General features: G+C 42.1%; 5 protein-coding genes across 5 annotated transcripts; 4 read left to right on the top strand and 1 right to left on the bottom strand.

The window, feature by feature from the left end:
• Positions 1-822: 822 nt before the first annotated feature.
• Positions 823-18,230, bottom strand: LOC148042445 (lysosomal acid lipase/cholesteryl ester hydrolase-like). Its single transcript, XM_087702392.1, has 7 exons — positions 18,129-18,230; positions 16,680-16,797; positions 11,844-12,042; positions 11,302-11,411; positions 8,154-8,290; positions 2,218-2,283; positions 823-1,059 (listed from the first exon to the last, which is right to left on the bottom strand). Exons 1-7 carry the CDS (start codon positions 18,228-18,230, stop codon positions 823-825), a joined length of 969 nt encoding a protein of 322 aa, XP_087558518.1.
• A 14,363-nt stretch (positions 18,231-32,593) lies between these two features.
• LOC148042444 (lysosomal acid lipase/cholesteryl ester hydrolase-like) lies at positions 32,594-48,104 on the top strand. The gene is made up of 9 exons (XM_087702355.1): positions 32,594-32,689; positions 34,475-34,592; positions 35,279-35,477; positions 37,572-37,681; positions 39,063-39,199; positions 41,030-41,176; positions 42,083-42,154; positions 45,034-45,099; positions 47,818-48,104. Exons 1-9 carry the CDS (start codon positions 32,594-32,596, stop codon positions 48,046-48,048), a joined length of 1,176 nt encoding a protein of 391 aa, XP_087558481.1. The 3' UTR covers positions 48,049-48,104.
• Positions 48,105-53,067: 4,963 nt separating this feature from the next.
• Positions 53,068-80,455, top strand: LOC106544758 (lipase member M-like). Its single transcript, XM_087701920.1, has 10 exons — positions 53,068-53,085; positions 58,852-58,962; positions 60,395-60,512; positions 66,044-66,242; positions 67,478-67,587; positions 69,656-69,792; positions 72,240-72,386; positions 73,045-73,116; positions 76,412-76,477; positions 80,222-80,455. The coding sequence occupies exons 2-10, from the start codon at positions 58,861-58,863 to the stop codon at positions 80,453-80,455; spliced, it is 1,185 nt and encodes a 394-aa protein (XP_087558046.1). The 5' UTR covers positions 53,068-53,085; positions 58,852-58,860.
• An 8,720-nt stretch (positions 80,456-89,175) lies between these two features.
• Positions 89,176-111,513, top strand: LOC148042443 (lipase member M-like). The gene is made up of 10 exons (XM_087701919.1): positions 89,176-89,221; positions 93,001-93,106; positions 94,480-94,597; positions 96,720-96,918; positions 97,871-97,980; positions 100,271-100,407; positions 105,863-106,009; positions 106,415-106,486; positions 107,749-107,814; positions 111,157-111,513. The coding sequence occupies exons 2-10, from the start codon at positions 93,008-93,010 to the stop codon at positions 111,388-111,390; spliced, it is 1,182 nt and encodes a 393-aa protein (XP_087558045.1). The 5' UTR covers positions 89,176-89,221; positions 93,001-93,007; the 3' UTR covers positions 111,391-111,513.
• A 10,088-nt stretch (positions 111,514-121,601) lies between these two features.
• LOC148042442 (lysosomal acid lipase/cholesteryl ester hydrolase-like) lies at positions 121,602-138,797 on the top strand. Its single transcript, XM_087702391.1, has 9 exons — positions 121,602-121,706; positions 124,510-124,627; positions 125,881-126,079; positions 127,269-127,378; positions 128,495-128,634; positions 130,126-130,272; positions 133,603-133,674; positions 136,896-136,961; positions 138,564-138,797. Exons 1-9 carry the CDS (start codon positions 121,602-121,604, stop codon positions 138,795-138,797), a joined length of 1,191 nt encoding a protein of 396 aa, XP_087558517.1.
• Positions 138,798-144,179: the final 5,382 nt, after the last annotated feature.

Raw genomic sequence — 144,179 nt, 5'->3', positions numbered from 1 at the left:
TTTCACTCTACGTTTGGTCATTATGATATCATTGCCAAAATTTTGGATGTCTAATTTTGATATTAATAATTTTTTAAAGTCCTACTTATATTTAAACATGGATAAATCAAGAATTTAAGGCAGTAATAATTCAGTTTTATATATTATTTAACACAAAGCCACGATGTTGCTGTTTCAATCTATAACATCTTCACTCCAACAAATGGATATATCAGAACAATACAGAAGAGGAAGACATTAAAAGGATTTATGACCAAGGTAAGTTATTTATTTGGATGTGCTTGGAGACAACACACTACATCCTTTCTACTCTGTTACCTTTCTTAGTAAAATACAGAAAAACAGACTAAAAGAATATCTTTATAGGTAATATAATTTATGTTTAAAGTGCCAGTTTAGCTAGAATAATGAAATAAAAGAAACCTAGTCTGTAAAACTATTTTCCTACAACAAAAGTTTTTGTTCAGCCACATTGAGTACAGCAGAGTAGAACATTTGAGGGGGGGGGCGGAATCAGATACACATACTGTGGAACAACTACCTACATATACACAGAGAACATTAATAATATATCAGCTAATCTTCTCAGGAAACTTTGATTTACATGAATTTCTGTAAAATAAGCGATCAAGCGAAGTAATGAACTAAAGTATAAAAGCAGTGAACTAGAAAAAAAAACTAGAAAACCTGAAATGTTTACTTTAATCTTGGAAATTATGTAAAGGGTATACATAATTTTTTAAATTTTATTTAGGAAGCTACATGCTAGGAAACAGGCGAGCGGCTGAGATATTGTTTTCTCCAGAGATTCCAACACTGATATTAATGTTGGTGTTTCTGCATCAATTCAATAATATCAGGATAACAGCGTCGTACGCCATCCAAACCCAAGATAGGATCAAAATGTTGCCAGTCAGGAATATCTGTATAGAAAGCTAAATAAGTGATTCGGGTAAGTAATGATTCGATATTTCTTCTTTTTGTAGCAATATCTTTTCCTCCACTCCACACAGCTACTGGCACACGGACGTCTTCTATCTTATAAAATGGAGGTCTTGTCTACGGATTAAAAAAGAAGAAGAACGTGAATTGAGAATCATACTCTCTGCAGAGACGTTGTCTGATGGATTCATGGAATGTTGATAACTGGTTCAGCTCATAGTGAAGTCATCTGTCAGAATTATCTGCCAATCCCAGCAAAGCTATGATTGAGTAAGTGACTAATTGCTAACATGTGGCATCAGAAACCAAGAGGACAACAATATCAAGATATGTCACTAATAGCTTTGCTTACTTTACTCCTCAGTTATTCTTACTAGGTATATGTACTGGCTTTACAGTGGTAGAGACTAACTTGATTCTGCACCTAATAACGGCATCAAGACTGTTGGTGGCGCAATACTGGAAGAAGGAAGACTTGCCTACAACTCAAGAATGGACATTGAAAGTTACAAACTTAGCCGAGATGGCTAAAATATCGGCATATCTTAAAGATCACTCAAATGAGAGATATAAACGAGACTGGAAAAAATGGATTGACTATATACAAAATAAATACGGGACCAAGAAATTCCAGTTAGCCTATGCTTAAGATCAGAAATGATTTAAATTGTTTAAAGTTAGCTCAGCAAGAAGAAGCTAAGATCAATGTAGAGATGTCATTATTTTCTTTATTTCTTTTTTCTCAATAGATTTTAGACTGTGTTTGTTAAAAACCTATACCATGTATGGGTTCTGTGAAGTCGGGGGGGGGGAGGAGGGGGGGTTGGGGGAGGGCGGAGGGAGGGAGGGGTATACATTAGGCTAGACAAGAATTTGGTGGTAAACTTGAACTATTTTGACACACAAAAAATTGTACTCCGATGTCTCACTGATTGAGGAATGATGAAATGTTTGTTTTAAAAGAAATAAAACTTTTGAACCCTCCCCCCTCCCAAATAGCTTTGCTTACAAGGTATTAACTATTAATAGTTAATACCTTGTATTAACTCTGTGAGAAGATTATATTTTCAGAAAGATGCATAGTCAGCCCTCCCCCATACAAAATATAGAAGGATACAAAGATCTATTGCTACATGTTTATATATATAAAGTTGCATAACCCACATTTCAACTAATTGTTTATTAGTTTGGAAGTATTCACAGCTGTTAAATAAATTATAGGAAGTCAATAATATTTCATTAGAATTATTTTTAAAAAATCATACTTTTTCTTACCGTGTTGTATACTTCCCTGTTCTTAAGCCCATAGTCATAATATTTAAATTCCCCAGAACGTATAATCTAAAAGGAAATTAAACGATTATCTACAATTTAAAAATTCATCATGAAATCTTAATGTTAAGAAATATTAACATGATAGATATATAGATGCATGCACAACATTTTTATCTGGAATATTATAAAAAATATACAAAGTTCTTCAAAAGAGTAAAAAACAGTAAAGAGTGAAAAATAATATTTACTAATTTTATTATGTTTTATTTTACTAGGTATGTAAGGTAATAGCATAAAGAATAAATATTAAAATATTAAACATGCACCACTAATAAAAGGAACTAACTCAAATGTAATGTGAAATGTGAAATCAAAAATAAAACTTCTTGGGGAGATAAGGAATATTTTATATTAGTGCTGAACAGACTTTCACGTAGGAACTAACTATAGTGAAAAAAGGGTTGTCGGAAATAATTTCCTCCTAGATTTTGGCAATGTACTTTTATGGTCAAAATGACAAGAAGTATGTAAACATATCCTAGATTTTATCACATTTATTTATCCAATTTATATAGCCACCTATCTCAAAAATGAGACTCTAAGCAGCTGTACAATAAAAACAAAAGCAATAAAAACATTTTAAAATAAAAACAAAAATATGCTTTTAAGTTAAACTCAGATACAAAAGAGCCACCTTTGTTAGTTTTTACCTGAGAGACCGCCTCCTGCCAGTCGCCTCCCAAAGACCTATTAGATCCCACAGACTAGGCCTCCTCCAGATTCCATCTGCCAGCCAATGTCGGCTGGCGACTCCCCGGGGGAGGGCCTTCTCTGTGGCTGCTCCGGCCCTCTGGAACGATCTCCCCATTGAGATCCGGACCCTTACTACCCTTCCGGCCTTCCGCAAAGCAACTAAGACCTGGCTGTTCCGGCAGGCCTGGGGCTGTTGAATTATCCAGCCCCACCCGATGTTACGACTGTTGTTGAATTTTTAATTGTTGTTTTTATTTTTGTACCCCCTTCCCTTCTTATTGTTAGCTGCCCCGAGTCTCCCGGGAGTAGGGCGGCATCAGGGGTGGGTTTCTCGCCCCGTTCCAACTGGTTCGGTTGGAACGGGGCCGGCGGCGTCCTCGTGCACGCGCGCAGTGCACGCATGCGTACTATCGTCTGTGCAATGCTTCAGCTGCTCCCGGAGGATCGCGCAGGCGCTGTATGCGTCCTGCGCATGCGTGGAAGCGCAGAACTCGTCAAAACCGGGTAAGAAACGCGGGCGGATGGGTGGACCCTTCGGCGTTCCCGGAAGTTACTTACTTCCGGGTTCGCCGACCAACCGGTTCGCGGGGACCGCCGTGAACCGCCTGAAACCCACCCCTGGGCGGCATACAAGCTAAATAAGCCTAAACCTAAACCTTATAACTTAGCTTACAGTACAGTACAGTAGCATATGGATTTCCACCTTTTTAGTACATATTAATTACTGCCACTTAATACTAACTTTTGATTGCATTATTATTGCAGCCCAAAAAAGTGAAATGACAGCTAAGATATAACTTGCCAGAGTCTCCTCTTAGTGGCCTTTCTATTTGGTAATGATGAGAGAGAGAGTTCCTTGATGTCAGTATAGAAATCATCTGTTTTGTGCAAAAATCATTTGTAAAGCACTAACAATAAAAAAACACTTTCATGGTAATGAGGCGGTTGCATTATATTAATTGGATTTCTCAGGAAAGTACTAGAATTTATTTATTTATTTATTTATTTATTTATTTATTTATTTATTTATTTATTTATTTATTTATTTATTTATTTATTTATTTGTCTTGTATGCCGCCCACTCCCGGAGGACTCCGGGCGGCTCACAAAAGACAAGGGAGAGGGGGGAACAAGACAAAGACAACATATTAAAAACAAAACCAACATTCACAATTTCTATGGAGGTAGATGCGTCTCAGCTCCCCCCAGCCTGCTGGAACAGCCAGGACTTGGTGGCTTTGCGGAAGGCCGGGAGGGTAGTAAGGGTCCGGATCTCAACAGGGAGCTCGTTCCAGAACTGGAGACCTTGCACCGGAACGAATTTTATTTTATTTTTAAAATCAAGTATCAAAAAATTTGTTATTAGGCTTGGAAGCTGCAAGGAGCAGATGGATAGTCAACATCTGGAATACTCTACTTGAGTTCGTTGTTACATTTTTTAACCCACACAGCTTCAACCTTAAATTGTCAACCGTGGACCTTACCCCATTCCTAAGAGGTGCCTAAAGGGGGGGGCGCATAAACGCACCAGCACGTCTACCATCCCTGTCCTACTGTCCCCATTTATTTCTACTCATTTTCCTTGTTCATGTCCATGTTTATACTTATACCTGTTATCTTGTACATGTTCAACAAACTAAATAAATGAAAATGAAATGAAAATATCGTTCTCCTTGACCAAGGAACCCCACAATGTGGCAAGGGGGGACTCTCTATCAAAAAACATTTTATTAAAAAAAATGTAAGCAAGTAAAAAAATGTTAAAACTACATAACCAATAAACAAACAAATAACCCTATTTATCACGTCTTTTATACTCATACAAACCATCTAGTTAAGTATACTTTGACATATCAATTTTGATTTGCCTTGGAAATTAGCTTAATCCATACTCTACCTGACTCCAGTGATTAATGTTTTTTACTGATGTGAAATCAGGAAAGATGCCAGCAAATACATCTGCCCGACTCTGAAAAATCAAAAATAATTTACATTTTCACCCCAAGGGAATATATAAAAATATTAGTTATTGTTATATAGTTGAAAATACAAAGAAATTGGGAAAATAACTGTTACTTCCCATACTTCAATTTTCAAAAAATAAATTGCACACAACCACAGACAATAGGAAAACACTATTGGAGCAATATGTGAATAAGTGATATATAATAATATATCTATATATATATCTATATAATGTCAACATTTCTCAATAAACCACCCCTCTAAACATTTACCCAATTTTGCTATTGTAGACACAAACACAGGGTAGATTTAAGAATGGGGTTTTCCTCCATCTTTGCTTAGTGTGTAACCTTGTGCCCATTGAGGCAATATAAGACTTTCTCAGAGGGGCCCCCCAAATTAAGAGTCAAGCTAGATGAGGAAGGAAGCAGGACAGGCAGAGATTAGGGAAAACACAGGGCAACTTCTAAAATTCTGCTAAAGGAATCTTTTTCAATTTTGATTTCTGGGAGTTCAAGTCCACATAAAGTTGAGAAACATTGCTTAAAGTCTAATTGTAATCTTCCAGTGAACTGTGGTTTCCTGATATGCTCTACTACATTTGGCTAAAAGTACCTTCTTTGTAGAAAGCATAAATAAAAATAAAGCTTACTTACTACGTTTAGATTTTTCTGGTTATTCCCTCCCGCAAGGAAAATGTTTTGTAGGCACAGACGATCAATCCTTGGATAGCTGCATGCATAGATCATTTTGGTTTTAACTTTCTCACTAAAAATGGAAAATTCTTTAGTGCCCCATATAAGCTGCAAAATAAAAATGGCCCATCAATATTATAATGCCAAGCACTTTCTTCCTTTCCTAACATGAATGATACTTTCCCCGTATTAAATTTACCTTCTCTAGATTTCCCCCATCTGATCTTTTTCACACCTTTCGACAAATTCACATTGTAGCATTTGCAAATTCTATAGAGTTCAATCAGAACAATTCTGCCCTTGATTGCAACACAACTGGGAAAAAAACTTCTAAACAGGAACAAAAAAATATATATTATTTTTGTTGTTTTTAATCCTGCTTGCTTTTTATTGTTTCCTTCTGTTTCAATTGTAAGCCGCTCAAAGCCATGTGCAGGTAATTCTCACTTAATGTTTCGAGTTCGAGTTTCGAGTTTCATTTTATTTATATGCCGCCCTATTCCCGGCGGGACTCAGGGCGGCACACAAACTCAAGGAGGGGAAGGGAAAAACACAAAAACTACAAAGTACAGGGCATTTAAAAACAACCAACAGCCACACGATTCGAGAGGGGAAGGGAACTCATCGACCCCAGGCCTGCCGAAACAGACAGCTTTTAACGGCTTTTCGGAAGGCCTGGAGAGAGGTGAGGGTCCAAATCTCTGCGGGGAGCTCGTTCCAAAGGGCCGGAGCCGCCACAGAGAAGGCCCTCCCCCGGGTAATAGCCAGGTGGCATTGATGACCCTGATTGGGACAGGCAACTCCACTATTAAGTGAAATAGCCACGAAGTGGAAAGTTGTGTGGCTGAGACTATGCTTTCCAGTTGGAAACCGACAACCCTACACAATTTCACACCATTGCTTTTGACTCCTGACAAGTTCCCTGTCCTTTGGAATGCTGGAGTGCCTACTTGTACAAGCTAAAAGAAATATGGTCATGCTGGCAATCTAAGATGATGAGACAGTCACCTCCACTCAACCAATTAGATCCAATTAGATCCAATCACCTCCATTCGACCAATTAGTTCCCATAGATTAGGCCTCCTCCGAGTTCCATCTGCCGGTCAATGTCGACTGGCAACCACGCGGAGGAGAGCCTTCTCGGTGGCAGCTCCGACCCTATGGAACGATCTCCCCGTGGAGATTCGTACCCTCACCACCCTCCAGACCTTCCGCACAGCCCTTAAAATCTGGCTATCCCGTCAGGCCTGGGGTTAAAGACCGTAACCCACCCGAATTGTATGAATGTTGTGCTTTTAATGATGTACTGTCTTATTTGTTAATCTGATGTTTTCCCCTCCTTTCGAATTGTAAGCCGCCCTGAGTCCCCCCAGGGAAAAGGGCGGCATATAAATAAACTACTCCAAACTCCAAACTCCAAACTCCAGTTTCTGGCTCCGCATCATGAAGGGCTTTAAAGATATTAACTAATAGCTTGAATCATAGGGACGCAGTGTCTCGGTGTCTAAGACACTGAGCTTGTCGATCAGAAGGGTTGGCAGTTCAGTGGTTCAAATCCCTAGCACCGCGTAACAGAGTGAGCTCCCGTGACTTGTCCCAGCTTCTGCCAACCTAGCAGTTCGAAAGCAGGTAAAAATGCAAGTAGAAAAATAGGAACCACTTTTTGGTGGGAAGGTAACAGTGTTCCATGCGCCTTTGGTGTAGCCATGCCAGCCACATAACCACAGAGACGTCTTTGGACAGCACTGGCTCTTCGACTTTGAAACGAAGATAAGCACTGCCCCCTAGAGTCGGGAACAACTAGCACATATGTGCGAGGGGAACCTTCACCTTTACCTTAATTGCTTGAATTAGACTCACAAACCAGCAACCAATGCCGTTTGCGAAATAGTGGTGTTACATGTGCTACCCTAGGGGGTCTCCAGAATTCTCAGCTTGCCAATGAACTATGGGGAGAGGAAGGGGGAAGATGCAATATGGGCTCCTGACATCAAGAAAACAGCCTTGAGAAAAAAGGAGGATCCAACGTCGCAACGATACGGACGTGTGGTCTCGATGCTCCGAGACTGCTGCCGATACTTTTGCCGCTGGGTGGTCCAATTGGACCTAAACCGTCCCATTGAGACAATGAACAGAAAGAATATCTCTTGCTGATCTCAGGGACACCGCAAAGTCCCTGATAGATCCAAGAGAAGTTCTTCAAGCCGGCGACAAAAAGTCCAGCCCCAGGCTGATGAAGTTGGGATGGCTTCCGGAACAGAAGGGACTTACTACCCGTGACGCTCCGTGATGCTCCAGCTGCTCAGTGGAGTATCGCGCAGGCACCCTACACTCCATGCATTTGTCCAGCTGCGTTTATCTTAAATACTGGTAAGGAGGATGGGTGGGTGGGTGGGCCCTCTGGAGCACCATACCGGAACAATACCTGGTGCTCCCAGCAAGCATCAGTACGCCCGTATCGGGACATACTGGTCATATCCCACCACTGATACAAGTAGAACAACTGAATAGGTAAATACTTACTTCTCTAAATCTGTTTGGAATTCTTCCAAGTACACCAAGTGTCCCAGTAATACCTTTCAAGGAATAAGTAGGTGTAAGGCTTATAAAGAGTTTCACTCTATTGGTGAGGCAGGGCAGGATCGCAAAAGCCACAAAACCTGCAAAAAAGAAAGGATTAAAACTGCAGGATTGCACGATTCCTCTATTTACTTTTAGTGATGGCCTGAATCTGATCTCTCTATTTTGAGAAAATCTCTCCCTCCCCCCACCCCCACAAGAACAGAGGAGGTATTCAGCAGATTTTGACCAATTCTGGAGAGCCAGTAGTGGAAATTTTGAGTGGTTTGGAGAACTGGTAAATACCACTTCTGACTGGACCTGCCCCTATGTATTCTCTGCCTCCAAAGCAAAGATTTTTTTAGAAGTAGGTTATAATGGATGCAAAAATTCTAATAAGTATTCAACTTCTAAATACGAAGTCTCAATAGAAGATCGTGCAGATGATGTTATCTAATTTGTTAATGAAATGTCTACAAGAAAACCACCAAGATGAGAGAGTGTGAGGGTCCCACAAGGTGGCGCAGTGGTTAGGGTGCAGTACTGCGGGCCACTTCAGCCGACTGTTATCTGCAGTTCGGCGGTTCAAATCTCACCGGCTCAAGGTTGACTCAGCCTTCCATCTTTCCGAGGTGGGTGAAATGAGGACCCAGACTGTGGGGGCGATATGCTGACTCTGTAAACCGCTTAGAGAGGGCTGAAAGCCCTATGAAGCGGTATATAAGTCTAACTGCTATTGCTATTGCTATTGCTAAATAAGAAGTCTAATTATAAATACATTTGGGGAGCAATATTATGATACTCCCTTCTTTTTAATCTAAGGGAGGTCATTCATAATTATTTTGAGAAGAGCACCACTTATTACAAAAAAAAAGTATTTTGGAACAGGTGTACCAGTTCTAGAAATTTGCCATACTTTTGCACACCCGTTCCATGGAGGCATGGCCATGCCCCCATACCGCTACGCTCCCCTGCCCCTGCAGCCTATTTGCAAGGCGCTTCTCAAAGAGAAGGAAGTGAGGGCGGGGCTTCTTCAGAGGACCCAAGGCAAGAGCAGCGTTGAAGCCCTCTCTGAAGCAGCTGGAAAAGGTACGTGTGGGTTGGAGGGAGGGGGAGGAATTCAAACTTCATCCTCCTGGTGCTGTGCGGGGCTTTGGCCAAAGGCTGGAGAGAAGGACCCTGGCTCGCTTGTACTCTCCCTCCCCAAGTATAGTTTGGTTGCAGGTGGAGCCACGTTGTCTTTTCAAATCTGTAACCAGTGAAGCTGGGCTGGATTTTTCGTAGCGGATCTGAGCCTTCTGGGTCTGGGGGGAAAGTGTGTGTGCTACAGCATGGCTCTTTGCCTGGCTTCCTGACTCCTCCTGTGGTCTCCTCAGTGCTCATTCGTGCTCTCCCTTCCCAAGTGTAGTGACTTCCTCCCCAGGCCCCTATTCATCTCTCTCTCTCTCTCTGTCTCTCTCTCTCTCTGTGTGTGTGTCTCTCTCTCTCTCTGTCTCTCTGTCTCTCTCTGTCTCTCTCTCTCTCTCTCTCTCTCTCTCTCACACACACACACACACCTGGATAAAGCTATGTAAAAAATCCAGCCCAGCTTCACTGATTATAAGTTTGAAAAGACAACGTGGCTCTGCCTGCAATCAAACTACACTTGGGGAGGGAGAGCACAAGTGAGCATTGAGGAGACCACAGGAGGAGGCAGGAAGCCAGGAAAAGAGCCATGCTGTAGCACACACACTTCCCCCAGCCCCTTTCTTTTGGAAGGCTCGGATGGGCTCCCACCAGCTTCTCTGCCTCTCCTCTCACCCCAGCCTACCAGCAGGAGGTGAGTCAATGGGCTTTATTGCATTCCAGGCATTTCCCACCCAGACAGCAGGCTGCATTTGCAATGGGGGAGGTGTTTGGGGAAGGCCGTGGGGGAATGGGGGGGATGGCAGAGGAGCTGCTTTCAAGCCATTGGAAAAGATATCCAATCCAACTTGTAATCAGTGAAGCTGTGTGTTTGTGTGTGCGCGTGTTTGAGAGAGAGAGTGAGAGAGGGAAGGGGGTAGGAGAGATAATCCAATCCAACTTCTCTCTGTGTGTGTGTGTTTAAGAGGGGGAAGGGAGGGAGAGAGGGAGGAAGGAGGGGAAGGGAGAAGAAAAAGAAAGAAGGAAACTTCTTTCGCAAAGGAGAAAAACAAACGCTGTCGCTTTAAATCGGAACTGAGCATGCCTGGCTGTGGAATTCTGGGAGTTGAAGTCCACAAGTTTTAATAACTTTAAATTGAAAAGATGCAGGAAAGAACAAATTGGTTATATGGTTATATGTTATATGGTTTTATGTTTTTGAAGTTTTGGGGTTTGTGCAATATGAGCATTGTGTTTCTAAAAGGGTTTGGATGATTCCCTGCTTGTGAATGGAGCCAAACTTTCTCTAGGGTCATTATCTCATTATCGCTATCTAGCAGGCATGTGGAATGAGCCTCAGGCAGGTTTCTTTGTTAGCAGAAAGAAAGAAAAACAGCACAGCAATTTAGGGCTAGAAGGCTACTCGGAGGTCATCTAGTTCAGCCCCCTGCTGCAGCAGGAAATCTTAAATTGTATGGATTATTTTGGTGCCTCTAATAGAGAGGAAAATTGCCAGAAAGGAGAAGGAGTTTACTAGGACAAGGCTGCCTTGCAGAGGAAGGCAGAGATAGTCCTTGACTTACAATTGAGCCCAAAATTTTGGTTGCTAAACAAGAGCATTGTTAAGTGAGCTTCACCACATTTTACCCAATCCATGACATCTCCTGGTGAGTGACATCAAGTTGGCCACTCCCACCCTGTCTCATGACTGCCAAGCCACTCCCACAAAACAGGCCACACCTATAGAATAGGTTCTAAAAAAAATTGAAACCCACCACTGTTATAGAGGATATCTATCAATAGTCCTTAATCAGGATAGATTTTGAAAACTTCATAGCAGAGACAAAGAATGCTGGGGATAAACTGATGTGAAAAAAAACAACAACAAATTTACATCGATATTTTCTTGCAGTTGTTCAACCCAATTGAAAAAGAAGTGCTGAATCCTTCTTTGGTAGACAGAGAAAAATAGAAAAAAAGTAATACCAAGACTATATTCTTAACTTACCTATTCCTGCTCCTTGGGAATGGCCAACATAATATAAAGAGTCTTGTCCTGTTTTATGTAGAATGAAATTTATTGTTGCTGGTATATCATAAACTGCCATTTCATGAAAACTGTAACACAAAAATACATAAAAATACACAACGGTAACTTTATTTGCTTCTTACTGGATCTTAACGTCGAGGTATCTGATCATGGCCTCAACCAGACACATGCTGTAATTGTTCCCATTTAAAAAAAATATAATTAAAAGTAGATTTGTCCAGAACAATATCTATCTGGTATTGGTAATAGTGGTTTAGTTGGGCCCTTGCTAAACACTGAAGGGACTTATATTATTGTACTGTATTGTATTATTTATATTATATTGTACTATACTTTGCTGTGCTATGCTACACTACAGTATATTATATTATTCCGTGACCCGACAAAAGGGCGAACGACAAAACTGCGCCGACTAAACTGCGTCGCTAAAACCACGACGTCAATTCTAAATTTATAGAATTGACCAAATATTTTCATTATCAATTTTCCTTGAAATTTACCTGAAATCCCAAAATTTTTGCTGGTAAATTGAAAACTCCTTGTGTCTTCTAGACCAAGTGGTCCCTCTAAGATTTATTATCCAGACATCATAGCCAGCATCTGCTAGGAAAAATCCCAAGCTGTTGCTAGGAAGATTTGCGATCCAACATCTCCCTTCCCACAGAAAGCCATGTACCAATAAAACGATTGGTCTGGGCCCTGCAAAAGAATCCAAGAACGCGTGATTTATTGTATGTTATCTACAAGTACAGTGCTCCTCAAGAAGCAATATATTCGAAGAAATATATTCTGCCTAGTTTAAATGCCTTTACAACACTTACTTTATGGTTTTGTAGAGACCTGGCTTAAAAGGTCAAAATATAACTTGGACCCTTGCCCATTTGTTGAGGGTCCCGTAAACCAAATGCTTATGTTTGCAGGATAATGAGCCATCTGCAAAGACAGCCACAAGAGCCAAGGTGGCGCAGTGGTAAAATGCAGCACTGCAGGCTACTTCAATGTCTAAATATTTTTATTTCATTTTCATTTTCATTTTATACAATCACTTATATACTGTGCAAAGAAAAAAGAAAAAAAAAAAAAACCCCCAACATAACACTTCATTCCCCCATACACCCTCTCTTCTCCCCCTCCAACTTTCCTTTCACCTACTTCAGCTGACTGCAGTTCTGCAGTTCGGCTGTTCAAATCTCACCGGCTCAAGGTTGACTCAGCCTTCCATCCTTCCGAGGTGGGTGAAATGAGGACCTAGACTGTGGGGGCAATATGCTGACTCTGTAAACCGCTTAGAGAGGGCTGAAAGCCCTATGAAGCCGTATATAAGTCTAACTGCTATTGCTATTGCTAAACTCGGAAAAGATGCCGCTGGTGTAATGTATTCTGAATAGATGCTACATATATTGCTACACACACTGTCGGCCGCAGTTTGCCCTTCAAAGTCAGATGTCTACAAAATCTTAAATCTTAATCCTACACTAATCCACCACTGATATTTCTTTCAGAATATCTGCAAACTGACCAACTAAAAGAACTCAGGTGAAATAGAACAATTAGCAATAAAATTGCATAACAATTAAGCTGATATTTCTTTCAGAATATCTGCAAACTGACCAACTAAAAGAACTCAGGTGAAATAGAACAATTAGCAATAAAATTGCATAACAATTAAGCCTATTAAATATATAATAACATTAGATGATCGATAGAGCTATAGATTACTTATGTAATTCCCTAATATCATTCCTGGAGCCAAAATCATTCTGGTAACCTGTGCAACAAGCATATCGTCAGTATCATATTTACAGTAGCAGTCTGGCTAACATATTGTGCACCAGCTGTAGCTTCCAAGCTGTCCTCAGAGACAATCCAATGTACACCATATGGCATTCAGTTTATCAGGTCCACATGGTTCTTGTCACATAGGTTTCCCGGTCCATGGAAGAGCACTTTTGGCCAAGACTCAGAACTGGTTTTTCTTTCTGTCAATGTGAAGTAGAAGTAGGAAGATGCACAAGTCATGGGCCAGCTCTTTGGGGTGAGCCTGACCCCACCAAGACCAAGTGTCAGGACCAAAGTTAATGGATACCCATAAAGTAGCAATTCGAATTGTCAGTAGGAATTTTATCTGAGCTTACTTCAGCCCAACTAGTTCCCTGAAGTCTCCAGTACAAATTCAAAATTTTACTAACTCTTAAGTCTTGTAATATTCCCTACTGGAATCAAGGAATAGAATAGAATTCTTTATTGGCCAAGTGTGACTGGACACACAAGGAATATGCCTTTGGTGCATATAAGGAGCCGAGGTGGCGCAGTGGTTAAATGCAGCACTGCAGGCTACCTCAGCTGACTGCAGTTCTGCAGTTGGGCTATTCAAATCTCACCGGCTCAAGGTTGACTCAGCCTTCCGTCCTTCCGAGGTGGGTGAAATGAGGACCCGGATTGTTGTTGGGGGCGATATGCTGACTCTGTAAACCGCTTAGAGAGGGCTGAAAGCCCTATGAAGCGGTATATAAGTCTAACTGCTATTGCTATTGCTATTGCTACCTGTCGATCTCCGGGTGCACTTCAAGGTGCTACTCACCACCTATAAAGCGCTCCATGGTAGTGGATCTGGCTATTTGAGAGACCGCCTTCTGCCAATTACCTCCCTGCGTCCCATCAGATCGCATAGAGTTGGCCTCCTCCGTATTCCATCCGCCAGTCAGTGCCGACTGGCGACTACTCGGAGGAGAGCCTTCTCTGTTGCGGCTCCGACACTATGGAACAATCTCCCTGTGGAGATTCGTACCCTCACCACCGTCCAGGCCTTCCGCACAGCCCTCAAGAACTGGCTAGCCCGTCAGGCCTGGGGATAAGTCTACTTTCGCCCCTCCCGAATGCTGAGTGAACGTTGAGTTTTACTGTTTAATTTATTTTTCTCTTTTGTTCTCTTTCTTTTGTAGACTTATATACCGCTTCATAGGCCTTTCAGGCCTCTCTAAGCGGTTTACAGAGAGTCAGCATATTGCCCCCAACAATCTGGGTCCTCATTTTACCCACCTCGGAAGGATGGAAGGCTGAGTCAACCCTGAGCCGGTGAGATTTGAACCGCTGACCTGCTGATCTAGCAGTAGCCTGCAGTGCTGCATTTAACCACTGCGCCACCTTGGCTCCTAAAAATTTTTGTTCACATTTCTTTTGTATTGTCCTACACTCCCTTTCCTTTTTGATTGTAAGCCGCCCTGAGTCCCCTCAGGGAAAAGGGCGGCCTATAAATGTCCAATAAATACAAATACAAAAATAATGCTATTGCTATTGCTCTCAGTGTAATTAAAAAGACATGAAAAAATACATTTGACAAGAATCATAAGATACAACCCTTAATGATAGTCATAGCAATCAGGAAACAATATCAATATAAATTGTAAGGATACAAGCAATAGGTTACAGACCTATAAGTGGGAGGAGATGGGTGATAGGAATGATGAGAAAACTAATAGTAATAGTAATACAGCCTTAGTGAATAGTTTGTCTGGTGAGGGAATTATTTGTTTAGCAAAATGATGCTATTCGGGGAAAAAACTGTTCTTGTGTCTAGTTGTCTTGGTGTGCAGTGCTCTATAGCATCATTTTGAGGGTAGGAATTGAAACAATTTATGTCTAGGATGCCAGGGGTTTGTGAATATTTTCATGGCCCTCTTGACTGCTCTCCCTTCATGATTACCAATAGGGACTACAAACTCAGGTGGGAATTATTTATGAATAACCACATAGTAATGCTCACTACTTCCAGTTCTTGATGCTAGTTTACAGACATATGATAGTTCAGGGGTGTCAAACATGTGGCCCGTGGGCCAGATAGGCCCAGTGTTGTCCCACGGGGCATCCCAAAAATGGTGAGGGGCCAGGCCATGTCTACCCTGGCCTCCTAAGGGAAAACAAAATCCTGATATGGCTGATGATGGGCTTGAGTTTGAATGCTACCAAGGAGTCTAACAGGATCAGGAGAATTGCATTACTACCATCTTCATTCAAATGAACAAGGCAGTTCTGTCCCATAACCTGGTGCACCAGTTGTGTCCCTACCTGAACCGGGAGGCCCTCACAACAGTCACTCGTGCCCTTGTGACCTCTAGGCTGGAGTACTGCAACGTGCTCTACATGGGGCAGCCCTTGAAGAGTATTCGGCGACTTCAGCTGGTCCAGAATGCGGCCGCGCGAGCGATCGTGGGTGCACCTCGTTTCACCCACGTAACACCTATCCTCCGCGAGCTGCACTGGCTGCCTGTTGATCTCCGGGTGCGCTTCAAGGTGCTACTTGTCACCTACAAAGCCCTTCATGGTATTGGATCTGGGTACTTGAGAGACCGCCTACTGCCAATTACCTCCACTAGACCGATAAGATTGCATAGATTAGGCCTCCTCCGAATTCCATCCGCCAGCCAGTGTAGACTGGCAACTACCCGGAGGAGAGCCTTCTCGGTGGCTGCTCCGACCCTCTGGAACGAACTCCCCGTGGAGATTCGTACCCTCACCACCCTCCAGACCTTCCGCATAGCCCTTAAAAGCTGGCTGTTCCAACAGGCCTGGGGCTAACGACTTGTAACCCCACTCGAATGGTGTGACTGTTGTGTTTTTAACGGTGTATGACTCTATGTTTTGTAACTTGTCTGTCTTCCCCCCCCCCTTCAATTGTGAGCCGCCCTGAGTCCCCTCAGGGAAAAGGGCGGCATACAAATAAAGTATAAATGAAAATGAAATGAAATAACCAAGGTTCAAAGTAATGAAGATAAGTCCCTTCTCCTGGAATCCTCTGTAACAGGGACATTTTCTTAACAACGTTTCCTAATGTTGGAGATTAACGTAAGGTTGGAGATGAAGTGAAAGTCTCAAGTACAGCTGGAATAAGGAACGTTCCCTTTAAAAGAGAGATCACCATGTTCCTTTCATGATAGGACAAATGGCATAATTCCCCCTCAGAGAAGCCTTAACTATCTCCTGAATCCAGCCACATGTGATCCACCTGTAGAAGCCAGAAGGGCCCCTGGATCCAGATCACCAGAGGCAGAGATTTCACTACAAAGAAACCTATCATTTCTTTGGTTCCACAAGTTCAAAGGAATCTTGGAATGAACCATCCATCATAATATACCGCTAACACCTGCCCATTGTAGAATGGTAATATAATAGTCAAGCCAGATATCCATGGCTTGAAAAGAAGCTATTTTCCAAAGTTGAAAATAGAAGCAGATTTGTACTCTCCCCCCCCCCGCCCCCAAAAGGCAGAGTGAAATTTTTGATGATCACTTGAAATATATATGCAATCCAAATGTGGAAATGCTACATTTCAGACTTACCTTCATGCTGGGGACAATGTTTTCCACAAGGAATTCTGTTTAGCTGAAGATAATAGCCATCATCAGTCAGAACCTGGTACTCTTCACCGGTATACCCCCAATATTTGATGATTTTAGACTGTAAATGAAACAAATTCTTACTCAATATCTAAGGTGAACAGCTATTTCCGTGATGGTGCAGTGGTTAGAGTGCAGTACTGCAGGCTACTTCTGCTGATCACCAGCTGCCTGCAATTTGGCAGATCGAATCTCACCAGGCTCAAGGTTGACTCAGCCTTCCATCCTTCCAAGGTCAGTAAAATGAGGACCCAGATTGTTGGGGGCAAGAGGCTGATTCTATAAACCACTTAGAGAGGGCTGGAAAGCACTGTGAAGTGGTTTATAAGTCTAAGTGCCATTGCTATTGCTATTTTACATAAGTTGAATAGACTTCTGCTCCATATATATTTGTGGGTTTATCTTCAAATTTTTCTGAACAAATGGATGTCTACTTCAGAGGTTGTCTCAAAGTTGCTTTTTCCCAAAAGGAAATGAGACTTTCTTAACTTTTTCTTTGAAACATTTCCTTTCTCGTTTCTCATAAAAACAACAACAACAACAAAATAGTCCAGTTGCCTTTTGGAAAAAGCAGTTGTGATGACCCAGGGTGTCGTAGAAATGCAACACAGCCAGATAACTGGTATGAGTCCCTTTATTAACACCAACTGTGCCCTCAACGTCTCTTTCAACTCTCTGATCTGGAGAAAAGCTCTTTCACAAACCTGTAACAGTCTTTGGCTGAAAATACTCCAGTCCAGAAAACTTCCAAGTATAAGTCCAATAAGGCAAGATAATGTAATTAATCTGGCAGGGCAAGCAAGATAAGGAGTTCCAGAAGTGAAGTAGCACAGCAGTAAATCAAACCAGTTGGGAAGATGCCAGTAACTCAGATAAGCAGTTAACAACAGATGAACTCAGTGTTTGTTCCCGACAACCACCTCTCCCATTTGCCTCTCCTTTAAACTCCATCCCCCAGGTGTGCCTTGTGAAGGGAATCGAAGCCCTTTCCTCCTTCATAAGTCACGGAACCCACATTGCTCTCTTCTCTGTGTGCCCAAGGATGGAGAGGGGAGTGGGCCTTGGTCTCCATCTGAACCTCCTCTCCCTTGTTCTACCTCTTCCCTGCTCTGCCCAGCCTGACTTTGCCCTTCCCCAGTTTCCTCCATAGCCAAAGGAACCACTCTCCCACTCTCTGTCAGCTGTTCATCTTCCCCTTCAGATGATGGGGGCATGACAGCATTTTTGGAACAACCATGACCTGGATTACTCAGAATCTCTATAGATACTTCAGAGGTTCTTCCTAACTAAAGACTTAAGATGCTCTTGGCATGCCAAGGACAGAAGCAATGAACACAATCACACACACACAAAAAAAGAAAAAGATATACTTGTTTCATGTAAACAACTTACGATTGTCAAGAATCCTTCAGGGTTCAAATGTCTTCTACTGAAAGGGTATTCTGAATTTGCAGCCTGCTGGATTAAGCATACCAATACCAGAAACGCCCACATCCCACCTGTGGGTGAAATAGTCATGTTTTAAGATTATAATTTTAATGTCTGAAATTTTTCAGGAATCTTTTGGGGTAGGTATTAGATTACATTTTCCAAAAGCCTAGCTGTATTGTCTTCACAACTAAAATAATTTGGCAACGTTTATTAGTTGGCATTTCCTAGATTTATGCTTTTCAGATGGTCAACTATTCTCACCATAGAAATAATAATAATAATGATACTAATAAAAACAATCTGTTCTTTACCAAAAAAAAACCCCTCTATTTATAGTCCAAAAATAATTTAAATTTATTTAAAAACATATTATTAAAATGCAACTTTTTAAAAAGGCAAAGAAGATCTTGATTTTGATAACTATAAAATCTGTTTTTCTACACTATAAATGTATGTGTGGATTGAAGTATGTGATATGTTTTCCTCATTCTCATGTACTGAAAATGAAAATGAGGTACATGAGAATGAGGGAAACATATCACACACTTCAATCCACACATACATTTAAATCACAGAGAGATATTTTGGCTGCCCTATTTTTTGGAAGTATTGGGTAATTCTGAAACCTGACCCTTTAAATGATTCAAATTCCATAATCCCCAGCTAGAATTATCAATCAGTTCTGTCACTGTAAGAAAATTAAATTAGGTTGTAAAAGTCCAATGCTTGCTTACCTGTTAAGCTTATTGTCCCGGAGATCATGAATACTGAACAGATGCTGTATAAAGTTTAACAGAATATAATAGAGTACAAGTAAGTTGATGACTGTACCAATTTATGTGATTATTAACGATGATGTAAGAGCTACAAATTTTCTAAGACATTTTGAATCCCCCTAGGTAAAATCTGCATCAAGTTTAACTTTTAAATTGGCTGACTCAGGGAAACAAAAGATGGGATCCAGGAAAACAAAAGGTGTTGTACAATCACCTGAGGCTGCTCATTACAGGTATGTCTCATTATGCCCAGGGATGCTTATTATTTATGGGTAGAAAAGGATTTGGACATGAAACAGCTTGGGCAAGAAATCCTAGATGGTGCCTCTTTATGAGATTGAAAAAGTAGGTTGGCAAAAGCTTTAAAGACTCCTTTTTAAATTCCAAAGAGCAAAGAAAGATTAAATCCTGGCAGTGCCACAAGGAAGATTTAAAGGTCAGAGCAAAAAGAAGGAATATAAAGTTGGGCTTTTTGACCAGCAATGAAATATTTGTTCGATGTTTCTGTAATTCCTAATGGTCCTTTTGCTGAACTAAGATGGAACGGATGATGATAATGAAAATTTGGGTGCTTGGCAACTAGCATGTACTTCTGATTATTGCAACATTTATAAGATTATTGCAACAAATAAGATTTTATTTATTATATCTATTTAAAATATTTATGTAGCCACCCATCTTATATTGAACTGTGGGCAGCTACCAATCATCAATTAAAATAATATAAATAATAAAATATAATACATAAATAGATTAATACCACAAACAATAAAAGCCTGGTACAGATGAAAGTTATATCAAAGTTAGGCTCTGGGCAAAAGAGTGTTTTCTGTTTTTAACTTTAAAAGAAGGTGACAATTTAGTACACCTAATCATTGACTTACAACCAGAATTGGAAGTTCCATTGCTAAGCAAGAAGGTTGATTTTAATGTTTCACTGGATCTAGAAAAGGTTGTAAAATTTAAAAAGCAAATACAAATAATAAACCAAGGAATTAATCTAGATATTTTTTTTCCCATTGGATGTACAAAAGAATCTCATTAAAGCCCTGTAAAACTTTGATGGGGAAAAGTGAACAGGAATCAAATCTTAAATCAATATTTGAAGGAACTTTAGTATTGTAACAATCTTTATGAAAGTACTCACAAACCAATTGAGGGCAACACATCCTTTCTCAATGCACCCATAAGCCATGGTGAGACCAGTTGCATCCCTACCTGAACCGGGAGGCTCTCACAACAGTCACTCGTGCCCTTGTGACCTCTAGGCTGGAGTACTGCAATGTGCTCTACATGGGGCTGCCCTTGAAGAGTATTTGGCGACTTCAGCTTGTCCAGAATGCAGCCGCGCAAGCGATCGTGGGTGCGCCTCGATTCACCCACGTAACACCTATCCTCCGCGAGCTGCACTGGCTGCCTGTTGATCTCCGGGTACGCTTCAAGGTGCTAGTTGTCACCTACAAAGCCCTTCATGGTATTGGATCTGGGTACTTGAGAAACCCCTACTGCCAATTACCTCCACTAGACCAATAAGATCCCACAGACTAGGCCTCCTCCGAATTCCATCAGCCGGCCAGTGTCGACTGGCGACTATCCGGAGGAGGGCCTTCTCTGTGGCTGCTCCGACCCTCTGGAACGAACTCCCCGTAGAGATTCGTACCCTCACCACCCTCCAGGCCTTCCGCACAGCCCTTAAAACCTGGCTGTTCCGACAGGCCTGGGGCTAAAGACTTGCAGCCCCACTTCGAATGGTATGATTGTTGTGCTTTTTAATTGTGTATGGTTTTTTATGTTTTGTAACTTGTCTGTTTTTCCCCTCCCTTGAGTTGTGAGCCACCCTGAGTCCCTTTCAGGGAAAAGGGCGGCATACAAATAAAGCAAAATGAAAAAAATGAAATGAAATGAAATGAGAAGAAATAGTGTAAAACTTTCTGATTCCTAATGGTGCTATATATGCTGTCAGTGTCTTAGGGATTGAGAAGTCAAGAAAGAGACTAGCACAGTGATTGCCAACCTTTTTGTTATTGAGTGCCAAAAATGTGTGTGTGCGCGCGTGCTGGCACCCATAATGCAAATGCGTCCCCACATGTCAGGGGTGGGTTTCAACTGGTTCGCGGCGGTCCACGCGGACCGGTTAGTCGGTGAACCCGGACGTAAGTAACTTCTGGGAACGCCGAAGGGCCCACCCGCCCGCCCGCACTCCTTACCGGTCTTTGAAGGCTTCTGCAGTTCCACGCAGGCGCATGGCACATACAGCACCTGCGCAATTCTCCGCGAGTAGCTGGAGCATCGCGCAGGCGCTAAGACGCATGCGTGAACTGCGCGCGTGCACGAGGATGCTGCCAGCCCCGTTCCAACTGTACCAGTTGGAACGGGATGAGCAACCCACCACTACCACATGTGCATGTGTGCACAATCCCTCCAAGCTCCCCCCACATGTGCACCGCACTGCTCTCTTCCAAGGTGAGCCTGGTATTTCCTCTGGGGCAGGGGAGGCTGTTTTCACCCTCCCCAGATTCCAGGAAAGCCTCCGGAGCCTGGGGAGGGCGAAAAACGAGCCCAACAGGCCAGCTGGAAGTTCGGAAACAATCCATTTCCAGCTTCTGGGGGACTGGGGGAGGACGTTTTCATCCTTCCCAGGTTTCCGGAAAGCCTTCAGTTTTCAAACTTCCGGTTGCCCCATTGGGGTCATTTTTTGCTCTCCCCAGACTCTGGAGACTTTCCTGAAGCCTGGGGAGGGTGAAAATGCTCTCCCCTGAGACTCTGGAAGGCTGAAAATCAGCCCCCTGGAGGCCCTCCAGAAGCCGGGAAATGGATCATTTCTGAACTGCCGGTTGGCCCGTTGGACCCGTTTTTTTGCCCTCCCAAGGCTCCAGAGGCTTTCCTGAAGCCTGGGGAGGGTGGAAACGCTGTCCCCTGACCCTCTGGAAGGCTGAAAATCAGCTGGCCGGTGCACACATATTCGCTGGAGCTGATGGCTCGCATGCCCACAGATATGGCTCCATGTGCCATCACGGGCCTAGCGCATTGTCCATTTTTTTTTTTTAAAAAAAGCTTATTCCCCAATTAGACAGACCCAAAAGCACTGGACCCTGAGCAATAGCAATAGCAGTTAGACTTATGTACCGCTTCATAGGGCTTTCAGCCCTCTCTAAGCGGTTTACAGAGTCAGCATATCGCCCCCACAGTCTGGGTCCTCATTTTAACCACCTCGGAAGGATGGAAGGCTGAGTCAACCTTGAGCCGGTGAGATTTGAACCGCCGAACTGCAGATAGCAGTCAGCTGAAGTGGCCTGCAGTGCTGCACCCTAACCACTGCGCCACCGCGGCTCTATAGCATATGGCCTCTTTATATCTTCCTATAAATGTTTATAAATAACTGCACCCTGGACTGTTGGCCTTCTGCTAAAGGCCAACTTATAAAGTGTTTGCACCTTTTTTTACATTGTGCTTTGTCTCCCTGTGCAGCTCTACTTCCTTTTCATCTCTTTTGGGTGCCTTCAAAAGGATGTTTGGCTACTGTACTCTGTTTGCTAGCGGCTAAGAAACCTCCAAGACACCTGTCTCCTACAACACCTGTGCCAGCTTTATTGGCAACTCTGCTGTGCTGATGATGGGGAAAGACTCAAATGGTAGGGAAACAGGGCAATCCAAACGCCTGTAATATTGCTAAGCAGAGCTTAGTGCTAATCTGCTCTTCCATACACTTGAGACCAGAGGTGGGTTCCTACCAGTTCGCACCTAATCGGTAGAACCGGTTCGTCAAATCTACCGAACCGGTTAGAAGAGGTTCCACCAGTGGACCCGGAAAGCAGGCCACACCTACAGAAGAGGCTCCAAATTTTTTTTTGAAACCCACCACTGGTCCTTGGATATGATTATTCTACACTATCATGCTCCTATTTATAAAACTCAGTGCCTCTGTGAAAGGTAAGGATGACTACTGCGTTTGTGGTGCAATCAGAACATTGCGTGTGTTGAAGTTGTTTTAACGCAAACCAAAGAGGCCTTTTAAAAAACAAGTTTACATCCTATTCTTATGCATGCCAGTGCTGTGTGTGAGGTCATTTAAGGTGGTTCTGACAAGTGTCGTCGGCATCTTCATATCTGGTCACATGGGCGGCAAGCCACCCCCATCTGGTCACATGCGCAGCAAGCCACTCCCGCAAAGGAGGCCACACCCACAGAGTAGGTTCGAACAATTTTTGAAACCCAACACTGCTTGAGACACAAAGTCAGCTGAAATCCAGGAGCCCTGAATGATTGTCTCTATATTTGTTTCCTGTCCAGGAATAGAAAAGATGAATGAAGAAGAAAAAAAAGTAATTTGTGAATGGTATCAGTTATGTGAATGAGAGAATGAAAAAGATTTCACTGCATAGCAAGAAGAGACAGTACTTAATCCACCCTCTGAGTGATATGTGGGTTTATTGACATTTCTTACAAAGGAAACAACTAGGCAAGTATTAAAAAAATAAGCCATTCTATGAAGTGATGGTTTCTCACAGGAAGGCATACATCTAAGAGACGTAAAATGGAGTAGCAAATCCTATATTTACCAGTTAATATTCACTCGGGGACAAAAGGAAGGAACAGGTGTGCAAATTGGAACTGCAAATCCACCTCCATCCCCAACAAGGTGTGGTCAATGAAAGCAATGATAATCTGCTGCTGGATCCATTAACATTTTATAGAAAACCATTTTTCAGAAATAACCAAGAGAAATATAATTTTACCGATGAATGAAACATATTTTTAATTTAATCAAAATATATAATGACATTAACTCTTTTCACTTAAAATTATATATATATATATATATATATATATATATATATATATATATATATATATATATATATGTGTGTGTGTGTGTGTGTGTGTGTGTGTGTGTGTGTGTGTGTGTGTGTGTGTGTGTGTGTGTTTGTGTGTGTGTGTGTGTGTGTGTGTGTGTGTGTGTGTTTAGTGTCACAACCCCTGGTATGCCCAAATATGGGAGGAAGCCTACTGCTTCCTTTCTCTGTCTATCGGCTCGTCACAAGAGACCATCCAGACAGAAACCCAATATTTTTACTGTTGCCTTTGTTACATTTGTGTTGTATTTGTGCTGATAAATAAATAAAGGGAGACTAGTATAGATTTATTTCAAGCTATTTAGCTCTCATCAGCTAGCCATAATCCCAAATCCCAATAAGGGTATGGCTAGCTGATGAGAGCTAAATAGCTTGAAATAGCTCTATACTAGTTTCCCTTTATTTATTTATCAGCACAAATACAACACACACGTGTGTGTGTCTGTGTGTGTGTCTGTGTGTTTGTTGCATTTGTGCTGATAAATAAATAAAGGGAGAGGGGTTTATTTATCATCACAAATGCAACACAAATGTAACAAAAAGGCAACAGTAAAAATATTGGCTTTCTGTCTGGATGGTCTCTTGAAATGAGCCGATAGACAGAGAAAGGAAAGCAGTATGCTTCCTCCCATATTTAGGCATACCAGGGGTTGTGACACAAAATTACACACACACATACACATATATCTGTGTGTGTGTGTGTGTCTGTGTGTCTCTGTGCGTGTTCCAGCATAACTCTGGAATGCCTTGAACAATTTCAACCAAACTTGGTACACAAATGATTTACTCTCTAGAAACAAATACTGGGGGAGGGAGACACCCCCCAACACCCCTGTGTGTGTCTGTGTCTGTGTTCCAGCATAACTCTGGAACGCCTGGGTTGCTGAACCAAAAAGGAATGAATTATATCTATAGTATCAAAACACAGTACTTTTGAGAGTGATAATGTGCATTAGTGTGATAGTGTTAGGAGACAGCCTGTTGTACCTTAAGATGGCATCTACTGTACAGCACAATGATAACGGCTTCACAGTACTCCACAAGTGGGCTCCAACCTAATACAGAATTAGGATAAATAAATACCGCAACAAATACCCTGGGTTATCAGCTAGTTGGAAATAATATTGATGAAGGTTACAAAGTAAGATGGTCGTCTCAAAATGACTTTTCTGGGAGATCATTAAGGATTAGGTTTGAGAGGTCTCTTCCAATGAGGAAGGGGGGGAATCTTTATATGGTGTCATCTAGTAGCCTGCTATCTGCTTCCAGCAGGCTACTTAGCCAAATTGGAATGATAACTATGTGACCTGGTCTTCAGAAGCATTGAAGATCCCATAACTCCTATGTTTGCTATCTAATATCTTGTTCTTCTAGAACCAGCAAGCTTTCTCTCCGGAGCTCAATTGCTCGCCTTCAACATTGCTGGAAGGGAGATTCAACAACACAGAGCAACAGTTCAGGAGCTTACTGACTGACAGATGTTCTCACAGACAGGGCTCATGTGTGTTATTATAATCCCCGTTCTTGTTAAGCAGGTTTTCATCTGCTGTTGGGTCTGTACTTCTGACAGATGAGAAGCACCCATTTTCCCCTTGGGCAACAAGAATGCCAACATCTCTACACAGTAGCTACATACTGTTGCTAGTGCCTCATGGAGAGATAGCAATTTAGAGGCCTCACAATCCCAAATACACCCACCCCTTTCTCAATTCATTGAGCATTTATCGTATTTGTGAATGTTTTCCTCTTTTAGTCTTTGCATGTTTTACATTATAGAATAGAATAGAATTCTTTATTGGCCAACTGTGATTGGAATTTGTCTTTTGTACATATGCTCTCAGTGTACATAAGGAAAAATAAAATAGAATACATTCATGAAAGATCATAAGATACAACACTTAGTGATAGTCATAGGTTGCTAATAAGCAATCAAATCATATTAGGAAACAAATGAAATAATATAAATTGTAAAGATAGCAATAGCAGTTAGACTTATATACCACTTCATAAGGCTTTCAGCCCTCTCTAAGCGGTTTACAGAGTCAGCATATTGCCCCCAACAATCCGGGTCCTCATTTTACCCACCTTGGAAGGATGGAAGGCTGAGTCAACCTTGAGCCGGTGAGATTTGAACCGCCGAACTGCAGATAGCAGTCAGCTGAAGTGGCCTGCAGTACTGCACTCTAACCACTGCGCCACCTCGGCTCGAGATACAAGCAACATGGTTATAGTCATAAGTGGGAAGGGATAGGTACTAGGAAGGATGAGACGAATAATAGTAATACAGCCTTAGTAAATAATTTGACAGTGTTGTGGGAATTAGTTGTTTAGCAGAGTGATGGCATTTGGGGAAAAAACTGTCCTTGTGTCTAGTTGTTCTGGTGTGCAGTGCCCTATAGCGTCATTTTGAGGGTAGATGTTGAAACAATTTATGTCCAGGATGTGAGGGGTCTGTAGTTATTTTTACAGCCCTCTTTTTGACTCGTGCAGTATACAGGTCTTCGATGAAAGGCAAGTTGGTAGCAATTGACATTTCTGCATTTCTAATTATCCGTTGAAGTCTGTGTCCGTCTTGATTGGTTGCAGAGCCAAACCAGACAGTTACAGAAGTGTGTGTGCATACTCATTTTGGATAAGGGTATTCATTGTATGATGATTATCTGGGATGGTAGTAAACTTCAATTGACTAACAGACTCAACATTTTTTGAAGATGTCTCTGATTTGAGAGGTCAGACTTTTTGACATATCGGAGAAGGCCATTCCAGTATAGCACCCCAAGTTATGGAACAAAGTCCCAGAAACATTCCATTGCTTTTGCTATGTTTCAATTAATTTCAATGATTTCATTACTGATTTAAATTGTTACAAATTTTATTTTTCAATTTTTACACATCCATATTTTACTACTAGAGCCGAGGTGGCGCAGTGGTTAGGGTGCATTACTGCAGGCCACTTCAGCTGACTGTTATCTGCAGTTCAGCGGTTCTAATCTCACCAGGCTCAAGGTTGACTCAGCCTTCCATCCTTCCGAGGTGGGTGAAATGAGGACCCAGACTGTGGGGGCGATATGCTGACTCTGTAAACCGCTTAGAGAGGGCTGAAAGCCCTATGAAGCGGTATATAAGTCTAACTGCTATTGCTATTGCTATTGCTAATGCTATATTTTACTACTGTTTTGTGCTTTGTAAGGGTTTTCGCCCTTTGTAGCAATATTTATCCTCACATTGCATAATACAGTAGAATTGAATATATTCTGCATTTATCAAGTACGTAATACGACCCACTGAAGCTTTTCTACAATTAAGAGCTAGACAAGGATCAACTCTGCTAAGTGGATGAATGCAAAGCAACAAGGATAAACTGAAGAGGGAAAACAAAACCATTTTTTTTTAAAGTGAGAAAATTAAAATAAACCAATGAAAGACGTCCTCACTACACATCACCGTGTACGTGGCTCGACAGAACAGTGAAACAGCAATGCTATGTATGAGATATAGATTTTTGTCTTCAAAAGAACATGTGTCAGAGACTAAGATGGATTCTTCTAGATCAGTGTTTCTCAACCTTGGTGACTTTAAGTCCTGTGAAGTTCAACTCCCAGAATCCTGGCTGGGGGATTCTGGGAGTTGAGGTCCACAGGACTTAAAGTCGCCAAGGTTGAGAATAGCAATAGTTAGACTTATATACCGCTTCATAGGGCTTTCAGCCCTCTCTAAGCGGTTTACAGAGTCAGCATATTGCCCTCAACAACAATCCGGGTCCTCATTTTACCCACCTCGGAAGGATGGAAGGCTAAGTCAACCTTGAGCCTAGTGGGATTTGAACAGCTGAACTGCTGAACTGCAGTCAGCTGAAGTAGCCTGCAGTGCTGCATTTAACCACTGCGCCACCTCTAGAACACTGTTCTAGATGTTTCTATTACCCTGGAATGTTACAAAATAGATTCTGCTTTTTCAGGATGTAAAGGCCAAATATCCTAGGAAAAACAATGTTCTAAACAATGAAAGTTTTGTCCCTGGCCATTAGATGGAGCTCAACACTTGCTGGAGAACAACAACAGTACATACCGTGTGTGTGTGTGTGTGTGTGTGTGTGTGTGTGTGTGTGTGTATAACACAAACTCCATGCTGAAGGCATGGCAAAGTCCATTTCTCAATGTATGCCGTGTGTGTGTGTGTGTGTGTGTGTGTGTGTGTGTGTGTGTGTGTGTGTGTATAACACAAACTCCATGCTGAAGGCATGGCAAAGTCCATTTCTCAATGTATGCTTCCCTAATGGTTCCCAGGGGCTTGAATTGAAGACTGTTTCACATTTGCATTCCATTATTAGCATTTCAAAAACAGCTCTGAACATTTAATAGCATAGGAAAATAAATGGTGCTAAGACTATTGTCCCCCCCCCCCCCGAAAAAGAAGAAGGCATTTTTCTCTTACTCCACAAAGCCCGAAAACCACATTGCAGAATTTTCTCCGGATATTTTATTTTCCCCTCACCATTTTGTCTATAAACTGTCCTCTCCAAAACGTCTCCCCTTAATATTAGTGCTGCGTACTGAAGCCTCTCTGAGACACCCACACATGTTCTGAGTATTGAACAATTGGGATTTGGGGCCGATGTGCATTCATCAGAGCCGAGGTGGTGCAGTGGTTAAATGCAGCACTGCAGGCTACTTCAGCTGACTGTAGTTCTGCAGTTCGGCGGTTCAAATCTCACCGGCTCAGGGTTGACTCAGCCTTCCATCCTTCCGAGGTGGGTGAAATGAGGACCCAGACTGTGGGGGCAATATGCTGACTCTGTAAACCGCTTAGAGAGGGCTGAAAGCCCTATGAAGCGGTATATAAGTCTAACTGCTATTGCTATTGCTATAATCCCCAAATCACCAAGCTGTATCATTCAAAGTCGATTCTATAGAGAAGAATCCTATTTCCCATCTCTGTTTCGCTGCCCTTATTTAGATAAAAACGGGAACAACCAATATATCTAGTATATTTCATCTATCTAGTCTAGTATATTTCATATATCTAGATTAGTATATTTCATATATCTAGACTAGTATATTTCACATATATATAATCGAGTATATTTCATATATCTAGACTAGTATATTTCATATATCTAGACTAGCATATTTCATATATCTAGTCTAGTATATTTCATATATCTAGTCTAGTATATTTCACATATATATATAGTCTAATATATTTCATATATCTAGACTAGTATATTTCATATATCTAGACTAGTATATTTCATCTATCTAGTCTAGTATATTTCATATATCTAGATTAGTATATTTCATATATCTAGACTAGTATATTTCACATATATATAATTGAGTATATTTCATATATCTAGACTAGTATATTTCATCTATCTAGTCTAGTATATTTCATATATCTAGATTAGTATATTTCATATATCTAGACTAGTATATTTCACATATATATAATTGAGTATATTTCATATATCTAGTCTAGTATATTTCACATATATATATATAGTCTAATATATTTCAAATATCTAGACTAGTATATTTCATATATCTAGGCTAGCATATTTCATATATCTAGTCTAGTATATTTCATATATCTAGTCTAGTATATTTCACATATATATATAGTCTAATATATTTCATATATCTAGACTAGTATATTTCATATATCTAGACTAGTATATTTCATCTATCTAGTCTAGTATATTTCATATATCTAGATTAGTATATTTCATATATCTAGACTAGTATATTTCACATATATATAATCGAGTATATTTCATATATCTAGACTAGTATATTTCATATATCTAGACTAGCTTATTCATATATCTAGTCTAGTATATTTCATATATCTAGTCTAGTATATTTCACACACACATATATATATATTTCACATATATATATAGTCTAATATATTTCATATATCTAGACTAGTATATTTCATATATCTAGACTAGTATATTTCATATATCTAGTCTAGTATATTTCACACACACATATATATATTTCACATATATATATAGTCTAATATATTTCAAATATCTAGACTATTATATTTCATATATCTAGTCTAGTATATTTCACATATATATAGTTGAGTATATTTCATATATCTAGACTAGTCTATTTCATCTATCTAGACTAGTGAGGCCCACAGATGTGTAAAATATTGCAGTAATCACTTGAGGGATGTTAGCTATCCACAATTTGGGCCAAGCCTTTTCTTAAAAATCAAAATGTACAGTACATTTCAGCTGAGGCTGTAAAAAAAAAACAAAAAAACCACACCTTTGTGAGTGGTTTTGTAAATCTGGTGTAATATTGCCAGGAATTTTAATTACTTAATGATAGGATCAGTGGGTAATGTACAGTCAATCGTTCCTGCCGTTTGTGAAAGCATTTTGAATAATTATAAGCCAGAATAATGATGCTGGCGAGAGATTAAGGCGTTTGAAGCACATGAAGTAAATGTGTATTGCCAAACAGAAGCTTCCTTCTCTAGTTAAAACTGTTTTCATGTCTTTTGGGGAGAAACATTAACACACACACACACCCTTCAGTTATTTTGTGTTAAATCGGCGGTAGAAAATACGAGGAGGCGTCTGAGGTAACCTTGAACCGTTTATTCAAACAAGAACGAATAGAACATCAACTGTGAGTAGACCGGCCCCTCTCCTTCGTCTGACAGCCTTTTATACTCGGCTGTCAAATAGTTCAACCAATAGACTCGCGTATGACAGCCCGGCAACCGGCAGGCGCGTCTGATTGGCTAAGACGCGCCTGGCTGCCGCTGAGCTGTCATTCGTAAGTCCGAGGACTTACAAGGCTACAACACTTTGAAGAACTTCTAAAGAAAGGGGGTTATTCCCTCGGTCTTCTTTCCATTTCTCCTTCTTTAAACAAATATTACCATTGGTTTTTTTTTTTTTGTTGGTAAGTATGACATGTCTCCCACTTCCATGAAATTACACTTACATTATATATTTATGCAGTAGGTTATTTATTGGAATTGGGCAGATACGGTTATTAATGCTGGCTGGGGATGATGGGGCTTGTGATTCAATACATATGGAAGGCCAGCGGTGTTCTCAGGAGGGGATTAAAGAAATAAGTCAAGATGGCAGCTCTGGGTACTCAGTTGAAACCTTGTCTTTTTATTCTGTGCCAAAGTGGCCTGAGGCGGTGTTGATCCAGGTGTTAAAATTTGTTCCAGGCTGAGGATTTTTCTTTGGGAGGTGAGGGTGGTGATAAAATAATACGAAAATAAAAAATAAAAGTAGAAACTGCAGAAAAAATAATACAATAAAAATCTGAAAAGAAAGAACTATAGTAAAGGGATGGGGGAGAGGAATTAACGGTCTTTATCTGTATACCACTCCTTGCAAAGGGCCCGATAGGAGATTGTTTCCTCAGATAATCTGGGGGCAGTTTTGTCCTTTCAGAGGAAATATGTAAAATGTCAGGCTGATTGGTGGTGTATTTGTGCTGTGAGGACTGGCAACATTGTAGGAAATCAAGGAAGAGGTTTTTTTTAATTTTTTTATTTTTATTACATAGACAACACATACACACAACAATGAAAACACACACACACAGACACAAAAAACCCCATCATCACATACAGCATGTCGTTTGGTTACAGGTGTTTTAACGTTTATCATTCTTATACATTTATTATTTCATTTAATAGGTTATAATATACAGTTTGGGTTGCTTTGTTTACCATCCCTTCCTCCTGTTGTAACACCACCTTATTTTCCCTTTCTTTTCTCCCTCCCCCCCTTCTCTACTTTCTTCCTCCTCTCCTTTCCCTTCCTTCTTCCTGTACCTTTCTCCTGCTCTTCCTCTTCCCCTTCCTACCCTCTCTCCTCCTCTTTCTCTCCTTTCCATCCTCCTCTCCTTACCTCTTTCTTTCCAGCCTCTCTCCCTTCTCTACTTTCTTCCTTCCTCCTCTCCTTCCCCTTCCTTCTCCCCATACCTCTCCTTTGCTCCTGCTCTTCCTCTTTCCCTTCCTACCCTCTCTCCTTCCTTTTCTCTCTCTTCCATCTTCCTTTCCTTTCCCTTTCCTTTCTCCCTCCCTCCCTTCTCTACTTTCCTCCTTCCTCCTCTCCTTCCCCTTCCTTCTTCCCTTACCTCTCCTTTGTTCCTGCTCTTCCTCTTTCCTACCCCCTCTCCTTAGAATCAAGGAAGAATTTTAATGGAGCTTTGGAAGAAGATGGTTAGGATCCCACCAAGGAGCTAGTAAAATCAGAAAAAGTGATCTGGCTGGTGGAAAAGACTGAAATGTTTGGGAAGGAGAGAGCAGAAGTAAAGCTTAACTAAAATGTGGAAGGAAGGAAGGAAGGAAGGAAGGAAGGAAGGAAGGAAGGAAGGAAGGAAGTTTTCTCTTTCATTCTTCTTTTCTGGGTTATAAAAGCAAACCCTGAATTAAACTTCTGTTCAGCTTAAGGGAGTGAGTATAAAAAACACCCAAGAGGATAAAAAGGGGATGAAAAAGGGAACAAACAAAAAAACAGTGTACAAAAATATGCTTCTAAATGTACAATAATAATTTGTTCAGTTAGGATATGGTATGTAACAGAAATCAATTATTTACTTCAAAAGCACACTACAACAATTACAATAATTATAGTTTGGGAAACAACATGTGCATATCTAGCTTCTTCCTCCCCATGCCAAATTACTGTCAATTGTCCACCGTGGCGGGCTCAAATGAATGGGAACCAACTACTCATTCTAAAAAATATATTTTTGAAGAGTTTCAATGTTTTTTTTCTGCTATTAATCTATACAGAGCAAAGATGTGGCTGTTTCTTATAATGATATGCTTAATGCAGCAGGCTGAACATTCAGAAGGATCTGTAAGCCATTTGAATCCTCAAGAATTCATGACGATTGTAAGTTGCTTATCTGGATGCCTTTGAAAACAAAACATTGAATCCACACACTAAAATCATGCTTACAATTTCACTTATTTAGTTAGTTATATTTCATATTTCTAAACTGCCCGTCTCCCTCAAAGAGGTGCTCTGGGTAGTGTACAATATAATATAAGCGAGAAATAAAACCGTATAAAGATAACATTAGAAATTAAACATGAAATTAGGGTTAAACATTTCGGATTTATAGAATAATGACAATTAAACATCAAAAGGGGGGCAAAATCCTAAAATTACCATTTAGTGTTCAATTATTACAGGTGGGATGGAGACTTCAAAGGACTAGCCAGCCTCACAATTGCCGAGGTGGTGCAGTGGTTAGGGTGCAGTACTGCAGGCCACTTCAGCTGACTGCTATCTGCAGTTCAGCGGTTCAAATCTCACCGGCTCAAGGTTGACTCAGCCTTCCATCCTTCCGAGGTGGGTAAAATGAGGACCCGGATTGTTGTTGGGGGCAATATGCTGACTCTGTAAATCGCTTAGAGAGGGCTGAAAGCCCTATGAAGCGGTATATAAGTCTAACTGCTATTGCTATTGCTAATTGCAAGGGCTCCAGTGGTGGGTTCCGGATCCCGTTGCAACTGGGGCCCAGCGTCCTCCACGTGAACGGGCACAGTGCATGCACACACATGTGGCATGCATGCATGTGTTATTACCTTCCAGCAACACCTCCGTAAGCCTCCGCAACACTCCAGCTGCTTGGTGGAGCATTGCACAGGTGCTGTATGTGCCATGCACATGCGCAGAAGCGCCAAAGGCTTTAAAGGGCAGGTAAGGAGCGCAGGCAAGTGGGTGGGCCCTCTGGAGCACCGGAATGGAACGGTACTCAGTGCTCCGGGCAGGCTCCAGTACACCCGTACCGAGGCGTACTGCCTGCAGCCCACCACTGAAGAGCTCGGAGCCAATTTGTGATCCCTTTACCGAAGGCCAAAAAATTAGAGGTTTTCTTCAATTCTGCGACCAAGATGTTCCACAAAAAGGGATCAGCAGCAGAGAAGGCTAACCCTTTATTGAAAAGACCTATATGAAAGTGAAGGAAGAAATGCAAAATGAAGTTTAGGACTTTCTTATTTAAAAAGAAAAAAGAGGAAAAAGACCACTATTGACCTACCTGTTGCAACAAGGAAGGCTAGAATGGCATTTTAGTAAGAGTATTTTATACTTTTTCAGGGGGAGGCGTGTAAGGGAGAGGGGATGGTTCCATGTGAGCGGTGGGTGAGTGTGCACCCCTGTGCAGCCCCACTTTGCAAGTGGCAGGCACACACGCCTGCCACTCTCACAAATGGAGCTTCGTGCATGCACACATTTACTCACTGCTTGCACAAGTGGAGCGGCACCAAGTGCCCACACTCGCCTGCCACTTCCATGGCCCAGTTCCCAATGGGCCACAACCAGGTACTGGGCCGCAGCACTGGAGTTGGGGACCCCTGGCTGTAGATTTTCTAGGCATTCTGTAAAATGCCTAATTTCACAGATTGATGTTAACAGAGCAAAGCAGAGGTGAAGATTCTAATATCTGGAGCAAGACTGGTTTTGATACCCCCAATATTAATCATTTCTGCCCTTTCTATATTGTAATTTTTTCTAGAATTGTTCTCTCATTAAAGTTACAAATGAAGATGTTGGCTTTGTTTTGGCATTGAAAATTCTAATATAGGAACTAGGAATCTTTTGAGTTCTTGATCTAATGAGCAATAGTGACTATATAATTGATTTTGGCCAAAGAGAATATTTTATTTGCAGCCTCAAATTATTCAGTACTGGGGATATTCCAGTGAAGAATATGAAGTCCTGACTGATGATGGCTATTATCTTAAGTTAAACAGAATTATTTCCCGAAGACTTTTTCCTCATCTGACAGGTATATCTATAAAGTAGTATTTCAAAGGGAGCATTTATAAATGTAAAGTGATAAATGCAGTAGAAGTGATTAAAGCTAATACTTAGGATATTGCTTGCCACATAACACCCAGATTAACAGCAATTAAGAACAAACAATTAAGCGGAAACCAATACTCTTAATGAAGAAATTACCAAGGGGAAAAAATATTAGGGACAAACCCCACTTGCACTGATGATATTACCTAGTTGGGCAATAAAACATCTGCAAACAAACAACGAAACTCAGAAATCCACACTACTCAAATGCTTTTACAATTGTTGAGAAGTATTGTATAGGCTTCTCCAGAAATATGGGCCGTGTCATTAGATGGTTGGAAAATTACCGTAGGGAATTTTCAATTTAATCTGCACCTAGCACACGCCCAGTTAATCCTTATATCTGGATTAGAGCCACCATACGCAAATCACTCTGTATAGTTAGCAAAAATATAGACAGCTTGATGTTTGTTTATTTATTCAGAGTAGTCTTTGGTTATTCAAACTTTTAACATTTTTGTGTACATACCGGTAGTGGCAGAATGTAGGTCCTACTCCTGTATTTCTACAACTCCTTTGTTCTCAATAATTTGATGAACAAGGATGATATATACTGTATACAACACAGCTAATATGCAATTAGTAATAAACTGATGATTTCTTTCCCAGGGCCTAAGCCAGTTGTTTTATTAGTACATGGTTTGCTGTTTGAAGGGAGATGTTGGATTGCAAATCTTCCCAGCAACAGTCTGGGATTTTTTCTATCAGATGCCGGCTATGATGTCTGGATAATAAATATCAGAGGGACCACATGGTCTAGAAGCCACCAGAAATTTTCAATTGACCAAGAAGAATTCTGGGAATTCAGGTAAATTCAAGAAAGAATACACAGGGACAATGGATAGCAAATGTTAAGGAGATACACATATATCTATGTGAAAAATTTGACTAAATTATGGAATTATGAACAATATATACTGAAAGCATGGTATGAATGTGAGATTTTTGGCTAACACCAAAGTTTTCAATATTAGAATATTAGAAATTAAATATTAGAAAATATTAGAATTTAATTTTTCTTTTAACATTATATACATTCCAGTACTGGATTTTGTATGTAAATATAGATGTGTATCAGTGGTGGGTTTCAAAAAATGTTCGAACCTACTCTGTGGGTGTGGCCTCCTTTGTGGGAGTGGCTTGCCACCCATGTGACCAGATGGGAGTGGCTTGCCGCCCATGTGACCGGATATGAAGATGCCGACGACACTTGTCAGTACCACCTTAAATTACCTCACACACAGCGCTGGCATGCATAAGAATAGGATGTAAACTTGTTTTTTAAAAGGCATCTTTGGTTTGCATTAAAACAACTTCAACACACACAATATTCTGATTGCACCACAAACGCACTAGTCATCCTTACCTTTCACAGAGGCACTGAGTTTTATAAATATGAGAATGATAGTGTAGAATAATCATATCCAAGGACCAGTGGTGGGTTTCAAAAAATTGTTGGAAGCTCTTCTGTAGGTGTGGCCTGCTTTCCGGGTCCACGGGTGGAACCTCTTCCAACCGGTTCGGTAGATTTGACAAACCGGTTCTACCGAATAGGTGCGAACTGGTAGGAACCCACCTCTGATGTGTATGTAGATTTTAAGTGCAAATTGTCAAGAATTAAAGGAGTTTGCGTATATCATATGTTCAAGGGAGATATTATATAATCATTTTACAATACTCCCTGTAGGAAAGCACCACATCATGATTTGGAAAATATGCAATGCATAATAAACATGATAAGCTAAAAATAATATAGAAATATAGACGTTAAAAATGAAGGGAAAGGAAAAGAAATTCAAAAGCACTTATCTAACGTTCGTTAAGGTGCTTAGAAGAGCCCAATGAACTTCAGGAGACAAAAGCATTGCCATGACAGGAAAAGGATGCCTACAGCTAAGTTCAAAATAGCATTCTATAGTTCTGATCATATCCAGCAATATTCCACCTATCTATTTTGACAATCAAGCAGGTGAAAGCAATATCTGAATGTTTATGGAGCGGAGTGTTTATGGCATTATATCACTTAAATGTAATCCATCTTAATTGGCAGCCAGTTGAATGTTTCAACAAAGATGTATCATGTTACGACCAGGCTTCCCACATAAAAACCTGTTTGTCACATTTTTTCCTCCATCTCAAATGAAGAAAAAAAAAGATCTCCTAAGATTCCCACAATTTCAGCAGTTGGTAATTTTGCCACAACAGAGATTGTGTTGGCTCCCTCAAAAGGCAGGCCACCCTCTTGTGTTCAATCTGAAATAAATTCTAAATTGAACCTCTTGCTTCACTTATAGGTTGAGTTAGGACATGCTAGCTATGAAATCCCAGGCTGGTCCTAGATCAACAACAATAATATGCCAAGTTAAAGCCTTCAAGGCTACACTAATTCTGAATTTTATGTTTACTTTGGGATGACGATAAAGGACAGAGAAACTCTATCTTCCCCTGCATTCTACTTGCTGGCCTGATGCTACACCAAGAAACCAAATAGCAGAACTAGATGAAAATCAATCCAACTTATCATTCAACAAAGTTTCTTTCATTGTTAGCTCTACAAAACAAACAACGTGCACAGTCACCATGTGCTTTACTGTATAACTGTAACAGGAAACAGGAAACCTCTCAGAGGAATCTGCCAAGCTTTAATTGAACACATTGGACTGCTGTGGGGATGACCTCTCCATTCTGGTTGTATGACTCCTAGTTCCAAGACCCTTTGTAGGATTGACTGAGTGCTTGGCTTTTACTGACATCTCCACTTTCCATAGCGCCTTATGCTAGCCTTTCTCTTTCTCTGCCTTTAGGTAGGGAGAAATTGCAATTCTGTCCTAAGATCCAGAGAAGGTAGCATAGATGAGCAGGATCCTCACTGACTTTTGTTTATGTGTCTCTTTGTTAACAGTTTTCATGAAATGGCTATATATGATATCCCAGCAACTATAGCATTCATTCTGCAGAAAACAAAGCAAAATAGATTATATTACTTTGGCCACGGCCAGGGAGGAACACTAGGTAAGTTTAAAATGTATATATGTACTCTTGTATTCTTGCCACAATTTGATAAGAATATAAAAAAACAATGTTTTCTTGCATATTAGTCAGAAGATTGCTGTTTTGTTTTTACACCTATTATCCTATACACAGATTTCTATTGATCTTGTTTTGGAGGTTTCAGAAACTAGAATGTTAGGGGCCTACTTTGAAAATATTTTTTAACCCTTAAAAATGTTATTGGAGTTGAGAGCTATAGATTTGCTATCAGTTTGCCCAGGGCTGAAATACTCTGCTACCGGTTCACTTCGCAGGTGCTAAGAAGCTTTTTCTGAGTCTGCACAGGTAAAGAGAACAGCGAGGGGGGAACAGCTGTGATTTAGATTTGCTAGAAAGTAAGATTTCCGGGAGATTTTTTCATTACCGGTTCACCTGAACCGGTAGTAAAAAAATGCTAAAAAGTTTTTAAAAACATTTTGACAATCAGCTGTGCGACAATCAGCTGTGCCACACGATTTCTAGCTATTTAAACCATGCAGCACTGCTGATTGTCGCACAGCTGACCACCGGTTCACCTGAACCGGTAGCATTTTTTTTTTACTATCGGTTTGGGCGAACCGGTAGCATTTCACCCCCAAGTTTTCCCCAATTAGATATGTTTCTTAACTCAGCTTTTTAATTCAATTACTCAAGTTACAATTACTCAAATTACAAAATCAGAGCCAAGCTGCTTAGATTAACTGCTGTAACGTTCCCGTGGGTCGTCCATGAGGCCAATGTGGAGAAAAGCCAGGACACGATCTTTCTCAGGATGGAGCGACCCAGATTGGGGATCTGAGAGCCCCTTTTATTGAGATAGGACAAAGGCAGGAGGAGCAATAGCATGTGAGTAAAGACAGCCTGTAAAAGTACAATTTCTAATCTACTGCTCAGAGAAGTTCTTTCTATATATGGTCAAATCCTGGACGTCATTGGTAGGCACATCTCAGAATGTTATGTTATGAACTATGTATATTTTGTATTTGCAAAAGGTTAGATTCCTACAGGCAAATTTATTTCCTGGAACAATCAAAGTGGTCATATAGTCACATGGTCACATGTTCATTCCTAGTAGTTTTATGGGAAAGAAAGGCACTGTTTGAGTATCTAGCCTTAACTCATGCTACTTTTTTGAATAAAATAGACACTGCCAGCCCCTCATTGAGGTTGCATAACTCCTCCTGATCTTAAGCCTGAATTTTAGAGAAGCTTCCTTCCTTCACAGGAAACAAGAGACTCTCGAAAATGCACTACAGGATTCCGTCCAAAAGTTAAAACGAAACAGAAATAAAACTTGTAGTGGTATATAAAAAGCAATACAGATATTGCAGTCTAAAAGCTAAATTCTTCCTCTCTTTTGTAGGATTTATTGCCTTTTCACTCCTGCCCCGCCTAGCACAAAAAGTGAAACTCTTATTGTGTTTTACTCCTGCTTACACATTAAGGGGTATTACAGGACTTCCCAAAGCACTGGGAAAAATTCCTGCTGGTCTAAGAAAAGTAAGTATATTTCTCATTTTTATTAGCATATTAAACTCATTTTTTTTTTCATACAGAAGTTTTGAAAAAGCAGGCTCTCTGTCAGTTTTCTTGAAAAATGTATTAAAAGGATGATTTGTGCATTCGCTGAGATTTATTTGTTGATAATTTTAACATAACCTGGTTTTAGTAGAAAAAATAAATCAATTCTAACTAATTTTTAAATTACCTATAATGACTCTCTCATCACCAGAATATTGCTAAGGAGGTTAATTGTGTTAAACTTTCAGTTTTAGTTGATACTGCCTGGATACTTTAGAACAGACCTGGGAATTTTATGGGCTTTATATATCTGGTTCCACTACAAAACCGTGTTCGACTAAAGCGCGCTCGACGAAACCGCGTAGCTGACGTCATCACAGGGCGACAACAGCGCGAAGACAGAAGCACGCTGTAAACGCTAAACCTAAAATTAACCCCTAAACCTAAACCTACCCCCCCTAAACCTAAACCTAATCCTAAACCTAACCCTAAACCTAACCCTTAACCTAACCCTAAACCTAACCCTTAACCTAACACTAAACCTAACCCTAAACCTAATCCTAACCCTTAACCTAACCCTAAACCTAACCCTAACCCTTAACCTAACCCTAACCCTAACCCTAAACCTAACCCTTACCTTAACTTGAATCGGCTTGCTTTCAAAGCTATTTAAAGCGCCCTTCTTTCTCCGCGCTCGCTGTTGTCGCCCTGTTGATGACATCAGTGACGCGGTTTAATCGGGCGCGCTTTAGTCGAGCGCGGTTTTGTCGTGCCACGATATATCTGGCCCTTTGACTCTCTGTGTCTGGCCTGTGGAGGGCTATAAGATGTTGATGGTAACTCTCCACAACTGTTCTTCATATATTTTAGTCTCCAGTCCTTTAATCATCTTAGTTGCTCTTCTAGAGGCAGAATTCCAGATGTGGTCTTTTTATCTTGATCTTTTTAAATCTTTTTCAAAAATTCTGATATTTTAAAATCTTTCAGTACCATTCATGGTAGTATCCTACTGGGCCATTGGGGGGTGGGTGGACACTGAAGACACTTTTAGACTTAATGTTTGTATTTAATGTACAGGTAGTCCTTAATGTACTACTATAATGAAGCCCAGAATTTGCGCTGTAAGTCACAATGATGTACCTCGAGGCACTGGATTGGACCCAATTTTATTTCTTTTTTGTGGAGGTCGTTAAGAGAACACCAGGGGTGGGTTTCAACCGGTTCGCGGCGGTCCCCGCAAACCGGTTGGTCGGCGAACCTGGAAGTAAGTAACTTCCGGGAACGGCGAAGGGCGCACCCACCCGCCTGCGTTCCTTACCCGGTTTTGACGAGTTCTGCACTTCCACGCATGCGCAGGACGCATACAGCGCCTGCACGATCCTCCAGGAGCAGCTGGAGCATCGCACAGACGCTAGTACGCATGCGTGGGCTGCACGCGTGCACGAGGACGCCGCCAGCCCCATTCCAACTGAAAGGGTTGGAACGGGGCGAGAAACCCACCCCTGGAGAACACCATGGTTCTTAAGTGAATCCACATTTTCCTATGGGTGTTTTTTTGCTGGAAACCAGCCCCAAAGGCCAGAAACAGGCAAAAAACATTGTAAATCATGGTCAGGTTGGTGAGCTGGTTTCTAAGTGCCCAAAATGTGGTCTTGTGAATGTGTGTGCAGCCATCAGAACTGGATCATAAGTAGTTTTTGGAAGGTCTGTCATAAGTTTGAATGGTTGCTATGAGACTGGTCATTAAGCAAGGACTACCAGCAGGCAAAGGAAGATACTCTTAATATTTATGCATTTTTTATTTTACAGCTAATATGGGGCAAGAAGGAATATTACATTTTAAGTAACAGATTAAAAACCTTCCTGGCCTATGGATGTAGCCATGCCATGCTTGATAAGCTTTGCCTTCAAGGCATTTTCTATATGGGAGGACATAATAAAAAAAACCTAAATACGGTAAGTACAGTTAGCTCTACTTTTATTGTAATTTCTGTAGAGGAGGTGGGAAGATGAAGGAAAATAACACCTTAAATCATCCAAACAACAACAATGTAGTATCTCATACTTGTTTTTCTTTCGTTGCACACAACAAAAGAACGGTTGAAGTTGCGACATGTGGAGGTGGCGATCAGCGGCGATGTGCTGTGGCGATGTGCTGTGGCGATCCCCGCAGCCTAGAACAGCTGATTGGCAGTATTCCAACTGCCAATCAGCTACTCATGCTAAATCAGACTGCGATAATGTGCTGAAGCTGACCAGGCTTTTCGTTGTTTGTTGCAACAGTCCATTCAGTACAGGGAGGGAACGAATTTCTTGTTAATCTACCCTCAGGTTGTGCTTATATAATGGTATCCTCATTATCAGTGTGAGAATTCTATGTTACAAATGATTAGTAGCTTTATTCATCATATATGTCACATATAGTATTCCTTTCTAAATGTAATAATACTGGTAAGATAAATCAGTCTGGCCATAGTTTGGTCTGTAGGAAGAGCCAAGGTGGCGCAGTGGTTAAATGCAGCACTGCAGGCTTCTGCTAGATCAGCAGGTCAGCGGTTCAAATCTCACCGGCTCAGGGTTGACTCAGCCTTCCATCCTTCCGAGGTGGGTAAAATGAGGACCCAGATTGTTGTTGGGGGCGATATGCTGACTCTCTGTAAACCGCTTAGAGAGGCCTGAAAGGCCTATGAAGCGGTATATAAGTCTACTGCTATTGCTATTAGGGCAACTGAACCTAGTTTTACTCTAAGTGTGTTCACGCTATCTTTGCAAACTACCAGAGGCTGCTGTTGCTCACATCAACTAGGAGGTATGAACAACATATGGATAGATATTAACATGTAAATTCCTCTTGTTTTCCAGAGTCGAGCAGATGTTTATGTTGGGATATTTCCTGATTTCACATCTGTTAAAACATTATCTCATTGGGGGCAGGTAACATGTAATTTACATTTTCACTGCAAGACAAAATCAATGTTGTATTTGACAATGCTTCCTTCAGTATGCAAGACCTTATTTTTATATATTTATATTATTAACACTGTCTATAAAATATTTTTAAAAATAATTATAAAGTATATTGTATATATTTCTTGCAATATTTCCCTCCTTTCTGCATTTTTAAGAACTAATCCCCAAGTTTCAAATCTTGGAATTTATATATGAGTGTAATTTACATTTTCACTGCAAGACAAAATCAGTGTTGAATTTGACAATGCTTTCTTCAGTATGCAAGACTTATTTTTATATATTTATATTATTAACACTGTCTATAAAATATTTTTAAAAATAATTATAAAGTACATTTTATATATTTCTTGAAATATTTCCCTCCTTTCTGCATTTTTAAGAACTAATCCCCAAGTTTCAAATCTTGGAATTTATATATGAGTGTAATTTACATTTTCCCTGCAAGACAAAATCAGTGTTGTATTTGACAATGCTTTCTTCAGTATGCAAGAACTTATTTTTATATATTTATATTATTAACACTGTCTATAAATTATTTTTAAAAATAATTATAAAGTATATTTTATATATTTCTTGAAGTATTTCCCTCCTTTCTGCATTTTTAAGAACTAATCCCCAAGTTTCAAATCTTGGAATTTATATATGAGTGGGCTACAATGAATTGAGTGCCAACTGCTCACATAGAATATATAGGATGATTCTGCAAATGTTTCTAAAATTCTGAATTTCATCAGTATCTGAACAGGAACTGTCAGAAATGTTATATGAATAGATTCTGAGTTGATAAATTCATATTCAGAAATTTGTGTTAAGTGAGGTAGTGCTAAGTATCAATCCGTTCCCAATATTATTACATCTTGTTGAATGAAAATATTTCTTACATACTAATTAAACTCTTTGCACAATCAATAATCCGTATCAGGAACAACATGAAATTTAAATTCATGTAATTATAGTTGTTACCATCCTGACCTATATGGCAGTGTTTTGTTCAGTCTTGTTTACTTTATAGAGCTGATACTCAGGTCTGGAGAAAGGAATAAGAGAATATTCTTAAAGAGTGAGACACGTTGCTGCAGATTTTCAAGCCTTCTGCTGGTGAAAGTTGGGAAAAGAAAAGTTAATTTTAACTAAAATCTATCTTATGGAAGATTTCTCTCTATTTAAACTATGTGTTTCATATACAATTAGGACCATTTTTAATTCTACACCGCCCAGAGTTATTTTGTGATTGAGGTAGGCAGCAGGGATGGGTTTCTTGCCCCGTTCCAACCGGTTCGGTGGCGTCCTCGTGCACGCGCGCAGTGCACGCATGCGTACTAGCGTCTGTGCGATGCTCCAGCTGCTCCTGGAGGATCGCGCAGGCGCTGTATGCGTCCTGCGCATGCGTGGAAGTGCAGAACTCGTCAAAACCGGGTAAGAAACGCGGGCGGGCGGGTGGACTCTTCGGCGTTCCCGGAAGTTACTTACTTCCGGGTTCGCCGACCAACCGGTTCGCGGGGACCGCCGCGAACCGCCTGAAACCCACCCCAGGTAGGCAATCTATAAATTTGATAAAGAAATAAAGCCATAAATGGTTTTTGAACTGAGATCATTGTTTCCTACATTTGGGGAAATCATTCACAAATGTTGCAATAGGAAAACGCACAATAATTTTGATTAAAGTTTTTACTTTTTATAACAAACTGCCACCCCCAAGATAGATCAGATTAGGAAATCAATGTCATGCAGACCAATATTACTTATGTTATATAATAACAGAATCTTGCAAGTTTGAATGTGCTTCCTCCTCTCTCCTTTTATCTTTGTTAGAATTGTTAGAATTAGGAACAGTCTTGTGTGAGTTTATAATTTTGCCATTTTTGATAGCATCTGTTTCTTCTGTCCCCCAAGATCATTCCTTCTGACAGACACACACAAAGTGGGTCTTTGATAGCACCTTCTCCCATGGATTTTAAATGTTAAATGTTGAGCTCCTGTATGACATTGGGGTGGTTTGTTTTATAAGTTGCTTTTGTACACACACACAGTAATGCAAGTGCATATGCATACTATATATAAATAGATGTATCATTTGTTTATTTTAAAAATGTTCTTTCTGTGCAATTTACTAACCTATTTTATTAGTTTATTACTCTTACTCTTCTAAATAAATTTCAACAGCTATATGCATTTTGAGGGACAAATATGACTCTAAGTTTGTGCCTCAGCATGCATATTTTTCCAATAAAATAGACCAAGAGAAGACCATTTTGTTAGAATTTATTCAGAATGTTCGGATTAAAAAGGATTCCTCTCAAAGAGGGAACCCAACTATTCAGTTTACATTGTTTTATAGTTAACAAATCAAAGGGAAATACAAAGGAAAGGCTGATTTGACAGGGCAAAAGTAGCCATTCCCTTGCATAGAAAATCAATTAATTTAACATGTGATGTGTGTGTCCATTTCAATCAGCTCTGGCATAAGTAGGGCGCAAAATTTAGCATGTTTGGAGTTCTCAGACAAACCATTCCCAATTAACATAACCCCCCCTCTCCCTTCCTGTCCCCCTCTCCCACACACACATCAGAAAACATTCTGACCTGGATAACAAATACAGTTTTTTTAAAAGATTGACATTTAGGCATGTTAGAAATTATCAAGTTGATACTACAAAGTCCATGTTGTGTGGCCTTCCATAAAGGTCATATTTTTAATGAACAAATGATTCTTAGTAACAAGGAATTTATGTTGAAAGTCAATAGCATTGATCTCAACAGAACATTGGAAATGAGAATCAGAATATTTAAATACATATTGGCGATTGTATGACTTCTACTGAACCAGCTTTCATTTCTTTTAGGTTATTTATTCCAAGGAATTTAAACATTTTGATCATGGCAAAAAGAACAAAGCCATATATAACAGAGTAAGGATGCTGTAAATAGTCCCCCTTGAAAAATGCAAATTATTGACTTTTTAAATTATGTCCTGCATCTTTTCCCCCTGGGTTTTGCCTTTCTAGAAATAAACATAATCTTTGCTCAATATTGCTTTTATTAAGTATTTTATCTCATCCACATTACTCATACATATAATTTATATGATTATCAGTATTAACCATAGAGTATTCATTGTGTATAATTTATTTTCTAAGAGAGAATTACTCAAGTTGATAATACTTTAGCTTTGGTCAGAAATCTCTTAACACAGTGAGACCCACCCACCAAACTTAATCTTGTTGCTTTGCTTGTATATGCACTGAGTTTTCTGCCTCCATTTATAGATCAGGTCTTTCAGAAGAGATGTAGAGAGAGCATCCAGTCTTGTAGGTGTCTTCATACCTTGCCAGTGTTTTTGACAAACCTGCTTTCCAGCTATATTTAAATACAGTTCCAAGAAGGTTGCTAGACCTTATGGAAATTGACCAACTGGCAACAGCACATTATTCTTAAACGCCAGAAGGACAGCCTTCCTGATATCCTGAAGCAGTTCTGCTAAGTTGGGTTTCATCACCTAGAAAAGGCAACTGGCTTCACCTAATTAGCTGGATCCAGACTCAGACAAAGGGAAGTATGCAGATACCCACCCTTTGAACTGATCTGAGTCCTCAGCTGCGGGAGAATCATAATTTCAGGACTACAGGAAGCAGACTTCCTGATAAGAGCCGAGGTGGCGCAGTGGTTAGGGTGCAGTACTGCAGGCCATTTCAGCTGACTGTTATCTGCAGTTCAGCGGTTCAAATCTCACCGGCTCAAAGGTTGACTCAGCCTTCCATCCTTCCGAGGTGGGTAAAATGAGGACCCGGATTGTTGTTGGGGGCAATATGCTGACTCTGTAAACCGCTTAGAGAGGGCTGAAAGCCCTATGAAGCGGTATATAAGTCTAACTGCTATTGCTATAGACTAAGTAAATTCAGCCAAAGAGCACTTACAAAGCCATTGTTGATAAGATTCCTCTAACTTCCTTCCCTTCCAACTGCTAGAAACCTTCCCCCCCATCCCCCTTAAAGTGGTATCTATGCAAAATGTGCTTCCTCCTTGTGTGGAACGAGCAAGTGCTTGCCTCTTATAAATGCAGCCATTTGCTATGGCAAGAAACCACCATAATTCTAATTTCTTTTGAACCGTCAATATGCCTCTTCCTTTTTTCTGCCCTGCATGTAGCAGATTGCAGAATCAAATGGTGCAGCTCATGGAGCATGAGTGACAGTATATAATGTCTCCTGATCCAGGAATTGCAATTGTCACCCATGACCATGGCAGTAGATGAAAGTTATGAACCAGTTCTGCCAAAGGATATGCTGTTCAGAATGAAAGGTGGCACATCTTTAGAGATGGCGCAGTGGTTAAATGCAGCACTGCAGGCTACTGCTAGATCAGCAGGTCAGTGGTTCAAATCTCACCGGCTCAGGGTTGACTCAGCCTTCCATCCTTCCGAGGTGGGTAAAATGAGGACCCAGATTGTTGGGGGCAATATGCTGACTCTCTGTAAACCACTTAGAGAGGCCTGAAAGTCCTATGAAGCGGTATATAAGTCTACTGCTATTGCTATTGCTATTGCTATATTACCTAAAATCCAATATTAATTGCAGTTTGGCTTTTCAAAAAAAGTTTGGAACACATAAGCATGCATAATAGTCTATTACAGTGATGGCAAACCTTTTTGGCACTGAGTTCTGAAACTGGAACGTCCATGTGTCTCTTAGATAAAATCCCACGTAGAACTGGTACTGCAGCAAAGTACTCCTGAGCCCCGTTTCCAGCTGCGACGGCCTCCTGCAACCTTCTGTCAGCAAAAGCAGAGCTCAGAAGGCCTGCCCTCAGCCCTTGCAAGCTCCATTTTTGCTGGCAGAGGGACCATAGGCTGGTCCTTCACTGTTTCCAGGGCAGCCTGTCAAAGTTCTGACAAACGCCCTAATTAATTCATGAGTCTTTACCAAGTTTCAAAAGGAATCCAATCATTTATTTGGAGCAGCATATTGACATCACTCCCACCCGGTCACATGGCCGGCAAGCCACTCCCACCCAGTCACATGGCCAGCAAGCCACTCCCACAAAGGAGGCCACACCCACAGAGTAGGTTCCAAAAAAATTTGAAACCCACCACTGGGTATAGCAATAGCAATAGCAGTTAGACTTATATACCGCTTCCTAGGGCTTTCAGCCCTCTCTAAGCGGTTTACAGAGTCAGCATATCGCCCCCACAATCTGGGTCCTCATTTTACCCACCTCGGAAGGATGGAAGGCTGAGTCAACCTTGAGCCGGTGAGATTTGAACAGCCGAACTGCAGAACTGCAGTCAGCTGAAGTAGCCTGCAGTGCTGCATTTAACCACTGCGCCACCTCAGCTAGGGTTTCCTGTCTAAGCAGGGGATTGGACTAGAAGACCTCCAAGGTCCCTTCCTATCCTATCCTTACCACGAGTTCCTGAAAAGAAGGCGGGATATAAATCGAACAAGCATCCACATAAATTTATAATACAGGATTCTTGCTTAGAAGGCAGTTTTGCTTACAAACCTTTGGTGCTGGGGATAAGGTGAAAATATTAGTTTCTAGGGCCTGACATTTCTGAAATAGGAAATACCTAAGCATGCAATTGATCCATAACAAGCCATTGCTCTTTTTTCTCTTCTTTTCATCAACAGACAACACCTCTGTTCTATAAAATTGAAGATGTTACAATACCAGTAGCTGTGTGGAGTGGAGGAAAGGATATTGTTGCAACACAAAGAGACGTTGAATTACTGATTTCTCGAATCACTTACTTGGTTTTCTATAAGAATATTCCTGACTGGCAACACATGGATCCTATCTTGGGCCTAGATATCCCACAACAGCTATATAGAGATATACGTAAGCTAATGCAGAAGTATTAGGCTTAATTTTAGAGGTGGAACGTAAAAGAAGAAGCAAGATCTTAAAGCATTCATTTGTTTTTGCCACGAATTCTTCATACCTGATGTTTCAATTGTATTGAAAAATATGTTAGAAATTAACTTTTAAAGTTAATTAAGCTATGTTACGCATGTACTCAAAGTTATATGCATGCAAACATGGACATTTCCTAGTCTAAATAACATGAAGTTACAGGATACTTTAGGTTGGCCAGAAAGATTAATTTGGAAAAAGTCGTTTAAACTGTATGAAAGCAAATGGTTCAATTCAGCAGTTAGCTGGTATTTATTAACATTCTATGAGCATTTTACTTGTTGAATTTTACTTGTATTTGTGATATTAAGTTCTTGTTTCATTTACATTTTGTAAGAAATTCATGTTCATTTTCAAATTCAGATCATTCAGAGTTGATTCCAGTTTTAAAACATGGGGTTTTTTCCCCGTTTTTGGGGTCTTATGAAACGTTTTTGAAGAACAATGGCCTTTCATAAATATTGCTACTTCATTTCAGGCTACTATGTCACTTGTAAGTTTCTGTTATTGTTCATGGTTTTTTTTTGCTATTAAATAATACCTTTCCATGGATCAATGAAAAGATCAATTCAATATTCCCTGGAAAACCCCTTAGAAACCAAATATATCTCGTTCCTCCCCATCAGCTCCTAAGGCCATCTGTTCCCAAGAGTGGGCAAACTGATTATACAAATTCTTCAGAGTGAGTATCTTTTTCCTCATTTGCGTACTGTGGACAGACCATTAAGCAGCTTCAAGCATTATATGTGTCAGCACTCCTCCATTGAATAGTTAGGAAAGAAAACCACGAGACTCCATTGATAGAAATCAAGTGTACTTTTACTAATTATAAATGATCAGAAGCGTAGCAAAGCGAAGACTGATTATTTAGGCACGAAAGCAAATGATATATAGAATAAGCCATTCCCCACCCCCCTGGCATCCCAGTTACAGTCCAATCATAATTCTCCCAAGTGTCAGGTGCGAGATAACTTCGAAAGGCATCACCAAGATGGAATGTCGGTGCCGTTGGCCTTGGCGGGAAACCTCCTCCGCATGCGTAGTAAGACAGGCAGCAGAAACTCCAGAATCTTCCTCCAGCACCAGGGGTGGGTTTCGACCGGTTCGCACCGGTCCCTGCGATCCGGTTGGTCGCCGAACCCGGAAGTAAGTAACTTCCGGGAACGGCGAAGCCCCCCCCGCGCCCGCCCGCGCCCGCACACCCGCTCCATACCCTGTTTTTACGAATTCTGCGCTTCTACCCATGCGCAGAATGCATACAGTGTCTGCGCGATCCTCCAGGAGCAGCTGGAGCATCGCGCAGACGCTAGTACGCATGCGCACGCTGCGCGCATGCATGCACGTGCCGCGTGTGTGCACGAGGACGCCGCGTGCATGCGCGAGGACGCCGCCGGCCTCGTTCCAACCGAACCGGTTGGAACGGGGCGAGAAACCCACCCCTGTCCAGCACTATTAGTAGTCCCCTCGCAAATACCATGCGCCCCCTCCCCGTTTCAATGGCAGCCGAAGCAGCAGCAAAGCAGAGGCTGACAATATGTTTGATTGAATGCTTTTAACATATAAAGCTGACATCTTCGTTGAACTGGTGCTTGAAAGTATGTCCCTTTTTCTGATTGGTTTTTTGGGGAAGCCAGTTTTATGATATACATACAATAGAAGTAACATTTCTTCCTTTCACTGATCTCTTTTATTTCAATCCTTCCAGTATTAGCGTGTTTTGTTTTTTCCACATATGTGCAGGTGGGGGTGATTTTCTGAGTTTGCAGGTTGGTTTCCAAGCATTGTGTTACCTGGCTAGGTAATATAGTCAGCAGAGTTTAAGGGATGTCAGTGTTCTTCTGTTTTTATAAGGGCTTTGTGTGGTCATAGGTCTTGTGATGGTAAAGTCATGTCAGGTGAGCATCCCATAGAGCGTCCCATTGTGATGGGTCAGGTGTGAGTCACCAGTGGAAGTCTTGTGATGAGAAGTTTCATCAGGTGAGGCAGAGATGCTACAGATTTGACAACAAACCTGCTCACTCAAGTTCTAACCTTTTGCTGGTGTCAATGCCCAATGCAAATACCAACCCAGCTGAAGTAATTCCTGCATGTGCCGGAACACTCAGTTGTTCTTGCTAGTACATCTAGAACTTGATCTGCCAATCCTTCTGGAAATTAGTCAATAAGTGTTTTTTTCAATCCAGGCCAGAGTTTGAGAGATTAATGGGAAAGCATTTATATATTCAGTTACTGAAGACACCCTTATTTCAGTTTTCGAATATAGCTATTTGCTGACTAAATTATCACAGGGTCAAAATGCATGACATAGATCTGTCAACTAAATTTAGCAAAATTGTCCAGCAAGTGACTGTTAACAATGGCATGGCCCATCTGGCAGCATTCCCAGGTCAAAGGCACATTATTGTGTCATCTGTAAAGCTATGGACTCAACAATAAACCAATCCATCACCCTCCACATAGAGACAAATAACTTGATATCTAACACGCTGTTTGGTTTTAGAAAAATATTTGCTCTGTAATCTCCAACTCCTACACTGTAGAAACATTTGGAGCACACATCTTAACCAGCGTAAAGCAATAGATGCAATGTACATAGACTTCTGTGAAGCCTTTGATTCAGTGGTACACAACAAACTACTGTTGAAACTAAGTTCTTACACCATCTCTGGATCCCTGCACTAGTGGATAGCCGCATTCCTGTCCAACAGGCAACAAATAGTCAAAATAGGGAGGGCTCTATCAAATCTGGCACCAGTTAACAGCGGTGTCCCCCAAGGGACTGTTTTAGGACCCACACTCTTTCTGCTTTACATCAATGACCTATGCGATCATATTAAAAGCAGCTGTATCCTCTTCGCTGGTGACATAAAATTATTTAACACCACTGACAATGCTTCTGCCCTACATAGTGACCTTGACTATGTGTCAGAATCGTCTCGCATTTGGCAACTCCAAATCTCAACTGAGTACTTGAGAGACCGCCTTCTGCTGATTACCTCCCTCTGACCGATAAGATCGCACAGACTGGGCCTCCTCCGAATCCCATCCGCCAGTCAATGTCGACTGGCGACTACACGGAGGAGAGCCTTTTCTGTTGCAGCTCCGACCCTGTGGAACGATCTCCCCGTCGAGATACGCACCCTCACCACCCTCCAGGCCTTCCGCGCAGCCCTCAAGACCTGGCTATCCCAACAGGCCTGGGGATAAGCCTCTAATTTGCCCCACCCGAGTGTTGAATGTTGAATGCAAGTTGTGTTTTTATTATTTTATTTTGCTCACATATTGTTTATTTTGAATTGCACCCCCTCCCTAATGATTGTAAGCCTCCCTGAGTCCCCTCAGGGAAAAGGGCGGCCTATAAATCCTAATTAAAAAAAACTAATAAATGCTCTCTCCTGCACATTGGCAAATAATAATAATAATCAGAACACCAAATACAAGTTGGGTGGAAACGATCTCATAGATAACCCTCACTTTGTCAAGGACCTAGGAATACTCATCTCAAATGATCTAAGCCCCGGGGCTCACTATAACAGCATTGCCAAAAAGGCATTAAGAGTTGTTAACCTAATTTTGCGAAGCTTCACCTCCGGTGACATTGTACTGCTAACTGGGGCATACAAAACCTTTGCCAGGCCAATTCTTGAATACAGCTCATCCGCCTGGAACCCACACTGTATTATTGGACATTAACACAATTGAGCGGGTCCAGAGGTATTTCACAAGGAGAGTCCTCCACTCCTCTACTCCCTTATGCCACCAGGCTCGAAATTCTGGGTTTGGACAATCTTGAACTGCACCACCTGCGGTCCGATCTAAGCATAGTACATAAAATTGTCTGCTACAACGTCTTACCTGTCTGGGACTTCTTCAGCTTCAACTACAATAATACATGGGCAAACGATCCATACAAGCTAAAGGTAAACTCGATTGCAGAAAATACAACTTCAGCAACAGAGTGGTCAATACCAGAAATGCTCCACCTGACTCCTTTGTTACCGTGACTCGACAAATGCGCGAATGACAAAAGCGCGCCGACAAAACCGCGGCGCTAAAACTGCGATGTCAAAAGCACGCCGACAATAGCGCGCCAACAGAAGCGCGATTTAAGTTAAGGTAAGGTTTAGGGTTAGGTTTAGGGTTAGGCTTAGGGTTAGGTTTAGGGTTAGGTTTAGAGTTATTTTTAGGGTTAGGTTGCAGCACGCTTCTGTCGGTGCACTGTTGTCGGCGCGCTTCAGCGCTTATTCGTCGGCGCGGTTTTGTCGGCGCGGTTTTGTCACCGCGGTTTAGTCAGGCGCGCTTTTGTCATTCGCGCATTTGTGGTGGAACCCTTTGTTACAGCCTCAAAGTCTCCCAGCTTCAACCTTAAGCTGTCTACCATGGACCTTACCCCATTTCTAAGAGGTCCGTAAAGGGGGTGTGCATAAGTGCACAAGAGTGCCTACCATCCCTGTCTTACTGCCCCCATTTATTTGTATTCATTTCCTTTGTTCATGTCCATGTTCATACTTATACCTGCTATCTTGTACATGTTTGACAAATAAATAAAGTAATAAAATAAATAAATAGTCCAGACCCCTGTTCAAGCAGGAGATCCTACACCATTTCAGAGAAGTGACTATCTGGTCTCTTCTTACAAAACCTCCAGTGATAAAGCACCAACAAGGCCTGAAGACAAGCTGTTCCACATCAAGCTTGCATTTCAGTTCTGCCTCTCGATCCTGCTCTTTAAACAATGTCTGGTGGAATACATTGTCGACAAAGATCGAATTGAAAGAGCAACTAAGAAATCAATGTCTCTCTGTGTGCTAGGGAAGCTGCAATACAGATAATCAGGATCATTGCTGGGCGTATACAGACCTTTTTGATTATGCACCTTGTAATTATAATCTATGTATTTTGCACATAGATATTCAAATTATATTCCATTGCAAGCTTTGTGTAGGATCTATTCAGTATCAAGTTCTTCCAGACAGCACAACTAGGTAAGTTAAAGTATATTCTCTAATTTTTGTCCTAAATTTGTATGGAAGATATTTTTCTCTTGCAATACTGTTTTAGATGCTTATTAGTCTTTTTTTTTTTTAAATCTTATTATTTCCTTGAAGTATAATCCTTCAGTTGAGAGAACATTATAGATAAAAATATTGTTTGGATAACTAAAGACCAGGAAACACTCCCATGTCTTCTTAAAAATATTGTGAATACCATTGATCAAAATGATTACATTCATATCTAAACAAGCTGTCACAACTAAACAATAATATTTTCTAGTTCCTGCTTGAAATTCTTTCTCTTTAATACATTATATAAATATGGGAAAAGAAAGATAGGGTGCATTTGCGGTGACTTTCCCAGAATGTTTTAATTATTCTAGAAACACATTTCCAAGTCCTCCAGGCCAATTTCAAAATTAACATATGAGTATTAAATTGTGATCACTTACCATTCTTTTTTTTTTTAAAAAAAATTCTACACATAGCGCTAAGGCTTCAATATCACTTACATAATGGTAGAAATTCACCAAAAGAAGGAGCAAAATACCAAGCTTAAATTGCCAGATTGTTAGATACCCGTTTTACAAGGAAAGGAACAACAGAAAGAAAAATTATAATCTTACCAACCTTGATGTGTAGAGGTAGGAAATCTGACAGATTTGACTCATTAACAAGAGGAAGGGAAGTGGAATGTGCTGCAGATAATAGGAAAAAAAAAACATTTCTCTATTGTAAAGCAAAAGCAGCACGGAAGATTCCATTTTTCAACCAAGAATGAAATGTTGAGATACAGTATCTAGCCTGCTTGTGGACAATGAAATGTTGTCAGGGGGGGCCTTTGCCCAGGTTCGTCTGGTGCACCAATTGCGGCCCTATTTGGATTGGGAGGCACTTCAAACGGTTACTCACGCCCTTGTCACCTCGGCTGGATTATTGCAATGCGCTCTACATGAGGCTACCCTTGAAAAGCGTTCAGAGACTGCAGTTAGTCCAGAATGCGGCCGTGCGAGCGATATTGGGTGCACCAAGGTACACCCACGTTATACCTGTCCTCCGCGAGCTTCACTGGCTACCAATTGGTCTCCGGACGCAATTCAAGGTGTTGGTTATTACCTTTAAAGCCCTACATGGCTTAGGGCCAGCGTACCTTCAAGACCGCCTACTGCCACATACCTCCCAGCGGCCAGTAAGATCCCACAGATTGGGCCTCCTTCTGATGCCGTCAGCCAGACAGTGTCGGCTGGCGGGCCCCCGGAGGAGAGCCTTCTCTGTGGCTGCTCCGAATCTTTGGAATCAGCTACCCCCAGAGATCTGTACCATACCCACTCTCATGGCCTTCAGGAAAGCTGTAAAAACTTGGCTGTTCCGGCAGGCCTGGGGCTGTTGACCTCACTGTTGAGGTCCAGCCCCGATTAGAATGAATGCATGAGGTGTTGCTATTTTAAACCGTTTTCTTTCGTTATGTGTTCGTTATGTGTCTTTTTCCCCCCTCTTTTTTGTAAGCCGCCCGGAGTCCTTCGGGATTGGGCGGCATATAAATTTTATAGATAAAATAAAATAAATAGTTTCTCCCCTAAACCAAGGGGAGCCAAGGTGGCGCAGTGGTTAAATGCAACACTGCAGGCTACTGCTAGATCAGCAGTTCAGCGGTTCAAATCTCACCGGCTCAGGGTTGACTCAGCCTTCCATCCTTCCGAGGTGGGTAAAATGAGGATCCAGATTGTTGGGGGCAATCTGACTAAACATTGGCTGGCAAGGGAGGAAATTCCCATTGTTTTAGGACTTTTCCCATAATAGGAAATTGTTGTTTATTTTATTTGTTTATTTAAAACAGTTATATATCCCCCAAAATTCTGGGTGCATCTTAATTGGGTGACAAGCCCTAAGGATGCATAAATAGCAATAGCAATAGCAGTTAGACTTATATACCGCTTCATAGGGCTTTCAGCCTTCTCTAAGCGGTTTACAGAGTCAGCATATTGCCCACAACAACAATCCGGGTCCTCATTTTACCCACCTCGGAAGGATGGAAGGCTGAGTCAACCCTGAGCCGGTGAGATTTGAACAGCCGAACTGCAGAACTTCAGTCAGCTGAAGTAGCCTGCAGTGCTGCATTTAACCACTGCGCCACCTCGGCTCTTTTAAATGTTCTGTAGGTATTAGCAGTATTGTTTTCATTAGGTGTTCATTGAACAGTAGCACAATCCTAAAATAAGGATGCTTGTTCTTGGATTGGTGAGGCATTACGCCACATATTACTTTATTATTTCTTCTGAATTCAGATCCTTAAAGTATACCCAGTAAATATACTGGATATATTTACAGCTATGGTGTGCATAACTGTAAATATACTCAGTTAGACAGTATAAGTAATTATTCTTAATTATGTGTCAGAAAAAGAATACGTCAGATTCATCAGCTTTGATATGAATAATACATCAGTTGCAGATATTGGAAGAAAAACAAAAATATTTCTACAAAGTCTTGGAAAGTAATCACCTTCCCCCCTCCCTCCCTTACTTCCCCACTCCCCCACTCTTGTTTTATGCCACTTTTTTATATATACCTGAAGGTAGCAAATATACCTAATACTCCTTCCTCCTCTTATTTTCCACACAACAACAACCTATCAGATGAGTTATAGGCTGAGAGAAAGTCATTCAGCTGGTTTCTAGGTCACCACTTTAACCACTACAGCTAACTGATTCTTTTGTAAGATACATAACTAATAATTCTTTGCCTCTGATCTATTGCTTTGGAAACCATTTAATCCAAGCTAAATGGCATGTTATAGTCACCCCACCCAGGGCCGGATTTAGATGAAAAGAGGCCCTAGGCTATTCCACTTAGGAGGCCCTTTCACCTCCCTTTTTAAGTTTGTAAATTACATGAGAGACAATAAAATACATCATTACTGTGATATATATCAATATATATATCAATATATATATAGCTGGCCTCCCGACGGAGGGCGGCTCTGCTCTGCGGCAAAGGCAGCGAGGCCAGCCGCCTCCCCTGCTGCGCTCAGCTGCCCGGCTCGGCCCCCTCGCCCTCACCTGCCTGGCCGCTGGTGGGCTCCGCGTCGACGGGGCGGCTACTGGGAGCGGCCGCACCTCTCACCCGACCGCCGGTGCCTGGAACGTGGGCGGGCTCCCCAACTGCCGCGGCGCTGGGACGATCTTAACCAATACATTTTTATGTCTGTTTATTAGTCATATGCGTAGAATTTCTCCTTATTTTCGGTTCAGTGTTTTAGTGTTCACTGTTTTTAGAATAGTGTAATTTTAATTTTGCTAACAATTTGAATGTAGGCCCCTCTTGATCTTGAGGCCCTAGGCTGAAGCCTAGTTAGCCTATAAGAAAATCCGGCACTGACCCCACCATATTAATTTTATATTTTATTTCCCATAATAAATCTACAACATTTATTTTTTATGAAACTTAGATATATCCATAAGATGAAACGATCTTCCCTTTTCCAGCGTATTGTGACCAACGCACAATTTAAACAAAGATTCAAGGAATCATCAAAGCCAACTCCTCCATTTTTAATATCTGGCCAAACTTTTGTATAGTGCAGTTAGAGAATTCATTTATGCTAGAATGAAATCATTGATTAGTCTTGTGCCTACATCAGGGGTGGGTTCCGGCCAGTTCTAACCAGTTCTAAAGAAGAGGATCAACAAATCTACCATGCCGTTTAGAACCAGTTCTAAATGGCCCCGCCCACTGCTCACTGATTGGCCGGCTCACAATTGCCCCAACCGCCTCTAAAAGCCCTATCTAAACCCACTTATTTTTTTCCTTCTTGGTTGCTAAGCAAGAGTGTCGTTAAGTGAGTTGGCCATATCCCACCAGGTCACATGACTGCCAAGCCACTCCCACCCAGTCATATGACTGCCAAGCCACTCCCACAAAACAGGCCACACCTACAGAAGAGGTTCTAAAAATTTTTGAAACCTGCTATTGGCCTACATACATAACATTGGGAGCAATATAAGTCAAGCTGAATCAATTTGTATTTTTATTGTGTCTTTAGTTTCATAGATGTCCTTCTCTGTGCCTCTTCTGTAACATCCTTAAAAATGGAGGTTTATTATTGCCTATTTTGGGCTGTTAATAACTTCTTGTAACCAGGGTTCTTTATTACCAAACACAGGATCATCCTTTTACAATAACAGTTGAAGCTGAACCAAGGTATAAAAACTGATAAAGTGTATTTTTGACAATGGTGTCCCTCTTTGTGACCACCTTGTGCCTTTATCAATTGATTCTGTATTGGGAATCTGCTGCTAGTATACGCGCATGCTGAAACTGTCTGTTATCAATACATTATATACAATCAATTTAACAGTATTATGTAAGTTCTATGTAAACTCACAGCTCTAAATCCTGGCACTCATGAGTCAAAGAGAGCAGTGCTCGTAACCTCCAAGCTTTAGAGCAATATAAAACATGATTAGGACTCTTGAATATTATTGGATTATTTTGCTATGACAGTAGAATTAGTCCAGAAATGTAACACTACAGACAAGTAGTCCCACTTACCTACTACTTTGTTTAGCAATTAAACAAAGAGCCGAGGTGGCGCAGTGGTTAGGGTGCAGTACTGCAGGCCACTTCAGCTGACTGTTATCTGCAGTTCGGCGGTTCAAATCTCACCGGCTCAAGGTTGACTCAGGCTTCCATCCTTCCGAGGTGGGTGAAATGAGGACCCGGATTGTTGGGGGCGATATGCTGACTCTGTAAACCGCTTAGAGAGGGCTGAAAGCCCTATGAAGCGGTATATATGTCTAACTGCTATTGCTATTGCTAATTAAAGCTATAACACTGTAAAAAGAAAATAGCTTTGTAACCAATCCTTGCAGAGTGCATTTATGAGTATCACAGTGGCGTTGTGGCTGTTCCATGATCATGAGTCTCTTGTTCAGGTGCTTCGGAACTGGTTTATGACAATTAGAGTTGATAGAGAATAAACGAAGAAGTGAAATTGTAGATCACGCTCACCTGATGCCTTGTTTTAAAACCATAGTGATTTGCTTAATGACCAAAAGGAAAGCAAGATTGTAAGCCCATCACAGTCACCTGATCCACCTTTCAGTTCTATTTAATACTTAAATTCAGATGCACTTTCTTGATTGGAATTTATTTCCATAATTCATTATATTTGACTCCCTGTGACTGTGAAGAACACTTCCCTACTACTGGTCCCTAAAAAGCTGTTATGCATGTCTTATCTAAATAAGATACAATAAACAAATGGCATTGCAATCTTAATTTGAGGATTTGGATCACACATTATTTTTATAAGCCCTATGATGATTCCTTTGTACCTTATGCAAAGACCAAAGACCAATTAAGATGGAAGTTTGATTTTTCCGTTCTATTAGTCGATTAATCTCCTATTAATCTATTAATCTATTAATCTCCTAAGAGCTGAGGTGGCGCAGTGGTTAAATGCAGCACTGCAGGCTACTTCAGCTGACTGCAGTTCTGCAGTTCGGCTGTTCAAATCTCACCGGCTCAAGGTTGACTCAGCCTTCCATCCTTCCGAGGTGGGTAAAATGAGGACCCGGATTGTTGTTGGGGGCGATATGCTGACTCTGTAAACCGCTTAGAGAGGGCTGAAAGCCCTATGAAGCGGTATATAAGTCTAACTGCTACTGCTAACTGCTATTGCTATTAGTTAGAGGGCTTGTGTTGAAAAAGGCTTATACTGACAAAACCTAACAACTCAATATTTTTGCTTTGCAGAGACCCACAATGTGGCTGGTTTGGGTGGTGATATGCTTAATCCAGCAAGCAGCGACCGCAGAAAAATCTATAAATGGAAGATATTTGAATCCTGAACATTTGATGAACATTGTAAATGGCTCATCTAGGTGGTGGTAAAGGGGGAAGGATCCTCATGTTTTATTGATCAGCCAGATGATCAAGAAAAAAGGGGTTTAATTGATTGAAGTTCCTGACTGTTTTGATTATTCTGGGAGACAGTTTTGAAATGTATTATTCAATTTTCATTTCCAGATTGAGTAACTCACACTAAAAAAAAAAACCCCTCCCTCTTTATGGCCCTCACTTACCTTAAACACCTCACCAAACTGGCTCTTTTGTAAGATACATAATCAATGATACCTTGCGTCTAATCTATTATTGCTTTTGAAACCATTTAATCCCAACTAATTGGCATGTTATCGTCTCCTCACCGTATGAATTTAATCCCTTAATTCAGGGTAGAGTCAGGGCGACTGCATGGAGCTGAGCATTTATTGTCTGGATGCTCTTCATGGCGCCACATGGAGTTAAGATTTTTTTCCCTAAACATCTGCTACTAGCTAGGATTGAACTTTCAACCTTCTGAATGGAGAAGTGAGTGTCTTCTCCACTAGCCTACCATGCTGCTTGATGAAGTAACTCATACTGGCCATGTTAAAAAGGCACGTCATCATTATGGCCATATTTCTGAAACACCCACTGTAAATTGTGCTTCTTTCACAATTCATACTTGAGAGACCGCCTACTGCCAATTACCTCCACTAGACCGATACGATCGCATCGATTAGGCCTCCTCCGAATTCCATCTTCCAGCCAGTGCAGACTGGCAACTACCCGGAGGAGAGCCTTCTCGGTGGCTGCTCCGACCCTCTGGAACGAACTCCCCGTGGAGATTCGGACCCTCACCACCCTCCAGTCCTTCCGTGCCGCTTTAAAGATCTGGTTGTCCCGGCTGGCCTGGGGTTAAAATTGTAGCCCCACCCGAACTGTGTGACTGTTGTGCTCTTTTTTTTTTAACATGTTGTATTGTCTACTGTTTGTCTTTCCCCCTCCCCTTTTTGAATTGTGAGCCGCCCTGAGTCCCCCCAGGGAAAAGGGCGGCATACAAATAAAGGAAACTAAAATAGAATTGTCTATTTCTATTTGGACAGACAGGACATATAGCTGGCTTACCGTTAACTTCTAGTTCAAGGACACCCCACCCTGCACAAAGGGAAAAATTATACCACTATTTAAAATATGTAGACTTCAGCTCCCAGAATTCCCAGCCAGCATGGGAAGGTTCATACATCTACAAGTTGTCAAGTTTGAAAAAACATTACATTCCTATTCCCACATAGTGGGAAAAATGGGGCAGAGAAGGAGCAGCTTCATCTAATAAAAAAAAATACACACAGAGAAAATACTTAGATAGTGACCAGTTATTTTAAAAATATTTACCATATTATGAATGGTTAGAGTAGTAATGGTCCTGAATAGTATTTAGCTATTTCAAGTTGTTGTTGATTTATATTTTTTGCAGAGTGAAATCATACAATATTGGAGATACCCTAGTGAAGAGTATGACATCCTGACAAGTGATGGCTATTATCTCAAAGCAAACAGAATTCCTCATGGAATACACAGTCCTGAAAAGACAGGTACTTTGGAGATGAATTATTAGTATGGTGACATACTACTACTAGGCTACTGCTAGATCAGCAGGTCAGCGGTTCAAATCTCACCGGCTCAGGGTTGACTCAGCCTTCCATCCTTCCGAGGTGGGTAAAATGAGGACCCAGATTGTTGGGGGCAATATGCTGACTCTCTGTAAACCGCTTAGAGAGGCCTGAAAGGCCTATGAAGCGGTATATAAGTCTAACTGCTATTGCTATTGCTATAAGGCAAATGTCGGCTAGATTAACCGTTTTAATACAAGACAAGCAATGAGGGAAAAAGCATTTTCAATGTCATGAAATGACAAGTTAAAAAAAAATATGAGAAAGAGAAGAATAGTGTGGACAAGAATTTTTCCACACACTCTATTTCTTTACAATCAATTTCTATTTTGATATTTTCCCTCCTTGCAATGGCCATGATGTTGGTCTTTTTGATCTTCATAAAAAGACCAACATTCTCACTTTCTTGTTTGATTTTCCTGATTAGATGTTCCAGGTCTTCTTTGTTTAGTGAGATGAGGATTATATCATCATCATATCAAAGATCATTGATGTTTCTTCCACCGATCTTTAACCCAATGTTTAATCCTTCAAGATCTAGTTTTCTCGTGATCCTTTTGGCATACAGTCCATTGGTCCATTCTCTCCCCTTTTAAAATAACCCTATAATCAGATCAGTATCTTCATACAGCGTTCACACAGTGACTTCCTGATTTGTCGAGGTGGCGCAGTGGTTAAATGCAGCACTGCAGGCTACTTCAGCTGACTGCAATTCTGCAGTTCAGCGGTTCAAATCTCACCGGGTCAAGGTTGACTCAGCCTTCTATCCTTCCGAGGTGGGTAAAATGAGGACCCAGACTGTGGGGGGAATATGCTGACTCTGTAAACCGCTTAGAGAGGGCTGAAAGCCCTATGAAGCGGTATATAAATCTAACTGCTATTGCTATTGCTATTGTTTACAGTGATTGCACCAACTTGACCAGATGTGCCGGTATCCCAGGTCTCGTACAGTTCTCCATAGCTTCTCTTGATCAAAAAACAATCAAATGCTTTCTTGTATTCGATAAAGCACATGTAAATGAATCTTTTGATATTCATGAGATTTTTTCCATGATCCAATATAGATTTGCAATATGGTCATGGTGCCACAACACCCTCAACATCTGGTAATTTCCTTTTAATGGATGGCACTAGACATCATTGTATAATTTTAAGCAGAATCTTGCTGATGTGAGGGATGGCAGCAATTGTTGTGATAATTGGGCCAATTTTTTGAGTTATCCTTTTCCGGCAGTGGAATGAATACTGGACATTTCCAATTATCTGGTCATGTGTTGGTTTCCTAAATTTTCTGACAGAATTATTTTGTGGGGTGGGCTCCCAGGTCTTTCTCTGACCCCGTAACTCACTTTTCACTTAGAAGAGCCGAGGTGGCGCAGTGGTTAGGGTGCCAATACTGCAGGCCACTTCAGCTGACTGCTATCTGCAGTTCGGCGGTTCAAATCTCACCGGCTCAAAGGTTGACTCAGCCTTCCATCCTTCTGAGGTGGCTGAAATGAGGACCCGGATTGTTGTTGGGGGCGATATGCTGACTCTGTAAACCGCCTAGAGAGGGCTGAAAGCCCTATGAAGCGGTATATAAGTCTAACTGCTATTGCTATTGCTATTGCTATTGCTATTGCTATTGCTATTGCTATTGCTATCTATCTATCTATCTCTATCTATCTATCTATCTATCTATCTATCTATCGGATTGTTGGGGGCGATATGCTGACTCTGTAAACCGCTTAGAGAGGGCTGAAAGCCCTATGAAGCGGTATATAAGTCTAACTGCTATTGCTATTGCTATTGCTATTGCTATCTATCTATCTATCTATCTATCTATCTATCTATCTATCTATCTATCTATCTATCTATCTATCTATCTATCTATCTATCTATCGGATTGTTGGGGGCGATATGCTGACTCTGTAAACCGCTTAGAGAGGGCTGAAAGCTCCATGAAGCGGTATATAAGTCTAACTGCTATTGCTATGGCTACTGCTATTTTCAACAGCTGCCCAGAGAAAGCAATTGCCACAGTCCTTATTAACCTGGGCAACAACCAATCTGTATGGGATTCTTTCTTTTTTTTTTGTCTTATCATGGTTAATGGGTTTGTGGCTGCTCTTTAGTTTGGCTTCTCAATTGAGGCCTATTTAGCTTGGTTGACCTTTCCAGTATACTTTCTGGTGGTATATGTACAGCATAGCTCTCAATATGAAACTCAAGCCCGTCTTCCATGATAAGGGAGTATTCACATGGAAGGGGAGAATGTGCATTATTGTGATGAAAGCAGGAAGACCCTGTAGATGTCTTGTTTCAGTTACTTCATTTTGATAGTCACTCACGCCCTCGTCACCTCAAGACTGGACTACTGTAACGCGCTCTACACGGGGCTGCCCTTGAAGAGTGTTCGAAGACTTCAGCTTGTCCAGAATGCAGCCGCGCGAGCGATTGTGGGTGCACCTCAGTACACCCACGTTACACCTATCCTCCGCGAGCTGCACTGGCTGCCCATTGGTCTCCGGACACGCTTCAAGGTGCTAGTCGTTACTTTTAGAGCCCTACATGGTATCGGACCTGGGTACCTGAGAGACCGCCTCCTGCCAGTCACCTCCCAAAGACCTATTAGATCCCACAGACTAGGCCTCCTCCGAATTCCATCTGCCGGCCAATGTCGGCTGGCGACTCCCCGGGGGAGGGCCTTCTCTGTGGCTGTTCCGGCCCTCTGGAACGAGCTCCCCGTTGAGATCCGGACCATTACTACTCTTCCGGCCTTCCGCAAAGCAACTAAGACCTGGCTGTTCCGGCAGGCCTGGGGCTGTTGAACTATCCAGCCCCCTTCGAGGTTATGACTGCTGTTGTATTTTAAATTTCTGTTTTCTATTTTTATTTTTGTACCCCCTCCCCTTCTGATTGTTAGCTGCCCTGAGTCTTCCGGGAATAGGGCGGCATACAAGTCAAATAAAACCCAAACCTAAAAGCATAATACATCTCCATGCAAGAGTTTTGTTTGCTTGTTATGTTTTGTTTGTTTGAATGAGCCAAGGTGGCGCAGTGGTTAAATGCAGCACTGCAGGCTACTTCAGCTGACTGCAGTTCTGCAGTTCGGCTGTTCAAATCTCAACGGCTCAGGGTTGACTCAGCCTTCCATCCTTCCGAGGTGGGTAAAATGAGGACCCGGATTGTTGTTGGGGGCAATATGCTGACTCTGTAAACCGCTTAGAGAGGGCTGAAAGCCCTATGAAGCGGTATATAAGTCTAACTGCTATTGCTATTGCTATTGCTAATGTGTAAAAGAAGAGCAGGCAGAGACAGAGGGCAGAATTTAGTGAGTCATCAGCCTAGAATCATTAGATTCCCACAGTCAAAGTCCAACCCCTCTCGAATTCCATTGATTCCTATGTAGCACCAATTTAGCATTGAACACCGAGTACATTCTTCTGAATAGGTTTGAGCAATAAACCTTCTTAACTACAACTTAAATATACGGTTCCTGATTCATTGTACCTGACGGTATGTAGGTGGTGTAGATGAGATGAGAATCAGTTTGGGCGTAGTAGCTTAAGCATCAGGCTACAAATTGGAAACAGTGAGTTCCTGTACTGCCTAAGGTAGCAAGCCAACTAGATTACCTCGGGCACGCCTCCCTTTCTCACTTTTAGAATGGGGCAATGGCAAACCAATCCCAGGAAACCTTGTTAAGGAAACAGCAAGGACTAGTTCCTCTCCCCACCCCCACCCTCTCCAAAATGAATGTAAGTAAATCAGACCTGGGACTTTTATGGAGCCCAGGTCATATTCAGCCCTTTGCCTCCCCCTATCTGGCCTCTGTGAGGTCAATCACAGAGGCCAGAGCCAAGGTGGCGCAGTGGTTAAAAGCAGCACTGCAGGCTACTGCTAGATCAGCAGGTCAGCGGTTCAAATCTCACCGGCTCAGGGTTGACTCAGCCTTCCATCCTTCCGAGGTGGGTAAAATGAGGACCCAGATTGTTGGGGGCAATATGCTGACTCTTTGTAAAACCGCTTAGAGAGGCCTGAAAGGCCTATGAAGCGGTATATAAGTCTACTGCTATTGCTATTGCTATTGCTATTGCTAAATCAGGAATTAGAGATCAAATGTAAATAAGCGAATGCCTTGAATGCAATACAACAGCATTGCTTTTAATTTGAAGGCGATTGATAATGCACCTTCGCAGAAATGTGTGGGCCCCATTGGTTCAGCTTCCACAACAGTCCCAGTTTCTGGCTCTGCTTTTACTCAATCAACTTTGATATGGATCAAAGTTCCGTTGACACTAAAGAAATTGGGACAAGTATGGCACCTATTTTATTTTATTTTTTTACTTTTTAGCAACAGCAATAGCAGTTAGACTTATATACCGCTTCATAGGGCTTTCAGCCCTCTCTAAGCGGTTTACAGAGTCAGCAACTTGCCCCCCACAGTCTGGGTCCTCATTTCACCCACCTTCAGACACCTAAAGGAGTCTGTCAAACAGACTCCTTTAGCAGTAAAAAAAATATATCAGTTTCGTTTCGTTATTTGGTATTGTATGCCGCCCACTCCCGAAGGACTCCGGGAGGCTCACAATGAAACGGGGGAGGGGATAAATAAGACAATACAAACAATATTAAAATACACAACAGTCACAAATGAAGCGGGGCTGGATACTTCAACAGCCCCCAGCCTGCCGGAACAGCCAGGACTTGGTAGCTTTACAGAAGGCCGGGAGGGTAATAAGAGTCCGGATCTCCACGGGGAGCTCGTTCCAGAGGGCCGGAGCAGCAACAGAGAAAGCTCTCCCCTGGGGGGTCACCAGCCGACATTGGCTGGCAGATGGGACCCGGAGAAGGCCGAGCCTGTGTGATTGAATCCGTCTTTGGGAGGTAATTGGCAGGAGGCAGTCTCTCAGGTACCCAGGTCCGATGCCATGCAGGGCTTTATAAGTAATAACTAGCACCTTGAAGCGTGTCCAGAGACCAATGGGCAGCCAGTGCAGCTCGCGGAGGATAGGTGTAACGTGGGTGTACCTAGGTGCACCCACAATCGCTCGTGCGGCTGCATTCTGGATTAGATGAAGTCTTCGAACACTTTTCAAGGGCAGCGCATCAGTCATGGCACATTGCTTAACGTGTACTGATGAGTCTCACTATGGCGTCCATTTCACAAACAATAGCAACACTAACTTTTCTCCTAACAGCTTTCCAATAATTGAAGTGGAACAATAGGTGCTAAAGAATATACCTGAACCTCTAGCATGTCAAGGCTATACTACCATCTATTGGCAATTTATAAAATTGCAAACATTACTTTTCATTCAGCCTTCATACATTTATGCTCATGTTCAGCCCCAAGGTTCCATAGGTATCATAAAGATAGAATTGTGACATTCCATGTTTTATAGAAATGCAATGCTCCTTGCTAGAATGCTCCTTACATGTTATAATGCCTAATGTTTCTTATTTTCAAGAGTCTAAACCAGTTGTGTTACTGGTGTCGGGTATTCTGACTGAAGGAAGATCTTGGCTCATCAATCTTCCCACCCACAGTCTGGGATTTGTTCTAGCAGATGCTGGCTATGATGTATGGATAATAAATAACAGAGGAACTACCTGGTGTAGAAGGCACCAGACCCTAACTGTTGACCAAGAAGAATTTTGGGATTTCAGGTAAAGCTCGGAACAGTTTATATAGTAACTACCGTATTTTTCAGAGTATAAGATGCACCTCTCTCCCAAAAAAGAGGTTGAAAATCAGGGTGCGTCTTATACACTGAACACAGCATTTTGGCCTACCCAAACCCCGTCCCCTTTGCAAAAATGGACGTGCAGAGGGTTTGGGAGGCTGGGGAGGGCTGTTTTTGCTGCCCCCAACCCCCAGGAGCACTCAAGAAGCCTCCCAAAGAATCTGCATGCCTTTTTTTGTGTGTGCAAAAAATGGTCCATTTTTGTGAAAAACAGGCTGTTTTTTTTGCTCGTTTTTGCCCTCCGCGATCCCCAGGAGCACTCTACAAGCCCCCCAAAGCTCTGCATACCCTTTTTGTTTGCAAAAAAATGAGGCCTTCAGAGTGCAAAAAACCTTTTTTTAAAATTTACCTCTTCAAAATCATAGTGTGTCTTAGGCTCCAGTGTGTTCTTATAGTCTGAAAAACACAGTAAATATGGTTCCACCACAAATGCGCGAACGACAAAAGCGCGCCTGACTAAACCGCGCCGACAAAACCGTGCGACGAAGGAGCGACGATTGAGCCCTGAAGCGCGCTGACAACAGTGCGCCGACAGAAGCGCGCTGTAACCTAACCCTAACCCTAACCCTAAACCTAACCCTAAACCTTACCTTAACTTAAATTGCGCTTCTGTCGGCGCGCTGTTGTCGGTGCGTGTCGGTGCGCTGTTGTCGACGCGCTTTTGACATTGCGGTTTTAGCCCTGCAGTTTTGTCGGCGCGCTTATGACGTTCGCACTTTTGTCGGGTCACGAGTAAATATAAGTACATTTTAGCCAGAGAAATAGGTCAGGTTTTGTAAAAATGGGAGATATATCCTTTAGTAGCTTTTGAGATCGTATTATAGGTAATCCTTGAATTACGACCACAATTTGGGGGTGTGGCAGGGCCAAGTTACTACCTACTTGGCCGAACCAGTCAAACCAGTAGGAACCCACTTCTGGTCCATGTATTAGTAGTCCTTGACAGTTACAACCATTCGTTTAGTGAGTGTTTGATGTTCTCGCCTCCCAGGGTTGTTGTTATAGGCAGAATAGGAGGAGGAAGGAGTGTAAGATGTGTTCAACTTCTTATTTAAAAAAACAAAACAATAAAGGCAAGATTTTTTTTTACCCTTAACCTATTATACAGAATAAATCTCAGCAGTGTTTTGTGTCTTTGCTTGTGTCTCTGTATTACAGTTTTCACGAAATGGCAATTTATGATATTCCCGCAGCTATAAACTTTATTCTACATAAGACAAAGCAGGATAGTTTATATTACATTGGCCATTCTCAAGGAGCTTCAATGGGTAAGTTAAGAATGAATCATATTGAATCGCTGCATCTTTCTCGAATAGTCAATGATCAAGCAGTTATAGAAACATAGCCTGTTTAATGATCAACGATATATTTACTAAGCTATTGTGAAATGTATGCCAAATGTATGTCAGAGGTTAAAATATAAAAGTGTCTTGACAGCAAGAAACCTATCTTGATTTCTTGAAAGATAGATGGGAAACAGGATAGTAGGTAGGTAGGTAGGTAGGTAGGTAGGTAGGTAGGTAGCAATAGGCAATAGCAATAGCATAGCAATAGCAATAGCAGTTAGATTTATATACTGCTTCATAGGGCTTTCAGCCCTCTCCAAGTGGTTTACAGAGTTAGCATATTGCCCCAATGGTTCACTGACAAAACCCGCGCTCGACTAAACCGCGCCCGACTAAACCGCGTCGCTGACATCATCAACAGGGCGACAACAGCGCAGAGACAGAAGCACGCTGTAAACCGTAAACCTAAAATTAATACCTAAACCTAAACCTAACTCCCTAAACCTAATCCTAAACCTACCCTAAACCTAACCCTAAACCTAACAACCCTAAACCTAACCCTAAACCTAACCCTTACCTTAAGTTGAATCGGCTTGCTTTCAAAGCGCTATTTAAAGCGCCCTTCTTTCTCCGCGCTGGCTGTTGTCGTCCTGTTGATGACGTCAGCGACGCGGTTTAGTCGGGCGCGGTTTAGTCGAGCGCGGTTTTGACGGGTCACGGCCCCCAAACAACAATCCGGGTCCTCATTTTACCCACCTCGGAAGGATGGAAGGCTGAGTCAACCCTGAGCCGGTGAGATTTGAACAGCCGAACTGCAGAACTGCAGTCAGCTGAAGTAGCCTGCAGTGCTGCATTTAACCACTGCGCCACCTCGGCTCTTAGGTGTGTGGGTGGATGGATAAATGCAAATAACTGATTTATTTATTTCTCTTTTTTCTGAAAAATGCTGCAATAGTGAAGAAACCAAGCCAGTCATGAATGTAGGCTTTTTATGTTCCTGTTAAGAGGCATGGCAGAAATGTAGGAAAATAATGATATTTAAACTTTAACTTTGGAGTTCAGATATTCTTCTGCAAAGAAAAGAAAGCGACTTTTATAAAAAACAGCAATAGGAGGAGGAGGAGGAGGAGGAGGAGGAGGAGGAGGAGGAGGAGGAGGAGGAGGAGGAGGAGGGAGGAGGAGGAGGGAGGAGAAGGATAGCTGACGCTTTCTGGCAAGCTTATCCTTTATGTATCTATCAATCTTGGAACAATAGCAATAGCAGTTAGACTTATATACCACTTCATAGGGCCGTGACCCGTCAAAACCGCGGTCGACAAAACCGCAGTCGACGAAAGCACGTACCTGACGTCATCAGCAGCGCGACGAAAAAAATTAAAAATAAATTAAATTAAAATTAAAATTAAATTAAAGCAAGCCGATTCACATAAAGGTAAGGGTTAGGTTTAGGGTTAGGTTAAGGGTTAGGGTTAGGTTTAGGGTTACGTTAAGCGTTAGGGTTAGGTTTAGCATTAGGTTAAGGGTTAGCGTTAGGTTTAGCGTTAGGTTAAGGGTTAGGTTTAGGGTTAGGTTTAGGGTTAGGTTAAGGGTTAGGTTTAGGGTTAGGTTTGGGGGGGTTAGGGTAAAGGTTTTTGCTTTAATTTTAAATTTACCACTCACAGCGCGATGTTTTCGTCGCGCTGTGATGACGTCACGTACGCGCTTTCGTCGAGCGGCTTTTGTCTACCGCGGTTTTGTGGTGGAACCCATAGGGCTTTCAGCCCTCTCTAAGCGGTTTACAGAGTCAGCATATCGCCCCCACAGTCTGGGTCCTCATTTCACCCACCTCGGAAGGATGGAAGGCTGAGTCAACCTTGAGCCGGTGAGATTAGAACCGCTGAACTGCAGATAACAGTCAGCTGAAGCGGCCTGCAGTACTGCACCCTAACCACTGCGCCACCTCGGCTCAAGTATAACAACACCATCACTTAAATATCAATACAAATACTGACCCTATGTTTTGATCTACGTTTAGCTTGTTTCCATTTTTTTTAAAACGTACTTCTTTCAGGTCTTATTGCTTTTTCAGCCTTCCCACAGCTTGCTCAGAAAGCAAAGCTTTTAATGTGCCTTGCACCTCCCTACACATTGACGGACGTCAAGGGAGTAGTAAAATATGTCTTACTACTTCCCTACAAAGTTAAAAGAGTAGGTATTTCCCATAGGTTTACATTCTTATGCTCTTTGATTCAGTATAGAAATATAGATGTGTTATTATCTTCTGCAGTTCATATAATTTGGAAGTAGGGTTTGAATATCTGTTTAAAATTCAACTCCTTTTTCCCCTCATAATTTGTATGGATTCCCCCCCCCCCTTGCAACTTTCTGTATTTAAACACAAAAAAACGACTTCAATTCCCAGTCTTGCTGAAGACATCATGCAATGAATCAATTTTGAAAAAAAAACTGGTGGCTTTTTTTGGTACAAATGCTTGCTTTTTGAAGGGACCCTCCTACATTATTAGAGATGTTAATTTCCCCTTGACAGAATATTTGCAAAATGTTGCTTTCTTCATTTTGTCTTTTATAAAGATGGTGGAGAATTTTACATGAAGCTACATGCACAATATTTGTTTTTTTAAAAAAAAGGACTGCTGAAGAAATATACTTTTATTTATTTTATTTATCTCCATTTTTTTTCTCTCTCCACTTTTTAAAATCAGTTGTTCCTCTCCAAATTCTTGAATAATTCCTGGAAAACATATTGAAACCATTCTTTTCTGTTTCCACAAACAGTGTAAAAAATTTTAAAGGCCATTTTTCATTCACCTGCAGTTATGTTTCGCTAATTTTTAAATATCTATTTCCTGTCCCCCATCAGTGTAAGCCATATTTGCTCGATTTAATTACAGGATTTAACTTCACTTTCTCTTCTAAAATTCTTTAATAAAACTGATTAAACAAATTTATGCATTCCTCACTATAAAAGTAACTAGCTTTTTTTGTGACTCGTGGCCATCTTTGATTGCTAACTCTCTTGCTAAATAAATCTAATAGCAATAGCAGTTAGACTTATATACCACTTCATAGGGCTTTCAGCCCTCTCTACGCGGTTTACAGAGTCAGCATATTGCCCCCAACAACAATCCGGGTCCTCATTTTACCCACCTCGGAAGGATGGAAGGCTGAGTCAACCCTGAGCCGGTGAGATTTGAACAGCCGAACTGCAGAACTGCAGTCAGCTGAAGTAGCCTGCAGTGCTGCATTTAACCACTGTGCCACCTCGGCTCATCTCACCTCTGCTTTCATCAATATTCCTGTGTTCTTTTGAAATCCTGGATCGTACTAAGAATTTATTCTAACACCAGGAAAACCTACCGTATTTGCAGTTCCCCATGTTCAAAAAATGAGGAGATCAGTTCTTATAAGTCTTGGTTTTGGTTCAGTGACCCTCCACATTAGCCTCGCCACAGAAATTTGATTTGTCCCTTTGCTATTAAAAATGTATCTATTCTAGAAAGCCTTTGAGTGATGAGTTGTTAACATGGTAACAATTTTGTGTATATTAGGCTTCATCTGTTGCATTATTGTGTTGTATTTTTATCATGGATGGAGTGGCAGTTGGCATGCTTTCAGTGACGTGCGGTCAGCTTTATGGCTGGTGAGGCACTTTTTAGACTTGTGGACTTCAACTCCCAGAATTCCACAGCCAGGCATGCTCAGTTCCGATTTAAAGCGACAGCATTTTTCCCCCTTGCAAAATAAGTTTTCCCATTTTTTTTCTTCTCCCTCCCCCTCCTTCCTCCCTCTCTCCCTCTCTCCTCCCTCTCGCAAACAGACACACGCACAAAGAGAACTTGGATCCCTCTCTCATTCACTCACTCTCAAACACAAACACAGAAGTTGGATTGGATATATTTTCCAAAGACTTGAAAGCAGCTCCTCTGCCATACCCCCACTTCCCCCGCTGCCTTCCGATCAAACTTTTTGAATTCCTGCCCCCTCCCCACACACGCACCTTTTCCAGCTGTTTCAGAGACGATTTCAACTCTGCTTTTGCCTGCCCTCATGAAAGGCCAGAGCTCTGAGTCAGACTGAGCTAGTTGCTCCCAGCGAACTCTAAAAAGCCTCTAAAAATGCCCTCTACAGGAGGCGAGAGAATACGTGCCTCCTTTGCATAAGGAATTTTTTGCTTGTTAACCCTTGCTTAACTCTTAAAAGGCGAAAAATTCCTTATGCAAAAGAGGCCCCTAGTTCTCTGGCCTCCTCCCATAGTTAACACAAAGCACTGTTCCAAGTCAATGTGAATCTGGTAGCAACTACCTTGGCTTTAATTATTTTTTAAAAATTCTTTAAAATTCTTTCCTTTTCCTCATGACTGGTGAGGAGACGCCTCCCCTGCCTCTAGTGACTGCACGTCCCTGCATGCTTTATATTAATGAATGTTGCAAATAATATCCACTAATTATAATGGTCAGAAATCCCATAAGTAAGGAATTAAAAAAAGATTGCATGTATTTTAAAATATTGTTAAAATAATGCAGGAAATCAAAGGGGGTATTGAATCTGCTGAATTAAATGAGGAACTGATAAGCTATTCAATTAGAGATGCTTCAATATAATTTTGCAATAATATTTGCATTTGTATTTTGCAGTTATTATGGGGAACTAAAGACTTTACTATTCTGGACGACAGAGCAAAAAACATTAATGCCAATCTATGCAGCTACCCAGGATTAAACAAGATTTGCATCCAATTACTTCTCTCTGTTGCGGGTTTTAATAAAAACAATATAAATATGGTAAGTGGATTGTGGAATTTTTTTCTTTAGATAAATCAAAGTATTTATTTTTAATATGGAATTTTATACGTAATGTTGCAATAATGGCATGTATTATTTCTGTAACTGATTTTTTTTTTTACAAGAGTTCAAAATTTAGCGGATGCACCAACTTTTTCAATTAGTTTGTTTTCATTAGTTAATTCTTATGTAGCCTTGATTCCACGTTTGCAGTTGCCATCTTGGAATGTGTGTTCCTTGGTTTGAAAATTTCAAGATCACAGTCAGCAGGAATGGAATAGCCTTTCTTCTTAAGAGCCGAGGTGGCGCAGTGGTTAGGGTGCAGTACTGCAGGCCACTTCAGCTGACTGTGATCTGCAGTTCGGCGGTTCAAATCTCACCGGCTCAAGGTTGACTCAGCCTTTCATCCTTCCGAGGTGGGTGAAATGAGGACCCAGACTGTGGGGGGCGATATGCTGACTCTGTAAACCACTTAGAGAGGGCTGAAAGCCCTATGAAGCGGTATATAAGTCTAACTGCTATTGCTATTGCTATTAACAGAGGATTTAAAGAAATCTATCTGCCTCTCTTTTTAGCTTTAAGAAGCTTAATTGGTATATTATCTCTCAATCAATTTCTCAAATCTTTTAATTGTTTTGTGTTTATTTTGTTTTCCCAGAGTCGAGCCGATCTTTTTTTTGAAACTTACCCTGATGTTTCTTCTATGAAAACTCTATTTCATTGGACCCAGGTAAAGTTTCATTTTTTCCAATTTTCTTTGCAAGTCAAAATAGAATGGTACTATTAGTTGCCATTTGATTAAATGTTTAGTATTAGGAATGCTCAAGTCTCTGTTCCTCAAGTACTTCTTTGAAAACTAAACTCTAGATCATTGTCCTTAATCCTATAATTATTTGCTAAAATACTATAATATTGTTGATGGAATCTGGCTCTAATTCAAGACCTTCATCATAGCTCTGGGTTTATCGACAATCATTTAAAGTTCAGCAGTGACCATGTATTACACTAACTTCAGAACAGTTGTCTTGCGATCTCTAGGATGCTTTCTAAAACTTGTGCTTGGACCCTTGCACTGCCTGGTTCCACCACAAAACCGCGTTCGACTAAAGCGCGCTCGACAAAACCGCGTAGCTGACGTCATCACAGTGCGATGAAAAAAGCACGCTGTAAACGCTAAAGCTAAAATTAACCCCTAAACCTAAACCTAACCCCCCTAAACCTAATCCTAAACCTAACCCTAAACCTAACTCTTAACCTAACCCTAAACCTAACCCTAAACCTAACCCTTAACCTAACCCTAACCCTAACCCTAACCCTAACCCTAACCCTAACCCTAACCCTAACCCTAACCCTAACCCTAACCCTAACCCTAACCCTTAACCTAACCCTAACCCTAACCCTAACCCTAACCCTAACCCTAACCCTAACCCTAACCCTAACCCTAAACCTAAACCTAAACCTAACCCTAAACCTAACCCTAAACCTAACCCTTACCTTAACTTGAATCAGCTTGCTTTCAAAGCGCTATTTAAAGCGCCCTTTTTTCTCCGTGGTCGCTGTTGTCGGCCTGCTGATGACGTCAGCGACGCGGTTTAATTGGGCGCGCTTTAGTGGAGCGCAGTTTTGTCGTGCCACGGCACTGCCTGGCTTCTTGTGTAGCCCCCCCCCCCCCAAAAAAAGGGGAAAAAAAGAATTGGTCCCTGGGTCTGAGAGTCAGTGCATATTTTTGGGAGGAATGCTGCTGGTCACCTTAAAGAAAACTGTGATATATCCCCTCTTTCAAAGAACTTCTCTGAATCCGGCATGTACAATAACTAACATCTAATTTTGTCTATAGAGATTCTCAATCATCCAGGTCATGGTTGTCTCAAAGATGCTTTTTTTTTTCCAAGAGGCAACTGGACTTTCTTGGGGTTTTTTTTGAAGACGTTTCACTTTTCTGAAGAGCTGAAGAAGCTTCTTGGATGAGAAGCAAATCATCAAAAACCAGAAAGTCCAGTTGTCTCTTGAATCGACACCATTGCTTGGTGCTTTCGGGATACCGCTAGGTCCATCAGCAGTGCTGTGCCCAGCTGAAGAGGGGGGGCGGTGTTGCCGGACAGCTGCTCTCTTGTGAGCGGGCTCCCGAAGATCCGGGCACAGCCTCAAAGTCGAATGGCCATGTTGTGCTGTCGCAGCAGCAACACAGCAGCCATGAGGTGACCACGCTCGTGAGCAGCCACCCAGCAATTCCCCTTTCCAGCCAGGCACAGCGCCGCTGACTGACAGTACCCGGAAGGCACCAAGTAACGCAAGTGCCTGCTCGCTGCCCTCCACTTCCTGCGGCTTGGTATCTTCGGAATGCCCCTAGGTGAGTGAATGGGGCTCTGCACGGCTGGAGAGAGAGGTTGTGCAAGGAGGTTTTCCGCTCCCTGCTCACGCGACTCGCAGGCTCACGATGCCCTTGGCTAACTCTACAGTACCTGCAGAGCCAGGGTGTCAGCCTCTGCTTTGCTGCTGCTCCGGCTGCCATTGAAACGGGGAGGGGCGGCATGGTATTTGGGAGGGGATTGCTAATTGTGCTGGAGGAAGATTCTGGAGTTCTGCTGCCTGTCGGACTGCGCATGCGGAGGAGGTTCCCGTCAAGGCCAACGACACCGACATTCCATCTTGGTGATGCCTTTTGAAGTTATCTCACACCTGTCATTTGGGAGAATTGCGATTGGACTGCGACTGGGATGCCAAGGGGTGGGGAATGGGTTATTCTATATATCACTCGCTTTCGCGCCTAAATAATCAGTCTTCGCTTTGCTACGTTTCTAATCATTTATAATTAGTAAAAGTACACTTGATTTCTATCAATGGACTCTCATGGTTTTCTTTCCTAATTATTCATTGAAGAGTGCTGACACATGGTATCTCCGCTGCTGGCACTGCCCGCTGCTTGTTTTTTTTTTTTGCAGCTTTCAAAGCATGGAGGGTGGATGCCGCTCTGGGAGTATGCTCTATGGTTGTGAGCTGCAGAGCATACAACCATAGAGCGCACTCCCAGAGCGGCATCTGTCCTCCGTTGCGGCTTCCAAAGCATAGAGGTAGGATACCGCTCTGGGAGTACGCTCTATGGTTTTACACTACCATAGAGCATACTTCCAGAGTGGCATCTGTCCTCCGTGCTTTGAAAGCTGCAAAAAAAAAAAAAAAAAACAAGCAGTGGGTGGCGCCAGCAGCATAGATGCCCTGGCTCTGCAGGTACTGTAGAGTTAGCCAAGGGCATCGTGAGCCTGCAAGTCATGTGAGCAGGGAGTGGAAAAGCCACTCACGCAACCTCCCTCTCCAGCCATGCAGAGCCCCATTCACTCACCATGGGGCATTCCGAAGGCACCAAGCCACGGGAGGTGGAGGGCGGAGAACAGGCGCTCGTGTTGCTTGGTGCCTTCCGGGTACCGCTAGGTCAGTCAGCGGTGCTGTGCCTGGCTGGAAAGGGGAGTTGCCGGGCGGCTGCTCACGAGCGTGGTAACCTCATGGTTGCTGTGTTGCTGCTGTGATAGTGCAACACGGCCATTCGACCCTGAGGCTGCGCCCGGCTCTTCGGGAGCCCGGTTGCAAGGGAGCAGCCGCTCGGCAACCCTAAAACAATAAACCCTCCCATTTAATAAGCCCAAGTTCATATTTCGTGGATCAAAAAATATAAGACCCTGTCGTATAGTCAGGGAAACATGGTACTATTTGAATTTCTGGATACAAATTTTAGTAAATTAGTAATATAATTGTCTAAAAAGTCCCTGGGATTGCTAATGTAATAATAATGTAATGGAGGAAAGGGTATATAAATATTTATTAAAAAAAAATTGCAAGGCAAATTTAAGGAGAAGATCTAAAGCTGAACTGGTTCTAGCATACTTGTGAGAATAGTAAATGGAAATTGTTATCATAACCAACACTTAAAACCCTTTCATTTTGAATTTATATTTGTCTCAAATTTCAGATTTTAAAAAAGTAAATATGAAAGTTTGTAAAGTATACGCAACTCTTTCTTCCCAATTTAGATTTTTGAATCAAATGAATTTAAACATTTTGACTACGGAAACCAGAACAAAGCTATATACAACATGGTGAGGAAAACATTGTTACAATGCTTATAACGGGACTATGTATTTGCATACATACACAGAGATGTGTGGTTTCTGGGCAGCCATCTTCACAATATTCCTACTTCCCACAATCTTTGTGACAGCCTACTCTGCATACTACTGTGTTTCCCCGAAAGTACAACATGTCCTGAAACTAAAGCCTTGCCACATTTTTGGGGTGGGCAAAAATATACGTCCCCGCCCGAAAATAAGTTCCCTGGACAATCCCCCCCTCCAGCGAGGCAGAATGTTTGAATGTTTGAATGTTTATTTCATTTATATGCCGCCCTTTTCCCCCGCAGGGGGACTCAGGGCAGCTCACAACTCAAACCAGGGAAGGGGGGATACAGACAAATTAACAACAACACAAAAACAATACATGATTTAAAAACACGCAACAATCATACTATTCGAGGCGGGGGCAACGGTTCTTTAGCCCCAGGCCTGTCGGAACAGCCAGGTTTTAAGGGCTATGCGGAAGGCCTGGAGGGTGGTGAGGGTGCGAATCTCCACGGGGAGTTCGTTCCAGAGGAGCCACAGAGAAGGCTCCCCTCCGGGTAGTCGCCAGTCGACACTGGCCGGCGGATGGAATTCGGAGGAGGCCTAGTCTGTGGGATCTAATCGGTCTGGTGGAGGTAATTGGCAGCAGGCGGTCTCTCAAGCACCACACACCAACTTAGTGGTATCCTGAAGGCGCCAAGCCATGGGAGCCGGGGGCAGGGCGGAAGAAAGGCACTCACGTTGCTTGGCATCTTCAGGATACCCCTAGGTTGGGGAGTGGCGTTCTGCCTGACTGGAGGGGGGAGTTTCCGGGCAGTTGCTCCCTTGTGAGTGGGCTCCTGAAGATCCGGGCACAGCCTCAGGGGCGAAGCAGCCATGAGGTGACCAAGCTCACAAGCAGCCACTCAGCAAACCCCCTGTCCAGCCGGGCAGAGCACCATTCACTAACCTAGGGAGTATCCCTAAGGCGCCAAGCGATGTGGCTCTCTGCCCGCTCCCCAGCTGCCGCAGCTTGGCACCTTCAAGATACCCTCTAGGTCAGTGCATGGACCTGTGCCCGGCTGGAGAGAGGGGTTGCGCAAGCGCATGCTCTGCCCCCAGCTCACATGCCTCCCAGCCTCACCATGTCCTTACAGCCACCACTGAGCTCCGAGCAAAATTTCTTCTCCGGTTTCCAAACTCTGGAACTCGGCTTCTAATTCTTCCAGCATTAGCCACTCTAGGAGTGTTTTCTATGGTTATGGGCAGGATGCCAGATGGAGTCTTCCAGCAGCCGGCCCATAACCACACTCCTAACCACACTGCCCACACTCCTAAAGCGGCTGCTGCTGGAAGAATCGGAAGCTGAGTTCCAGAGTTTGGAAGCCGGAGAAGAAATTTTGCTCAGAGCTCGGCAGCGGCGGCAAGGGCATGAAGAAGCTGGGAGGCATGCAAGCTGGGGGCGAAGCAGGCGCTCGCACAACCTCCCCTCTCCACCCGGGCAGAGCTCCATGCACTGACCTAGAGGTTATCCCGAATGTGCCAAGCCACAGCAGCTGGGGGGTGGGCAGAGAGCCACATCGCTTGGCGCCTTAGAAATACTCCCTAGGTCAGTGAATGGTGCTCTGCCCAGCTGGAGAGGGGGTTTGCCGGATGGCTGCTCATGAGCATGGTCACCTCATGGCTGCTTCGTCCCTGAGGCTGTGTCCGGCTCTTCAGGAGCCCGCTCGCAAGGGAGCAGCCACTCAGCAACCCCAAAACAATAAGCCCTCCCCCTCTAATAAGCCCAAGGCCATATTTCATGGGTCAAAAAAAATATAAGACCCTGTTGTATTTTCAGGGAAACATGGCATTACCATCCATATTGTTTCAAAGCAATTTCCTCCCTGCAATGGATTAATCAAAGTCTAACTGGGAGGAAAAAAATGTGCTACATTAAAGCTGTAGTACTTTTAGCCAGTTTCTTTTGTATGTCCAATAGCAATAGCAGTTAGACTTATATACCGCTTCATAGGGCTTTCAGCCCTCTCTAAGCGGTTTACAGAGTCAGCATATCACCCCCACAATCCGGGTCCTCATTTTACCCACCTCGGAAGGATGGAAGGCTGAGTCAACCCTGAGCCGGTGAGATTTGAACTGCCGAAGTGCAGATAACAGTCAGCTGAAGTGGCCTGCAGTACTGCACCCTAACCACTGGGCCACCTCGGCTCTTTTAAGTGTAACATCTTCCTCCAGTGCAGTCTCAATGTTGTCAAGGAGAACTTGTTCCTTGTTCCCTATCATCTTTAAGCCAGTCTTGTTTATAGGGACAGAAACTATTAAAATTAACTTTTGGATCTAGTTTTCAAAAATATCCTTTCTTGTCCAATCTTAAAATATTTTGCTTCATTCTGTAATTGTAAGCTGAGTTTCTGTTATTCTTTTATTGTAATTTTGGGTTCCCTTTTGTTTCCTCTAGTGTCCAGTTTTGAAAAACTTACTGTATTTTTTTTTCAAACCGAAACAAAAGTGTTTTTTTCTATAGACAGGATTCTTTATAATTAATTCCAAAATCTAATTCAAATTTACCTGGACCTTTCGTTTGTAGTTTTCTAAGTTTTAATAACTTTTCTGTTTATCTCATGGAGCTCTAAACCTGCCAGAGGCCACAAAGCAGAGATGGGTTGCTACCGGTTTGCACCGGGACGAACCGGTAGTGGAAATTGAGACTGGGTTGCCAAACTGGTAAGGACAGTAGGCTGGCCATACCCCCAAACCAGTTCCCTGATCACCACTGCCGTTGCTGGCTTAGTTTTTAATCATTTTTTTTTCATGTTCTGCGCATGGACGAAACAATTTGCACTCAAAGAGCCGAGGTGGCGCAGTGGTTAAATGCAGCACTGCAGGCTACTTCAGCTGACTGCAGTTCGGCTGTTCAAATCTCACCGGCTCAAAGGTTGACTCAGCCTTCCATCCTTCCGAGGTGGGTAAAATGAGGACCCGGATTGTTGTTGGGGGCAATATGCTGACTCTGAAAACCACTTAGAGAGGGCTGAAAACCCTATGAAGCGGTATTTAAGTCTAACTGCTATTGCTATTGCTAACTGTGCACATCCGTGCAGCGCATGTCTGGCCCGTGCCAGTGAAGCAAACCAGCAGCAATATTAAAAGCAACCCATCTCTGCCACAAAGCTGTCTGGAGCACTTGTGGGTGACCTCAAGTCCTCTCTTTCTCCAGAGAAGAAGTATCAAAGAGTCAATGTAGTTCCTGAGTTTTCATTTTGCCATGGTTATTGGTTTTCTTTTTTTGGGTCACCACTTCTTTCTTGGAAGTCTTGTGACTTTTAGTGCATTATAAAATGGGCTCCTCTATATTAAATTATTAAATTACTAATAGCAATAGCAGTTAGACTTATATACCGCTTCATAGGGCTTTCAGCCCTCTCTAAGCGGTTTACAGAGTCAGCATATTGCCCCCACAGTCTGAGTCCTCATTTCACCCACCTCGGAAGGATGGAAGGCTGAGTCAACCCTGAGCCGATGAGATTTGAACAGCCGAACTGCAGAACTGCAGTCAGCTGAAGTAGCCTGCAGTGCTGCATTTAACCACTGCGCCACAGAAGATAAAAGGATCTGTCAAAAGAATAGGTGGTTTGTTTTTCAGATCTGGATGGATGGAAATGAGAATATTGGTATTACTGAAAGATGAAATATCTGGAAATAGGCAAGCTGAAGACTTTTTCATATTTTGCATCTCTTCTTCCACAGACCAAGCCCCCGTTTTATAAAATCGAAGCTGTAACTGTGCCAACAGCCGTTTGGAGTGGTGGGAGTGACTTCGTTGTGAATCCAGAGAATATCAATCATCTGCTCCCACGACTTCCTAACTTAGTTTTCCATAAGAATATTCCTAGCTGGGACCATGCCGATTTTATCTGGGGCCTTGATGCCTCAAAACACCTGCATGAGGATATTTTCCGTCTAATGCAGAGCTATAGATAAATATAGATGGACATTTTCTCTGGCAATAGAGGATAACAACATTTGGAATTCGATGTAGAAAATAAGCAGTTTATATTTTCCAAATTAGTTTTGAAATGCTGCTATCCCCTTTTGGTCAGAAAATGTCTTCCAGGCGCCTTTTGCTGAAAGCAAGAGGAGGGAAAGTAATAGAAAAACAGAGAAAAAATAAAAAGAAGTAACTTCTCATCTTCTCTACAGCAATTATAAATACAATTATAAATTTACCTCTTACTCTAAGGGCACAGCTCAACTATCTTTTTTTTCTATGATCCGTCCTGTCTCATTGTCAACATCATAAGTTATAAGTTCATTTTTTTCTGCTTCAAGAAAAAAGTCCATAAGGGTTTCCACTTAGTAACGAATGCTAGATATTGTCAGAACCTCTCCATTAGATAATTAGGAAAGAAGACCACGAGACTCCATGGGTAGAAATCCAGTGTACTTTTACTAATTATAAATGATAAAAGGCATAGCGAAGCGAAGTCTGATTATTTAGGCGCGAAAGCGATTGATATATAGAATAACCCATTCCCCACCCCTTGGCATCACAGTTACAGTCCAATCATAATTCTCCCAAGTGTCAGGTGTGAGATAACTTCAAAAGGCATCACGAAGATGGAATGTCGGTGCCGTTAGTCCTGGCGGGAATCTCCTACACATGCGTAGTCCGACAGGCAGCTGAGCTCCAGAACCTTCCTCCAGCACAATTAGTAACCCCTCCCAAATATCATGCCCTCCCTCCCCGTTTCATGGCAGTCGAAGCAACAGCAAAGCAGAGGCTGACAGATATTCTCTTTTCTCTGATCAAAGTCAATTTAGCTACCTCAGCAAATTCCACCAACTGTTCCTCCATTGTAAGGTAAAGATAAAGGTTCTCCTCGCACAGATATGTTAGTTGTTCCTGACTCTAAGGAGCAGTGCTCATCTCTGTTTCAAAGCTAAAGAGCCAGCACTGTCCGAAGACCTCTCCGTGGTCATGTGGCCAGCAAGATTAAACGCCAAAGGTGCACGGAACACTGTTACCTTCTCACCAAAGGTGGTCCCTATTTTTCTACTTGCATTTTTACTGCATTTTGAACTTCTAGATTGGCGGAAGCTGGGACAAGTAAAGGGAGCTCACTCCGTTACACGGCGCTAGGGATTCGAACCGCCTGAACTGCCGAATTTTCTGATCAAAAAATTCAGCGACTTAGCCACTGAGCCACCATGTCCTTCCATTGTAGGTCGTGCCAAATCATTTAATTTTTGTGCAAACAATAATCTTACTAATTCATATTTTGCTGTTACATTAGTCAGTCTCACATGTTAACTCACACGTTAAGTTAGTTTAAGCTTGTCTTCACTTACATACAATTCCTATGTAGCTCACAGACCTCAATCACTTTGTATGCAAGTGCTAACTCAGACACCAAAGCTAGGTAAATTCAGGCAGAAGTTAGTGTGGCTCAAGTCAAGGATTCAAAAAGAATTCCTACAGCATGTGGGGTCCTTGGTGATCACTGAACTCGGTCGTTTTCTTGCAGCGCTCTACATGGGGCTGCCCTTGAAGAGTGTTCGAAGACTTCAGCTGGTCCAGAACGCAGCCGCGCAAGCGATTGTGGGTGCACCCAGCTACACCCACGTCACACTTATCCTCCGCGAGCTGCACTGGCTACCCATTAGTCTCCGGATCCGCTTCAAGGTGCTGGTCGCTACCTATAAAGCCCTACATGGCATCGGACCTGGATACCTGAGAGACCGCCTCCTGCCGATTACCTCCCATAGACTGATTAGATCTCACAGGTTAGGTCTTCTCCAGATCCCATCTGCCAGCCAATGTCGGCTGGCGACTCCCCGGGGGAGAGCCTTCTCTGTCGCAGCTCCAGCCCTCTGGAACGACCTCCCCATGGAGATCCGGACCCTTACTACCCTCCCGGCCTTCCGCAAAGCCGTTAAGTCCTGGCTGCTCCAGCAGGCCGCAGGGCTTTCGAAATATCCAGCCCCATGAAAACGGTGACTGTTGTGTATTTTAAAGTGTTGTTTTGTCTATTTATCCCCTTCCCTTGTTTATTGTAAGCCGCCCGGAGTCCTTCGGGAGTGGGCGGCATACAAGACCAATAAACAACAACAACAACACAGATGTTTCATTAACAAACTAGGTAATACGACTGATGAAATTATGAAGCTTAATAATGAAATATCTGCAAGAAAAACAGCCAAGTTCAGAGAGCATCAAGGAGCCCACAGTTCAACCCCGAAATACAAATATTCTTTTCTATTAGAATTCTTATGATATGTTATGGCAAATAATAAAGGTACATTTCACAGTTAAATCTACATGTTGATTTAACAGGCACTTATAATAACTCCTGCTATAAGTGAAAACGTAACCCAGCGGCTTATGGAAGGAGCCACTAAGAATTGGAATTTTTTCCAATTCTTCCCCACCCCCAGCTGTGCTCTGAATTGATAACACTGTGCTCCTATTGGGAGGAACTGGTCTGAAACTGAAGGCTTAGAGTGCATAAATTGCTCTGTTATATCAAACCTTTGTAATTGCTAGACTGCACCAAAGCTGCTTTTCAAATAGCAACTGGACTTTCTTCGATGTTTCCTAAGCTTTTCGAGACTGTACATTATTTCATTGCTTTACTTTCTTTTTAAACAAGAATAAAAAAATATTTCCTGCTCTCTAATGAAATTTGTCTCATGATTCCCCACCTCCGGATGGGCATTAACTGTCTGTTAGTAGCAATAGCAATAGCAGTTAGACTCATATACCACTTCATAGGGCTTTCAGCCCCCTCTCGTTTATCGTTTAATTTATTTGTATGCCGCCCTTTTCCCTGAAGGGACTCAGGGCGGCTCACAACTCAAAAGGGAGGGGAAATACAAACAGAGTAACAAAACATAAAACCATACATAGTTAAAAGCACAACAATCATACCATTCGAAGTGGGGCAACGAGTCTTTAGCCCCAGGCCAGTCGGAACAGCCAGGTTTTAAGGGCTATGCGGAAGGCCTGGAGGGTGGTGAGGGTACGAATCTCCACGGGGAGATCGTTCCAAAGGGTCGGAGCAGCCACAGAGAAGGCTCTCCTCCGGGTAGTCGCCAGTCGACACTGGCCAGCGGATGGAATTCGGAGGAGGCCTAGTCTGTGGGATCTAATTGGTCTAGAGGAGGTAATTGGCAGCAGGCGGTCTCTCAAGTACCCAGGTCCAATACCATGAAGGGCTTTGTAGGTGACGACGAGCACCTTGAAGCGTATCCGGAGACCAATAGGCAGCCAGTGCAGCTCGCGGAGGAGTTGCAGTTTACAGAGTCAGCATATCGCCCCCAACAATCCGGGTCCTCATTTCACCCACCTCGGAAGGATGGAAGGCTGAGTCAACCCTGAGCCTGTGAGATTTGAACCACCGAACTGCAGCTAACAGTCAGTTGAAGTGGCTGCAGTACTGCACTTTAACCACTGCGCCACCTCGGCTCTTTCTCTATTAGTGCCACCCATCAGGTGAGAACCTGAAGAAATAATAAACAACAGATGCCATTTACAGCAATATGAAATCATGGTGTGAGAGGCACTTGGTTCCATAATTGTGGCTTATATGGGTTGTAGCTATTAGTTCTTTAGCAACCAGGTTTATAGTCTTGGCTCCCTTCTCCCATCTGGCACCAAGAAACATTGCCACATTGACTGATGTTGAGTGAGTTTTGTGCTTTCATGTGTGGGAATGAGGGATACTTCCTCTTCCCCAGGCTCCATGCAATAAATTATTGATGGAAATCAACAAACGTGTTGACGGAAAGCCAGTTATGTGTCCAGGAAGAGTGCAAGGTTAATTACACTGATACTTAGAGTGGAAATATTTGCATTGGAGCATCCTTGTCTTCTGAGCCTAAGAGCCCTGGAGGCACCATGACTTCCTTAGATGGAGCAAGAGGGGGGGGGGAAAGTAGCTTGATAGGCACTGGTTAGCCTTGCAGATCCTTTACAATAGCAGTTAGACTTATAGCAGTTAGACTTATATACCGCTTCATAGGGCTTTCAGCCCCCTCTAAGCGGTTTACAGAGTCAGCATATTGCCCCCAACAACAATCCGGGTCCTCATTTCACCCACCTCGGAAGGATGGAAGGCTGAGTCAACCCTGAGCCGGTGAGATTTGAACAGCCCAACTGCAGAACTGCAGTCAGCTGAAGTAGCAATAGCAATAGCAGTAGACTTATATACCGCTTCATAGGCCTTTCAGGCCTCTCTAAGCGGTTTACAGAGAGTCAGCATATTGCCCCCAACAATCTGGGTCCTCATTTTACCCACCTCGGAAGGATGGAAGGCTGAGTCAACCCTGAGCCGGTGAGATTTGAACCGCTGACCTGCTGATCTAGCAGTAGCCTGCAGTGCTGCATTTAACCACTGCGCCACCTCGGCTCAGTATCTAATACACTGAACAAGTAGAAAACAAAGCTCATCAGGTGCCAGAAATGGTCTACTCATGACTTTCCTATGGAATATCCTGGTGTTCAGCCTATACTTCAAGTGGGGATTGAGAAGAGGTATATTGTGAGAGCTTAACCTGACACTGTTGTATGTGTAAAAGACTTTTCAATATTCCTTGTATTGAAAGGAGTTTCACGACTTTTGGATGCTTCCGTTATCTGCCAAATATATCTTAATTTATCCATTCTGATTGGTTTGGTGGTCTGCAGCAAACCCCCAGATGTTATTAGCTTGCTCCTTTATCAAACTTGCTGGGGGCAAGTGACCATGCGATATTGGAATTCAACATTATGCAAACACAAGTAGTAGAATAAAGTCAAGACTAGAGTCTTGGACTTTAAGAGAGCTAATTTCAATAAACTTAGAGAGAGCTTGGGGAAAATTCCATGGATGAGAATCCTCAAGGGGAAAAGAACTCAAGAAGCTTGGGGAAATTTTGAAAAAATGAGATTACAAAAGCCCAGTCTAGCACAATACCAATGAAGAAGAAAAATAACAGCTCCCAAAAGAAACCAGCATGGCTGCATAAAGAACTCTCTGACAAATTGAAAGACAAAAAAGATAAGTATAAAAAGTGGAAAGGGGGGGACATACCTAAGGCAGAATATCAGCAAATAGCCCGAGCCTGTAAAGATGAAGTGAGGAAAGCTAAGGGTCACAATGAAGAAAGGCTTGCCACAAAAGTAAAAAATAACAAAAAAAGCTTCTTCCAACATGTTAAAAACAAGAAAAAGGATAAGGAAACAATTTGGTCCATTGCTGGGAGAAAGCGGCAAGAAGGTGACAAGCAACAGGGAGAAAGCAGAATTATTTAAATCATTTTTTGCATCTGTCTTTACACAAAGGGATAAAACAGTCCAACTTATCAAAAACAGCACCACAAAAATCAGATTAGGAACACAAGTTGAAATAGGGAAGAAAATGGTAAGTGAGCACCTGTCTACCCTAGCCGAGTTCAAATCACCAGGACCGGATGGATTACACCCCAGGGTTCTGAAGGAACTGGCAGACGAGATCTCAGAACCACTGAACTATATCTTTCAGAGATCCTGGAGCACCAGGGAACTACCAGAGGACTGGAAAAGAACTGATGTGGTTCCCAACTTCAAAAAAGGGGGAAAAAACAGATCCAGGAAACTACAGACATATCAGCCTGACCTCAATACCAGGAAAGATTCTGGAAAGATAATCAAGCAACAAATTAGCGAACACCTAGAAGCAAACAAAGTAATGGCCAAAAGCCAACATGGGTTTGTCAAAAACAGATCATGCCAGACTAATCTTATTGCATTCTTTGATGACAAAATTAGTGGACTAGAGGAATGCCATTGATATAGTTTACTTGGACTTCAGTAAGGCATTTGATAAGGTAGACCATAACCTACTACTAGATAAAGTAGAAGAATGTGGGCTGGACAGCATCACCACCAGATAGGATTCGTAACTGGCTGACCAACCACACTCAATGTGTAGTCCTCAATGGAACTGCATCTTCATGGAGGGAGGTATGTAGTGGAGTATCCCAAGGCTCTGTTTTAGGCCCAGTACTCTTCAACGTCTTCATCAATGATTTGGATGAGGGAATAAATTTGCAGATGACACCAAGCTGGCAGGAATAGCCAACACTCCAGAAGACAGGCTTAAAATACAGAAGGATCTTGACAAACTTGAACATTGGGCACTATCTAATAAAATGGAATTCAATGGTGAAAAGAGTTCTACATTTAGTCAAGAAAAATGAAATGCACAGGTACAGTATAGGTGGTACCTTGCTCAACAGTAGTAATTGTGAAAGGGATCTTGGAGTCTTAGTGTACAACCATTTAAATATGAGCCAGCAGTGTGCAGCAGCTGCCAAAAAAGCCAACACAGTTCTAGGCTACATAAACAGAGGGATAGAATCAAGATCACACGAAGTGTTAATACCACTTTATAATGCCTTGGCAAGGCCACACTTGGAATACATTCAGTGTTCCAAGTATGGAACTTGCATTCAGTTTTGGTCACCACGATGTAGAAAAGATTTGGAGACTCTAGAAAGAGTGCAGAGAAGAACAACAAAGATGATTAGGGGACTGGATACTAAAACATATGAAGAACGGTTGCAGGAACTGGGTATGCCTAGTTTAATGAAAAGAAGGACTAGGGGAGAAATGATAGCAGTGTTCCAATATCTCAGGGGCTGCCACAAAGAAGAGGGAGTCAAACTATTTTCCAAGGCACCTGAGGGTAGAACAAGAAGCAATGGGTGGAAACTAATCAAGGAGAGAAGCAACTTAGAACTGAATAGAAATTTCCTGACAGTGAGAACAATTAATCAGTGGAACAGAAGTTGCCTCCAGAAGTTGTGAATCCCCCAACACTGGAAGTCTTTAAGAAGATGTTGGATAGCCATTTGTCTGAAAGGGTATAGGGTTTCCTGCCTAGGCAGGGGGTTGGACTAGAAGACCTCCAAGGTCCCTTCCAACTCTGCTATTGTATTGTATTGTATTGTATTGTATTGTATTGTATTGTATTGTATTGTATTGTATTGTATTGTATTGTATTGTATTGTATTGTATTGTATTGTATTGCATTGTATTGCATTGCATTGCATTGCATTGTATTGCTTTAGCACATGTTGTTGTCAGGTCAATTGGCCTCTGCAAATATGTTCATTCATGTGTTCCAAACAGGAGTTCTTCTGAAACATTTTATTGTTTATTCCTGCTGGAGCTTTGCATTCAGTGAGAAGTATTGAACACAAACATATTTTGGTACAACAATAGCAATAGCAATAGCAGTAGACTTATATACCGCTTCATAGGCCTTCAGGCCTCTCTAAGCGGTTTACAGAGAGTCAGCATATTGCCCCCAACAATCTGAGTCCTCATTTTACCCACCTCGGAAGGATGGAAGGCTGAGTCAACCCTGAGCCGGTGAGATTTGAACCGCTGACCTGCTGATCTAGCAGTAGCCTGCAGTGCTGCATTTAACCACTGCGCCACCTTGGATTGTAAGGATTCACTCATGTTTCACCTGGCATTCCTTGCTGGAAAGATGATCCCCTGCCTCTTGGGTTCCAAAGCTGATCCTCTCCTCCACTGATCCTACTGGGTGGAGAAAAGGAAACTTAGATGGAACATATTCTGGAGGTTGCAGGAGGGAGCAATTGAAATGCTTAATTCCCTGGAATGGATGCTCTGACATGGAGCAATCCTAAAATGTGTCAGGAGCCAATTGTAACGCCAACTGGCATCGCAGTTAATTCTCTGCTAATTCCCCTTGAAATCCGAAGTGTATCCTAATGGAACCACCTCCAGACTTGCCAAACAACACTCCCTGGGAAGAATAGCAATAGCAGTTAGACTTATATACCGCTTCATAGGTCTTTCAGCCCTCTCTAAGCGGTTTACAGAGTCGGCATATCGCCCCAACAATCTGGGTCCTCATTTTACCCACCTCGGAAGGATGGAAGGCTGAGTCAACCCTGAGCCGGTGAGATTTGAACCGCCGAACTGCTGAACTAGCAGTCGGCTGAAGTGGCCTGCAGTACTGCACTCTACCACTGCGCCACCTCGATTCTACCGGAAGGGTTCAAAGGAACGGGGTAAGGGATGAACAATTAAGGGAGGAGTTTCAGAAAGTATTATTCGGTTCTGGGGAAGAAACACCTGGTTCTGTATGTCAATGTGCCTATCTTGGAGGTCTGGCATAACCATCACTGCTGACCAAGATGCCTACAGATCTTACCACATAGCTGAAACTTGGCCTATGTCAAATATGGTGAAAGGTGCATATGAAAGCCAGCATCCCAAGGAAGAAGCAGTTTGGCCTCTTTGCATATACAGGAATTAATTTTGCAGCTCCTTCATTTCTTACTTCCATCCCATCCAACATGATGCAACTCACTGTTATCAAGATTTTCATTTTCCTGCTAATCACGACCAGAAACGTTTCTGTTTCTATTCCGGTGGAAGCTGCTGAATCTTGTGAATTTTAAAAGTTTCCTCACTCACGAATCCAACTAATTTCATATCTAGATTTCAAACGAGAAAGCCTCAAACACTTTCTAATTGGGGAATCAGTAACAATATTTATAACAGACAGGAAAAAAAAAATGAAAGAGTTACGTCATTGCAATCCACTCCCTATAAGAAGTTGGGACATCAAAAGGTGAAAGGACTTTAAAAGGCAGCATCACTCAATCTTCTCACTTCTTATTTAAAGCGGTGAACATTTCAATCTTTCCAAGCCCAGAGTTTCCCTCCAGGACAGCAAATAGATTCTGGTAAAACTTTCTTTTTTTCCTTATGCAGATTGTTGATTTTTGTAGAACAGAAGACAGATAATGTTCTCTCTACTCAGCAACATTTTAAGGTTCTGAAAGCAATTTTAGCTATGAGAGATCGTTGGCTTCTTGATAGATGCCAGCATTGCAATTGTTTGTTTTCATTTAAAGTAGTATTTCTAAACTTGGCATGTTTAAACTTGCACATCCCAGAATAACCTAGCCAGCCTGGCTGGCTAACTGGGGAGTTCTGGGACTTGAAGTCCACACATCCTAAACTTGTCGAATTTGAGAAACACTACTTTTAAAGGAACAAAGATTCCATTTCATTGGAAATACAGGATGTGTTTTTATCTCAGGTTCTGAGACTTTGGCATACAAGGAAATGCTGATTTTGGCATACAAGGAAAAGGGAATAATAATTGAGGAAAATCCTTTGTCAGAGAAGAGGGATAATGGCTCCCCTCTTCAAAACTTCTCCTCTGACAAATGTCCACCAATTATTTATCTAAATTCTTCTATACAGGCATCAGAAATTCATTTATAAGGAGGGAACCTGTTTTTTTTTAAAATTAATTCAAGAAGCTGTGATACTCCTAAAATAGTCTATTAAATGGATGTACGCCAGATTTGTACTAGATTTGAGTTTATTTTGCTTAACCAAAATTCTAGAAAAGAGTTTTAGCTAAAGAATATTCAGTGAATCAGTAGTAAACATCAGTTTATTTTACTGTTGCATACATTGGCTTAATTTTATTGCTCCTGCATCACCCCTCATATGATCTTTAAAAAATAATAATCCATCCCTGTCCTAAAAGGTAAATACTTATTGCAGTGCAGAATTTCTTGCAGAATTTACATGTCTAAATGCCAAATTAAATCAAAAGTTTATTGTTTAAGACCACCAGTGAAGTGAAAATAAAACAGGTAAAAATTGAAACATAAAACTAAAAAGAAATTGGTACACTTTTTCAAGCCCCACAAAAGACTGATCTGTAAAGGCGGTGGGGGGGGGGGAGAGGTAAAACTAGGCAATTTGGAATGATGTGTCCAAAGAGTCGTGGCACGACAAAACCGCGCTCGTCAAAATAGCGGTGATAAAACCGCATCGCTAAAGCCGCAACGTCATCACCGCGACGTCATCACCGCCGCGACAACAGCACGGCGGCAGAAAGCCGATTTAAATTAAGGTAAGGGTTAGGGTTAGGTTTAGGGGTTTGCTTTAGGGTTAGGTTTAGGGTTAGGGTTGGGTTAGGTTAGGGTTAGGTTAGGGTTAGGTTTAGGGTTAGGTTTAGGGTTAGGTTTAGGGTTAGGTTTAGGGTTAGGTTTAGGGTGCTGAGTGCTTCGGAAGGCGCGGATTTGCCCTTCGCGGTTATGTCATCACGGTAGGGTCACGTTTTTCCTTAGCGCTTCGGACGGCATGGATTTGCCCTCCGCACTTATGTCGGCGCGGATAAGGGCTTCGCGGTTTTGTGGTGGAACCCCAAAGAGTGGCCAAGCTTTCTGTCAGATGATTTCTTAAAACAGGATAGATAAAAATAATCTGGAATTCTCTGTAGAAAAAGCAATGAAGGACTGTTTGACTCAAGGACAAACCACAATAGCTTTAAGATTCCACCGTAATAAATGTTTTCAGCTCTTTGGATTGCAACATATTGGGTATCAAATAACAGTATTATATAGAACCTCTCTGAGATTTTATTTTATTTCATAAGGAGTTCAAATCTAGGAGTTCTATGCTTGTTCCTCACTTTCTCCAACTAAGACTTCTCTCACCAAGGTAATCTCAATGTTTTCCAGGAGGGGGTGATATAGAGTAAATGCTCCACTGAGACTCAGTGCTTGTATAAGTATGTGGGAACCACAGACTAGACAACAAACTTGAGTTCAAAGGATGGGTTGAGGGTGGAGTAAGCATCTCAGAAGGAACTTTCCCAAATTTTCAAGATATGTAAAAGTGAGGGACAGGAGAGGTGCTTTCGGACCTGCAAGATTCTGTTAATGTAACCCTAGAATAAAGCTAGTAATAGAGCTAATACCAGAGGTTCCTACTGGTTTGGCCCGATTTGGCCCAACTGGTAGTGGTATGCCGGCCTGGGTCTCAGAACCGGCAGTGACCCAGGCTGGCCACACCCTCGAAACTGGTTCCTTGGTCACCGCCATCTCTACTACCATCTTTTTTTTAGTTCTGCGCGTGCACAGAACAATTTCCATTGAACTGTGCATGTGTGCAAGTTGTGCACGTGAGCGAACCAGCAGTAAGGCGGCTGAAACCCACCCCTGGCTGGTTCCACCACAAATGCGCAAACGACAAAAGCGCGTCTGACTAAACCGCAGTGACAAAACCGCGCCGACAAAACCGCGCCGACGAATGAGCGCTGAAGCGCACGACAACAGCGCGCCGACAGAAGCGCGCTGTAACATAACCCTAAAAATAACCCTAACCCTAACGCTAAACCTAACCCTAAACCTAACCCTAAACCTAAACCTAAACCTAAACCTAAACCTAATCCTAATCCTAATCCTAAACCTTACCTTAACTTAAATCGCGCTTCTGTCGGCGCGCTGTTGTCAGCGCGCTTTTGACATCGTGGTTTTAGCACCGCGGTTTTGTCGGCATGCTTTTGACGTTTGCACTTTTGTCGTGCCACGCCCCTGGCTAGCACCTCTCACTGTGCTTCTTGTTTGAATTGCCTCACAATGCTAACAACAATCTAACACATCTGAAAGTTCCCCTCCCATCCTTTTCCTTCCGGGAAACTAGGGAGGATACCTTCTCAGGTGCTTTCCCAACTCTTATCCCTTCTTCACATTTAAATTTTGTTATCAGACCATCGTCTAAGACTGTAAATCTTTTTCCTGCCTCCCATAGTTTTCTTACATAACACAAACCATTATAGTTCTCTAATCATATATCTGACCTCCTGCCATTGCTGGGTTCCACCAGTCTCTACTGCTGATTCTCTCAGGGGCGCAGCGTGCATGTGCATTCTTGATGTGCACTGCGCATGCATGCGCAGCACTATAAAAATGTGCAGAATCTAAATACAAGATGGCAGGAGAATTGGTTTGGAGGCATGGCAAGCCTGGGTCGCTGCTGGTTCCAGAGACCCATGCCGCCAAGCTGCTACCGGTTCAGCCGAACCGGTCCAAACCAGTAGGAACCTACCACTACCTCCTGCTTATAATTAAAACACAGGTATTTGAAGATAATATTCATATATTAGATTTATATGCCATTCGTCTCCCAGCAATCTAGTGCATCACTTAAACTCATATGAATAGACATAAGACTGCAATATTAGTAAATATCAGTGCACGTCAAATTGTTCTTTTTAACAGGGACAACATCAGAGCAGCTAAGCCCTTTATTCTAATGGTTAGTTACACAATAGCAGTTAGACTTACATACCGCTTCATAGGGCTTTCAGCCCTCTCTAAGCGGTTTACAGAATCAGCATATTAATACATGTTCTCACTTTTAAGATAATATAAACACCCCCACAATCCGGGTCCTCATTTTACCCACCTCGGAAGGATGGAAGGCTGACTCAACCCTGAGCCGGTGAGATTTGAACCGCCGAACTGCAGAACTGCAGTCAGCTGAAGTGGCCTGCAGTACTGCACTCTACCCACTGTGCCACCTCGGCTCTTAATGACGATTTCTTAATAGTTCCCAATTGTTACAACTTTTGTGTGGGTATTCTAGCAATGTCACTCATGATTTATTGGCATCAAACATTTCTCAATCTTCTAAACACTGCTTTTTATATATATAGGTACAAGATGTGGCTCTTATTTTTAGTGTTTTTCGCACTTCAAGGCATTTTATCTTCCTCGGCAATAGTGCTCCAAGCCGGAAATCCTGAAGCATACATGAACGTTGTAAGTTGTCATTGTGTCAGTGGTGGGATATGTCTGGTATGCCCTGGTACGGGCATACTGGTGCTTGCTGGGAGCACCAAGTACTGTTCCAGTACAGTGCTCCGCACACCCGCTCTCCTTATCTCTATTTGAGACGACTGAGGCATTTGCGCATGTGCATGGGGCGTACAGCACCTGCACAACACTCCGCCGAGCAGCTGGAGGGTCGCAGGTGGTGGGTATGCATGTATGTATTGTGCGCATGGACGTGGTGGTCGCCCGGCCTCATTGCAGTGTACCAGTTGCAATGGGAGTCGGAACCCACCACTGAATTGTGTTGAATAAATGTTTAAAACAGGATTTCAAGTTACATATGTATTGAATTCCAGAAAAGCAGAAAACGTTAAAAAAAGAATTAATAACCCCGCCTTGGTTTTGTTTAAGATGTACAGATGTACAGGGAAACAGATGTCTTTTAAAATACTGTTCTCATAACCTACAACAATAAATAACATTCCTGAACAACACTGTTTCTTGACCTTCCCTTCCTCAAAGGGCCGAGGTGGCGCAGTGGTTAGGGTGCAGTACTGCAGGCCACTTCAGCTGACTGTTATCTGCAGTTCAGCGGTTCTAATCTCACCGGCTCAAGGTTGACTCAGCCTTCCATCCTTCCGAGGTGGGTGAAATGAGGACCCGGATTGTTGTTAGGGGCGATATGCTGACTCTGTAAACCGCTTAGAGAGGGCTGAAAGCCCTATGAAGCGGTATATAAATCTAACCGCTATTGCTAAAGGGCTAATAGGAGCTGAAAATGACTAGAAAAAAATACAAATAAATTAAAATAATTATTTATAAATAAATAAAACAAAGTCTTCCCAGGGACTTTAATTTTTTTCCATTATGGATCACTGATCTTCTCGGTTAAAAAGGGCATGGTGTTTTATTGATAGTAGCAATAGCAATAGCACTTATATATCACTTCTATAGTCTTTACAGCTCTCTCTAAGCGGTTTACAGAGTCAGCATCTTGCCCTCAACAATCTGGGTCCTCATTTTACCAACCTCGGAAGGATGGAAGGCTGTGTCAACCTGGAGCCTGGCAAAATTTGAATTGCCAAATTGCAGGCAGCTGGCAGTCAGCAGAAGTAGCCTGCAGCATTGCATTCTAACCACTGTGCTACCGCAGCTTATGAATACATGTTCTCACTTTTAAGATAATATAAACACATGAACTCTTCCAATCCTTTTCACATTTGATCTTCCACATTTAAAAAAAAAAAGGAATCCTTTGGCTATTTCCAGACTTTTTAAAGGTGATTCTACACATTAATAATGCACCAATCGATAGGTAATATAAAAACATGATGCAGTTATCCTGAAATTTCCTTCAACAGAGCGAAATCATTCACCATCAAGGATACCAAGCTGAAGAATATGAAGTAACAACTTCTGATGGTTACATTCTCACGGTTAACAGAATTCCACATGGCAGAAATTCCACATGGAGCCTATGTAAGTAAAAATATATATCAGACTATACATTTTTCATGGGAGATATTTATGAAAAGTTTGTTTAGAAACTTTGGGGAAGGCATATCTTATTCCATTGGAGTAAGCCAACATTAGGTAGCCAATTATTTTCCAATTGACACAACTTTCAAATGTACTTTCAAATTATAGGGTTGGAAGGCAGCATGGAGGGCTTCTAGCCATCACCTTTCCAAGACCAGGAATGGGAGCATAATATCCAGTTCTTTTTGAAGATTTTTGAAGATCAAAGAGATAGAACTTAGAAGTGTACAGAAATTCATTCCTGTGCACATACCTTTACTCCTAGGCATTTGGGATATTTATTCCTGCATTTTTTCAACATTGTGACACACACAGACACACACAAACACACACACACACACACACACACAAGCTCCATCATACATTGCCTTTAATATCCTTTATGCTAACACGTAACCTCTAAACAGATTAGATTTTGGAAATATGATCCTCAAAAGAAAAAATGAATTCCATTTCATGGTAGAGAAAATGTTATTTTGTATTATTAGATAAAGGAATGATAAATAATGGATTGAGCAGAGTGCATCATTAATATAATGACCAATTGATGAACTGTTCCCATGACCCCTTAATGATAAGTACCATTAATTTTATAGATACATGCTACCATTCAGGGATGTGCAGTCACTAGAGGCAGGGGAGGCGTGGCCTCACCAGTCATGAGGAAAAGGAAAGAATTTTAAAGAATTTTTTAAGAAAAATAAGAGCCGAGGTGGCGCAGTGGCTAAATGCAGCACTGCAGGCTACTTCAGCTGACTGCAGTTCTGCAGTTCGGTGGTTCAAATCTCACTGGCTCAAGGTTGACTCAGCCTTCCATCCTTCCGAGGTGGGTAAAATGAGGACCCAGATTGTTGTTGGGGGCAATATGCTGACTCTGTAAACCGCTTAGAGAGGGCTGAAAGCCCTATGAAGCAGTATATAAGTCTAACTGCTATTGCTATTGCTATTGCTATTTTAAAAATAATTAAAGCCAAGGTAGTTGCTGCCAGATTCCAAGTCACAGTGACTTGGAGTCTGCTTAGTGTTAACTATAGGAGGAGGCCAGAGAACTAGGGGCCTCTTTTGCATAAGGAATTTTTTGCCTTTTAAGAGTTAACCAAGGGTTAAAAAGCGAAAAAATTCATATGCAAAGGAGGCAGGTGTTCTCTCGCCTCCTGTAGAAGGCATTTTTAGAGGCTTTTTAGAGTTCTCTGGGAGCAACTAGCTCAGTCTGACTCAGCCTTTCATGAGGGCAGGCAAAAGGAGAGTTGAAATCCTCTCTGAAACAGCTGGAAAAGGTGCGTGTGTGGGGAGGGGGGAGGAATTCAAAAAGTTTGATTGCATGCAGAACCATGTTGCCTTTTCAAACACACACACACACACACACACACACACAGATGGATAAAAGTATATAAGCCCAGCTTCACTGATTACAAGTTTGAAAAGGCAACGTGGCTCCACCTGCAATCAAAGGCTCCGATTGGAAGGCAGCAGGGGAAGGGGGGGGGTATGGCAGAGGAGCTTCTTTCAAGCCTTTGGAAAATATATCCAATCCAACTTCTGTGTTTGTGTTTGTTTGAGAGTGAGTGAGTGAGAGAGAGAGGGATCCAACTTCTCTGTGTGTGTGCGTGTGTCTGTTTGAGAGAGGGGGGAGGGAGGAAGGAGGGGGAGGGAGAAGAAAAAGAATGGGAAAACTTATTTTGCAAGGGGGAAAAATGCTGTCGCTTTAAATCGGAACTGAGCATGCCTGGCTGTGGAATTCTGGGAGTTGAAGTCCACAAGTCTAAAAAGCTGCCTCACCAGCCATAAAGCTGACCACACGTCACTGCTACCATTGACCACGGGAGACTAAAAATCACATACATAATTTGTACATTTCAGCAAATTATGAATATCTTGCTCTGGTTTTGAGCAGCCGTCTAGATTCTAATATAAATTTGGAGATCTGGATGAAGAACTAAGGACCTACGCTGGTACTGAATTTAGGGTTGCTTCATACGCACAAGACAAACAAAATTGGATATCCCACAAAATTTCAGGGACTGGGGTGAACAATAACGATGTTTGTGGTATCTTTTTACAGCAGGAAAACCAGCTGTGCTTTTGCAGCATGGCTTATGTCTGGAAGGAAGGACGTGGGTTGCAAACATGCCCAATCAGAGTCTTGGATTCATGCTAGCAGATGCAGGCTATGATGTCTGGATAGGGAACAACAGAGGCAACTCCTGGTCTCGAAAACATCAATACCTTACAATCCAGCAAGACCAGTATCACGCTTACAGGTGATTTAAAAACAGAATGGATAGACAGCCTCAGGATTTGGAGGGTTTTTTTTTGTTTGCTTTTAATTGCATTTCTTAGACTTAATGTGGAACAGCCTTTTACCAGATTGCACAACACTATTCACAATTCCATGTGATTTAGCTGCATTTCCTATTTCCTTGTTCAAAATGTTATTAAATTTTAAGCCTGTGTTACGAAGGAGGAATGTTTAGCTTTTTACTGTAAAATACAAGATTTAAACATTCAACAGCAAGAATGGAAGAGAATTTTTTTTTGAAAACAATAGTTTGAAAGTTGTTCCTAATTATTTGATATTAATCGACTGATTGTGTTCTCCTTCATTGTGTGAATAACATTGCACGACCCGTGGTTAAAATTAGTAACAAAGAAATTAGGCCGTTCAGATTCTTATTTGTAAAAGCGTACTATAAAGAGAAATCCATCCATTGGATTCATCCATTGACAAACATTGTGATATGGAGATTCAATACATCAAAACATTTTCTAGGAGTTAGGGAAGTGTTGTGAATCAGCAGAAGTTTGCTGTGAGTTGAGTCAGGATGCAGGAATAACAAAGCATCTTTGCAAGGCATGGTTCAATCTATCTACATTAGGTTGAAATTCTATTGCTTGAATTAGAGAGCTCATAAAAACAGGATCAATTATCTCATGCAATGAGCCGAGGTGGCGCAGTGGTTAAATGCAGCACTGCAGGCTACTTCAGCTGACTGCAGTTCTGCAGTTCGGCTGTTCAAATCTCACCGGCTCAGGGTTGACTCAGCCTTCCATCCTTCCGAGGTGGGTAAAATGAGGACCCGGATTGTTGTTGGGGGCGATATGCTGACTCTGTAAACCGCTTAGAGAGGGCTGAAAGCCCTATGAAGCGTTATATAAGTCTAACTGCTATTGCTATTGCTATTGCTAATATGAATTCTCTATTATGTCTTACAGTTTTGATGAAATGGCCAGATATGACCTCCCAGCAATGATTTCTTTTATTGTGGAAAAAACAAGAAATTCCAAGATACATTTAGTGGGATTCTCTCAAGGTGCCACTCTAGGTATATTATAGAAACCACTTCTACACAAACTACATGCAGCTGTAGTTGTATAGCATGTATCCATGACAGAATGGCAAAAGATGGACATGGATGGAGATATTATAAAATTAGAATGACATTAATATATGCTTATTTCATACATGCCTTTAGATATATTGCCTCAGAAATTTGTATTTGTATTTGGTTTATTTGTATGCTGCCCTTCTCCAGGAGGGACTCAGGGTGGCGAACAACTCAGGGGGGAAAGGGAACATAAAACACAATACACATAATTAAAATACACAAAAATCACACAGAAATACCAGTCGAGAGGGGAGGGGAACTCATCAACCCCAGGCCTGCCGACACAGCCAAGTTTTGATGGCTTTCTGGAAGGCCTGGAGAGAGGTGAGGGTCTGGATCTCCGTGGGGAGTTCATTCCAAAGGGCCGGAGCTGCCACAGAGAAGGCCCTCCCCCGGGTGGTAGCCAGGTGGCATTGGCTGGTAGACGGAACCCGGAGGAGGCTAACCCTGTGAGATCTAACGGGTCTATGGGAGGTAATTGGCAGCAGGCGGTCTCTCAAGTACCCAGGTCCAATACCATGAAGGGCTTTATAAGTGACGACTAGCACCTTGAAGCGTATCCGGAGACCAATCGGTAACCAGTGCAGCTCGCGGAGGATAGGTGTAACGTGGGTGTACCGAGGTGCACCCACAATCGCTCGCGCGGCTGCATTCTGGATGAGTTGAAGTCTTCGAATACTCTTCAAAGGCTGCCCCATGTAGAGCGTGTAGAAAACCATGTAGAAAATCCAGGATAAAACAAGTTAATTTCTCTAACACAGGATAAAAGCTTAACCAAGCCTTTCTGATTTGGATTTTAAAATAATCTGCTTTTTAGTCTTCAGGAAGACTCTTAAAAACGTTTTAATGCAACTTTCTGAAATTAAGTAACATTACGTTACTAAAAAGTCAATAAAGTTTTGTGAAATAAAGAAGTTGCTTGTTGCTGAATAGTTCAGTGGAGAGCAACATGTTGCCCACAACTTCCTCAAGTAGCATTAGCAAAACTCCATAACCAACTCATTTTAAAGTGGCCCAAATCTCTTGAGATTGCCAAACAATATTTTACACAAAAAAATGTTCCAGTCTTATGGTATTTAATTATCAGAGTGCCATTGCACAAGGTTTTGAAACTTGTGCAATCTCACCAGTTTTAATTATGTCATAAATTGTGTGTGTGTGTGTGTGTCTGTCTGTCTGTCTGTCTGTCTGTCTGTCTATCTATCTATCTATCTATCTATCTATCTATATCTATCTATCTATCTATCTATCTATCTATCTATCTATCTATCTATCTATCTATCTATATATATATATATATATATATATATATATATCAGTGGTGGGTTCTGGATCCTGTTGCAACCAGTACAGTGCAATGGGATCTGGCGTCCTCCACATGCATGTGTGCAGCACATGCACACCCATGCATACACACACGCATACGTCCCTACCTACGTGATGCCACTGTGACGCTCCAGCTGCTCAGTGGAGCATCGCGCAGGCACCGCACCTATCTCCCTGGCTCAGCTGATAAAGGAGGAGAACCTGTGGCTTAGTGGCTAACACAACCACCTAATATGCAATACAGCACAGGTTCAAATCCCAGTAAGGACTTGGCTAGCTGATGAGAGCTAAATAGCTTGAAATAGAGCTATACTAGTCTCCCTTTATTTATTTATCAGCACAAATACAACACACACACACACACACACACGCACACACACACACAGGCAATGTTACATAATAGTATTTGCTGCCTGAAAAGATTGCTGATTCTAGAATAGTTGAATTACTTTGGAGTGGTTTTGAAATAAGTGATAGATTGCGTTCAGATGGCTTATTTCCATTTTTAAAAAATTCTTCCAGAGATTGTGCTATAAGCAGATCTGTTCATTGAATGCCATTGATTCCTTGGCAGAAGAAATGCAAGCTAATATTTGTCCAATTCTAAAGGATGAGAGGATCGTGTCATTAATGAGTAAAAATCCCCTTGCCTTTCTAGATTAGGCATGTGATCATATTGCAATATTCCATGTTTCATTCGCCTTTTTTTGTCCTAAGTATTTGTAATTTGAAAATCCTGCATATGAACATTAGTTTGGATCAGGAATCTATCCCCCCTCCTCCCAAGTAAATCTCTCCTGGTTCTTTTACTTCTATTAATTGTGCTTAAGAGTTTCACCTAAAATATGGACTCTGAAAAATGTGGGTTTTTAAGGTCAATGTTTTGGGTTTGTATTCTCAGGTTTGATTGCACTGTCATCCATGCCACATGTGGCTGAAAAGATAAAAATGTTCCATGCCTTGGCTCCAGCAACCACAGTAAAGAATTCCAAATCTCCAATAACCAAATTACTATTCCTGCCAGATGCTACAATAAAGGTATTTGACATACAATGTGATGGTAGTAGCAAAGATGAGGATTTCAATTATTTAATTATTGTTTCCCTATAACACATTGATTCAACTCTGGGTACATAACTTTTTGATTTTGGACTGCTTTAATATCTGTTGTCTGGGGGAATCCCTGCTACATATGCAGTGGAGTACCCCAAGGCTCTGTTTTAGGCCCACTACTCTTCAACATCTTCATCAATGATTTGGATGAGGGGATAAATGGGGAACTCATCAAATTTGCAGATGACACCAAGCTGGCAGGAATAGCCAACACTCCAGAGGACAGGCTTAAGATACAAAAGGATCTTGACAAACTTGAACATTGGGCACTATCAAATAAAATGAAATTCAATGGTGAAAAGAGTCAGGTTTTACATTTAGGCAACAAAAACAAAATGCACAGGTACAGTATAGGTGGTACCTTGCTCAACAGTAGTAACTGTGAAAGGGATCTTGGAGTCCTAGTGGACAACCATTTAAATATGAGCCAGCAGTTTGCAGCAGCTGCCAAAAAAGCCAGCACAGTTCTAGGCTACATAAACAGAGGGATAGAATTAAGATCACGTGAAGTGTTAATACCACTTTATAATGCGTTGGTAAGGCCACACTTGGAATACTGCATTCAGTTTTGGTCACCACGATGTAGAAAAGATGTGGAGACTCTAGAAAGAGTTCAGAGAAGAGCAACAAAGATGATTAGGGGACTGGAGACTAAAACATATGAAGAACATTTGCAGGAACTGGGTATGTCTAGTTTAATGAAAAGAAATACTAGGGGAGACATGATAGCAGTGTTCCAATATCTCAGGGGTTGCCACAAAGAAGAGGAAGTCAAACTATTCTCCAAAGCACCTGAGGGTAGAACAAGAAGCAATGGGTGGAAACTAATCAAGGAGAGAAGCAATTTAGAACTGAGGAGAAACTTCCTGACAGTTAGAACAATTAATCAGTGGAACAACTTGCCTCCAGAAGTTGTGAATGCTCCAACACTGGAAGTTTTAAAGAAAATGTTGGATAGCCATTTGTCTTAAATGGTATAGGGTTTCCTGCCTAGGCAGGGGGTTGGACTAGAAGACCTCCCAGGTCCCTTCCAACTCTGCTATTGTGTTGTATTGAATGATCCTTCGATATTGGACCATTTATCGCCCAATCTTTCTTCTAGAAATACTTACTAGCCAAAAACTAAAATGTGGGGATGCATTTTAATACACTATCCTATGCTTCTGCTGATCTGAACTTTCTTGAAATACAATATTGAAATAGATGGGCCAGTATTAAGAATTAACCAACATCAAGAGCTGAGGTGGCGCAGTGGTTAGAGTGCAGCACTGCAGGCTACTTCAGCTGACTGCAGTTCTGCAGTTCGGCGGTTCAAATCTCACCGGCTCAGGGTTGACTCAGCCTTCCATCCTTCCGAGGTGGGTAAAATGAGGACCCGGATTGTTGTTGGGGGCAATATGCTGACTCTGTAAACCGCTTAGAGAGGGCTGAAAGCCCTATGAAGCGGTATATAAGTCTAACTGCTATTGCTATAAGAGTTAGCTACTAACATTGGAATGGCGACCCATTTTTTAAAGTTCACATCTGACTACACTTTTCTCTAATTTTTCATTTGCTGACTATTTTGAAGAAACAAAATTTACTTGTCATGGAAAATGTACACGGTTCCAGATTTTGCACTACAGCAAATAAATATTATATTTATTGAGGAAAAATATGCGGGAAAGAGTTATAAAATGCTTTAATATGAGGGAACCTCGCAAAAATGCTAGAGCTTTAAAATGTTTCTCTTTTAAGAAAGGGGAACCAAAATACACCAAATTCTCAAGGCCGAGCGACCAAATTTAGTGCATCTACAGAAATAGCAATAGCAATAGCAGTAGACTTATATACCGCTTCATAGGGCTTTCAGCCCTCTCTAAGCGGTTTACAGAGAGTCAGCATATTGCCCCCAACAATCTGGGTCCTCATTTTACCCACCTCGGAAGGATGGAAGGCTGAGTCAACCCTGAGCCGGTGAGATTTGAACCGCTGAACTGCTGATCTAGCAGTAGCCTGCAGTGCTGCATTTAACCACTGCGCCACCTCGGCTCTGGGAATGGGAAACTGACAAAAACCAACACAATAATAACCCACTAACAAACCGTAGATGCAAACAGCTTTTCTCTTAAAAAAGAAGAAGAGCATCCTATGCTCATATGGAAAGTGGATAGCTTTTTGTTATCCGTGTTGCAAGTGGCTCTTGCCTAAGTAGGCTGGAAATCTGATTTGTTTATTTGGCCTAGATGGTATTCTTCCTCCTCCGCGGAATAATCTGGTATTGTGAGGTAGATCAGGGGTGGGAGAATTATCCTGCTGATAAGATCATTGCAAAAGCAGCCTTTCTCCTAGAAGAACCTGGCAGCCCTTGCCTCCCAAGCTTTGAATAAGTCCTCTTGCTTGTCCTGAGGAGGAGAAAAACAAGGTCAGTGGAATTACTGAGCACCAAAGAGCTATTATGAAGAACATCCAGTCCTTAAGTGTCCTTTGACAGTTTAGTTTAGTTTAAAGTTTATTTATAGGCCGCCCTTTTCCCTGGGGGGACTCAGGGCGGCTTACAACTCATGGGGAAGGGGATACAAACAGTGACACATAAGAACAATACATAATTAAAATAGAACACAACATTCATACCATTCGGGTGGGGACGAATTACAGTCTTTAACCCCAGGCCTGATGGGATAGCCAGATTTTAAGGGCTGTACGGAAGGTCTGGAGAGTGGTGAGGGTACGAATCTCCACGGGGAGATCGTTCCAAAGGGTCGGAGCTACTACTGAGAAGGCTCTCCTCCGCGTAGTTGCCAGTCGACACTGACTGGCAGATGGGACTCGGAGGAGGCCTAATCTGTGTGATCTAATTGGTCGCGAGGAGGTAATTGGCAGGAGGCGGTCTCTCAAGTATCCAGATCCACTACCATGAAGGGCTTTATGGGTGGTAAGTAGCACCTTGAAGCGCACCCGGAGATCGACAGGTAGCCAGCGCAGCTCGCGGAGGATAGGTGTTATGTGGGTGAACCAAGGAGCACCCACGATCGCTCGCGCGGCCGCATTCTGGACTAGCTGAAGTCGCCAGATGCTCTTCAAGGGCAGCCCCATGTAGAGCACGTTGCAGTATTCCAGCCTAGAGGTCACAAGGGCACGAGTGACTGTTGTGAGAGCCTCCCGGTTCAGGTAGGGTCGCAACTGGTGCACCAGGCGAACCTGGCCAAATGCCCCCCTGGTCACAGCTGACAAATGGTGGTCAAATGTCAGCTGTGGGTCCAGGAGGACTCCCAAGTTGCGAACCCTGTCTGAGGGGTGTAGTGTTTGACCCCCCAGCCTGAGTGATGGAACACTTGCCAAATTAGTGGGAGGGAAACACAACAGCCACTCGGTTTTATCCGGGTTGAGCACAAGCTTGTTAGCCCTCATCCAGTCCCTAACAGCCTCAAGGCCCCGTTTCATCACATCCACCGCTTCATTGAGACAGCAGCCTTAAGAGGTAGTCCAGATAGGAAGTGCAACCAGATGGACTAGTTCTATGGTTAAATTAACAGAATCTTATAAGTCTGAAGCAAGGCTGCGTTCCGGCTGCTGCTGCTACCAGTTTGCTCATGGATGCACCGTGCGTGCGCATCATGTGCGCGTACATGCTCGATGTGTGCTGCGAGTACATGCGCATAACTAAAAATGCTTCTGTGCAAGCACAGAAGCCAAAAAACAAGATGGCGGCGCCTATGGAATCCACCTCCCATCACCTTTACAAGGAATTAGATAAAGTCCCTTCCAACATGCTTGGCATGCCCACATTCCTTTTGTGGGTCCAGCTGTCTCTTATCTGTTCCCCTGGATGAGGGTCTTCCCCCACGTCACTCCCAGGTACCCTATCACAGAATGTTGACGGTCCTTTCAGTCTGGTGCTGACTGTGTTCACCATACAGAAACAGCTTTCTTTCAGGAAATGAAAGGAAAAATGCACTTTTGGAAGGGGCCTTTCAATTTCTCCACCTGAAATCACGAAAGGGGAAGGTGCGTTCACTTAATTATTTCTAAATAATCGACTGCAGTGATTTGCATGGTTAGAGTGAAACCTGGCATTGGGTATTTCTCTCACGCCCAGCTCTTCCAAAGCTCTTTGCTTTGAAAGAAAGTTCTCACGCTCCCATCCTCATCAATAGGAGAAGCCAAACTCTAGAACAGGGGTAAAACCAGAGGTGGGTTCCTACCAGTTCGCACCTATTCGGTAGAACCGCTTCGTCAAATCTACCGAACCGGTTAGAAGAGGTTCCACCAGTGGACCCGGAAAGCAGGCCACACCTGCAGAAGAAGTTCCAAAATTTTTTGAAACCCACCACTGGTCCTTGGATATGATTACTCTACACTATCATGCTCGTATTTATAAAACTCAGTGCCTCTGTGAAAGGTAAGGATGACTACTGCGTTTGTGGTGCAATCAGAACATTGCGGGTGTTGAAGTTGTTTTAACGCAAACCAAAGATGCCTTTTAAAAAACAAGTTTACATCCTATTCTTATGCATGCCAGTGCTGTGTGTGGGGTAATTTAAGGTGGTTCTGACAAGTGTCATCGGCATCTTCGTATCCGGTCACATGGGCGGCAAGCCACTCCCATCCGGTCACATGGGCGGCAAGCCACTCCCACAAAGAAGGCCACACCCACAGAGTAGGTTCGAACAAATTTTGAAACCCACCACTGGGTAAAACTCAATTTCATTGAGAGCCGCATCATGTGTTTGACCTCGAAGGCTGGGGTGGGCGTGGCCAGATTGACATTACTCATGTCGGGGGGAACCTGTGGTGCCCTGAGAACTCTGCCAGCAAAAACAGTCTCCCGAGCTACATTTTCAGCCACGATGGCCTCCTGCTACTCTCTGCCAGTGAAAACAGAGTTCTCTTTTTGCTGGTAAAGAGTGCCAGGAGGCCATCGTGGCTGAAAACGGAGCCTGGGAGGACCGCATGCAGCCCTCCCAAGCTATATATTTGCTGGCAGGGGCACCACGGGCTGGTCCTTTGCTATTCCTAGAATGGCCCCATGTGCCATATCTAAGCACCCCATGGGCCGGATCTAACCCCTGGACCTTGAATTTGACATCTCTGCTCTAGAACAGGTGGCGCAGTGGTTAGAGTGCAGCACTGCAGGCTATTTCAGCTGACTGCAGTTCTGCAGTTCGGCTGTTCAAATCTCACCGGCTCAGGGTTGACTCAGCCTTCCATCCTTCCGAGGTGGGTAAAATGAGGACCCGGATTGTTGTTGGGGGCGATATGCTGACTCTGTAAACCGCTTAGAGAGGGCTGAAAGCCCTATGAAGCGGTATATAAGTCTAACTGCTATTGCTATTGCTAACGTTAATAGATCCATTCATCCATATTGATGCAACTATATATAATATCAATATATTTACAGGGTTTTTTGGGCAGAAGGGATTTTCTACTGAGAAATGAGATTTTGAGAAAAATGGTCATCTGGACATGCCGCTCCAAAATTTACAACCGACTCTGCGCCAACTTTATTTCATTAATTGGAGGAGATAATCAGAAGAATCTAAATTTGGTATGTGCCGAGAAAGATGTATTTTAGCTGTCTGAAAGTTCTTCAGAACATCTCACGGAGATTAAAAAACTAACTGTTTTCAAAAACTAACTGTTTTCATGAACTTTCCTGTCTTACACAATGGGAACTGAGCTATCTTAATTAACAGGCAGCACAAACTTCATCGCAGCTTTAGCAATCTTGTACATTTATAATGAATATATTCCGCAAGAGTGGCTCCTTCTATTTTGCCCCTTACACAATTCATACAGGAGGAAGGAGAAAAGCTTTACCGTAAGCTCAACTGAACGGAACTAAACTACGTTAATAAACTAAGCTGCAGCTCAGGAGCATAACTATTCCATGTATCACCATTAAGAAAATTACTTCACTGCTCCATTTCAGTAATCAAAATATCTGTTGCAGAGCCGCACGGATGTCTACTTGTCATACTTCCCCGATTCAACATCCGTTCAAAATGTACTCCACTGGGGACAGGTAAAGTATCTCAAAATCCAATATCGTTTTCCAGAATTTTGCATGATTATAAAAAGAGTCACGATGGTTGCAGTGGTTAGAATACAGTACTGCAGGATACTTCTGCTGAGTACCGGCTGACTGCAATTTGCCAGTTCGAATCTCACCAGGCTCAAGGTTGACTCAGCCTTCCATCCTTCTGAGGTCGGTAAAATGAGGACCCAGATTTTTGGGGTCAATATGCTATCCCTGTAAACTTCTTAGAGAGGGCTGTAAAAGCTTTGTAAAGTGGTATATAAGTCTAAGTGCTACTGCTGTTAAACTTTACAGGAACTGTAAAGGCCTCAACTTAGGGAAGGAGAAATAAGTTTGTTTTGTGAGGTGCCAGGAGCTGCCATGGAGTATACTTTCCAGGACAGCCTCACAGGCCAGATCAAAGCACCTCATGGGCCAGATCCAGCCCTCTGGGACTTGAGTTTGACACCCCTGCATTAGAGCATTATTGATGTCACTTGTAAGAGAAAGTTTTACTGATCTTGGGTCTGCCTAAATTAAGGTGAGCAGATTTTCAGATTGGTAAAGAGGGACACCTTTGACTGGGGGGGGGGTTGACTAAAAATTTTATACGGAGCAACAAAAATTTTCATACAATGCAAAAATAGTATTGTGATATTTTTTTTATTTCAACATAACTACAATTTACAAAATATAAATTGTAACTGTTGCCAAACATCAAAATTTTGATGACATGACCATGAGGATGCTGCAATGGTCGCTAAGTGTGAAAATGGTCGCTAAGTGTGAAAAATGATCATCAGTCACTTTTTTCAATGCCCTTGTAACTTTGGTCACTAAATGAACTGTTTGAAAGCTAAGGCTAGCTTGCATTATAATGCCTTATGCTAGCTTACACTTTCAAGAGAGAGAAGTTAAACTCTTTTTGAACACGCAGCGGGACACGGGAAAAATTTTGAAAAATCGTGACTGTCCCGCCAAAAGTGGGATGTCTGGTCACCTTAGCCTAAATTCTTTGCTCAGTGTTTAAACCTATACTTTCAGTGGGCATGTGTTTAGTATAATAAAACACCAGAATTTGGGATCATTTATAATTCCCTTCCTCCCTTTCCCTCTCTCTTTCTCTCTCTCTCTCTCTCTCTCCTCCTCCCTCCCTCCTTCTCTCCCTTCCTCCCTCTCCCTCCCTCCTTCTCCCTCTGTCCCCTATCTCTCTTTCTCTCTACCTCTCCTCCTCCTTCCCTTACCTCCTCGCTCTTTCTAAAATCTAGATATGCAAAACAGGACAATTTAGAGCTTTTGATTATGGGGATGGAAACAAGGAGAGATACAATCAGGTAAGATTTATCTGACAGAGTTCTCTGTCTCTTCAGCAAGTACAACAGGAGCTTGTAAATGACCGTGTTGTCCTTGACTAGCTGAAACTGCTTTTGTGCATAAGAGCCAAAATGGCGCAGTGGTTAGGGTGCAGTACTGCAGGCCACTTCAGCTGTTATCTGCAGTTCAGTGGTTCTAATCTCACCGGCTCAAGGTTGACTCAGCCTTCATCCTTCCGAGGTGGGTGAAATGAGGACCCAGACTGTGGGGGCGATATGCTGACTCTGTAAACCGCTTAGAGAGGGCTGAAAGCCCTATGAAGCAGTATATAAGTCTAACTGCTATTGCTATTGCTACTAAGAAACAAAATGATGGCAACTCATGTACAACACAATATACAGAGTTTGGTGCATAGCTATTAAAACCCAACAGTCCCTGAGGAGCCAAGCATTCACAGCCAAAGGATCAATTTGTTTCCCTTTTTGCATAATTCTTTGAAAATGTCTCAAGCTGCTTTCACCCCAATGAACTCCAGGCAAGCATGTTATCTCTGCAGATCAGAGTCTTGCTGTGGAGATCAAAGTCTATCATAATTTATATGATACCCATTTATTTAATATGAATTTTTATTCATCTGATTTGGTTGCCCTACAACTCCAATCGATTCCAGCCGCTCACAGCAAAATAACAAAATAATATGAAGCCAGACTGGAACATGAAGCAATAAACAGAATGGTGCTTCCAGTCAATAATACCAAGCATATCATGCACCCAAAAAGGGACTCTAATCATCTTAGTCTGAGCTGTGGTATGCGCATATCTGAGATGTGGTGGCTCTGTGGTTAGAATGCAGTACTGCAGGCTACTTCTGCTGACTGCTGGCTGCCGACTGCCAGCAATTTGGCAATTCAGTTCTCACCGGTTCAAGGACTCAGGCTTTCATAGCAATAGCAATAGCAGTTAGACTTATATACCGCTTCATAGGGCTTTCAGCCCTCTCTAAGTGGTTTACAGAGTCAGCATATTGCCCCCAACAACAATCCGGGTCCTCATTTTACCCACCTTGGAAGGATGGAAGGCTGAGTCAACCCTGAGCCGGTGAGATTTGAACAGCCGAACTGCAGAACTGCAGTCAGCTGAAGTGGCCTGCAGTACTGCACCCTAACCACTGCGCCACCTCATTCTTCCAAGGTCAGTAAAATGAGGACCCAGATTGTTGGCAGCAGTATGCTGATTGTGTAAACTGCTTAGAGGGAACTGTAAAGTACTGTGAAATGCAGAGATGGGTTGCTCCCAGTTTGGCCAAACTGGTAGTGGTTTTTTGGTCTGGGTCACTGCCTGTTCTGCGACCTAGTTCCCTGTTCCCTGCTGTCATTGGTGGCAGAGCCGAGGTGGCGCAGTGGGTAGAGTGCAGTACTGCAGGTCACTTCAGCTGACTGCTATCTGCAGTTCGGCGGTTCAAATCTCACCGGCTCAAGGTTGACTCAGCCTTCCATCCTTCCGAGGTGGGTAAAATGAGGACCCAGATTGTTGTTGGGGGCGATATGCTGACTCTGTAAACCGCTTAGAGAGGGCTGAAAGCCCTATGAATAGCAATAGCAATAGCAGTAGACTTATATACCGCTTCATAGGCCTTTCAGGCCTCTCTAAGCGGTTTACAGAGAGTCAGCATATTGCCCCCAACAATCTGGGTCCTCATTTTACCCACCTCGGAAGGATGGAAGGCTGAGTCAACCCTGAGCCGGTGAGATTTGAACCGCTGACCTGCTGATCTAGCAGTAGCCTGCAGTGCTGCATTTAACCACTGCGCCACCTTGGCTATGAAGCGGTAGATAAGTCTAACTGCTATTGCTATGCTGTTTTGTAGTGCACGTGTATGTGTGCAGTTCACTGTAAATTGTTCTGCGCCTGTGTGAAGAACAATTTACATTGAACTGTGTGCTTGCGCAAAGCAAAGCTCCCAGTAGTAAAATTGGGAGCAACCCACCTCTGGTAAAACGGTACATAAGCCTTGATATTGCTATTAGTTGAACGTCTGGAAGAAGGATAGGTCTTTAAGGCCCTCTGGAGGGTGACTAAAATAATTATTGTTTCATTCTTGTTTTCTCAGGATAACTCACTCACTGTGCAAAGATTTCTAGCACTGTAAATATTTATTTATTTATTTATTTATTATCAAAATTTATATGCCGCCCAATCCCGAAGGACTCCAGGCGGCTTACAAAAAAAGAGAGAAAAAAGAGGAAAAAAAGGCGCAACACCACATACATTCATTCTAATCAGGGCTGGACCTTAACAACGAGGTCAACAGCCCCAGGCCTGCCGAAATAGCCAGGTTTTCACAGCTTTCCTGAAGGCCATGAGAGTGGGTAAGGTCCGGATCTCTGGGGGTAGCTGATTCCAAAGAGTCGGAGCAGCCACAGAGAAGGCTCTCCTCTGGGGTCCTGCCATCCGACACTGTCTGGCTGACGGCATCTGAAGGAGGCCCAATCTGTGGGATCTTACTGGCCGCTGGGAGGTATGTGGCAGTAGGCGGTCTCGAAGGTACGCTGGCCCTAAGCCATGTAGGGCTTTAAAGGTAATAACCAACACCTTGAATTGCGTCCGGAGACCAATTGGTAGCCAGTGCAGCTCACGGAGGACAGGTGTAACGTGGGCGTACCTCGGTGCACCCAATATCACTCGCGCGGCTGCATTCTGGACTAACTTGAGTACTTGAGAGACCGCCTTCTGCCGATTACCTCCCTCCGACCGATAAGAACGCACAAACTGGGCCTCCTCCGAATCCCATCCGCCAGTCAATGTCGACTGGCGACTACACGGAGGAGAGCCTTTTCTGTTGCAGCTCCGACCCTGTGGAACGATCTCCCCGTCGAGATACGCACCCTCACCACCGTCCAGGCCTTCCCCGCAGCCCTCAAGACCTGGCTATCCCAACAGGCCTGGGGATAAGCCTCTAATTTGCCCCACCTGAGTGTTGCATGTTGAATGCAAGTTGTGTTTTTATTATTTTATTTTGTTCACATATTGTTTATTTTGAATTGCACCCCCTCCCTAATGATTGTAAGCCGCCCTGAGTCCCCTCAGGGAAAAGGGCGGCCTATAAATCCTAATAAAATACTAAAATACTAAAATACTAACTGTAGTCTCCGAACGCTTTTCAAGGGTAGCCCCATGTAGAGCACGTTGCAATAATCCAGCCTTGAGGTGACAAGGTAACTCAATTACCATGATCAAATATTAAGATATTCACCTCCTCTTGCACCTAGAAAGATTCATGCTAATTTCTCAATAGGAAGTTTGTATTTAATATGATATTTTGTGTGCAAAACCTTTCAGTTGGTTTATTTTTGTCTTTTTAGGATGAGCCGCCATCTTACAAAGTAGAACGCATTACAGTACCAATAAGTATATGGTATGGAGAGAGGGACACGTTAGTGACTCCCGACAGTGTCAAAGCATTAATTAACCGGCTCCGTAGTGTTGTCTACAAAGCTAGCTTATCTGATTGGACTCACTGTGATTTTATTTTGGGCCTTGATGCTTCTAAGAGAGTTTACAGTCCTCTTATTAAATTGATATCCTTACATACATAATGCTGTAAATTTGAAAAAAAAAAAAAACTACTGGATTTTTTGGAGTATAAGATGCACCAAGATTTTGAAGAAGCAAATTTTTAAAAAAAATTGGACTCAGCAGACCTTCCAAAAATCCCATGCATATCCTTTAGGAGGCTTATAGATTGCCGGCTTATAGAGCTGAGGTGGCGCAGTGGTTAAATGCAGCGCTGCAGGCTACTTCAGCTGACTGCAGTTCTGCAGTTCGGCTGTTCAAATCTCACCGGCTCAAGGTTGACTCAGCCTTCCATCCTTCCGAGGCGGGTAAAATGAGGACCCAGATTGTTGTTGGGGGCAATATGCTGACTCTGTAAACCGCTTAGAGAGGGCTGAAAGCCCTATGAAGCGGTATATAAGTCTAACTGCTATTGCTATTGCTCCTGGTGGCTGGGGGGGTGGGGGCAAAAATGAGCAATGAGGATGGAACCGTTTTTCACTCATTTTTGCCCTCCCCAGCCCCCAGGAGCACTCTGGAAGCCTCCTAAAGGCTATGCACAGCCATTTTTGCAAAGGGGGCAGGGTTCAGAGATGCCAAAAATGCTGTATTCAGTGCATAAGATGCACCCAGATTTTCACACTCTTTTTTGAGGGAAAAAGGTGCATCTTATACTCCGAAAAAAAGGTACTTTTCCTTTATGTTTGTCAGAAATTGGTGATATAAAAATGTTATTACTGCTAGTAATAAAAAAAACAATTACAATCAAGATACAAAAAAGACGTAAAAGAATATGGAATATACACAGAATTACAACAAATAGATAAAATTTTAATTGGCCCGGAAAATAAATTCATAACGAAAATTTACAAATATTTATTGGAAGTAACATTAGAAGAAGAAAAGGTGAAAGGTTGCATGATAGCATGGGCCAAAAACTTTGGTTACAACATAGATCTAGTGGATTGGGAAAGAATTTGGAACACAAATTATAAACTAACACGATCAGCAGCACTTAAAGAAAATATATAAAAAATGTTTTATCGTTGGCATTTATCACCAACAAGATTGGCTAAAATGTACCCAAACATGAAGCCGACCTGCTGGAAGTGTAAAAAAGTACAAGGAACCTATTATCACATATGGTGGACATGCCCGGAAACACAAAAATATTGGACCAAAATTTGGAAATGGGTGCAAGAAATTACAGGAGAACAGATAAAATACAAACCCGAAATCTTTCTACTGGGAATAATCGAAGGGAAATATACAAAGAAAATTAAGTACATATTAACACATCTGCTAACTACAGCTAGAATAGCATTTGCCCAATGCTGGAAACAAAATAATACCCCCTCGGACGAATTAGTGATAAAAAAAACTTTGGATTGTGCAGAGATGGACAAATTAAGACTGAAATTAAAAGATAAAGAAGAGTTGGAATATTATGAAATTTGGAACAATTGGTACAAATGGCTGCAAAACAGGAACAAAATTAATTAAGCCAAAAAACAATATATATAAATATATCTAGAACTGTGTATAAAGTGTGTAAATATAGAAGCGAAATATTATATATATGTACAGGTATGATGACACAACAATGTTGATGTAATGACTGTAAGGTGTTGTAGAAGGGAAAATAATAATAATAATAATAATAATAAAAATCTGTCAACAAGAAGGATTTTGAAAATCATGGGAGATTGCTTACTGAATGTTGCTTTTCATCATATTTTGTTATAATCTGTGCTTATATCTCAGGCTGGCCAAATACTCAGTACAGAGTCAAGTTCTGTAAAAGATCTGTACAATACATGGAAACCTTGGGGTTATATTAGTTAACTGTACTGCTTTCAATCACAGTGCAAAGACATTTTGCTACTTGATGGTGTCCTTCTCATAAAGAAGCGAAGAAGAATTGATTTTTGGATCTTATTTCATTACTCTGTGTGACACGGTCCTATCTGAATGTAGTAAGCTAGTCTAGAGAAAGCAGAGTGCTGTCATACAACAGTTTCTTGCCATTTCTCACCCTATTGCAGGGGTGTCAAACTCAAGACCCAGGGACTGAATCCAGCCCACAGGGTATTTAGATCTTGCCTACGGGGCTGCCCTGGAAACAGTGAAGTACCGGCCCGCGGTGATTCTGCCAGCGAAAATGGGCTCCTGACAGTGGTGGGTTTCAAAAATTGTTCGAACCTACTCTGTGGGTGTGGCCTCCTTTGTGGGAGTGACTTGCCACCCATGGGACTGGATGGGAGTGGCTTGCCGCCCATGTGGCCGGATATGAAGATGCCGACGACACTTGTCAGAACCACCTTAAATGACCTCACACACAGCACTGGCATGCATAAGAATAGGATGTAAACTTGTTTTTTAAAAGGCATCTTTGGTTTGCGTTAAAACAACTTCGACACCCGCAATGTTCTGATTGCACCACAAACGCAGTAGTCATCCTTACCTTTCACAGAGGCACTGAGTTTTATAAATAGGAGCATGACAGTGTAGAATAATCATCTCCAAGGACCAGTGGTGGGTTTCAAAAATTTTTGGAACCTCTTCTGTAGGTGTGGCCTGCTTTCCGGGTCCACTGGTGGAATCTCTTCTAACCGGTTCGGTAGATTTGACGAACCGGTTCTACCGAATAGGTGCGAACTGGTAGGAACCCACCTCTGGCTCCTGATCTCCTTTTTCAGCTGTCACAGCCTCCTGCAACCCTCTGCCACTGAAAACGGAATTCAGGAGGACCACATGCGACCTGTGTTCCATTTTCACTGGCCAAGGGTTCCAGGAAGCTGTGACAGCCAAAAATGGAACTCGGGAGCGGTTTTCATTGGCAGAGTGCTCGGCCCACCACAGGCACCCCTGACATAATTGATGTCAAGCTGGCCATGCCCACCCCATCCCCCTGATGTCAAACACAACCCTGATGCAGCCCTCAATAAAATCGAGTTTGTCACCCCTGGCCTATTGCCTACTGATGCTTTGTTTAACAGAAGGATTGTCACTAGAGAAAGGAAAGTTATTCCAATTTTTGAACCACTGCACTACACTCTCCAGCTTTGTTGTGAGTTGGCGAAAGGATGGTAGAGCGTAGGCAGTTGCCTTTAGTAAAGCAGTTGTACTTTTGTTTTCGAAGTATGTTTTTTTCATCTGAACCTTTGGATGATAGAAACCAGACTGGGGTAAATATAGTACGTCACTCAAGCACTTAAAAGCATGACCTGTATTACGTTTTGCAATGACAGTAGGATGTGATAAACATCTCAGTCCTATTATTAGCATTTGTCTGCTATCACATGAAGGACATCAGAATTCATGTGCTATTACTTCTGATGCAGACAAAAGAATTATTCCTCTTCATGGAGAGGCAAAACAATATTTTTTTTTAAAGAAAGGCATGGCACATAACAGACCAGAGGTGGGTAGTTCCTAGTTTGGCCCGGATCGGGTGAACCAGTAGTAGCCAGGGCGGGAGGCTCCACCCACCCGCCCGGACGTGCGCGGCCAAACTGGTAGTAAAAAAATTGGCAATCCACTACTGCAACAGACACATTGGAATTGGGGCATTCTTTTGGAGATGAATGGTTCAACGGTAGGGATTATGAAAGGTCTATGAAAGAATCTGAAGTACCTCTGAGATTCTTGCTCTTCAGAGAAAAGAAGGGAATTTTTTTTTAATCCTGTCCTCTTAGCTGCTGTCTGATTAACTAATCAAGGAAACGCTGGAGTATCTTAAAAGTTATCTTTCTTTTTCAGCAAGATTAAATGAAGGACTTATCCTATGCTTTTTTTTAACTTTAGAAAATTGAAGTATTGGCTTCTGGGCTTTGAGAAAAGCATGTAATAGAGACCTTAATGTCAAATCATGTTCTGTTCCTGTCTCACAACGTTCTCTTCCTATTGATTCTCAAAAAGAAATGATCTTTTTGCTTATCCATGTGTCCTGCGGACAAAGCCATAATTTTTGCAAGATCCACCCTGTGCTTTACTATTCAGAACTCTGTGTCTACATAAAGTCTTGACTCATTCTAAATTCCTGATAAACGTATAGTCCTGTTGGTAGTGGTATGGAAGCAGTTTGCCTATTTCCTTCTTCCAGGATGATTTTAACCCTATCAATCTAGCCTATAGTTCTCTATCTTCTGTTCATCCCCATCAAGTGACAATCAGTTCTGATAGTTTTTAACTTTTCTGGAATTGAAATCAGCCATGGGTTGAGGTTCTTAGACATGCCTTTATTACTTTCTCAGCAATACGATGAATATGAAGATAAGGATGTGTTTATTTATTTATCTGTCCAGATACACACACACAAAGCACACCCAATTTTGTAAAATACATACTTTGTACATTAAGAAAGAAGAATGAGAAGAGAAAGAGGTGTCACACAGAATCCTGGCCAAAGATGACAACAATTTATTGTATAAACATCAATTGCTAAATACCTCAACTACAACTACGTCGACCAAAAACACAAAGAAATAAATAATTATGGTGAGTGGAGGAATTGGAAGAATAGAATAAAAATGATCTCTACCACATTGTGTTTTAAGAGGAGAGAGTAGATGGCCCCAAGTTCGGTTCCACCACAAAACCGCGCTCGACTAAAGCGCGCTCGACGAAACCGCGTACCTGACGTCATCACAGCGCGACGAAAAAAGCACGCTGTGAGCGGTAAAGCTAAAATTAACGCGTAAACCTAAACCTAACCCCCCAAACCTAACCCTAACCCTAAACCTAACCCTTAACCTAACCCTTAACCTAACCCTAAACCTAACCCTAAACCTAACCCTTAACCTAACCCTAAACCTAACCCTAAACCTAACCCTTAACCTAACCCTTAACCTAACCCTAAACCTAACCCTTAACCTAACCCTTAACCTAACCCTAAACCTAACCCTAAACCTAACCCTTAACCTAACGCTAAACCTAACACTAACCCTTAACCTAACCCTAAACCTAACCCTAACGCTTAACCTAACCCTAAACCTAACCCTAACCCTAAACCTAACCCTTACCTTAACGTGAATCGGCTTGCTTTAAAAGCGCTTTTTAAAGCGCCCTTTTTCTCCGCGGTCCTTGTTGTCGCGCTGCTGATGACGTCAGCGACGCGCTTTAATCGGGCGCGCTTTAGTGGACCGCGGTTTTGTCGTGCCACGCCCAAGTTCAACATCGTAATAAAATCCCCAAATCTTTCTTTCTTGCTCCCCAAAGAGTTATTGAACTTGTTCATAAGTAAATTGACAGCGAAAGAAAAATGTATTGACTAGTGTGTTAAAAATACAACGCATTGTTTAAAGTACGTACTATGGAAAGCTATACCTGTTCTGTGAGAAAACAGTATCTTTTTGCCTGTGAACGCTGTTTACACATGTGGCTAAACAGGTGGCTGTTGAATTCCTGTGATAGATATGATGTCACCAACTAAATATAAACAAAGATAATACTTATCTTCTGAGTAAAGATATTCTATCTGATTGAATGCAGAATGAACCTATAATTTAGAAACCTAATATCAAGCACATGTCTCATAAAATATATCACATGCTAATATATAGGAATCAATAAGGACCTGTGGAGTGAAAATTAAGGAGTAACTTAAAGATTTAATCATGGCACAATAAAAAAAACAAATTACTTTGAAGCCACAAATTAGCTTCCATGTGCTTAATTCTACTTTTTTATAAACAATGATCAAATAAAAAATCATTGGTTTTTCCTTGGAAGTGCAAATGGAACCCATGGAAAAATGGTTTTAAGGCTGAGAAAAAAGAGGAAAAACGTCAGTATTACGATGGCTAAGATAAATTGTCCATTATTCCAGAACAATTATGAATTTAAGAATGTTATGCTAAGATGGGAGAAAACACAGTTGTCATGTGGGGGTAGATTTTCCATGATAAAAATGAATGTGTTGCTTCAAATGATGTTTATGTTTCAAACAAATATTTATTCTGACAACTCTTGTTCCGTTTAAGTGGTAATGAATGATGTATCTAGGTTTGTATGACAAAGGAAAAAAGCAAGGATTAAATTTAAATTCCCTTAAAATGCAAAGGAACAAAGAGGATTGGGTGTTTTTCATCCTGCTCCCTGGTTTTTGATAAAGGGGTAGTTCCTGCTGATGAGAAATAAAAGAATCTTAGAACAAGGAGAGCAAGACCTGAAGTTTGGATGGCATGAGTTAAGGCTAATATAGCTTTTAAAAGTCACTATATTAAAAGTGCCATATTGAGAATATGGAATAGATATAAACCCGGAATTTAGCAACTTTCAATTCAGTTATCAAGGTGCTGGTCGCTACCTATAAAGCCCTACATGGCATCAGACCTGGGTACCTGAGAGACCGCCTCCTGCCGATTACCTCTCTCAGATCAATTAGATCGCACAGGTTGGGTCTCCTCCGGATTCCATCTGCCAGCCAATGTCGGCTGGCGACTCCCCCGGGGGAGGGCCTTCTCTGTTGCAGCTCCGGCCCTCTGGAACGAGCTCCCTGTTGAGATCCGGACCCTTACTACCCTCCCGGCCTTCCGCAAAGCCACCAAGTCCTGGCTGCTCCAGCAGGCCGGGGGGGGCTGTGAAACATCCAGCCCTGTGGAAATTGTGAATGTTGCGGTTTTGTTTTTAAAGTGTTGTCTTTGTCTAGTTTTCCCCCTTCCCTTGTCTATTGTGAGCCGCCCGGAGTCCTTCGGGAGTGGGCGGCATACAAGACAAATAATAAAATAAAATAAAATAAAATAAAATAAAATAAAATAAAATAAAATAAAATAATAAAATAAAATAAAATAAAATAAAATAAAATAAAATAAAATAAAATAAAATAAAATAAAATAATAAAATAAAATAAAATAAAATAAAATAAAATAAAATAAAATAAAATAAAATAAAATAAAATAAAATAAAATAATAAAATAAAATAAAATAATAAAATAAAATAAAATAAAATAAAATAAAATAAAATAAAATAAAATAAAATAAAATAAATAAAATAAAATAAAATAAAATAAAATAAAATAAAATAAATAAAATAAAATAAATAAATAAAATAAAATAAAATAAAATAAAATAAAATAAATAAAATAAAATAATAAAATAATAAAATAATAAAATAAAATAAAATAAAATAAAATAAATAAAATAAAATAAAATAAAATAAATAAATAAAATAAAATAAAATAAAAATAAAATAAAATAAAATAAAATAAAATAAAATAAAATAAAATAAAATAAAATAAAATAAAATAAATAAAATAAAATAAAATAAATAAAATAAAATAATAAAATAAAATAAAATAAAATAAAATAAAATAATAAAATAAAATAAAATAAAATAAAATAAAATAAAATAAAATAAAATAAAATAAAATAAAATAAAATAAAATAAAATAAAATAAAATAAAATAAAATAAAATAAAATAAAATAAAATAAAATAATAAAATAAAATAAAATAAAATAAAATAAAATAAAATAATAAAATAAAATAATAAAATAAAATAATAAAATAAAATAAAATAATAAAATAAAATAAAATAAAATAAAAAATTATTCAGTCTGCTGAGGGAAAGAACCCAACTTCCATTTCGGGCCAACCTCCCTTTAATAAAAAAGGTAAATATTAATCAAGTGTGTTAAGTGTGCCACACAGCAAGATGTGCAAAACTACATTGATGGTCTTGCCTGACGATAGACACAATTGTTCCAAATGTAGGATGTTGCTGAATCTTCACTCCAATATTCCTGACATTAAACCTCACTAGTGGAAATGTTGTTCTATGTAAGAGGAGGAGGTGATAGGAAAACTAATTAGAAATAGTGAAACGTCTATAATAAAGGCCCTTGTAATAACAATCAGAAACTTTGTACCTCTTATTCTCCTGGTCTAAGTCCTTTTGACCTTTGACATAGGACCTTTCTCTGATTTAAGCTTTAATAGGGATTTGACTGAAATCAAATACCAAAAAGCCACAATAGAACAATTTGAGAAGGCTACGTTACTTATCAAAAATGAAAGATCAGTGAGATCTTAGATTGAAGCAGGAACTCACCCCGGAAAATTTGCTTCCAACAAGGTTACCTAATGATAAATTCTCACGAGGGCCTCGGTGTAAACACAACTCAGTTCTTATCCGAAGAAGTCTGTCAAAGGTTAAGAAAAACAAACCCTTAAGTTCTTATATATTTTGATTGGATTATATCCATAACCATTACATCTTTGTTGAACAAGTTGTGCCCTGTGTGGCCAGGGGAGTAACGCATTCATGAATTAATTCCAAACATGAAATCATGTTGACTTAAAGCATGAGATTTTCAATGTATAACAAGATGTACATCAAGACGGGAAAAGAATTACTCACTTTTCAGTGAAAAGCACGGCGTGGGCTCTTTGTGCATTACAAAATAAAATGTGAGAACATCAAAATACTATTTTATCTGTAAATGTGTTTTTATTTTTCCATTTTCATTTCGTACAGTCACATATATACTGTGCATAACCGGGGCCATATAACATTAAACAATAAACACAGCCATTCCTCTTGTCAACAATACCCCCCCAAAATAGAAACCCAATGTACCTCTTCGACCCTCCATACACCCTTTCTTTCGCCCCCCTCCTCCAACTTTCCATCTTCCCTCCATCCTTCCCCTCTACCCTACTTCCCCTCCCCCTCTATCACTCCTCTCTCCCAGTACACTCCCTCCCTTCCTTCTCCCCCTCCCTCCCGTCCTCTCTCCCACCCTCTCTACCCCTCTTTCTTCTAACCCTCTACTCCTCCCTTCGGTGTATTTCTACTATCTATTAATATATTCAGCTTGTCCTATTTTTACAGTGAAATTAAAGAGCAACAGTATACAAGTGCAATCGCGTTACTATAAAATCTAACACATACTATATATCCCCCCCCCCTAACACGCCACATCAAAATACTATTTGAGGCGCATCACCTCCATCCATTTCTCTTCTTCCTTATTGAACCCAATATTAACTGGGTGTGGCCAATGAAGCTCTTCTCAACTGCGGCATCTTTGCAACTCAAAACTGAAGAAACCACCCACAGCATTCCTTTCTGCTACAGTGGATTTAAATGGCAGTGTGGTGAAACGTGGCAGGAGATACCTGTAAGCAAAGACTAAACCAGTGTCAACTAAGAAGGTATGTATTTGCAGTTATTATTCTAAGGGAGGTCCCAATTATTCTTTGAAATATCTTTTTTCCCTCCTTCATAATGCATCAGTACAATTTTGGGTGGTAATATATATTTATTTCTTTAAAATTTGATTTGGCTTTTCTGATGGGATTCATTTTGATGGAGTAGGTAGACTTTATGAGGAAAGCAGCTCGCCCAATAGTTATTTCTCAACAAAACTTTCTGTAGTTTTGACAGGCTAGGAAAATATTGTGAGGGAGATGATTAAGCATGCTAAGTGTTTTCAGAATGCTGGCGTTAAATGGAAAGATAGGGATTGTGGCGGATCATAGCTTTTATTGCTGCCCTAATAGAAAGGCTGATGATCATCCATCCTGCGGCACGACAAAACCGCGCTCAACTAAAGCGCGCCCGATTAAACCGCGTCGCTGACGTCATCAACAGGGCGACAACAGCGAGCGCGGAGAAAGAAGGGCGCTTTAAATAGCGCTTTGAAAGCAAGCCGGTTCAACTTAAGGTAAGGGTTAGGTTTAGGGTTAGGTTTAGGGTTAGGGTTAGGGTTAGGGTTAGGGTTAGGTTAAGGGTTAGGATTAGGTTTAGGGTTAGGTTTAGGGTTAGGGTTAGGGTTAGGGTTAGGTTAAGGGTTAGGATTAGGTTTAGGGTTAAGTTAAGGGTTAGGGTTAGGTTTAGGGTTAGGTTAAGGGTTAGGTTAAGGGTTAGGATTAGGTTTAGCGTTAGATTAAGGGTTAGGTTTAGGGTTAGGTTTAGGGTTAGGTTAAGGGTTAGGGTTAGGGTTAGGTTTAGGATTAGGATTAGGGGGGTTAGGTTTAGGTTTAGGTGTTAATTTTAGGTTTAGCGTTTACAGCGTGCTTTTTTCTCCGTGCTGTTGTCGTGCTGTGATGACGTCAGCTACGCGGTTTCGTCGAGCGCCCTTTAGTCGAACGCGGTTTTGTGGTGGAACCCATCCATCCATAATCCTCAGTGTCTTCAAAATTACAGTCAGGATTTAAATGAATGCATGTATTTTGTCAACTGTATTGGTTTTTTAAGATTCATTTCTTCTGTTTCTCTTTTACCTCTGGGGGAAAAAAAGAGAAAGAAAATGTGGAGTTTTATTGTATTAGCATATCTAATGCGAGGATTGGCAGGCTATGAAGAATTTCTGGGACAAAAACTTGTTGTGAATCCTGAAGCTTATATGACCGTCGTAAGTCACACGATTTATATTTTATAAATAATGAAGTGGGAGGGGGGTCTGAACCATACTCCTAAGCGTGACCCCTTGTCCTTTCCCTTATGGCAAAATCAACACCATTCTTTTCCAACCTCCAAATATATTGATACCAATTTGATTGATTGTGTGCCATCAAATCAATGTTAATATTTAGCAGCCACATTTTCTCCACGATGATCTGTCCCTAACTGGTCCTTCAGGTTTTCCAAGGGTGCACTCATTACCATTGTAATTGAGTTTATCTGCCCTATTGTTGATCTTCTTCTTCTTCTTTCCTTTCCTTCCAGCTTTCCCAGTATTTGAGTCTTCTGAGATTTGAGAGAGATTTGAGAAGTTTATTTATATGCCGCCCTTTTCCCTGGGGGGACTCAGGGCGGCTTACAACTCAAAAAGGGGGGGGGAACAAACATTTAACACGTAGGACAATACGTCATTAAAAAACACAACATTCATACGGGTGGGTTACAGTCTTTAGCCCCAGGCCTGACGGGATAGCCAGATTTTGAGGGCTGTGCGGAAAGTCTGGAGGGTGGTGAGGGTACGAATCTCCACGGGGAGATCGTTCCATAGGGTCGGAGCTGCCACCAAGAAGGATCTCCTCCGCGTGGTTGCCAGTCGGCATTGACCGGCAGATGGAACTCGGAGGAGGCCTAATCTATGGGATCTAATTGGTCGCGTGGAGGTGATTGGCAGTAGGCGGTCTCTCAAGTACCCAGATCCACTACCATGAAGGGCTTTATGGGTGACAAGTAGCACCTTGAAGCGTACCCGGAGATCGACAGGTAGCCAGTGCAGCTCGCGGAGGATAGGTGTTACGTGGGTGAAGCGAGGTGCACCCACAATCGCTCGCGCGGCCGCATTCTGGACTAGCTGAAGTCTCCGAATACTCTTCAAGGGCAGCCCCATGTAGAGTACATTGCAGTACTCCAGCCTAGAGGTCACAAGGGCACGAGTGACTGTTGTGAGAGCCTCCCGGTTCAGGTGGAGATAGTTCTTCTCCAAAGAACTATCCTGTTTCCCCAAAAATAAGACTTCCCCAGATAATCCCCTGTCAGGCTTTTGAGCACATGCATTAAATAAGCCCTCCTCCAAAAAATCAACCCTCCTCAAAAATATTGCAACACAGCAGCAGCTATGAGATTACCATGATTGTCACCTCCTGCACCTCAAAAATAATAAAACCTCCCTGAAAATAAGGCCAAGTGCTTATTTTGGTTCACCGACAAAAGGGCGAACAACAAAACCGCGCCCGACTAAACCGCGTCGCTGATGTCATCAACAGGGAGACAACAGCGCGGAGACAGAAGGGTGCTGTAAAAGTAACCCTAAACCTAAACTTAACCCCTAACCCTAAACCTAACCCTAAACCTAATCCTAAACCTAACCCTAAACCTAACCCTTAACCTAACCCTAAACCTAACCCTAAACCTAACCCTAAACCTAACCCTTACCTTAAGTTGAATCGGCTTTCTTTCGAAGCACTATTGTAAAGTGCCCTTCTTTCTCCGCATTGGCTGTTGTCGCCGCATTGATGACGTCAGCGACGCAGGTTAGTCGGGTGTGGTTTTGATGTTCGCCCTTTTGTCGGGTCACGCTTATTTTGGGGGTCCAAAGAAAATAATATCTTGTCTTATTTTCGGGAAAACACGGTAAGACTTTGTGTAATGTTGATATCACACTGATCAGAATTCCTAGTTAACTAGTCCACTGCAATCAAGGTTACTGATAAAGGAAAAATTAAATCATCATTAAGACTACATCTACACACATATTTACATACTTATTGTTAAGGATCACTATCAGCATTCCTAATTTTAACAGAAGACAGCAGAGTTCCTTCCCGGGCAAATAGAAATCCAGGTCTGTTCTTAGTAGAGTCTGCCCTTTTCAATCTCTTTGTCATTGTATGTGGGGTGTGTGTGTGTGTGTGTGTGTGTGTGTGTGTGTGTGTGAGAGAGAGAGAGAGAGAGAGAGAAGGTGGTGGTGGGAGAGGGGGAAGAGAGGGAGAGAGATCTTATGTTGTACATAATCTACTAGCTGATGCTTGGTTTTAACTTTAGAAAAAAATATTCAATCTTATGTGAGAGTTTCAGTTTCAGTTTTCAGTTTTCACTTTATTTGTATGTCGCCCTTTTCCCTGAGGGGACTCAGGGCGGATCACAACTCGGGGGGGGGGGAGGACAAACAAATTACAACATGAAGACAATACATCATTTAAGAACACACCAGTCATACCATTCGAGTGGGGTTGGAGTCGTTAACCCCAGGCCAGCCGGGACAGCTAGATTTTAAGGGCGGCGCGGAAGGTCTGGAGGGTGGTGAGGGTCCGAATCTCCACGGGGAGTTCATTCCAGAGGGTCGGAGTAGCCACCGAGAAGGCTCTCCTCCAGGTAGTTGCCAGTCGACACTGGCTGGCTGATGGAATTCGGAGGAGGCCTAATCTATGCGATCTTATTGGTCTAGTGGAGGTAATTGGCAGTAGGCGGTCTCTCAAGTACCCAGATCCAATACCATGAAGGGCTTTGTAGGTGACAAGTAGCACCTTGAAGCACACCCGAAGATCAACAGGCAGCCAGTGCAGCTCACGGAGGATAGGTGTTACGTGGGTGAAACGAGGTGCACCCATGATCGCTCGCGCGGCCGCGTTCTGGACCAGCTGAAGTCGCCGAATACTCTTCAAGGGCAGCCCCATGTAGAGCATATTGCAGTACTCCAGCCTAGAGGTCACAAGGGCACGAGTGACTGTTGTGAGAGAGTTAATTGTTTTTTCTCTCAGGGTCAGATGATTTCCTACCAGGGGTACCCAAATGAAGAATATGAAGTCTTGACAGAGGATGGTTATTATCTAACAATAAACAGAATTCCCAGGGGAAGAAAAAACATTGCAGTCATAGGTATCCATTTTTTTAAAAATGTCAAAGTCAATGTTGGATATATTAAGCTGATATCATATGTTTAATAGCCATGCCAAGGCGGAAGGATGAATGTACGTTTTCAAGATTTAACATGCTAAACTGGAGTCTACTTCAAAAAACATCTGGATCCCAAAACATATTATTATATGCACCTCCTGGGTAATACTAGAAAATAAGATTCTCTTGCAATCTGTGTTCAGAGATTCATGCAGTTTGTTTATTTATTTATTTATTTATTTATTTATTTATTTATTTATTTATTTATTTATTTATTTATTTATTTATTTATCTTGTATGCCACCCACTCCCAGAGGACTCCGGGTGGCTCACAAAAGACAAGGGACAGACTGGGCCTCCTCCGAATCCCATCCGCCAGTCAATGTCGACTGGCGACTACACGGAGGAGAGCCTTTTCTGTTGCAGCTCCGACCCTGTGGAACGATCTCCCCGTCGAGATACGCACCCTCACCACCGCCCAGGCCTTCCGCGCAGCCCTCAAGACCTGGCTATCCCAACAGGCCTGGGGATAAGCCTCTAATTTGCCCCACCCGAGTGTTGAATGTTGAATGCAAGTTGTGTTTTTATTACTTTATTTTGTTCACATATTGTTTATTTTGAATTGCACCCCCTCCCTAATGATTGTAAGCCGCCCCGAGTCCCCTCAGGGAAAAGGGCGGCCTATAAATCCTAATAAAATACTAAAAAATAATACTAAAAATACAAGGGAAAGGGGGAAACAAGACAAAGACAACATATTAAAAACAAAACCAACATTCACAATTTCCGTGGAGGTAGATGCTTCTCAGCTCCCCCCCCCCCAGCCTGCTGGAACAGCCAGGACTTGGTGGCTTTGCGGAAGGCCGGGAGGGTAGTAAGGATCCGGATCTCAACAGGGAGCTTGTTCCAGAGGGCCGGAGCTACAACAGAGAAGGCTCTCCCCCGGGGAGTCGCCAGCCGACATTGGCTGGCAGATGGAATCCGGAGGAGACCCAACCTGTGCGATCTAATTGGTCTTAGAGAGGTAATCGGCAGGAGTTTGGATATTTGTCTGTATAATGTTGTCTAGAATACAATAATAGGTGACCGAAAAGGATGAAAGTTATTAATTATAAATACTACAATATTATGAATGTTTAGGAAGGTTGGTTTAAAACGTTTTGTTGTCATGGCTTAAAAATTCTACTCGGTAACGTTTTGCTTTTATTTTTAAACATAACCCACAAATCTTACAGATGGAAAGCCTGTTGCCTTTTTGCAACATGGCTTGTTGGGAGAAGGCAGGCACTGGGTGGAGAACATGGCCAACAACAGCCTTGGTTTTATACTTGCGGATGCAGGCTACGATGTTTGGCTGGGAAACAGCAGAGGAACAACCTTGTCTCAAAAGCACCAGACGCTCTCAGTGGATCAAGAGGAATTCTGGAATTTCAGGTAGTTTTGAGTCATAGCTTGAAATAGTATTCCCCTATTGAGCTATATTAACAACATGCTAGCATGTTAGTTAATAGCATGTCCTATTTCCCCCTGTGAGGTGCGTTGGGCCAGAGTTCACCAAACATTTCAGCTTTGTGGACTGGTGGTGGCAGTGCGGGGGGAGAGAATGGTTCTGTGTTCTCACGGCATGCAAGTGCATGTGCATGAGAAGCTCCGTTGACGTGAGCATCGGTTCCACCACAAAACCACGCTCGACTAAACCGCGTCCGACTAAACCGCATAGCTGACGTCATCAACAGGGCGACAACAGCGTGGAGACAGAAGCACGCTGTAAACCCTAAACCTAAAATTAACCCCTAAACCTAAACCTAACCCCCTAAACCTAACCCTAAACCTAACCCTAACCCTTAACCTAACCCTAAACCTAACCCTTAACCTAACCCTAAACCTAACTCTAACCCTAAACCTAAACCTAAACCTAAACCTAAACCTAAACCTAAACCTAAACCTTAACCTTAACCTAACCCTAACCCTAACCCTAACCCTAACCCTAACCCTAACCCTAACCCTAACCCTAACCCTAACCCTAACCCTAACCCTAACCCTAAACCTAACCCTAAACCTAATCCTAACCCTTAACCTAACCCTAAACCTAACCCTAAACATAGCAGTTAGACTTATATACCACTTCATAGGGCCTTCAGCCTTCTCTAAGCGGTTTACAGAGTCAGCATATCGCCCCCACAGTCTGGGTCCTCATTTCACCCACCTCGGAAGGATGGAAGGCTGAGTCAACCTTGAGCCGGTGAGATTTGAACCGCCGAGCTGCAGAACTAGCAGTCAGCTGAAGTGGCCTGCAGTACTGCACCCTAACCACTGTGCCACCTCGGCTCTTTGAGACCAGTTGAGGTCTTAAGGCAAAAAGGTTGTATGATTGTTTGAAGTAAGTGTGATCCTGTAACTCACTTACAGAGAGCATTTGTCGCGCTTGTTGATAACCTGAGAAAGAGTTGGGTTAGGTTTATGCTCCTTAATCTCTCAGTGGCTTTTGACACTTTCAGTCACTTTCCTGGACTGGCTTGGAGAGTTGGGGTAGAGAGCAGCTTTTACTGAAATGTTTGAAAATGCTGTACGTGAAATTTCTGTACTTATTTATTAACAATTCGTTTTTAATATTTCATTTCAGTTTCCATGAAATGGCCATGTATGATCTTCCAGCAACAATAAATTTTATTTTGAAGAAAACCAAACAGAAACAATTATACTACATTGGTCATTCTCAAGGCTGTACTATTGGTATGATAAAATGAAAAACCTTTTCTCTTTCTCTCTTTTATTTCCATTTTTCTCCTTTTCTCTTTCTCCCTCCCTCCTTCCCTCCCTCCCTCCCTCCCTCCCTCCCTCCCTCACTCACTCACTCATGGTGCTAATGTAAAAGTTCTTGCATATTATCACAAGCAGCAGAGGCTACATCTACAATCTTATCTGGTAACGTTTAAAAATAGCATGGGGAAAAAAATCCAGCCTCCCCCCTCCCTCCCCCCTCCCTCCCTCCCTCTCTCTCTCTGTCTCTCTCTCTCTCTCTCAGCTCCATTTTCACTGGCAGAGGGTTGCATGAGGCTCTGGTAGCTGAAAATGGAGTTCGGGAGCCCGTAATCGTTGGCAGAGCACTCAGACCACCACAGGTGTCCCCAACATGAGTGGGTTCACCCACAAAACCGCGCTCGACTAAACCGCGCCCGACTAAACCGCGTCGCTGACATCATCAACAGGGTGACAACAGCGCGGAGACAGAAGCACGCTGTAAACCCTAAACCTAAAATTAATCCCTAAACCTGAACCTAACCCCCCCCAAACCTAACCCTAAACCTAACCCTTAACCTAACCCTAACCCTAACCCTAACCCTAAACCTAACCCTAAACCTAACCCTAAACCTAACCCTAAACCTAACCCTAAACCTAACCCTAAACCTAACCCTAAACCTAACCCTAACCCTAAACCTAACCCTAAACCTAACCCTAAACCTAACTCTAAACCTAACCCTAAACCTAACCCTTAACCTATCCCTAAACCTAACCCTAACCCTTAACCTAACCCTAAAGCTAACCCTAAAGCTAACCCTAAACCTAACCCTTACCTTAAGTTGAATCGGCTTGCTTTCAAAGCGCTATTTAAAGCGCCCTTCTTTCTCTGCGCTGGCTGTTGTCGCCCTGTTGATGACATCAGCGACACGGTTTAATCGGGTGCGGTTTAGTCGAGCACGGTTTTGACAGGTCACGCATGAGTGACATTGAGCTGGCCATGCCCACCCCTGGCCACGCCCACCCCAGGCTCCAGAGGTCAAAACCTCATGGAAATCGAGTTTGACACCCCTGCTTCAAATTACTTTTTTTTCTTATTTTTTCTCTTAGGCTTCATAGCGTTTTCAGCCATGCCAGAGCTGTCTCAAAAAGTCAAAATGTTTTTTGCCTTAGCTCCTGTGGTCTATGTTAAGCATGTCCCGAATACTCTATTGAGATTTGGGTCCCAACTTCCTCAACACTCATTCGAGGTATTAATTCATTGATCTTTTTTTTTTTAAAGATGAATGGTTGATTTACTGATTTCTGGGAAAACTGTCACAAGAAATTTAAAATCAAACAGAATAGAATAGAATTCTTTATTGGCCAAGTGTGATTGGGCGTGACCCGTCAAAACCGCGGAGGACAAAATCGCGCTCGACGAAAGCGCGCATTTGATGTCATCACAGCGCGACGGAAAAAATTAAAAATTGAAATAAAAATAAAATTAAAGCAAGCCGATTCACATAAAGGTAAGGGTTAGGGTTAGGGTTAGGTTAAGGGTTAGGGTTAGGTTTAGAGCGTTAGGGTTACGTTTAGCGTTAGGTTAAGGGTTAGCGTTAGGTTTAGCGTTAGGTTAAGGGTTAGGTTTAGGGTTAGGTTAAGGGTTAGGTTTAGGGTTAGGTTTAGGGTTAGGTTTAGGGTTAGGTTTAGGGTTATGTTTAGGGTTATGTTTAGGGTTAGATTTAGGGTTAGGTTAAGGGTTAGGTTTAGGGTTAGGTTTAGGGTTAGGTTTAGGGTTAGGTTTAGGGTTAGGTTTAGGGTTAGGTTTAGGGTTAGGTTTAGGGTTACGTTTAGGGTTAGATTTAGGGTTAGGTTAAGGGTTAGGTTTAGGGTTAGGTTTAGGGTTAGGTTTGGGGGGGTTAGGGTAAGGTTTTCGCTTTATTTTTACAGTTTTCGATCACAGCGCGATGTTTTCGTCGCGCTGTGATGACGTCAAATGCGCGCTTTCGTCGAGCGCGATTTTGTCCTCCGCGGTTTTGTGGTGGAACCTGATTGGGCACACAAGGAATTTGTCTTTGGTGCCTATGCTCTCAGTGTACATAAAAAGACAAGATACATTTGTCAAGAATCATAAGGTACAACACTTAATGATAGTCACAAGGTACAGATAAGCAATCAGGAAACAATATCAATATAAATCATAAGGATGCAAGCAACAAGGTTACAGTCCTAAGTGGGAGGAGATGGGTGATAGGAACGATGAGAAGACTAATAGTAATAGTAATGCAGCCTTAGTGAATGGTTTGACAGTGGTCAGGGAATTATTTGTTTAGCAGAGTGATGGTGTTTGGGGGGAAAAAAACTGTTCTTGTGTCTAGTTGTCTTGGTGTGCAGTGCTGTATAGTGTCGTTTTGAGGGAAAGAAGGACGGAAAGGAGATCTTCCTTCTTCCAGATGTTTTCAACTTTTGAGTCTATGGTTGAGAAAAAGCTGGCCTCCATGCTTCACGAAGGGCCAAAATTCACGTCTGCTACTCCCAGTCCACTGCTACATTGACCTAGTTCTTATTTGCAATTACGTGTTGCAATAGCAGAATTGTTGCGATATACAATCAATGCAATTTTTGCGTAAGTCAAATGTTGCTGGCTCAAAACTCAGTAGGAGCCAGATGAGCTTAGCATGCCTTAAATATAATTATCATTATCATCATCATCATCATCATCATGATCGATAGTTAATCTATTTTTTTTATTTTTACAGAAAATATTTGGTGATAAAGAATTTATGGTTGACGGGAAGACTTTGAGAGACTTCATAAAGAAATTATGCACAATTGAATTTATGCATACATTATGTCCAAAGCTCATTTTTTTCCCGGACACTTACAATCCAACAAATCTAAACATGGTAACTAAGTCTTTCTTATAAAATATTTTATTGGTCTTGGTTCTCTAAATTTTACAAAGGTTTCATCATCAATGCTCTCAAAGGATGGAAGCATTAATTTGGGGAGGGGGACGATTTTTTTTTGACAATGGGAATATTGTAGGAAAAAGGCAACATATATAATCTCTGTAGGCCCCACAGAGGATGTGTATTCACATTAATCTGATGGCTCATAGATTTCATTCTATCAATAAACTGCCCTATAGAATATAAGAAAGGCTGCGCACCAAAGGACTGAGACCTTCGAACTCTGGTGCTGGAGAAGACTCCTGCGAGTCCCTTGGACTGCAAGGTGATCAAACTGGTCAGTCAACCCTGAAGCTCTTTAGAAGGCCAGATCCTGAAGATGAAACTCAAATACGTTGGCCATCTAATGAGAAGGAAGGACTCACAGGAGAAGAGCCTAATGTTGGGAAAGATTGAGGGCGAAAGAAAAAGAGGACAACAGAGAATGAGGTGGCTGGATGGAGTCACCGAAGCAGTTGGCGTGAACTTAAATGGACTCCAGAGGATGGCAGAGGACAGGAAGGTCTGGAGGAATATTGTCCATGGGGTTGTGATGGGTTGGACATGACTTCGCAACTAACAACAACAACAAACAACAACAACAACAACAACAACGAATATAACTCCCAAAGTAACTTTAGTATTTCAGTATTTTGGCTACAATGTGCAATTCGGGCATGATGACAAGAGAGATGGGAAGCTCAGAATAGGCCATTCTGAAACTTCTCAATCTGGCTCAGTCCTACATTTCTTAGGCTACTTAATTTCTACTTAAGGCTACTTAATTTCCAGTAGGACTAACTTACCCAGTTTTTGATATTACTAGAATAGGTGCTATTTTAACTAGTCCAGCTTTTGAACTGCTAGCTGAAATGGCTGAGAAGTGAGGTGTTTCAGTTAAAGACCACCACAGTTTATAACAGCCAGGATATAGGATTGTATTAGGTTCGAGGTTCATTTTATTTATATGCCCCCCTATTCCCAGCGGGACTCAGGGTGGTGCACAAACCCAAGGAGGGGAAGGGAAACACAAAAACTACAACAAAAAGTACAGGGCATTTAAAACAACCAACAGCCACACGATTCGAGAGGGGAAGGGAACTCATCGACCCCAGGCCTGCCGACACAGCCAGGTTTTAATGTCTTTTCGGAAGGCCTGGAGAGAGGTGAGGGTCCGAATCTCTGCGGGGAGATCGTTCAAAGGGCCGGAGCTGCCACAGAGAAGGCCCTCCCCCGGGTAGTGGCCAGATGACATTGGCTAGTAGACGGAACCCGGAGGAGGCCTAATCTGTGTGATCTAATGGGTCTTTGGGAGGTAATTGGCAGCATGCAGTCTCTCAAGTACCCAGGTCCAATACCATGAAGGGCTTTATAAGTTACGACTAGCACTTTGAAGCGTATCCGGAGACCGATCGGTAACCAGCGCAGCTCGCGGAGGATAGGTGTAACGTGGGTGTACCGAGGTGCACCCACAATCGCTCGCGCGGCTGCATTCTGGACAAGCTGGAGTCTCTGAATGCTCTTCAAGGGCTGCCCCATGTAGAGCGCATTGCACTAGTCCAGTCTTGAGGTCACGACTGGGTCAGTGATGGCGAAACTTTTCCGCATCGAGTGGCCAAACCAGAACGCACGTGCAAGCATGTGCGTCAGAGGTGGGTTGCCAATCCCAGCGCTACTGGTTTGTTCGTGCTTCCATGTACATGTGATGCTTCTGCGCATGTACGTACAGAAGCATCCGGGCGGGTGGATAGAGCCTCCGGCTGCCACCACTATCGCTTCATCTGAACCAGACCGAACCCGGAGCAACCCATTTTTGATGTGCGCGTGCATGCCAGAGCACCGGAAACCCCAAAACCAGCTGGCCAGTGCGCACATCCTTGTTTTTTTGGTCATTGGGGGGGGGGGAATTTTCAAGTCGTTTTGCAGGCTAAAAATGGCCCAAAAATGACTTGAAAAATGGGCTATTTTTAGGCTGTTTTCTGGTGCTGCGGCGCCCATGAAGAATCAGCTGGCTGGCGCACCAGAAACCAGAAGCCGATGCCTACAGAGAGGGCTCTATGTGCCACCTCTGGCACACGTGCCATGGGTTTGCCATCAGGTGCTCAAATCTTTGGAAAAATAATAGTGAGAGCCGAGGTGGTGCAGTGGTTAAATGCAGCACTGCTGGCTACTTCAGCTGGCTGCAGTTCTGCAGTTCGGCTGTTCAAATCTCACCGGCTCAAGGTTGACTCAGCCTTCCATCCTTCCGAGGTGGGTAAAATGAGGACCCGGATTGTTGTTGGGGGCAATATGCTGACTCTGTAAACCGCTTAGAGAGGGCTGAAAGCCCTATGAAGCGGTATATAAGTCTAACTGCTATTGCTATTGCTAATTGTTGTTCTGTTTCCCCCCCCCCTGATTTCACTGGACAAGGAATCATGGAGACATTATAGATCAACATTTAACAATTGAAATCCTTCCTCCCACACTGCCCTAGTTACATATTCTTGACAGTGATCTAACCTTATGAATAATAAAAATAAAATAGCAATACCTAATAATGAAGACCTTTCTGAAGGATAAGCCAGATAAGGATACTGTCCATTGGATTGGAAACATGACATTGGATTGCACTGTGCATTTTATCAATATTTCCCTAGTCTTGCATTCAGCCCAGGAAATGGTCATTTTATGAGGCAATTATGAAAGAATGTGACTAACAAAGCCTTTTAGCGGAGTTCGAAATGAAATCTTTCTGGTCAATGAAAACAGTAGCTAAAATTCTAGAAAGTTGCATTCTTTATTTATTCCTTTGCAACAACATTTAGATGGTTTCTGGCCCTTGGAAAGCCACAAATAATTTCAAAGCTGAAACACTTTCAGCCAGGATTTTAGCATTCCAGGTAAGGTGAATCCTAATCTAGAACCTTACCTAGATACACTTTCTTACTTTGGACACCAAAACTGATAGGCAACCAGGAAGGGTTTCATTGTTGATTGTAAGACCAAAGAGGACCTTTGACTGAGATTTATCCAGTTCTAAAGGGAGCTTCTGTGTTTCTGTGGCACAGTCACGTGATATCATTCTTACTAACAGGGTTCTCAGTACAAATTGCCATCATAACACGAGGATTACCTAAGACAATCCTATTTCAGGTGATGACCAAACCTATTATTCTCCTCTGCTAAAAGTAGGATGCTACATCTTCTTTCAAAAATGAGCAATGCAAGGAAATGTTGCTTTTCCCCAGTTGTCCGATTTCTTTTTTTTTAAAAAAATCTACTGTCTTTTTCAAATCTCTACAGAGCCGAATGGATGTATATGCAGCGCACTATCCAGATACAACATCAGTTAAGAACATCTTACACTGGAGACAGGTATAATGTCTTTAATAACTTTGGTTAAATTGTATGCCACTTTAACCATCAAGGTCTCCTGAGATGTGTCATTTTGCTCTAATGATGATAGCAATAATTTCCAGGATTCTCTAGGTTGAATTTATTATATTTCTATGCCGCCCTTTTCCCCAAAGGGGGACTCAGTTGCCTATCCCAACCTCTTATTTTCTGGATGTGCTAGCCTACAAATATTATTCAGAGATTTATGAGATTCATGGTCCAATGTCCCAGAAGAGCACACCAGACTTTGAAAGTTTATCATATTAAGGAATATTAGGTTTATAGGTTAGGTTTATTTCATTTATATGCCGCCCTATTCCCGGAGGGACTCAAGGCGGCTAACAAACCCAGGGGAGGGGGGGGGAATACAAACAAGGCAAAAACAGCAAACAGGATACAGAGAAAATTTAAAAACAATCAACAGTCACACAGTTCGAGCGGGGAAGGGAACTCATCAACCCCAGGCCTGCCGGAACAGCCAGGTTTTAACGGCTTTGCGGAAAGCCTGAAGGGAGGTGAGGGTCCGGATCTCTGCGGGGAGTTCGTTCCAAAGGGCCGGAGCAGCCACAGAGAAGGCCCTCCTCCGGGTGGTCGCCAATCGACATTGGCCGGCATATGGAATCTGGAGGAGGCCTAATCTGTGGGATCTGCTGGGTCTATGGGAGGTAATTGGCAGCAGGCGGTCTCTCAAGTACCCAGGTCCAATACCATGAAGGGCTTTATAAGTGACGACTAGCACCTTGAAGCGTATCCGGAGACCAATAGGCAGCCAGTGCAGCTCGCGGAGGATAGGTGTAACGTGGGTGTACCGAGGTGCACCCACTATCGCTTCCAGGATTCTCTAGGTAGCCTATCCTAACCTCTTATTTTCTGGATGTTGTAGTCTACAAATATTATTCAGAGATTTATGAGATTCATAGTCCAATGTCCCAGAAGAGCACACCAGACTTTGAACGTTTATCATATTAAGGAATATTAAGTCTGCATTGTTCACTTAAATGTTATATTTAAGAGCCGAGGTGGCGCAGTGGTTAAATGCAGCACTGCAGGCTACTTCAGCTGACTGCAGTTCTGCAGTTCGGCTGTTCAAATCTCACCGGCTCAGGGTTGACTCAGCCTTCCATCCTTCCGAGGTGGGTAAAATGAGGACCCGGATTGTTGTTGGGGGCAATATGCTGACTTTGTAAACCGCTTAGAGAGGGCTGAAGGCCCTATGAAGCGGTATATAAGTCTAACTGCTATTGCTATTGCTATATTTGCCCTACAAGGGTTCTATTGGAAGAAATATCCATCCGGTTCAGTTCCAAGCCAGGAGAAACACACTGGAAACATGGAGGCTTATTGGAAAGATGGTTTAATGATAAAGCAGAACCACATGTGACTCTGGGCAGCTGACCCCATGAAATTGAGAGTTGGGTTTTTTTTATATCTTCCCTTGAGCTGTGAACCTGAGCTTCCTGTTCCTGTGCAAGAGCATGTGTTCTATTGGCTGTTGTCAGACTCCCATGGGGCCATGTAGAGGTGATGTTTGTCTGAGCTACGTTTGGTTGACGTTTGCTGGGGATGGTGCAACTGAGATAGCGCAATGAAGGTGTTTGTGTTCTGAAAGGGTGTTAGGCAATTCCTATTGTGGCTGAGGGCTAATCCTACCTTTGTTCAAACCTTGCTGAAGACATGTTTTTGCCTATGAATAGAGCGACCTAGATACTTGGCTTATTTCAATAAACTGTTTATCTCTTAAGTGCTGACATCTGCTGAGGGCTATTAAGAAGAGTGGGAGCTGCTTTCTCCCTCTTAAAAACATGTTTCTCAATTTCTCATCCAGGGAAATATAATATTCTGCCCTTTTTAAAATATTTCTCCAAGTATTTTATTCTTCTAGGATAGGGGTAGGTGCTAACTTTCTACAGTTCTTCAACTTGAAGTATTTAAAATGTAGCTCTGTTTACCAAGGCCAAGCTGAAATCTTTTTTTCCTCCTCCCAAGTGCTCAACAGCTTCTCTAGATTTCAATAAACATTTTATTGAAACTTTATTGTTTTAGATGAAACACGTTTCCCTTTCCCTTTAAGGTTTCCCAATTCGCAAATGAGAAATAGCAGTTTTTTTGATCCCAGTCCCAATATTACAATATATATTCTATTTCTTCCTTTTACAGGTTTAGTTCTGGTTCTTTCGACTTGCTGTGATTATAATCACAGAAATGGGAATATAACAGGGGTGAAATGCTACCAGTTCTGACCAGTTCGCTAGAACCGACAGCAAAAAATGTTAAGGTTCGCCGAGGTGGTGCAGTGGTTAGGGTGCAGTACTGCAGGCCACTTCAGCTGACTGTTATCTGCAGTTCAGCGGTTCTAATCTCACCGGCTCAAGGTTGACTCAGCCTTCCATCCTTCCGAGGTGGGTGAAATGAGGACCCAGACTGTGGGGGCGATATGCTGACTCTGTAAACCGCTTAGAGAGGGCTGAAAGCCCTATGAAGCGGTATATAAGTCTAACTGCTAAGTCTAACTGCTAAACCAGTAGTAAAAAAAACAGCTTTAAAAAGTGGGGGGGAGAACACTCCGCTGTGCTTCTCGATCATTGGAACCTTCCCCCACCCACTTTTTAAATCATTTTTTTACTACCGATTCCAGTGAATAAGTAGCAATAGCAATTAGACTTATATACCGCTTCATAGGGCTTTCTCTAAGAGCCCTCATAGAGCCCTCTCTAAGTGGTTTACAGAGTCAGCATATTGCCCCACAGTCTGGGTCCTCATTTAACCCACTTTGAAGGATGGAAGGCTAAGTCAACCCTGAGCCGGTGAGATTTGAACAGCCGAACTGCAGCTAGCAGTCAGCTGAAGTGGCCTGCAGTACTGCACTCTAACCATTGCACCACCTCGGCTGTTAAACAGTAGTAAACAATGCTTTAAAAAATGATCCCAAAAAACTTCCAATGATTGAGCAGCACAGCTGATTGCCATGAAATCTCCCCTCCCACACTTTTTAAAGCATTTTTTTACTACCTATTTGCCGGAATCAGTAGTAAAAAAAATGCTTTAGAAAGTGGAAAAAGGTTGGCCATGCCCACATGGTCACATGACCCCCCCCCTCCCCACCAAGCCACACCCAAAGAACCGGTGGCAAAAAAAGAGAGATTTCATCACTGGGATATACTGTATATAGTATCTAATGCTTTCTCTGATGCCTTTGATAGATGGTGGCTACAGGATTGTTCCGCTGGTTTGATTATGGGGACAAAAATCAGGTGATATATAAACAGGTAAGAGGGAAAGTGTCTGTGTTCCAAATATCATCCAAAATTAAATCAGAGTCCAAGGCAGAACTTTCCTCAAACTTCCAATTTATTGAGAGAGACATGTTGGCACAACTGTGGAAAACCTGAATCTGAAAACTTCCTGGGGTTTCCACCCAGTTCAAAGTTCATGATCTTGCCCCACGCCCACAAGTCCATCACATGGTCCAATCTTCCATTGCCACGCTGGCATTATCCACCCATCCAGTTCCAGTCAGGTGCAGAGACAAAGAATGACCTTGGGCTTCTAGAAAGGAATGTTTTATTTTGACAACAACACATTCTACTCCTTACTATTCCTCCTCCCAATTACCCCACTAATGAAACAGCATAGTAAAATAATAGAAAGTATGGCAGGCCAAAGATCCTAAAAGGAATATGACTTCAGAAAGCTTTTGGAAAATAAATATGAAATAATGAGAATATTATGTCAAGAATCTGCATTATAATAAACCCCAACTATATTAATTAAAAACTCGTATACCAATACCATGGATATAGTTTTTAGTTTTGACATAGCTATACCCATTTTTTTTTAAAAAAAAGAAAGATTATTTGATCATGTAAAGGAACTTTTTTATATAAAGGTGCTTTGTTTAGGTAAAGATATTTTGATTGTGATTTTGATTTATGTTTTCATTCTTAGGAAATATTTCCACTGTGTCCATTCCTATTATTGCTATTCCTCTATTAAAAAGAATGCACACATACAGCTTTGAATGTATATAACCAGCTGTGATAGCAATAGCAACAGCAGTTAGACTTATATACCGCTTCATAAAGCTTTCAGCCCTCTCTAAGCGGTTTACAGAGTCAGCATATCTCCCCTACAGTCTGGGTCCTCATTTTACCCACCTCGGAAGGATGGAAGGCTGAGTCAACCTTGAGCCGGTGAGATTTGAACCGCCGAACTGCAGACTAGCAGTCAGCTGAAGTGGCCTGCAGTACTGCACTCTAACCACTGCGCTATGATAGTGATACTATCATAGTTTTTTAAAAGAAGGACATACTATGAAATCAGGGGTGAAATGCTATTAGTTCAGATCAGTTTGTCCGAACCAGTAGTAAAAACTGCTAACGGTTCAGGCGAACCGGTATTTCCAATGATCAGCTGGGGGACAATCAGCTGTGATGCACGGTTTATATGAGCTAGAATAGTTGGATTTCCTGCTTTCTAGGTAATCTAAATCGTGTGGCACAGCAGATTTCCTCCCTCACTGTTCTACCTATCTGCACGGATGCGCCCCAGGCGCACAAAGCATGCACTTGGTAGCAGACTCACCAAACCGTTAGCATATTTCAGAGGATTACACCGCTGTATGAATTCCTCCATTGGGCATGAAAGATAGCAATGACAAACAATGGAAATAGCAACGAAAGTGTAAAGGAAAACAATCTTTTCTGCCTCATCTTCTTTCTCTCTTCTCATCCCCATCCTACCATTTAAATGACGATTAACATCCGATCCATATGAAAAATGTAACTCATTCCAGAAGCCTGCGATTGCGACTCAGTTTCCACACTGTATTACAATTATCAATATTGGGATTCCCTTGTTTTCCTTTCTAGAGCGTTCCTCCTTCATATCAAATAGAAGGCATGTCGGTGCCGACGGCGGTGTGGTCTGGGGGACAAGACACACTTGCAGACTCAAAAGATGTAGAGCTCTTACTCCCTGGTATTGTTAACCTGGTTTCCCATCGCTCGTGGTCAGACTGGAGTCATTGGGATTTCGTCTGGGGACTCAATGCTCCCCAACGCATGTTCTTCGAAATAATTCAAGTGATGGAGAGGTCTGGGTAAACCGGTTCACCGACAAAAGGGCGAACGACAAAACCACGTCCGACTAAACCGCGTCGCTGACGTCATCAACAGGGCGACAACAGCGCGAAAGAAGCACGCTGTAAACCTTAAACCTAAACTTAACCCGTAACCCTAAACCTAACCCTAAACCTAACCCTAACCCTAAACCTAAACCTAATCCTAATCCTAACCCTAACCCTAACCCTAAACCTAACCCTTAACCTAATCCTAAACCTAACCCTAAACCTAACCCTAAACCTAACCCTTAACCTAACCCTAACCCTAACCCTAACCCTAACCCTAACCCTAACCCTAACCCTAACCCTAACCCTAACCCTAAACCTAAACCTAAACCTAAACCTAAACCTAACCCTTAACCTAACCCTAAACCTAAACCTTAACCTAACCCTAACCCTAACCCTAACCCTTAACCTAACCCTAAAGCTAACCCTAAACCTAACCCTAAACCTAACCCTAACCCTAAACCTAAACCTAAACCTAAACCTAAACCTAAACCTAACCCTTAACCTAACCCTAAACCTAAACCTTAACCTAACCCTAAACCTAACCCTAACCCTTAACCTAACCCTAAAGCTAACCCTAAACCTAACCCTAACCCTAACCCTTACCTTAAGTTAAATCGGCTTTCTTTCGACATGCTATTTAAAGCGCCCTTCTTTCTCCGCGCTGGCTGTTGTCGCCGCGTTGATGACGTCAGCGACGCGGTTTAGTCGGGCACGCTTTTGTCGTTCGCCCTTTTGTCGGATCACGGTGTAAACCAGTAGTTTGCTCTATATTTGCATCTGCCTCTGCAATACAGATTTGGATGATTAAAAAATGTTGCATTCTCTGTCACAGCAATTGCCTTTTTTCCTCATCCCCCTTCCCCAGATTTATTCAACCATGAACATCATCCTCTTTTAATGGCCGCATAATCCGTTGTGGGCTGGAGTCTGGGTAACTGAATGGAGCTAAGTGTTTACTGGCCAGATGCCCTTCCTGTCACCAATGCAGAGTTTTGTTCAGCAGATATATTCTCATTTTTCCCAGAGAGAAAAAATGTTTGCCTCTTCCAAGGATCGAACTCACCGCTTCCTGATTTTGAGATGAGAGTTTCACCTCTAGGCCACCGCACCATTCATTCATCATGAATATTGTTATCTCTCCCATTGGGAGAGTGAGTGCATTCAGAGAAGCATTGTGAGAGTTGTGTTGGAGAACACACAAACCAGCATACAGAGACACTGCAGTTTAAATAGGCTTTTACTTTCGTGGAAATAGAGGTATCAGAGTCCATCAAACAGTCCAAGTCATACACGGCTAAGACAGTCAGTCATCAATATCTTTCAGTTAAGGGATAATCCAAATAACATAGTCCATAATCATACAAATAGTCCGGTACTCAAAGTTTGATAGCAAAACTTACAATAGCTCACGGCACTTTCTAACAGCCAGCTTCCAAAACACTCAGATGGGATCATCCCAGCATCTAACAGAGAGCTAACAGTCATTCTGGCTCCCTCTTATGGCCAATTGAGGAAAACAGCAACCAATCACATTTTACAATATGATTTAAAGAAGCAGGTATAGCATTGTTACATGATTTATATCTTGCCAACCAAACCATTAGATTATATTCCTAACATTCTCCTCTTTGGGTAGGATAATATATAAATCTTACAATCTTAATCTGTATTCCTCGCAACAACGTTTATGCTTTATATTACCTTGGGCATTAGTAAAATGACTTGCGATTTTATCTTCAGGCATACAGTATTCTAATGTAATCAGTTTACTACTAATACTTTGTCTTACATTTAAATATCTCAAGTCAGTGTGTTCTGACCTAGTTTTTGCAACAAGATTAGATGCCATCTGAATTGCTGCTTGATTGTCTTCGTAAAAAACAATAGGTTCTTGTACATTAATTACCATATCCAGTAGGAGTTGTTTGTAACAAACTACATCTGCACATACTAATGACAAACATGAGAATTCAACCTCCATAGTCGATAGACTAATAGACTGCCATCCAATTAGTGCTTTCCCCAGGAATACAACAAACCCTGATGTTGATTTCCATGTAGACACATCTGTTGCAAAACTTGCATCAGCATATGCAGTTAAGCTCAGATCGTTCTTAGGTTCTAAATACAACGCAAAATGCATCGTTTGCTTAAGATATCTTAATATCCTCTTAGCAGCTTGTTAGTGCCTTTCAGTAGGTTCAGCATTAAACCTGGCTAATTGATTTACACTATATAACTATGTCAGGCCTTGACCAATTACTCAGATACGATAAGCTACCAATCAATGAATGATAAATACCTTTATCAAACACAGGGCTTTTTACACCATCATGGCTAAATTCCTGACCCTTGGAGTTTTAGCTGGTTTGCACAGTTCCATCCTAAATGTCCTGAGTAGCTGCTTAATCTTCTCGGTTTGTGAGATTTTGTATCCTCCCCTAGTTTTATCTATCTTTAACCCAAGATATTGCCTAATCTCACCAAGATGTTTTATACTGAACTGCGTCCTTAACAATGTTATAATCCTCATAGCTTCTTGCTCAGTTTTAGGGATTAACGCTGTGTCGTCAGTGAACAATGGCAACAATGAAATCACACCATTACTTTCTTTCTTAAACAAACATGGATCAGCCCTGCCAGCTTTAAAACTATCTTAGTTAACTCTTCAACTATACATTGATTCCATTCATATCCTGATTGCTTCAAGCCATAAAGACTCTTTTTCAACCTCCGGCAATCAGTTTTACTTTCCATTTTATATCCTGCAGGCTTCTGTAAATACATAGTATGTTGCAACGGTGCATGAGGATATGCTGTCTCTACATCTAAATGATTAACTATACATTCATTCTTAGCTGCCCACACTAATGCTGCACATAATGTTGTAAGATTAAACTAGGCGCAAAGATCTCATCATAGTCACTGGCTGACTGAGCAAACCCTTGTGCAGCTAACCTGGCTTTATGGGTTACAGTCCCATCTACACTATTTTAAAGTTTGAAAATCCATTTACAACCAATGGCATGTTTACCTGGTGGTAACTTTACATTTTCATACCCTTCTAGCTTATGCAATGAGTTTAATTCCTTTTCCATTGCATCTTTCCAAGCTTTCTGTTCCTCAGTTGTATATAGAGTTTATTCTTGGTAATTTGCAGGAACCTTATTTGCCTGACATGCTATGGACGCTTGATACCTGTCAGGTGGTCTCATTATACTGGTTTGTTCCATCCAATCGGGTTATCATCGATAAGCTTGTTGATGGGTCACTCGCCATCTTCTCCAGGATAGTGCAATCACTAAATAAACAGCTATCTGTATGCGGTATTGCATATCAACACGAACTCCCCTTTAGCTACATCTGGTACACTCTGGGCCTATAACCAGTGTTGGGTAAGCTCCCCGTTGGGAGAGTGAATGCGTTCAGACAAGTGTTGTGAGAGTTGTGTTGGAGAACACACAAACCAGCATACAGAGACACTGCAGTTTAAATAGGCTTTTACTTTCATGGAAATAGAGGTATCAGAGTCCATCAAACAGTCCAAATTATACACGGATAAGACAGTCAGTCATCAATATCTTTCAGTTAAGGGATAATCTAAATAACATAGTCCATAATCATACAAACAGTCCAGTACTCAAAGTTTGATAGCAGTAGCTAAACTTACAATAGCTCACGGCACTTTCTAACAGCCAGCTTCCAAAAACACTCAGATCAGATCAGCCCAGCATCTAACGAACAGAGAACTAACAGTCATTCTGGCTCCCTCTTCTGGCCGATTGAGGAAAAGAGCAACCAATCACATTTTACAGTATGATTTAAAGAAACAGGTATAGCATTGTTACATGATTTATATATTGCCAACCCAACTGTTAGATTATATTCCTAACAAATATGACTGGGATTAAAATAATTTTGCACACTGGGTATGTATTTCCTTTGGTCAGAATGTTTTTTTTACTTCTGGATAGGTGAAGTTTCTTGTTTGTATTCCCATCTCTATTTTATCAGTACAGGTAGTCCTTGACTTATGATCACAATTGAGCCCTAGATTTTTGTTGCTGAACAAAACAGCTGCTAAATTAGTTTTTTCTCCATTTTACGATCTTACTTGCCACATTTGTTAAGTGAATAACTGCAGTTGTTAAGTTGGTAACATGCTTCTTAAGTGAATCTGGCTTCCCCGTTAACGTTGATGGTCATAAGGTCACAAAAGATGATCACTTGACCCAGGGATGCTGCAACTGTCACAACCAGAAACCAATTGCCAAACATCTGAATTTTGATCATGTGACCATGGCAGGGGTGGGTTTCAACCGGTTCGCGGCAGTCCCCACGAACCGATTGGTCGGCGAACCCAGAAGTAAGTAACTTCCGGGAACGGCGAAGGGCCCACCCGCCCGCCCGCGTTCCTTACCCGGTTTTGACGAGTTCTGCGCTTCCACGCATGCGCAGGACACATACAGCGCCTGCGCGATCCTCCAGGAGCAGCTGGAGCATCGCACAGACACTAGTATGCATGCGTGCGCTGCACGTGTGCATGAGGACTCCGCCGGCCCTGTTCCAACCGAACCGGTTGGAACGGGGCGAGAAACCCACCCCTGGACCATGGGGATGTTGATGTTTAATGTTTGTTTGATGTTTAATGAATTTATAGACTGCGGGACTCCGGGCGGCTTTACAACAATACATTTTAAAAAAATAGAAAAGTTAAAAACACAGAAACATAGATTAAAAAAGACCACAACATACATCCAGTCAATCGGGGCTGGAACTCAGTCATGAGGTCAACACGCCCGGAGCCTGCCAGAATAGCCAGGTCTTAATAGCCTTTCGGAAGGCCATGAGAGTGGGTAGGGTCTGGATCTCTGGGGGCAGTTTATTCCAGAGGGTCGGAGTGGCTACAGAGAAGGCCCTCCCCCAGGTGGTTGTCAGCCGACATTGTCTGGCTGACGGCACCCGGAGAAGGCCCTCCCTGTGCGATCTTATCGGTCGTTGGGAGGTATGTGGCAGAAGACAGCCTCGCAGATATCCGGGTCCTAAGCCATGTAGGGCTTTAAAGGTAATGACCAGCACCTTGAATTGAGCCCGGAGACCAATCAGAAGCCAGTGCAGCTCGCGGAGGATAGGTGTAATGTGGGTGTACACACAGGTGTGTGATGTGGATGCTGCAACAATCATGGGGAAAACAGCCATAAGTTACTTTTTCAGTGCCATTGTCATTTTGGTCCCTAAATAAGTGATTGTAAGTCAAGGGCTACCTGTATTTTTAACTACACACCACCTAGAATTGTTTTAGAGTGGACAACCTGATTACATTTAATTAATTAATTCAAATATATTACTCCAGAGA

This window comes from Thamnophis sirtalis, unplaced genomic scaffold (assembly GCF_051295495.1).
Source record: "Thamnophis sirtalis isolate CommonGarterSnake01/CBP01778 unplaced genomic scaffold, rThaSir2_p1.2 scaffold_15, whole genome shotgun sequence".
In the NCBI taxonomy this organism is placed as follows: domain Eukaryota; kingdom Metazoa; phylum Chordata; class Lepidosauria; order Squamata; family Natricidae; genus Thamnophis; species Thamnophis sirtalis.
Note: the sequence above shows the minus strand (reverse complement) of the source record. Positions and strands in the feature narration are given on the sequence as shown.

Excerpts from the sequence above, each read along its gene's own strand:
- LOC148042445 (XM_087702392.1), bottom strand. The coding sequence starts at position 18,230 with ATGTGGGCGTTTCTGGTATTGGTATGCTTAATCCAGCAGGCTGCAAAT. Across the intron at positions 16,798-18,128 it reads CTGAAGGATTCTTGACAATC|TCTAAAATCATCAAATATTG; the intron begins GTAAGTTGTTTA and ends TTTCATTTACAG. Across the intron at positions 2,284-8,153 it reads TTCCAAACAGATTTAGAGAA|ATTATACGTTCTGGGGAATT; the intron begins GTAAGTATTTAC and ends ATTTCCTTTTAG.
- LOC148042444 (XM_087702355.1), top strand. The coding sequence starts at position 32,594 with ATGTGGCTGTTTCTTATAATGATATGCTTAATGCAGCAGGCTGAACAT. Across the intron at positions 32,690-34,474 it reads CTCAAGAATTCATGACGATT|CCTCAAATTATTCAGTACTG; the intron begins GTAAGTTGCTTA and ends TTTTATTTGCAG. Across the intron at positions 41,177-42,082 it reads ATAAAAAAAACCTAAATACG|AGTCGAGCAGATGTTTATGT; the intron begins GTAAGTACAGTT and ends CTTGTTTTCCAG.
- LOC106544758 (XM_087701920.1), top strand. The coding sequence starts at position 58,861 with ATGTGGCTGGTTTGGGTGGTGATATGCTTAATCCAGCAAGCAGCGACC. Across the intron at positions 72,387-73,044 it reads ATAAAAACAATATAAATATG|AGTCGAGCCGATCTTTTTTT; the intron begins GTAAGTGGATTG and ends TTGTTTTCCCAG. Across the intron at positions 76,478-80,221 it reads ACAAAGCTATATACAACATG|ACCAAGCCCCCGTTTTATAA; the intron begins GTGAGGAAAACA and ends CTTCTTCCACAG.
- LOC148042443 (XM_087701919.1), top strand. The coding sequence starts at position 93,008 with ATGTGGCTCTTATTTTTAGTGTTTTTCGCACTTCAAGGCATTTTATCT. Across the intron at positions 97,981-100,270 it reads CTCTCAAGGTGCCACTCTAG|GTTTGATTGCACTGTCATCC; the intron begins GTATATTATAGA and ends TTGTATTCTCAG. Across the intron at positions 106,487-107,748 it reads ATGTACTCCACTGGGGACAG|ATATGCAAAACAGGACAATT; the intron begins GTAAAGTATCTC and ends TCTAAAATCTAG.
- LOC148042442 (XM_087702391.1), top strand. The coding sequence starts at position 121,602 with ATGTGGAGTTTTATTGTATTAGCATATCTAATGCGAGGATTGGCAGGC. Across the intron at positions 128,635-130,125 it reads TTCCTCAACACTCATTCGAG|AAAATATTTGGTGATAAAGA; the intron begins GTATTAATTCAT and ends TTATTTTTACAG. Across the intron at positions 136,962-138,563 it reads ATCAGGTGATATATAAACAG|AGCGTTCCTCCTTCATATCA; the intron begins GTAAGAGGGAAA and ends TTTCCTTTCTAG.